Source organism: Euwallacea fornicatus, chromosome 26 (genome assembly GCF_040115645.1).
Source record: "Euwallacea fornicatus isolate EFF26 chromosome 26, ASM4011564v1, whole genome shotgun sequence".
Lineage (NCBI taxonomy): Eukaryota > Metazoa > Arthropoda > Insecta > Coleoptera > Curculionidae > Euwallacea > Euwallacea fornicatus.
The window spans coordinates 1,145,448-1,255,992 of NC_089566.1; the positions used below are offsets into that span (position 1 = coordinate 1,145,448).

Here is a 110,545-nt window from a genome sequence, read left to right on the forward strand (position 1 = left end):
CCTAGCCCTAAAAAAATTTTACTAAACATTTTTAATATGCGGAGACTATTTAATAAAAACGAGGCAACAGGGTATATTATAATCAATAACAATACAGTCTCAAATATACTTTAATGAATACTAACGTTTCTGGGACGACAATTTGTACATGTGCCCATGGTGATGTATAGAAATAGCGTGTTTATATTTTGGGAGTCCGTTGATGTGTGTGACTGACGATATCCTTGGTGGTGCTCATATGTACAATTTTTTCGTATATAAAATTTTCAGACCGAACATTTTTTATCTAAAATCCATAATTAACTGACCCTGTTTCTGACGGGATCGTTGTTCTAGTGCTCCAAGTGCAAATTATAGAAGTATTTTTTCAGCTGGAATAAAATGAAAAACCTTCAAATAACAACAAATTTCGAATTTTGTCCACTACCCACAACTTTAGCAATAATTTTTAAATATGGGGGAAATTCGTTAGCAGTGATGCTAGGGGCTCTCTGAAAGCTTAAAAATAAATCCACTTTTTATTACGTCCCTAATCCGGAACGGGAAGGAAACGAAAATGTTTTCCTAAATTTAAGAATCGGAACGTCCATCCCGAGAAGCGATGAGGGCAAAATCGAATTTATTTTTCAATCATTCTTGGCTGATGGGCAGCGTCCGAGCGAGCGCTTGACTTTGAGCACCCTCTCAAGGGGATTTAGTATAATATATCTTTTAAAACACAACCATGGGGTTCACATAAGGTCTCTAGATGTCCAGACTTTCAGATTTACCTCCAATACATTAGCAAACTGATCCAAGTTTTTTGGAGCGTCAACAAAATAGCGGTTCTATTTTTACACAGGGTAATATTTCCCCAACCAATACATCAAACATCAATCTCGACATCCTAATTAAGGCCGAAAACGGGGATATGGTTTCACAATACGAGCAAAAAAGGGCGCTTTCATATAATATGTAACTAAAAGTCAGCAGCCGACCAAACATTCAAGAAAATAAGAAAAATCGAACGAACCAGACCCGGAGGCCAGTGTATTCTGTCGCCCTGCCATTTTAGCATCGCTAAGGTCTCATTGGAGTTACCCAGGAAACGCACCACGAAAACGACCAATGGCAAATGCCACTTGTACACGCGTATCATCCCATTGGCCGAACCGCTAGGGGCGAGATAACCTTGTACGTTTGCGAAAGGACTGAGGGAGATGGAAGATAACCAAGGGTGGATACGAGCAAATACTGCCTTGATATGTGTGAGGGTTGCGAGCAGGGCCGTATTCTAAAATTTTAGCTTAACTCAATACTTCTTGTGTAACACTGATTAAAAAATCTCAAAGCAATTAAGATGTCTATGGGAAACTTAATTCGAATGAAACTCGTGATAATCATTCAAGTGCCATCATAAAACTCTTAAGCCCAATTGTTCGATCACGGTTCAAAAGTTGGTTTAGCCGAATGCGCACTAATATTTGAATTAAGAAAGCATTGCTGTCACCAACTGTCAGAAATTAAGTTAATTTTACATCCATTTTATTGTCACGTGGTTCAGCTAACAGTCTTGTAGTGCGAATAAATCGATTTTTTATTCAGTCATGATAATATACCTCTAATAACTTCTTCAGACTGTAAGTACGATATATGCAGTTCAAATTTATTTTTACACACTGTGAACACGTTTACAACTTACATGTATAATTTTTACGCATGCTCGATCAGAGTTTTGAAGTCGGATTCATTAGGAGTTTTGTTTGTGTTTACGTGGCATGCAGCTGTGCAATAGCTTCAAATTAAAAAACAAATAAATAGTTAGGATATAACACCGAATGACGTGTAACAACTTTAGGTTTTGTTGAAGAGAAAAAACCAGTTTGGGACGAAATATTTGTTTACACCTTGCTAGAGATACGTTAGGCTTCAACGGTTGCAACGTTTTTGAGAAAAAAACTTCTTTCCGGAACTTTAGAAAATCAGAATATTTTTAAGGGAACTAGGATTTTGAAGAGATGTTTGACAATTCGGTCAATGCTGCATATATAGCAACATGGACGTTACGAAAATCAACCAACCAAAGCAACATCATCAGATGAAAAAATGATTATTTTTATCGGAAAAGTACACATGTGATGATAAATTCGGGAAAACCCTAACCCAGGAGGTACCAAGAGCTTGAAGGCTACGAACTCAGGAGGTATTCCGATGGATTATTGTCGCGATGAAGCAAATGGAACATTTCTGGAATAAGTTGTTACTCCAAGACCTGAAAAACAGTATTCCAAAGAATTTAGTTTTATTCAATGATAATGATTTGAAAAAATTAGAGCGAAGCTTATCTCACAAATTAGTATACTAAGATGGAGGAATTGTTTTGACCAAATTGATTGCTTTTTTGGTTTGTTTTCAATTTTATGTTGTGTTTATACTCCAATTAATAAAATATAATACATTTCGCTAAAAAAAAGTCTTTATTTCAGTTGGGGTCCGAAGTGGATAAAATCAAATATAAATTATACAATTTGATATTTTGGAAGTATTATTTCACAGCGATTTTTTCTATTAAATGTTGGATTGAAAAATACAAGAATTTTATATTTACATAAAGCAAGAAATAACATAATTAGACAATATACACGTAACGGCCAATATATAAATGTCTTGGCACCCTTGCCGAGAGAATAATTTCTGTAGAAATGGAGACATTCGACGATATTCTAATATCATCGTTTCTCATAGGAATTGTCTGATCTGCACAGTTACCAGAAGTTCGGTACATTGGTAGTAAACATGCTAATGCTTTGATGAATGAGCACATTTGCTTATACTGTTTTGATTTTCATAATCTACGAAGAGAAACAAAGCAATGAAATGGATCACCATAAAGATCTCATAGCAATAAATTCTACTGAGCAACTATTATTATAATATTTGTGAACCATTCATAATGCTACATAAGTAGCCCCCTGTCATTCGAAATTAGAGGGTAGAATACGTGATTATCATCCTTATCGAATTAACTGAAATGCGTTAAGATTAATTATTAAGATGCTTGGTTACCGTTCATTATCAAATCACCACACAATTTCAATTCCTGATTCGTTCTTGACGGATTTAAATCGATCTCCTACGCTTATCTCTAACAAAACGCCTTTTAAATGTAAAATTGGCCTAATTTACCACCAGGATAATATTAAATCATCACCAAATTAAACGAATTACAGTAAATTGCATAAATCCCAATAACCACTCGATTCCGCCCCTGGATGGGGGTGTTCCACAAGCGGGATACGAGTGGGAACCGAGCTGAAGGAGGAATGAAGAGAGAAGCGCGGATTACACGCGTTGAAGTGGGATAGAATGAGGGACTGGCTCAAAGGGCCGGAAAGAGCGAGATAGAATGCCAAAATACGGGGTTTTAGTGATAACAGAGGAACGATATCACATTTTAATGTCGTTAAAGTCACTTCTCAGTGGGCTTAGACGTAAGCCAGTCATATTTAGATTCGGTTTAACGTCGTAGTCCTGGGCCTAATTAAGTTTGTCACAGATATTAACAATATCAAGCGGCTTGATTGTTTGGATTTTGGACGCTCTGTGGAAAACGGACGGAAGTTTTTTGCGGCCGGAAGTTTTTTAAAGTATTTCCCAATCGGAAAACGCATAATTTTCAGACTTTTAACGGCTGTGCTGTGATGTGTGGGTTAGACCCTTAACGAGCTATTGTGAATTCAGTTATTCAGTTCTAAGTAAGTTACTTTTTTCTTCCCCTTGTTGAAATGGGTTAATTAATTTCGAAAATTACCACCAATGTGTAGGGGCCAATTCTCAGTTTACAATTCGCCAAAGAACCATTTGGCGTTGCGGCACCTGAAGTTCTTTAGGAATTCGAAGCTTAATCTTGAACTTTTATTCAATTGAAGTAAGAAACCTTGTAATACTTCGAACCATTTACAATGTGTTGCATGATCAATTACCTAGCAAGTCGGAATGTACACATTTTATAACAGCGTAAGAAACATATTATCATATCTACCAATATTAAACATATCGGGTTTATATCCCGAACCATGTCTGTGAATTTTTTCGACTTTTATATTACCTATACAATATTACAACGTTTTTGAATGGTATGGAATACAGTTTTCTCTTTTTTTTAAGCTTCCTAGCGTGGGCTTAATGAGAATACTAAAAGAAACGTATATCCACGTTGGGTTACCTAGAGGTAAACGAATCTTTGCACATCCTAAAACGTCTTTATCAGTCTAGCTAATTTTTATTCAGAAAATGAAATATTACTATATAAACAAAGGAACAAGTAATACACAACAAAAGAAAAAAATAATTTTATAATAAGAATTTATGGATGTGTAAAAGATCGTGTGCGTTCAATACCATTTCTGTTTGTACTGATCTTCCAGGCGGTTCCTTTTTGCCTCTTTGATTTTTGATAATCATCTCGCTCCTTCAAATAATATATTTCAAGCTTCAGGTTAAAAGGCCCTTAAGTAAATTAGTAGTACCTATCTGGAACTTTGCATCCCACGCTTTATATTTATCAATAAGACAAGAATTGGGTTGATGCGTGAATGATCAGTTTTCCAAGCCGAGCGATTAATTAAAAAATGAGCGAATTGACATATTCGAAAACCATTTTCCAATCATGGTATCACTCACCCTAATGCATCTCTGATCATTACATATCAACTCTCATTCTATACTTTTTCCATTTTTATATACTGCGATTTAATACGATTTTACACGGACTACATCAGCAGACATCCGTGAACACAGCAACCGAGATAATAAAAAAAATCCTGATCCTAGATGAAGTAAAAGATCAAAATAAGCATTACATTTTGGCGATAACTTTTTGATCTTAATAAACTGATAGATACTTCTGCAATATTCTTCAGGCATCCATTTGTTAGACCCCCATATCGAACTGCTTTCGCACTTGTGTTTCTAACATATTATTGAGTCTTATCGTGGTCGCCATTCTACCAATATCTTTGTTTACTATTACTTTCTCCATCTGAGCTTAAATCGTTTATTCGTTCTTTATGGTTAATGTTAGAATTGATAAAACCAAAACGCACAGTGGAATTCAAAGGAGACAAAAATTTGGAAATGACTTGGTTGTCATAGAATTATTATTAAATGAATTACAAAAAATAGAAGGTAAACAATCAGGTGAAGTTCAATTTAAGTATATGAGGTAGTCTCTACTTAGTTGTCCAAATTTCATCTACGTACTCCCAACCAAACGTATATGGAATCACTCAGTATTTTAGAGAAACGTGCTTTTTCCGATTTGTGTTTGTGTTCAAATGAAAAAACATTGTTTTTATTGATAAACAAACTTTGGTTCAATAACATATTAATACTAGTACATTGGTGGTATTGTTTTTATTAATTTAAAAGTTACATCTCAAATTTTCTCATATTTGTGGTTTTTTTAAACTGCTTTAATATGCCTTTTGTGGGATCATCAAATATACAGAGAGGAGAAATAATTGCGTTAGTGAAGCAGGGTATGTCCCAAAGAACTGTTGCCTGTGTAGTCAGTGCTTCGCAAGGGATAGTTTCAAAAATCTATTCAAAGTACTTAGAATTGACTGCAAAACAGGCCACCAAGACGTCGCCAAAATCTTACTACAGATCAACAAAATGCATTTTTAGCTCAAATAGCTAGAAAGAATCCAATGGTAACAAATCCAGAGCTTCAAAAGCAACTTCTACAAGTGACAAGGATTCGCGTATCCGTAGAAACAATTAGAAAACGACTTCGAGCTAGAGAATTATTTAGTCGAAGGCCACTAAAGGTCCCTGAATTGACGAGACAACATAAACGTGATAGATTAAATTGGTGCTTGCAGCACCAAAACTGGACGATGGACGAATAGTAAAATGTCCTATTTGTGGACAAAACTTAGATTAATCTTATATCTGGTGATCGGCCATTAGTTGTTTAAAGAGGCTGTGAAAGGCACGCCGGAACGCAAGCTGTCCAATCTGTCCCGCAATATAAAGGGGGAACAGTAATATTTTGGGCCGGCATAATGAAAGGAGGAAAAACTCTTTTAATTTTAGTTTGACTCACCTTCACTGGACAAAGGTATGTACATTTGGTGCTCTGATCAATAATAAAAACTTGGAGAGGTGCTATTGGAAAGGATTTTTTATTTATGTACGACAATGCCCCACTGCGTACAAGTAGAGCCGCGAAAAATACCTTGGAAACGGAGGATATCAGAGTTCTAACATGGCCTGCTTATTCTCCAGACCTGAATCCCGTAGAACATTTATGGAACATAATTAAAAGGAAGGGTAGGGCTCGTCGACATAATCGGGGCATACAGAACAACTGAGACGAGCAGTTCTGAAAGAATAAAGATATCTGCCTCAAGAAGAAACTGACAACGTTATAGGAAACATGTCCCGTCGCATCCCTTCGTGTATTAAAGCTGGGGGTGGAATTACAGATTACTAGAATATAGAAGAAGTATACAGTTTTACTTTTAATTTGAATTTTCATAAATCTTACTTTTGTAAAATGAAAGCCTTTAGTTAATTTTTATTGTTATAAATTTTTTTTCTTTAAATTCTTGTAATATATATATATTTTTAAACAAATCTTAATTTCCAACAACTAATTTCACCAAAAGTAACTTCTTTGCTAAATACTGGGTGATTCCATTTAAGTTTGGTTGTGTTTATTTTTCTTTCAAAAGTATTACGGTTTGGTTAATTTTATCTTTAAAAAAAATTGACATTTCTCCTCGCGACTAATTCCCATGAGCATGATTAGATAATTCTATAAATTCATACACTGATATCTAAATTTTTCACATCAATAATAGACGAGTTATGCAAAAAATAAGAAAATCTAGTATCATTTCATTTCTTTATATTATCACTTCTATCCAAGAAGTTGTACCTATATCATAGGCAAATAATTTAATAACATCTCTGAAGGCTGCTCGAGCTTCAAGTACGCATTCAAGGGAAAAATACATCATTAAGTGGAAAAATAGGTGAACTTGTAGCATCTAACAAGCTGTATAATAAATATTTATATAACCAGTTAGAAAATGCATCGCGATAACATTATCTAATGCGTTTCATATAGAATTTTTGTAATTTTACTGCATGAAGGGCGACTTAGAAGACTTGCGAAATGGAATCCGTTTAGTCACCGATTTGAATTACGAAAAAACGCACTTTATTTGCCAAAATTATAAAATGGATGAAACAAGTAATGAACGCTTTAAGAATAATTCGGAGAACATAAAAAAACTCAATCAGAGAAATCATCAGACGGAACAAAACGAATAATATATTTTCGTATCCAATGATAGTAGAAGGATTATTGGAGCTCAATGGAATAGATGTTTGTTCAAGGATCTATAAGAACATAGTAATTTTACATTTCTTTGTAAACAGATGATAAGCCCTATTAATACCTATAGTGTTTCAAATGCCATCGAGCGTGATAGAATCAATATTTTATCACGCTCCATTAGTAATAAACACAAAATAAAGGCCGCCAGAGAATTGAGCAGACGTTAAATATCAATTTTAAGTTTCGAAGTGCCGACAAGATAACGTGGTACCAATGTTATAAATTATTTAGTAATTCAAGGCATAATAAAACTTTAATTATAAAAGAATTTCTGTTCGTTTCTTACGGGTAATCGTCGGACGATGCGAATCTTACAAGAAGAAATATGTGTGTTGTTGTATACCTAAATGGTCTAACATACTTATGAATGGGTGAAATATATTGGAAACTTGTGGGAAAAATCCATCTTTCTTCTAACATTTCTACCAGAAACAGCAAGATTGCCGAAAATGTCTTGAACGTAAAAAAGCGAAGTAATAAAATGTTGTAGGTGGGGAAATTGGAAAGTGGATGGTTTGTAGCACGAGTCATGTGAATTATACAGTAATTAACTTTTATTATTATTTTTTCAAGTCATCTATAGTCAATATTGTCTAACAGGTTATTGTACATAAAAGCGATTCAGATCGTAGTTTTCGCCCGATGATGTCTATCAGATTGTCACGTGAACATTTGTTTGAACGATAAATAACTATGATGAAATTAATCAATTGAGTCGAAATTCATGTTTGTGACGTCACCATGATATCTTATGATGCATCTTTGCTCCGTTGATTTTTAATACATTCCGGTAAGAAAATAGGATCAATTATGATGCGTTGCACCTTTCTTGCCACATTCTCGAAAGACCTAAAAGGACTCGATGTGGCTATGTATATTTTTTAAAATTTTGTCCGAACCTCATTTTTCTTTAGTAAATAAGTTAGTAATTCGTAGCAATTTAATTGGAATAATTTGAAATCATTTAATCGATGAAGAAATTGAATCGAATTTACCTCGATTACGTAAAATATCCTATTTACGATTTATAAATGCAAAAATTCCAGGGTGACTGAACAAAATGTCACTGGGTGTTTTTGTATTAAAAAAATATATCCTGTTTTTTTGCAAATTTATCGACTTTCTATTTTCTCCTAATTTTGCGATACTACGTTGTATGCTCTAATTTTCTAGCAAATTAAGACTAATTTTACAACTTTTATATTACACCAAAAGCAATATCGATATAATAAAACCCTTGTACACAACGTCCACAAGAAATGGAGATGTTGAATTATCTTTCCTAATTCAGTACGCAGGGATAAAAAGTATTTGAAATCACTCACTTCGGAGGTATTATCAGATGTGGTACTTTTGAGATATAGAGGAAAAGATTTTATTATCAAATGCAACTTTTTTATATAATATGTTATTATTATTATATTTTCGTACAGTATTATTTGCTACGTACTGATTAAAAAATGGTAGAACTAAACAAGAAAATGTGTTATTTAATGAAAAGCAAAGTCTAGATGACAAAATGGCTATTTATGCAGGAAATGTATAATTTCAAATTAGAAGTGAGACTATGACTGTAGGGAAGTAACGTAACGCAATATGACACAAAAAGCACATTGTCGACTGAATTGCAGCAAAGTTGCAGAATTTAGGGTTTCTCGCATGTCTTGTTTCAAAATTTGAAAAATTCCTACGATTTTTATAGGTATTAGAGAAAAATAAAATTTGGAAAAAAGTTTTAATTTTTAATTCAGCTCATTTTGTGAAGCAATTCAACGTGATTAATACTTCATTTTTTCATTTTTCGTTTTCTACAACGTAGCAATGTTTTACTATTGAAATTTTTTAAGCATTCCGAATTCAACGTTTATATTTTCAGAAATAATCATCAATTATGTTTTTTTTCTTATGGGCGCCATCTTGGATGTTCACATTTTAGGATTCGGCATATTCTCTGAGTACGACAATATATAACATATTAAGGATTAGTCTTGCAGTTTTGTGCACATATAGAAGAAATCGTTATGAAAATAAAATCGCAGCTCACATAGTTAAAAAAAATTTTAAATAAATAAAAATCGATGAAAGAACAAATAAAAATAGCCTAAGACTATTTCTATACACAAAATCGAAAACAAATAAATGTCCTATCAATAAACGAGTTTTGTTATTGTTTATGTTCTATTTAACTGGGATTGTATTGCATTTTTACGAAATTTATAGTTGTTTTTCCTAAAAACTAATCAATAGATTTGGAATTACATTACACTATTGAATATTGTTGAGAAAGACCTTTAACTTCAGGTATCACATGACCTCTCATGGCATTTAAATTTTTTGAGAGAATTACTGTGCTGTGTCGAAGGGTTAAGTTTGGGGATTGACTTTTATATAAAAACTCGTCTCCCTTAAAAGCTGTTTTGACATATTTTGGGAATGTTCCGAAAAGTCCTTATTTTTCATGATTAAGGGAGGTTAAGTTTTCGTCGAATAACCCTGTATATTTTGTTCAAGTAGCATTACGTATTACTTGTCGAAATGGCAAAAAGATGCATTAAGCCTCTCATTTTACACAATTGATCATTTTTAAACAAATCCTAATCAATTATTTCCAATTCAAGCATTTACATTGCAAATTGAATCGATATACAGGATGTTTCGTAGAGCTATAAAAAATTTTCAATGGGCAATCGACGGGGCTCTTTTTAACCTCTACAGCCATATTTATCCTCATACGAAGTCTCTTAGGTGTTAAAATATGAGCCAAGAAGGGAGAGCAGTAAAGTATAATTCAAAGTATAATTAAGCAATGGTAGTATTGTTTAAGTTAGAACTAGCGCTACAAGTTTTAAAGTGGTTAATACTTACTTAACGTTGTTAATATGCATATTAAAAATATTTTAAGAAATATCTCCGAGAGCAAAAAGTATTTAATGCTAAAAATGAACTTAATTGCATCGATTAAATTATTTCATATACAAATCTAAGACGGCCAAAATTTCGAAAACCATGAAACTTTGTATAAGGAAAAATGTAGTTTTACAGATTCAATATAACCCTATATATCTCCTATTCAAAACCTTCTTTTGCTGTAGCAAAGACCCTGTATATAAACTGATACTCTTAAAGTATGCACGAATGGCGTTTGGGTGATAGTTGTTTTTGGATGACGTCCCCAGTTATTTTCTGAACATATGGGAGCTGTACAGCACAGATTGAAAACCGATATTAATCCCTTGTATTTAAAAGTAACTATTTTCGGACTCATGGTTATGGGGAATATTTTTCGTACTTTTAGATGTAGAGTTTGCCCTACAATTCATTAAGAAATATTTTGCAACACCTATCATAAATACATATTCTTAAAAATTATATTGAAATCATCGCAATTTGGCAGTAACATAATAATAAACGTAAAATATCTTAGTTTTCACTTAATATCAATCTATTATCAGAAATAATTTAAATTTAAATAAATTAAAGTAGTAAAGAATATATAAAGGCAAAGATAATACAGTTTTAAAATGAGGCTATGATATTATTGTTGGAAATTTTCTAGTTCTATAAATAATTATATTAAAACATCAAATGTACATTATTGATAATTTTACAAGATTATTTTACTCTTTTTATTTTGAAATCAGTTATGTTCAGTGTACATATAAATTTTAAATTTAATGTGTCACGTATCATTAATCTGACTAAACTTTAGATTTGCTCTTATTCATGATTAGGACAGTTTCAAGAAAAAACCCTTTAATTTTACATCGACCCTAAATTACGCATATGCAACATTTCAACTCAGTTTTAGTATTTTTAAGCTAAAATGAAATTTTGACAAATAAAAGACATGTCACAATAGAATGAAAATTCATGAATAGGTACCTGCAACGCGTTGGAAGAGCAGTGTATTCCGACGAACGAAACGTTAATTCTCCACACCCATGACAAATACGTTTTTAAGAGTGTTAGAAAATGTTCTTGTTATGTAATAAAATGTTTTTAAACATAACCTACTCGTTCCATTCCAGAAAAAGACTCATATATCTACAGTGTGTTACATTTAACCAGGAATATTGAAATATCTCGAATGCTAAATATCCTGTAAAGAAATGTTGAGTATCAAGGCTTAATCGCTCTAATGGAGAAATATACTGGTGCTAAAATGGATTCCCCATCATCAATCGTGTGAAAAATTCGAATAATACATTTAAACCTAAGAAAAATTCATCCGAAACATTTTTTTCGATTCAATCAAGAAAACAGTATAAATCAGTAATAAACGTACTTGTGGCTTTTAATCGCCTACGTGAGCGCAAGAGAAATATCGGGATTATCAAGAATTTATCATATGAGTTGATGGAGAATGCTGAGGATGCACAAATTTCATCCTTATCATATCTCTTAACACCAAAAACTCCAGGAATAAAATTTTGATAATCGTTTAGACTTTTGTGAGTGCTCAACTGGACACTTAAAACGAAATCTGAATTTTTTCCTTTTTGTATTATTCTTTGACTAGTGATAGTTTTCAAATCATGGTACAGTTAATAGGTATAACACGTTTTACTGGAGTGTTCAAAAATCCACATTGGCTTCGACGTGTTGGACACCACCCTTGGACTGGCGTGGAATCATTAGCAGCAAACTTATCCGCCCCCACCTAATTGATGCTAACTTGAATGGTGACATGGGCTGGAATATTTTGAAAAATGAACTGCCCATATTACTTAAGGACTTAAACTTAAGTCAAAACATCTGGTTTCAATGTAACAGTTGTCCAGCTTACTATTCTGATGTGGCCCGGGAAGTTCTTAACCGTAATTTTAACGGTTGATGAATCGGTAGATCTGGACCAGCGAATTGGTCTGATACATCTCCAGAATCCTTGCGTTGCTGGATTTCCTTACGTGGAGATATCTCAAAGATCAGGTTTATAATGAAATACTAACGAAATTTTAGCTAGTTACTTTAAATAAAAGCTATACAAAGCTTTACGTTTTCGTTAATTTTAAAACAGATATCATCCAACCTTTCAGTGAATCATAAGCGAAAGAAAAATTGAATTTCGCTGATCACAATGTTTTTAGCATGAATTAAAAAAAATGTTTCGAACAAGTTTTTCTTATTTTTAGTCGTGTTATCCTAATCCCTAAAAACATGTCGACTGCCATTTGACATAAGAGTTCATCCCCATTCTGCCTACACGGGGGTGGAAGGGAATCAATTTTAGTACCAATACATTTTCCCCTCAGAGTGATTAAAGCTCGACACTAAAAATTTCTTTATGAGATGCCTAGTATTTGAGATATTTCGACAGACCAGGTTAAATATTCCACCCTGTATACTATATTAAAAAATAACAATATATTTTGTTAAAAAAAAAATCAATTTTACCCTTTAAAAACGTGATAAGTTAACTATATCAACATTGTTGAAAACGAGTTTTTAACTCCATCCCAAAAATACGAAAAAAGGGATGATTTCAAAAAGCGAATTTACGAAGTTATCATACATAACTTGAAAAAAAACTGGCGATAAGTTTTTTTGGAACGTGATTCCATTTTGCTCAAAAATTGACTCGACGAGGTTTCGTTTTATGATTTAAAAAATTTTTCTCTGTTGGCATAAAAGTTCGCAATAATTAACATAAAGGATTCGGAATCTGTAACACTCTGCCATGTGTTGAGCTTAACCAAATTCAGTAATACATTGCGAGTGTCCTCGGAATTGAAAAACTTTTTATTCAATGCATCACACGACTTAACGGACGATCATAAAAAATACCTCACAGTGGGAGGTAAGTGAATCATATCTCTTGATCACATCTTCTTCATCATCTGTCTGGAGGTGAATGAAATCTACCAGCTGTCAACAATACCTAATAAACGAATTCCTCCCGAACACGTCTTTAGTATGTCAAAGCCTACTACCATTTATTTCACCTTTTAAAAACATTGATCATGACGTATCAATTTTGATAGGTGTCAGCAGAAATAAATGTCAATGTCATTAAAATTTATTTAAGTCTTTCCAAACTATTTCTGTTAGCTCTTATTTTGTTTTTTGAACATTGATTTATTTCGAAACATTCAAACTAGGCAGGTCATCAGGTTCGTCAATCAATACTCACCAGCAAGATATCAAAGATCGAACGTTTATAAGGGTCGTTTGTTAAAAAGGTTTCGAAACCGTTAACTCACCCTGTCTGCCGATTGACAAAATGGCGACCAACGAAGGCGAGAATTTAAACTTATTACATGGAGAAGCTATGAAGCGCAAATGTGTAAGGAAAAATACTTGCATGTTGTCCTGATAGTAATACTCTATGTGTTTCACGACATGTTGTCAAATGTCATTTCTGACTACTACGCTTTCTTTCTGTGTATTATTCTATACTAGACACAATATAATTATGGAAAATCAACTTGATCGGCACCAGTTGGCTGAAAAATTATGTATTTCACTAAAAAAAAAATTAAATTGCCCGCTTTAGCTTTTTGTTTCTTAACATCTTACAATTAGTCTTTGATATGGTTGAAATAAGAAATAGAACTCACGCATCGTAATAGAAGAATTGCCGCTTTACAATTTTCATATTTTGATTTCAGATCTGCTGCAGGTGCTGGATATAACCACATTCAGAGAACTTCAGCAATTGCGATTTTATACCCCATCAAATCGAGTAATATGCTAAGAACAGGCTAATAGCAGCTCGATAAGGCCGTGACATCCACTAATGCATCTTGCTATTTCGTGTCCAGTCTAGCAAGGCCTCAAGTTGGATTTTAAGGGGGTCTCCTCCTGTTTGGGGGCATTGGGCTCCTCGCCTGCCCCTACAGTATCCACCACCGGGGACGATTTGAGCCATCAGCAGTTCAACATTTTTCCAGCCATCTTTTCCAGGCAGCTCAACTTCAACGCTTGCCCTCAGGGGAAGTCTATGATGGAGGATCTGAGACCGAATTTGGTGGGCGTCGGAAATTTACTAGGTACCTTTAAAATCTTATGTATGTACATTCAAGCTCACATCTTTATTGAATGGCCAATTTGCATAAAAATCTTCTTTTGCTTTTTATGAAGCTTCTTATACAATATGTCCTTATTAAAATGGTTGTCACTCAGCGCTTACGTTGGGGAAAAATCGATATACAGGGTATCCCACATAAGAATGAATAGTTTGAAGTGTGTGTCCAGAGTATGAGATGAGACATTTTGAGAAAACGTTTTTTTCCTTGATTTATTTGTAAAAATATTTCAAAATGATTGACTCTCTATTGTTATCAGTTTTTGCCTTAAAGACCCAAAGTTTTGTATTCTTTCTGTTAAGTTGGTCAATTTCTGAGTTCATGATATATGATGTTATTGCCGTGTTTTATAAGTGCCTCCTTAAGATTTCACTATTAAACATTACGATTTGCACCTTGGTCGATGAGTGCTCGTTCGTCGTCGTTGGTTGATAAGTATTGGTTTTGATTTCCGCTTCAACAGAAAGGTCAAAGTTACTATACCGGCTGATACAGGAATTTTTAGCTATGCACCTCCTTCAGCATAAAAATAGTTAAAATTCTTTGAAATTTTAGGAGTGAAAATAATGACTTGGTACCTACAAATTGTATATAACCAACAAATAGAAACGTATTGGCTTTGCGAATGTAACAGCGAGCCTGGCCTGTCAACTGAGCCTATGCTTCAAGTCTGGCAACAGGATATTATCACTATACAGGGTGTTTCTGCACGACTCTACAACGCTTGACCAAAAATTCCTTACCCAAAAGTTAAGCAAATTTACTTCTATCCAATGTTGCTTCAGATTGCCGGCAGAGGACGCTAACTTCTCAAATCAATGTCATTCTTTCGAAACAATTGCTAAGCGCTATTATCGATTGTCACTAATTTTTGAACTCAGAGTTACTATGCATAAATTGGTACGTTTATGACGCAAGCGAGATCTGTTTTTTAATGCATCGAAATATTAAAAATAGCGCGTGATTCATAAAATAAAAAGTTCTATTTTAGTTGCCCCCTTCATGAATGAAACTTTTTTTCTCTGCCATTAGCTGATTTTACTTTGAAACTGTTTTATCTCTTCTAAAAGAGATCACCAACTTAGTTCAATTCTCATAACAAATTCTTATAGTAAATGTTCAAAGTGTCGACCGGTTTCCTGAATACATAAACAAATTCCTTTGCCCTTTTTTGCGCCGGCCTTTTTTACATTGTTTTCACAACAATGATGTTTTGCAAGGTATAGTAAATACTCTTTTTGCAGAGAAACTGTATGTCTGACGGAAATTTTACAAAAGACAAAAAAGATTTAAAATAAAGTCAGCTAGTGGCAGAGAGAAAAATAAAGGCATTTGTACAGGCTGTAACAAAAATATGAACTTTTATTCAAGAACGACGCGCCATTTTAAATATTTCCACGTGTTAAGAAAAATTCCGGTTGACATCCAAACATACCGATTTATGTAATAACTCTTAGTTCCGAAGTTAGTGCAAATCGATAAAGGCGTTAAGCAATTATTTAACGGCAAAACAAAGCAACATTGGATGTAGGTAATTTTCCCTAAAACACCTTATTTTTGGTTAAGGAATTTTTGGTGAAAAGTTGTACAGTCATTTCCGGGACACCCTGAATTTTGGCGGTCATTAAATCACCTTGACGTAATTCGCTATGTCACCTGGTAAAGCACGTTTTATAATATTAATACCATAAAGGCGTGAGCGACCAGATAAACCTGACCAATCCATTTCAAAAGAACCAAAAAAACACGTCAAACAATCTACAACACATATTATCCCTATGAGTTACATATAACATCCAAAACCTCACCATTTGAAAAGTTAGAACAGGCCTCGCAATATCCTCCCGAAGGTTCCTCAGGGCTCTTTTCTTCACAAAAACTACCAAAACATTCACATATTATTTTGTACTTAAGCTTGGACAATTCGGACACTTCGAATATGTGCAATCATCAGAGCTGGAAAAACAAATGTCCAAAAATTACTCACAATTCGTGGAATTTGAATTATTGATTTAGTAATTGAAATTAAACTTTAAGGAATTATTATATTAATATTGCAATTGAGATACAACTGTTTTTTACATCAGAACATTGACGTGCATCAAAACTCCACCGATTTCCTTTTTGCAGGGTGTTTGGAAAAGTTGGCACAAAGCTCAAGGAGGTGAAAGTAGAGCCAAAAGTAATAAAAAAAAATTCTTATAAACATTGGTCCGACGGAGCACCGTTACTGAGATATGGCCCTTCGAAGGTCTTCAGCATTTGGATATTTTCGAAATTAAATTTCTTTCTGATCGAGATAATGGAATTAAAATTGTAGGTAATAATCACAACATAAGGGTCTTCAGCTATCACAAGTTGCATTAAAATCGATTATAAATAAGGGTAGTTTTCTAACTACCCTTAACAGAAATTTTTAGAATAATTTTTATTGATTTGAATCATCAAGAAAACAATATTATTTTTTAATTAATTCGGCCTTTTTTTTAAGGAAAAAAGTCTGCTTTTTTTAGAATTCGGTGTAGTTTAGTCGGAAACAATTAATTTTTAAATAACATAAGACTCAGAAGAGTTATATTTTCTTAACATTTTCATATTGTCACTTACATTTTTTGTATACATTTTATGATTCAAAATTATAACTTAAAAATTAATATGTATATATACATATATATATTTTTTATATTTATTATTATTTTTTTTTGCTCTTTTGTTTTCTTACTTTAATTCACAACTTTGAGGGTACGGCCATAAGTCTCTTTCAATGTGCAGTCTATTTTCATTACAGAAAGTGACAATTACTATAATGAAACTGTTACCATGAAAGATGTCTACTATGTGAAAATGTTAAACGATGTTCCTTTTCCGAGCCATACATTATTTTTTAAATAATTATTTGTCACTAAACGGCATCGAATTAAATAAAAAAAAGTAGAGAAATTTTTTCTTCAAAAAAATCTAAGTTTTTACAAAATAATAGTATTTGCTTGATAATTCAAATGTATAAAACTATTCGAGTAATTTCTGGTAAAGGTAGTTACACAACAATCCTTATTTAAAATTGATTTTGATGAAAATTATGAAAGTGAAAAACCCTTATTGTATGATTATTGTCTACAATTTTATTCCATTATCTTAATAAAAAAATATCCAAATGATAGAAGCCCTTTGGAGGGTCACAGCCCAATAACGGTGCTCCGTCGGATTAAAACTTGCAGGACCTTTTTTTTATTATTTTGGGCTCTACTTTCACCTTCTTAAGTTTTGTACCTACTTTTGCAAACACCCTATAATGTAACCCATTTATGCATTGCCATTCCACCATACATATGTGCATACTTTTTGATGTCTCTTGACTGCAGTTCCTTTGCTGCATCTCCTGCATTGAGTCTGCATGACTCTATCGCCATTATCTTATCTAATAAATTACTCTACAAAACACGTAGAGGTGACACATAAAACAGTACAAAGAAAAGAGCATTTATTTTTGTTAATTTTTAATTTTATTAGCCATTTTCAGTAATTTTTATACAATCTGGACGCCATACTGTCAGCATTAGTATGATACTATGAATTTTATTTGGTTGATGATAATGACTGTTCAACGTCACCTTGAACTTATATTTGCACGACGTTCTTTAATTCCTGAATCCAAGAACCAGATTTCTAATTTTCTAGTTTCACAGATTTTTAAATTTGACATGGTATATTTTCTCATTTTGAGCAGCCGTTTGGTTCAGGTTCCATTGTGAAACTGATTTGGTATTATGCGTTATTAGGGGTGTCAACTTTATCCAGCAGGACTGAACGTGTGAAATCAATACGTTGAATGAAAGTAAAGCTTTTTAATTTTGCTTAATTCTTTCTCCAAAATATTTTCGCTTTGCGACACTACAATGCCTACTTATCTTAATTGTCTGGTTTTTTGAAAAATTTTCAAAATGATTATATGTTGCTCCACTCTCTCGAGGGAAGCTTTAGGGAGTTTGCACCTATAAGAAGGGCATAGGTATCCTTTTATTGTTGTAATTGTCATATAAACCCGAAATCTTGTCGCTGATTAACCGAAGGGCGCAAAATTTGAAAAAAATAATTGTTATTTCTTTTACCTATAGGAGTTCAGGGCCTTTTAGACGACCATCATCAACATCTTACAGCTGCATCTAACGCGGCTGATAAGTCGAACAGAAAGTGCAATACAAGCGGTAGCTCCGCGGAGGATTTTAGTGCTTTATATAGTGGGTTGCCCCATTCTCATGACCACCACGGGTCCCATACACCTGCGCATACGCCGCCTTCTTCAGCGAGGACGATAGCTGACCACGCAGGTATGAATTGTTTTTTTTTCATGCTCCTAGTTTCATTAACAGTATTTTTTACTTGTTTATCAATTTCAATACATACAATCCAGAAAGTTATGACAGGGTTTATAAAGGGCGTTTTCCCTGTCATGATGCCGATATACAATTAAGATTTCTAATGCACTGTTACATGCCATGCCCTCTAATTGCGGACAGCTAAACATTAGGCACAGCATCCCTTCCAAGACGACCCAGATGTCAATTTTAGGGCCAGGTCCCACAACACACAATATGTGAAATTGAGTGTTAACTAGACCACAGAGACGGCGAAATTATTGTCCGAGTGCATATGCTCGATAGCTAAGAGCCCTAAATCCGCACTTCATTAGAACACCCCGTATTTTATTCCCCTTTTTGATCCACATGGGCACAGACAACACAGAGTGCCTCCTATTGATATTAAGGTATTATTAGGGGATTATCAACTCTGATTTTACGAGGGTCGTTCTGACAGGTGTATGTAAGGCTCGGCTTATGGTTGGTAATCGCGTATCGGAAATCTAAAGATATATTTAGATTTATCAAAATCGGTGCTTATCCATTTTTTCTCGCTAAGGCAAAATAATTGTTAATTACCAAACAAACGCGGATTAAATAGAAAGGACATTAAAGCATGCTCATCGCAATTGTAGTTGATAGACGTGTATTGGAGTTTGGTCAGTAATCGAGTCAAATTTCGATTTACTCATTGCTTTGATAATGAATACAATAGGAATGTTAAAGTCAACACTAATTACTTTGTATAACCTTTTGTATAGCAACCATTGCGTCCACGTGATCTCCAATCCCGTCCCTCTTACTTTAATTCATTAACTGTTCCCAAGTTCTCACCAATTGATCTTTTCCTCAAAAATCGAAGTTGATTCGACAATACAGGGTCTGAATTAAGTACACGTACTCATTTCAATGGATGAATCTTTCACTGATTTTACCCCATTAAGTACCTAAGAATGCAGGTCCGCAATGTCTTCATTTAAGAACTAGTGAGTGGTAAAATTTCATTTTCAGTTTGATTTTTTTTTAAATAATTTTGATAGAGATTTATTAATAGGACCAAATGGTAAATATATAGGAAATAATATATAATGCATGCATAGAAGTCGGAGGTGGATATTGTCAACAACCACTATAATATTAAATTGATTTTGATAATTTTAATAATTGCTATTAAATCATTTTTTTCCAAATGGTGTTAATTGCAAACGCATTTATGCCCAAAACGGTTATTTCTACAGACATGTTCCAAAAGTATCTCTTTTCAATAGAAGTAAATGCACAATAAGCCTATTAATACAAAAGCGGCATACAGTGTAGCAGAAAAGTTAGGATCAATTGAAATGTGATGGAACCCTCAAAATTTTTTTTTTAATTTAGATTTTGCTTCATAAGAAACCTCGGTATACCAAATTTCTTCCGATTATTAAATCTCTCCCCAAGAATACAAAAACAAAATTAAACATATAATTTCAACACCCTTTAGTTCTTAAGCGGAGACGTTGCGGACTTACATTCATAGGAATTTTTTGTGATGAAATCAGTTGACGGTTCATCCCTTGAAGTAAGCACATGCACTTAATTAACACCCTGTATACCATTCTTGATCATTTCAAAGCATAATAATGATTAAAGGAAGACTCTAAAAACATCTTTGGCTCGAGATCGAACTTGACCTGAAAATAGGCACAAGTTCCTTCCTTGAAAAGGCAAGGGTATTGGTAGGAAGAACGGCATAGCCTCTGACAGCAAAAATTTGACGATTTTTCCATTTCTTATTGACATTAGCCCGCACTGTTGGGCCACAGTCACGATAAAACAATATAAAATTAATGTTACAATATTTGTCCTGTCCGCTAACATGAATCATCTGTTATGGACAGGAGGTGTCTCTCGTGCCGTTACGGCCCTTCGTCGAGTTCCGCTGCAATTGGTTTAATAAGGAAAAGGGGATGCGACTTTCGATTTATTCCCACATGTATTTTTTTCCCAAATCTCAAAGCTTTCTTGCAAGATTTTAGCTCTATTCAATAAACAGGGTGTTATACATAAAACTCGACTTACGCGAGGATCAACTAAAGTTCCTCCAGATCTGACATAATGAATCATATACACGCACGCGCATAATCTAAATAGTTACGCAATGAAAGCTGATACCTTCATTTTATAACTGAGTTAAAAAATGGGCGCAGTAACAACAATCCTTCTATAGATACAGGATGCAACCTAAATGACCAAATGTAAGCCATTTTCTTTTGATTTCTCCAACGTACAGTAAAATTACAAAAAAAAAAACGTACACAGAACTCAGGTCATATCGAACGACTTCACTCTTGCCATTCTTCAAAATCTTATTCATTACATGAAACTATGCATTAATTAACTGGTTACTTGTAAATAAATGCTTGTTTCGGCTCATTGTTTCCAGGACTGACAAATGAAATTTTTCGAAATGAATGATTTATATTGAAATATGGGAATTTCCGTTCTTTATGACAAAATCATCTTTGAACTGCCAAACCTTGTTGAGATAATTCCAATATTTATAGTGTTTATTCTTCGGACAACGTGCTGAATGAATTCATTTCTTCCTCCAGACGGCGCGTTCAAAAAACTGAAGCCGGAACCTCAATCTGCTAGTGGTTCTTCAATAGGTGGAACAGTGTCACCAGGAGGACCTACGCACGCTGGACACACTCCCACCACTGCCTCCTGTCCCACCCCGGCAAGGAGGAGGCATAGAACAACATTCACTCAGGAACAGTTGGCAGAGTTGGAGGCAGCTTTCGCTAAAAGTCACTATCCGGATATTTATTGCAGAGAGGAGTTGGCGAGGAGTACCAAATTAAACGAGGCTAGAATACAGGTAAGTGCGTCGGTGGGTACCAGCTACCGGGCAACTTCCTACATGATTCAAGATTTAAGTTCTTCGTATAAACGTTAAAGGGTTCTCCAACGCTTCGTTACCGAATTGACACATGCGCAATGTCAAAGTTTAAAAATTTCGTACTTTTTTCAGGCTCCCAATGTTTCTCAGATGATTTGATAAGGTTGCCAGGTTATCTGGAGTTTTTGCGAACGTTCCCTACTTTCTTTGTGAAAGAAAATACATTTTTCATAACTTTCTTAATTAATTCTTTTTATAGAGCCACTTTGAAATGAGCCATTTTTGAAAGTCGGTTTTAAGTTTTCCGAAAAGCAACCTATGCTATACAGAAAATTTTATGGCTCAGAATTCAACAGTATCATCCATTTTCTTAGATATCGCACGGTTCAACCACATTAAACAGCTGAAAAAAAAAAAAAAAAAAACAAAATAATGAAAGTATTGTATTAGAATTGATCAAAAACTGTTAAAGGGAGGATTCAAAATTCAGAGCGCTCCTCCCTTATAGACAGAAGTCAACCATTCCGTCTGCAGAAATTTAAGAATATTCTATATTTGTACTACACGAAATTTGACATTTTTCGATGTAGAAGGCTACACTCACGTTAATTATTTTTTCAAATTTTGCTCTGGCAGTTTCTGGAATATTTAATTCAAATTTTGGCAGAAGGATGTTCACTTGGGTTTCACTTGGTATTCACTACATAGATCATATGGTTCTACTGTAAAATCTACAGGATAACACTTTCTGCAACGTTAAATACAATTTTATCTGTCCTATTTTCTTGTAGTGCCCACTGAGCATTTTTCCCAACAAATTAAATACGCTGTTCAATTTAAGAACTTTTTTATCTTCTTCATTTTAATATAAAGCTGACAGTAGCTTAAAGATGTTTGCAAAGGCATCAGGCAACCCATATCAAAATTTAGTTGAAACTCATTATCTAAGTCCCAAAAATCATTTTACTAGCTGCTTTACCCGAGTTTCGACTCTAAAAGCATTATTAGACGCAAAGAGTTTTAAATTTATTAATAATGTGACTAAAACTCTGGCATTTATAGAGAAAAATGGAAGGACGAAAGAGTCTCGAAATTTAACAGAGAAATCGATTTTTCGGAAAAAACACTTGTTGATACCAAGTTTGGAAAAGGAAATTATTTCGACAACAATGCTATTCTTTGGTGATGGTTGAAGTACCAGTTCTTGTTCCGACTTTCATATGCTTAAATGGGCTTTAGCGACACAAAACAGGCTGTAATGCGCCACTTTCAATGCTTAGGCTCTAAACTAATAATATTACTGCACTATAAATTTAATAGAATAGATACAATTAAATCTTTTACTACTTGCGTGGTAAAAACCTTTTACTGCTTCAAAGTGTTACTTTATAGTCTTGTTATCAATTTGGCGACGAACATCGCTGAGGCAGTAAATTTGCTATTTTTTCGCCATCCACAACAAGTAACAATTTTTTGTTACACAATAGGCAGCAAATGGTCATTTTTAATACCTAGGCTGTAAATGAACCCTGTCTATACAATTTACACGTTAAATAAGGAAGAGAAAAGAGTATCCAAGATCTGTTAAACTGCGTAATTTTCCAATTTTCAAAAATTTTTAAATTTCATCTGGATTCATTTCAAATAGTATTTATAGTTTAGGAGGCAAATTGCGGCCCTTCGGATTATTATAAATGGGAAACTTAATAATCCATTATTTGAAGGTCTGTTCAACGACTATAGAATATATTCTATACAATTTGCGCAGGATCACTCACAAAACACAAGCATTTATTAATGTTGGGTGTCCCTTTGTAGCAAAAATGAGCTTTGCCAATGTTTTTTGGACGTCCCATTATACATAAAAGTATTTTCGCAAAATAGGCCCTTTTATATGTATAGGGCGGCGGTTTTTCAATGGATTTTTGGGATCTTAGCAAAATGGTAACAGACAGCTGAAATCGAAATGCTCCTTTAGATGAGCCGATTTGAGGAGAAAATTAATGGTGTCGTCATGTCTCGACTAACTTTATTCAGTTTTGATATACAGAGCGTTTATGAAAATTATTCCAATTTTTAGATATCAGACCGCATTTCAGTTATTATAGAAGATAGAACGGAAATTCGAATACCAATTTTTTAGACAGATATAGAGAGTTGGTTTGAATCATCTTGTTAATGAAAATTTTGATTTTAAAGATTTTGTAAACACTGCAAATATAGTAGGTATGCGGCAGTGAAAATAAAAAGCTAAATAAACAAAATAAATATACAAAAACATAACGAAAACGGATTTTAATCGATACCAATCCCAGGAAAAACTATGTGCGTCACTCGGCATATTTTTTGGTTTTGCTTACTTCGTAGCCTCATCTTCGATTCAGCTACAAATATCACTGTGACAGTGTGTCACTTCTTCGCCTTGTAAACTAGCTACTTTATCATTATCATCACCTCATAAGGGTTGCGATGTTTGTCGCATTCTTCAGAGGCAAGGTGTTATAAATCTCTATGGGCAAATTCGTGCAGCTCATCCAACTGCAACAACCGTGCGTTAAAGTGTCTCATTAATCACTAGCTGGCAAATTTGTCTACAAATAGCTTAAAAATAATTGGTACTACCGAGAATTCCATAGAGTAGATACCAAGAACAAATGGAACAAATGAAACTTTTCTCTATCTAAAATAACTTTCAAGGCGTCTCTAAAGTCATTACCAAACGAATGGTTAAAAGTTGAGCAAAAGCCCCGAAACCTGGAAAATCCTTTGTTTGTTGTAACAAAAGGCGAACAACGCAACAACACCCTGCAACTAATTCGAGGCTTTTATCTTAAACCAAGAGATGAAAGTGACTGGCTGAACGGAATGGCATAAAGTAGATACGGCAGGCAAAGCACACAATTACCAGAGACATAGAGAGCGGCATCAGTCGACTCTGGCTAAATCTCTGATTGAATTAGAGACGCAGCTAGGGGGGTGGCACGTTGGGTGGCTGCCCCCCTCTCGAGACACAACTACCATCGTTAGGCCCCCGTCTGGACCTTTGTCAGCAGTGACTCACGCTTATTCAATAATAAAATATAAATATGTGTGTTAAATGGATAGTACCCGTGAAAGCTATTTGGAAATAAAAGCAAAATTAAAACCTGAAGTCACATTTTGCAGAAGAATTCTTTGGGGGAAAGTAGTGTTTCGACTTCAGAAAACTTTGATAAGACGTTCATCCGTTTCATTGCCAATATAGTTGGCCCGTCCCCCGTTGCCGTCGGATTATCCAGGCGCTGCTGCGAGGGACGGCTAACTTCGTTACGGATCCATTTGATGGAATCGAGGGTCGTTCCAACCATCCCCGACTTTCCCGTCCTCTGTTCCTGGAAAACGTGCCTTAACCGTCCGTCTTTGTTTTTCGCATTACTTCGCCCTTCATAATGACAAATATAATATTGTTAGGAACCGTTTCATCTAAAGTCTCATCCAAAAGTATACCTTCTATTATCCAATTTAACGAAGCATTGCAGGCTAACGAACACCGTTGAAATTTGCTCTAGGTTTGGTTTCAAAATCGAAGAGCAAAATACCGAAAGCAGGAAAAGCAATTGCAAAAGGCGCTGGCCCCTAGTGTACTGCCTGGATGTAATGGAGCCATGATGAGAAATATTTATCCTGGAGCTGCAAGAGGATATCAGCCTTATCCACACCCCACAGCTATTAATAGATATCCGCAGGTAAATAAGTTTTCTCGTTTTCCTAACGTAGCTAAAGCAGTCACGGAATCGTATTCATTCTTGCAGTTGCAAGAGTGTTGCACAGAAAGTACATGAAGAATTTAGTTTAATTCAATCCCCCTGGACGGCATTTTTAAAATAATACGGGCGTACAGGAGGATGTACCAAGTGTGCAGGTTTACCAAAATCCCTAAGAATATGAAAAATCTATTGTCAATCTACCGTCAATCCCTAATAACATACGAGCGTGAAAATTACTATTTGGATAGCTCTGACGGTGACAAAACTTGGTATAAAATTTGCAATTGAGAACAAAGAAGAGTAAAATAAAAATTTCGTTCAACAAGTCATTCAAATTACAAACAAAAATTCCTTGCGAATGTTAGGAATTTTATGCTGGCGAAAATTCTAGATTTTCAAGAAATTCACCACCAAAATTACATTAAAAATGCCAAACAATGATGATGTGGTTTTGAAACGTGAGTTAAAGTCAACGTAAATAATGCGATCAACATTAATAACCGCAAAGCATATTTGCTTGCAAATTTCCATCTTGTAATTTTATCGCTTACTTAATATTCATTGTACTGACATTTGCGTAAATCCTGAAAATACAAAACTCAAATTAGAGAAGAAATAATTTAAAGCAAATTAAATTGCACCGTCAATCTTTACGTCGGGAACGAGTAACAAATTCTTACAAAAATTATTTAGGCGCACCCTGTAGAATTATTACGATTTTTGAAATTGTAAAGAGCATATCAAAAATTTCGTGTAACAAGGACCGTGGAGACACTTGAAAACGTGTAATTCGTTGTTGACTACTGAAATGTGGTAAAGTCGAATTTAAGGATCAACTTAGCTACGATATGCAACATTTAGCTTGAAACGGGGCATTTTTGTACATTCGTTGATTTGGAAAAAAAAGTTGAACAAATTAAGTCGTTAATATGTCGAAAAGAATATACGGGGTGTTCCGAAATTAAGCCGCATAATTTTAACATTATACATTTTGATATCAATGTAATATACACTGGCGAGCATAAAATTCGGGTCACTTCGAAATTTTCAAATATAAATGTATTGAAAGAAGAGTGATATTTTTCGCTGGCATACCGGCATTGCTTCATGAAATTGTGGATCATTGGGAAAATGTTTACGGTTCTGCATGGTTCTACCATGAAAAAAAAAATTGATAAAATACCTTCAATATCAAAATGTTACAGTGTTTGGGTAATGGACACCTGTACAATACATCGGTTATTTGGGTACAGGATCGTGTTTTTTTTACCATTTACCCTTAACAAGGTTAAAGAACCTCAGAATCGATAAAGGCTATCCTTTTTTATTTTTTTGGAAGTTAGGAAGGCAAAAATTTCGAAAATACTAAAGTGACCCGAATTTTATGCTCGCCAGTATACAATATAGAAATGGTACGTTTTACGGCTTATACAAAAACTTAAAGCTTTAACGACCTAGGCCTCGGAAATTAAGTGTTTACGCGCATTTGAACTTTTGGCCTTAATCTTCGATGCATGACATGGTGCCGAGTTTACGTAACCTAATTTTCGAATACTCCATACATTTTAATGATCTATATATCACAGTTTCTTCTACTTAGAATAAAGACAAATAATTAATTGACCACATAAATATATAGAGTTAATAACATACAAAATGTCGGCAAGCAACATCAGCCATTAGCATAGTTTTGCCATCGGTCGGGCGTCGCGGCGCGTACCGACGGCCAGCGTCGCAGGAAACGCGGTCTGGGTAAACTAATTGACGACCAACCTGCTTGACCTCAGCCAATTTGCTTAATGAGTTTACCTGAAGACCTATTTAATTGCAATTTACATATTATGTTACGGAAGAGAGAGCCGAGAAGCGCTCATTTTCATTAAGACGGGAGATTTGCCAATTTTGTTTTCATTAAATACTATGCGGTCTTTGATTGCAGATGACGACGAGTTCATATCCTGGGATGGCCCAGTCTTTTTCTATGGCCCATACGACGAATATGTCATCGGTCGCTGGGATGAGGCAGGATGCAATGAGTAAGTATTTAATTTTTGAGATTGTCTTCAAATTAAATACCTAAGTGAAATATTAAATTGCGGTAATGAAAAATTGTGAAGGTACGAACCCCATTGCAAATACGTGCCACGTCGATTTATTCAAAATTGGGTGGGGTCATGAAAATCACTTGTTCCTTCACGGTCCACCTCTTAAAACTCCCTAGGCTCGTATTTTTTTTCATTCTTTTAGACGCACCTTTAAACGATATGGCAAACTGAAGGCGTTTTAAAAATCTTTAAAAATGGCATAGTGTGTGTCCAAAAAATATTTTTACTGGGTGTTATTCCAGAAATAAAGAGAATGTTTGCAAATATATTTTCCCTTACCCCGTATAATAATTATTCCTTCATAGTTTGATGGCAACATGATGACTTACTTGTGCTTCTTTCTATTGAAAAATTCGTCGCTGTCATTTTCTGTTAACCCTCTTTATGCAATAATTTAATAAATTCTCTCTAAAACTTTTCAATAATTAGTGAATCTAGTAAAAGTGAAAATAACAATAAAAACGAATAAACATGGTAACAAAGGAAAAAAAAATTAACATTTGAAATCCCGTGGTTAACACTTTGTGTATGACTTGTCTCGAATACCGTTTAAAGTTCCGACCATCGCAAGGAATACGTATAACAATCAATAAACCTTTTGACCAATTTACCATTGACAATTCGCAATAGATCATTTCTGGGAATGAAACGGCATGATGAGTCTGATCTATCACATTTTTATTATTACGGGATTGTTTCGTGCACGCAATTGTAAAAAAATTCATAAAAAATAACCCAATGGATTGAGCTATAGAGACTTGGTGGCCATTCCATGGGTCCAGAATGACTAATACACTGGTTTCCAAACATCGCTGACAAATAACTTATGGGGCGGAGAACCGTCTTGGTGAGACCAAATATTCCGCCTTTCTTCCAGTAAAATTTATTTCAAGTAGTTTGGTAGAACATTTTCGGGGATAATGGTTTCCGCCATTGAAATTGCTTTCTAAAACATGAGCACCAAAAAATCCGTCTCCAAGTATTCTTCCCCTAACATTCACCGTAAGTTTAACTTGAAAATTCCTCTCTCCTGTTCTGTCCTGCCAATAATGCATATTGTGTATATTAACGCTACAACTTCGATAAATCATTATTCTTCACCATAAATTCATTGCTCCATAGAATGTTATAAAGAAAGTCACTATTTAATTATCTCAGTACATTTCTGCTATAAAAAGTCATCTCCTTTCATAGTCACTAGGTCTCAATTCTTGCACAAATGTCGTTTCGTAGTTATGGCAGCCATTATTGCGGAGAATTTTTCTATTAGATTTTAAAGAAATATTCATTTCTCTACCAAGTGACGTAGTTGAGGTATTCGGATTTTCATTTATAATCGTAATGAGAATGACAATATTCTGATTCTCTTATGGAATATTTCGTGTTCCTTTTTGGTTTGTTGAACAGACCATAGTTCTCGAGATTCGTTTTATTTTATTATCGCGACTACGCCTATCGGGAAACCTTTCGGAATATACTCTTCAGGCTAATCGAGATTGTTTTTATAACATTCTCTAAAAATCCTCACAGTATCAGTTTTCTCAAAATGATTAAGCTGAACGATAACGAAAGTGAAAAAAAGATGTTTGGCTGAATGTGCTGTTAAAGATCGAAGGTATCAAATGTGAAACGCAGGCAACCATAACCATGGAACCGTAAACCACCAGGTTACTTGGTAGACGTCGTCCGGCTACTGCTCATATTTTCAATGGTAATAACCAAAGTAAAGTTAATGTCATTGCGGTTATTATTTGCCATTATATTTACATATTCGTTTTTATTGTTATTTTTCCTTCCACAGCATTAATTAATGATTGAAAGTTAGCGATATTTGTAAAATTTTAAGAACAGTTAACAAAAAATGGCAGCGGCGAGTTTTTCATCAAAAACGAATAAAAATAAACTATATGTGGTAATGAAATAAATGGAAAAAGACAAAAGTTAGCATCACACTGTGAAGCAATATTTACTACATGGGGTAAGGTAAAAAATTATTTACAAAAATTCACTTTATTTGTGAAAAATCAAGTGCAAATGTATTTTTTCGATACTCAATGTATTATTCTTAGAGTTAAAAAAACCTTTCTTGACTTGAATGGTGAATTCTTGACACAAGGGGCATGTGTTATTACCTTTACGTGGGAAATGGTCATATAATTCGCTTAGGGATTTAAAAAAAAATCCAAATACACTCTGGATATTTTGTTGATGTTTTTTTATTGTAAAGTTTTTTTACTAACCGCGAGTCAAGGTCGATGCATCGCAAGGCATCATTGTTTACGATTGATAGTATTGAGAAATTTTCGTGTGAAATGCTGCGTTTTACAAATTATGGATGCACTGATATGGTGTTAGCTTATGGGAAAACCCGTGGAAATTCTAATCGGGCTCGACACATCGTTTCCCGGGTCGTTCTACACCCAATAGACACACGTTCGTGTTATTCGAGGACTTCGGAATAGTGGAACTTGCGCAGGTGCATGTCAAGATCGCGACAGACAACGGCTTAATCGTTTTGAAAAATTTGAAAATGAAATTTTGAAAATAATTCTGGATGTGGGGCACTCTTAGACTGGCAATAGAGCATAATGTGTCAAAAAGTTCAGTGTTTAGAACCGCAGGATTATCATCATCGACAGCGTTTCTGCAACCAAGTTTTAAGGAAACTAAGACAGGTCCCAAACTTTCTTAGCTCTGTATGTATTAACCACCGTAGAAGCGGGATTCGCCAGGTAAAGAGAATTTAATATGCATAACACTCGCATTTGGACAGATGGAAATCCCCATGGTATAAGGCCTCGCAATTTTCAACAGAGATTTTCAATAAATGCATGGGCTGGAATAATAAACGGTCGGCTCATCTGCCCTTACTTTTTACCAGATCGATTAGGTGGTAGAAGATATTTACGGTTTTTAAATAACGAGTCGAATCATTCATTGGAAGATGTTTCATTGGAAATTCGTGGAAACATGTGGTAGTTTCACGTTGGTGCTCCTTGCCATGACGTCCGAATTGTTTGAGATTGGTTAACTTTCCCAGAGGGTGGATTGGTCGAAATGGATCTGTTGCGTGGCCCGCTCGATCCCCAGATTTAAATCCCTGCGATTTTTATTTATGGGGCCGTATGAAACAGATAGTGCGTTTTACTTCAGTTGATACAATTGAGGAACTACGAGGACACGTTGAAAATGCCTCCAGAATTATTTGAACTGATAGAGAAACGTTATTGAGGGGGAAGAAAATTTTCGACGCCGAATACAATTATGCTTTGAGAATAATTGTTGGATTTGTTAAAATCAATGTGCAAAACTAAAATCTAAATAGTAATAGATAAATAATAATTTCGGCATGGGTTGACTCACATTGTGTATGCACCAAGCTGATTCAAGTGTGTAAAAAGGGAAATATTTCTTGTCATCTTTCACCATGCTCGGACCGCAGTAGTGTTTGTGCCGCTTATGAGTAAAGTCGGTTCGTGCATTCTTGTTTTTTTGTTGTTAATCCCAACTTCCACTAAATATCCTCACAATTTCCAACAATAATGAGAGACATTTTGAACACTTAGTGTAACCTCTTTTGTAGGTGAGTCAAAAATTTTAATTATTTTAACAGTAAATAACGTAAAACCCCAATAAACCCCCCTACTTAGCTGTTCGAGTTTATTGATTATTCGCAAAAAAGACATACACATCAGCAAGCAGACAAAAAATCTATGCGAATGATCCGAATCGGGATAAACAATTTTAGATACCATAGGCGGGTAACGGAATTGTAATAAATCTTTTAATGAATTGAACTAGAAACAATGCCCTTGAAAGAATGTTGCTTTTTACGAGTTCTATTATTGATTCAAATTATGGCACTTATTTCTGGGACACCCTGTAGATCTCGAAAAGTAGAAACTAACAAAAAAACACGTGGATGAAGTTTGACATATTAGATGGAATCGACGCTTTATAATACATGCCCCTGCAGCTTATTCTAGTTATGGAGGAATATATTTCTTCAAAAATGTTTCCATTACCTATCCGTTGAGGTTTCCTCACTTTCGTTCCAAACTTTATCCCCTATGATTTTAAAAATGCGGCCGATAGCCTTTGCTACTGGAACACGTTTTTTTATGCGGACCATAAGGTTTTACGAACTCTTATCATTGCTCTGCGACCATGCAACTCAATGCAACAGAGATGCAATCTTTGTCAAAAAGGCTTAACGTATGTATTCCTAAAAATGTTCTTAATTTTTCCAACTAAAAAAAAAATATTAGGTACCTTCATTGCATGAGAGATGTATCACCTAAGAACATTTTAGGTACCAAATAGGTATGTACCTCTGAAAAATTACGTATACGTCACCGAAAGCGACTTAATCGCAAAACGTCCTTAGAATGCAGGAAATGAAACATCTTGGGAGGCGTCCCTTAATTTCGTAACTTCTTGAATGAAACTACCAAATTTCCGGGGAATAATTACCTATATATTTAAGGAGATTATCCTAAATTACAACCATAAATCGTATTAAGTGAAAAGTCGATTAACGATTTCCTTGCAATTTCTGATATCCTAGGTATGTCCGCCGAAGACGAATGGTACAACAAGAGCCTGTCCGCCCTTCGAATGAACTCCACCCATCATCCGAATTTGGCCGCCCCCATGTTGCAGTACCAAACATAATAGATATTTTCTCGGTTTTAGGCTAAGTAAGTATTTGTACATCTGCACAACATATTTACGTAAATAACAAATTCAAAAATAGGTCTGGAGAAGTTGTGCCTAGTTGAAAATGTTTTACTTCTGCTTGGTTTACTACCAGAATTTACTGATACTTGGTATATTTTTTGTCTTTTAAATGAGCAGGATAGCACCGTCGTAGGTACTACAATATGTTAATTAAACGGTGTGCAAGCAGAGCAGTCTTTGCTGGTGTGCAATAAGCCGCTTTCATATCTCGTGATCTTTAATATTTCAGCTGGGCACTTTTCCATGCTAGCCATATGCCAAAGATTTAATTTTTATGCTAATTAATTTAAATTTATATTTCTGTTATTTATTAGGTATATTTATTAGAATTCGATATTTTTTAAGTTAATGACCGTACTTTTGTACAAACGAGGTGGTAATCATGCATTAATTCGTCTATAAGTATTCTATTCCTATAGTACATTATTATTAGTTTTTAATTATTCTCTATGGTTGTAAGTTAGGCGTTTAAAGGAAATTATTCATCAGCTAATTATCGGTAACAAGAGTTTGCTTATAAGAGGTACAAAACGTTTGTCAGACCATTGCAATAGAAGCGACTTAAATCGACACCGATATTAAACATTTTTAAACCCCAAGGGCACATCTTCTTTTAGATGTTCTCTCCGTGTAGAGCCGCCTGATAATATCAATATCACAAATGTTATTTTCAGTGAGAGTAATTGTTAACAGCTATTTATTTTATTTAAGAACAGACATTTCGTTTATAATGAGGAGTTTTTCAGTTAGTATTTTTGAAGTTAGAGAAATACAGTTTCCCCAATACGGACAGAATAGGCATTTCGGAGGATGAATACAAATTTCGAACACTTTAGGGTCTCGGATGTTTTTTTTTTTTTAAGTTGTTAGCGAACTGTAAATACTCTTCGGAATACTCTGTCACATAGAATTCCATGGCGTCGCCTATTATATGCCACATCATGTGATTTAGCTATAAACAACTACTTAATTACCTAAAATTTGAAACCATTAGAAGTGTTTAAGAAGTTTAGTTAATTGCTGCTAAACCATATACAGTAGCTTTTCGGAGGAGGACGGAGGAGTTTTAGTGGATGCAAGCGAAAGGCAATTAGGCGATTGATAAGTGCGAGAGAGACAGGATACCGCTTTCCCTTCCATTGTCAAGGATCACCTAGCGTCGTTCACTCACACGCAGTATCCCTCAGTCTGAGGATGAACGAAATTCTACGCGATTGTGGAAGATCCATAATACACGCATTCATGCAAATTTGAGCGCGTTCCTCGAGGAAAAATTTCATAATAAATTTTAATGGGGCCCTACCTCTACAAACACCACGGTAGAAATAGCATTTTAGAACGCATCAGTTCTATACCCCTTTTCTGACATAATACGTCCTCAGATTAAGACGTAACGTGTGCGAGCCAACGACGCGACCGATCGTCAACAATGGAATAGGAAACGGTAGTCTGTCTCTCTCACATTTATTTATATATATGTACAGGGTCATTCACGGTGAGTGTCCTATTAAAAGTTTACAGGGTTCGAATATAGTTAGATATCTGAAATTTTGGATGCCGATCTGGTGAAGTTTAATCTGTTCAATTATGATATTGGTGCCATTGCGAGGTTGCCAGATCTATGTGTAATTGACAACAACTTTGTTATTTTAAATGGCACATCCATCTACACAGGGTGTTCCATTTAAAGCTGTGATTGAAGATTGCTCAAAAACGGTACGTTTTATGAGAAAAAGTTTCAAATAAAAGTTGTCTGGTAAAGAAGGGGACATTTGACGAAGATAATGACTATTGACAAAAACGTTATTTTAAGGTCATTTCAAAGGCAACTTTCTTTTTTAAATTGGCAAACTCGTATTTTTTTACATATCATTGTAGACCTTCAAAAAATCAATATGTTTTATTTGAATAATTTTTTTATTAGACGTTTTGTTTCAGAGTTATCCTTGATTTTTGTCCAATTTTTGAGATAGTCGATATTATTGCATTTTTTTTTCTAAAAAAGTTTTGCAATGCATGTTGTATTTAAAACTCATAACAATCCTTGTATCTAGTTCAAAAAGATTTTTTTTTAATTTGGCAAACTAATTTAAAATACTGATTTGAGAAACTTATGGAAGAAAATGTTCAAAAAAATATCCTTCCTGCTCCAAACGCATCTCAACCGTTATTCGAAAACAATTGTTTACTCTGCGCAACAACTCCCCATTTATCAATTGACACACATTTTCAATTCTCCTTTTCATATCGTCTGCAATTGTTGGTACTTCTAAAACTAAATTTTCTCCTTTAAAAAACCCAGAGGAAAAAAATTGAAGATGTCCGATCAGGCTACTCAGAAGGCCAATTCACTGAACGGCCCCGTCCAATCCATCGATTAGGATACAACTCGTCCAGAACCTCATGAGACATTTTAAAAAAATGGGTCGGACAGTTGTCATGATGATACCACATTACACGTCTAATCGCAAGTGGAACGTTTTCTAACAATTCCGGAAGATTATTACGCAAGAAATTGCGGTACATTTCTTCATTCAAGTTTGCTTCCATGAAGAAAAGTTCAATTAAGTATTCCCCAATAATACCGCACCGTACATTCACTGACCATCGTCTTTGATTCAACTTCTTTAAGCCAATGTGGATTTACTGCACTCTAAAAATGCAAATTATCACGATTCGCTGCACCATTCTGTGAATGTGAATTCGTCTAAAAACAAGAAGTTGGAGAAGAAATTTGAATTTTGATTTAATTGCTGCCTGGCCCAATTACAAAAATTAACTCAGTTTTCAAAATCAGTTCCATGAAGTTCCTGATGTAATCCTGATGTAAAGAAATTTGGTGAGGATGGTATTTATTCCCCTTCAAAATTCTTTGGACACTTGTCTTTGATATTCCTGACTCGGCAACAGTTTGACGACAACTTACATGGGGATCAAAGACAACAACTGCAAGAACTGCTATTTGATTGCCTTCATGTGTTGCACTTCGAAAGCGATCGAGTTTTCTTATTTCTAACGTTTTCATTTCTTTGAAATTTTTAATGACGCTGTTGAAAGTCGTCCAACAGAGAACTCTTTCGTCTTGAAATCTTTCAGCATAAAGTTCTACTGCCCGACTAACATTTCTTTCAGTCACTCCATTTTTAAAAATAATTTCTAATTTTTCATCCAAAATGCAGCGATCCATTTCGATTATTGAATTTCGAAATGAAAAGAATAATTTTTGAATAATTTCACACAAAACAATTAGATCGATTGTCGAAGAAGAATATCGATTTCTTGTAAACCTTGTTATAAGGTAGACTTTAACAAGAGGAAATTTAAGATTTTTTTTTTGTGGAAATATATATTTTTTTAATTAGATAGAAAAATTGTTATCAGTTTTAAACAGAATATGCATTGCAAAACTTTTTTAGAAAAAAAATGCAATCATTTCGACTATCTCAAAAATTGGACAAAAATCAAAGATAACTGCAGCAAAACGTCTAATAAAAAAATTGTTCACATACAAGATATTCATTTTTTGATGGTCTACAAAGATCTATAAAAAATACGGGGTTGTTATTTGAAAAAAAAGATGCCCTCGAGATGACTTTAAAATAACGTTTTGACTAAAAGTCACTATCTTCATGGCATATCCTTCTCTTTACTGAACAACTTTTATTTGAAACTTTTTTTCATACAACGTACAGTTTTTGAGTATATATATACATAGTAACTCCGCCACTGAATTCTACGTCACGGCGTAATAATCTATTGGATCCCTTTTTACTTTTTCGATATTTTGTTAAATAAATAAAATATACGCGGTATCTCAAAATACAGAATTTTCAAACACATCCTTATTTGCGAAACTAGCACGGCTACTCAATTGCTACTGCCAACACTTATTTCATAAAAATAGATATTGTGAAAACTGTTGTTCTCTAATTTAACTGGCAATTGAAATTCTCCAAATGTACGGTGAAAAATGGCTAATGAACAACCTTTCGTCGAACAGTATTTTCCTTATCAAATGCATGCTTTTGATGAACCTAAAAAACAAAATATTCCGAATCTTCATAATGTTAACATGCTTTACATATTTTTTACGATGGACACATGATTTTCTTTGGCTGACCGAATCACACCTTTCTTTAATTAATTAAAAATAAAAATATTGAACTTTTTGACCGTACCTTGTAGTCGTGTGAGGCACCAAGATGGGTCGCCGCGCAGACTGTATGTCAGAAACCATTCATCGTAGAGTAACGAAGAAAATGAAAGATTAACATAAAAAAAAAATCAAAGCAACGCCATAAATAAATTGCTGATGGGAGAAATTGACTAAAAACCTTTTCTAGTTTCTTAAAAGATAGCTACAGCGAGTACGCAAAAGACAAATAGACTGAGAATGAATTCAATTTTCAAGATATTTAATTCCGATTTTCAAGAGATATTGTAGTGGAAAAATGACAGTTTTTCCCACTTTTTAGGGCAGTAGCTTCCAGTGAAATTCTCGTTTGAAGACAAATTGAAATATATACAGTACGAGTCATTTGTTATGGGGCCAGTCTGTAAAATGTTTACTGATTGTGCGATTTAGCCCGGATTTTTTTTTCATTTTAATGCTTGATAAACTGCACATTTTCAGCAAAAATTGCCTGATTGACATAAAATTCAAGGCCTACTATATACATACTAAATACAGTTTCTGGGAGCGAAATTTTAATAAGTCATATTAGCGATTTTTTAGAAAAAATCTGTGCACGTCACCGGATTGGCCACCTTTCAAAACGGCCCTGTACAAAATTTTATCGAAAAATTTTGAGTAATAACGATTTTGAGGTAGAATTAAAAATGCACACTCAGTAGTTATTTATTTTTAACATATCATAGTCGGCTGTGGAGAACAAGTGAAGTGTTTAACTGTCGAACAAACGCAACAAACATCAACATCGATATCAGAACGTATTTGTGCTCGATACAAATTAGATTGTTAATCGTGATAATTATGGAAAATTTAAGTGTAAGAGAAAATACAGAAATTGTTCGTCTTGTTGGTGACAATGTGCGTTCGGCAGCAGAAGCTGCGGCAGAATGCAGAATTCAACATCAGACATCCAGATAGACCGGTGAGTCGAAGTACTGCGCATAAATAATATTTTCGATGAATTTTACTATGAATAAATTTAATTTTATTGTTTCTTGTGATGTAAATTTCATTTTTTTCTGTTTTACTTGTTCTGTATAAGTCTAAGACCATAACTGTGTTATGAACTATAAATTTTTGAAAATAAGTAAGCACCTAGTGTGCATTTTTGATTCTTCAACAAAATCGTTATTACTTAAAATGTTTCGATGATATTTTGCACAGGCTCGTTTTGAGAGGTGGCCAATCCAGTGGCGGGCACAGATTTTTTTTTTTATCGCTAATATGATTTATTAAAATTTCGCTCCTAGAAACTGTCATAGTAGGCCTTGAATTGTATGTCAATCAGGCCATTTTTGCTGAAAATGTGCAGTTTACCATGCTTCATAATAAAAAAAAATCCGGGCTAAATCGCACAATCAATAAACTTTTTACAGACTGACCCCAAAACAAATGGGTCACACTGTATATGCGATTTGATGTATTGTGAACATTTCAATATTATTGATACCCGTCAAAAACAAGTTATTTAGATTCCATTTTTTAAACGTCAATATAATATTCTGAATTCGATTACGTAATAATTTAAATAATTTGAGAGTTCCTACTCTGGAAAACGCCATCTTTTTAACTCAGCATCTCAAAAACAGTTAGAAACCATAATGTGGTACATGATGTGAAATATCTGTAGAATTTCGAGACGAATTGAATAATGCAAAATAATTATTTAAAAAATTATATTATTTATTTTGTCTAGCGGCCATTTTATAAACCGGAAAATATTTATAATTGATTTAATTAAAATTGTTATTTCCCATAACGTGAGAGTTCAGTTTCCAATTTAGCGGGGACTGACCAGCACTCTTTTTTGTTTTTCTGTACAGGGTCGTCGAAATTTTATGTGATTTAGTTCCATTAGAATTTGAGGGAAATATTAAAAAAACGAATCCAAGTTTCCTTTTGCACGATATTGAAAAAAAAATGAGCGCAAACCACATCCCTCTATCGTTTTTAGTTTGGGTTTGGGGAGCAAAATAAGGCTTATTTCTTAGAGTTGAATTTTATTTTTTGTTGTGTTACATTGGGCAGCCAATTTGAAAAACAGAAACTATTGTAATCTCTGGAAAAAGACAAATCCTTCGTTTCAACTTTTTAGAAATAAATTCTCCTCGCAAAAATGTCTCAAGGAAGTATTAATCATTTCACTGTTTCATATCGGATTGACGAGTTATGGCGATCTCCTGCGACTGCAGTTTTGAAAAACCCCCCGTAGAGAGATAACTCAAAGCAACAGAAAAATCCGGCTTATACCAATTGTTTTGTCTTTAAACTCAAGTCTGGAAAATTTATATCAGTTTTTAATAAATTTTCTAGATTCTAATAGAACACCAAATCTCATTGAATTTAGACCATCCTGTAACAGTTAAACAAAAAATAAAGTTTCCATTTAATGTATTTTAAAATACACAAATAAAATCTACCCCGAAAAATGAACTGAACAATACAGGAACACAAAACTACACATCTATTACATTACTCTCGATGCTAAATAATGTTTTTGAACGTATAATAAAAAAACAACGTTAAAAATAAGAGATTATTCATTCACTCTTTATTTTGACAAAAAAAAAGATGTAAACAATGTATCTAAATAGTAGAAAATCAGCAAGTGTATTTATGGACATTAAAAAATCAGTTAGCAGCGTCCGACACAGTAGTGTACTATACACAACTGAAAGTTTGACTTGCCTACACTTTTTTCCCTTTTCCTCCAATGAAATAGGAAAAAAAATACAATCATTCGACGATTGTTTATTTCTCTAATTGTGCTTAGTCATCTAATTGTTGCTTACGTCATCGATGGGGCAAAATGGTTGATTTTGCAAAAATTCAAGTAAGGGTCACATGACACCTTAAAAGTGTTTCGGAACCCCATATAATGGTATAATGCGATTTAAAATCGATAGAACAGTTTTTGAGTAAAAAACCTGTAAATAGATATAAATAAAAGATTAAATATAAATTTGATTTTATAGTTATCACATTATTATATTATTTTATTATTATTATCGTCACAAAACTATGAGGTTCGAGCTAACTTCAGAATTCCTCAAGAGAATGACAAAATCGTTATGATCTAATTTCAACAGAAAAAACTTGTTCTATGCACGTAACACCCATGCTTATGCAGTACTTACCCACTCGGTTAAAGTAGTGAAGTCGTTAATTACTGACATCAACAACTTGGAACGGAAAGTGAGGACCGCCATATCGAGGGCATAGAAACACCATTCGAAAAGTGCAGCTAAGTGAGTTGCTCTACGTCAACCAATGGGGAGAAGAGGAGTAGCAGACTTTAAGAAACCGTTAGATCAACAAATGTAGAATTGTAAAACTAAGCCGTAATTATAGTTGACTATTTAACTATAGATTGTAGATATTAATTTGAAGTTGTATTAATGGGGGGGTACGTGGGGGATTGATATCCCCTTAAGGGTACACTCGTGGTAGGCATTAGGTGATAGACAAGAATTCCCAATCATATGCTTTGTCCGCATTGGATTTCCCAGCAATAAACTTCGTCGGTCCTAGAAGGGCAGTCCCAGTTCCGTTTGGTGGAATCCTCGGCGACGAACTCTTAGTTTAGGCGGGTAATGTAGATAGCGTTAGTGACACCCTAGCCGAGTACGCCCATGGTTCATCACCATAGGTTTTTTATATTTAAGGGAATTGTAGAGCACGTACGGGAGCTTTTTCTTCCTGTTGGTCTCTAGCAACTCGGAAGCTTTGCTCGCGCTCTGTTGTCCGCCATGCTATCATTTTGCGTTAATAAATTCACATTTATAATCTTGTCTCTTGATCTGTGATTTCCTTCATAGATATAAATACCACCCTATATATATCTTAGTATCAAAACTTGACACTACACAAATAATTCATCTTGAGAGGATTTTTCCATAAACAGGCTGATACATATGTATTTTTTCGGAGCCTGCGCCAGGTGGATGACGCAGACCACTTATCCTGAAAAATCCGATCACTTAGCCCAGACATCTCGACAATATCGGGAAAGTTCAGATCTGGCAAGGGTAGCCCTTGCACGGAAAACGCCCAAATGAGATTAATCAGGAACAACTGGATATCAAGCCGTCGAGCTATTGCCTCACCTCGAGACAATTTATTTCGGAAACTGAGGGACACTTGATGAAAGTACAAGACCAGGTTGTGCTAACCAGAAACTATTTAAAGTATCTTATTCGGGATGCTACAGTGAATGCAACAGCAATTACGAACGATGGATGCAAATATGGACGTAACGCATCTGTAACCATTCAGTAAACCACCGGAAGGTGTCAGGTGTTGGTGGGAAAGGAGTATAAGGAGCAGTACGACTTCACAGTTAAGATATTGTATCGGGAACTGGCTAATAAACTGGGGTTCCTTCAAGTGAGCAGGATCATCTGGTACGAATAGGCACCGAAGTCTGTTTTAGGGAGCGAGAGCTATAGGCTATACCGGAACCATACAATTGTGGCAAACTGTACGGCAGCTCATAATAGATCAGACTTGATGTTTATGAATAAGACACTTAGATATACGGTCCTAATCCACATAGCCGTCCCAAACAACAAAAATCTGACGATAAAGCCTAATCATAAAATCCGTAAACACAGGGATTTAGAGGAACAGATCGGAGAACAATGGGGAATGAGGAGTTTGCACATAGTCCCAATTATTCTGTTTACAACTGGACTCATTTCGAAGAATCTTCTGACGATTCTGAAAGATCTGGGAGTCACTGAAAATCTGTTTAGGCCTATGCTGAAAGAGATGTTATTCACAACAGCGTGTACTGTGCGCAAATTTGTAGAAAAGGCAGCATGATACTATGTCGCCTAGAGCTTGTTACCACCATGAGGATCCTATGGGATCTCATCCTTTTGATATCTGTGGTATCTGGAAATGACGGGATTACCCCTTCACCCCCCTCCCTCGCCTTCAAGGGAGTAGAAAGACTTTTCCTGTGAGTAATAATAATAAAATTCGTTTTCGATTTTGTACTAACTTTATGGATGTTAAATTTATTGATATTTTAATAAATTGTTAGGTAGTGTTCAATGATGGTAATAATTTGTCAGCTATGCGTGTGTTAAAAGAAAAAGTTAAAGCTGCGTTTACTTTTGCTGAAGCTATTCGAAATAACCATTTTCTTTTTTTACTTCATAATAATAATAATTTATATCGATTAGCTTATTATTTTTTATTCCCCATTAAAAACTATTTTTTTTTATGTTTATGATATTTATCTACATTGAAACTGAATTTGTACTGCATTTTTTAGTTATTTTTTTATTTATAGCTCTTTTTCTCAAAAACTTATCGTTTTCTTGTAAATCAAATTACATGATTAAATGTAATTTTGATACATTTATAATTTAAGGTGTCACTTAACCCATGCTTCAATAGAAAAAATCTTCCAATTTGCTCTACCGATGACGTAAACAACATTGAGAGAAATAAAGAAATGTCAAAAGATAGTATTTTTTGTCCCATTTAGTGCTGCTTTTGAGTTAAAAAAAAATGTAAAATATTGAAAAAGAAAAAATATAGGCGAAGCAGAATACATATTTGTAACGCCCTGACAATACTACACTTGCTGTATACTACCAAATGACTGAGATAGCGATAGAAAGATTTCAAATAATACTAACCGGCAAAGTAAGGACATAATTCTACAATAGAGAGTAACACCAGATGCCACCAAAAATCAATTTGCGCTCTGCAATCACTAATTTAAAGTAGAATTTTCAAAATCAATAGCAAACGGATACACAACTAACCACAAAAATGATGTAAAATACTTGAAAGTAACAAACAACCAAAAACTGAAATTGAATAAACTCGTTCAATTAACACACATATTATATATACATACATATAAACAATAAATAAAGGTAACAGAACCGATTATACTGGGACTTATTACAAAGATAAGAAGTCCAACCAATTACTATACAGGGTGTTCCAGGAATACGTTGCCAACCTTCAGAAGGTTATAAAAGGTGATAAGTTAAGCCATTTCATAAACAAATATCCGGAAATGAGTCGTAAAGACACAAGACAAAAAAATTGTTAAAAATGTTAAACAATGTTCATGGTTTCGCATTTCATCGAAGGTTACTTTATAGCCGTAGTAGTCATATTTGGGGCGTCTAAAATCCTCATAAAACATTTAAGAAGTCTAACCACTATCAGTTCTCTACCAACATGTGAGTTGGCGTAATAGGAAATTATGCCGCCCCACACTTTAGTGGAGAACTGATATTAGTTTGACTAGTAGAGGTATTGGACAGTACTTCGTGAGTTATTCGAAAACGTTCCATTGAATATCCGTCAAAGGATGTAGTCTCAGCATGACGAAACTCCGGCACAGTTTACTTACGACGTGTGGAACCACTTAAACTTATAATATTCTAAGAGTTAGATTGGACGGGATCGACCTGTTAACTGGCCAGCCCGGAGTCCAGATCTAATACCTCTCGATTTCTTTTTTTGGGGTTACCTCAAATTACCAGTTTATCAACCTATAACAACAGAAGAAGAATTGCTTGGAAGAGTGCTGGCTGCAAATCATTTTATTCTGAAAGATCCACATGTTCTTTTTCAAGTGGTTCGGCGTACGACCGCACGTCGGCAAGTTGGTGGCCGCAATTTTGAACAACTCTCGTAGTACTTTATTGTTTTTCTTTTCTAACAATTACTTTAGAAGACAAAAATGCAAAAAGTCGTAAATACGAAAACATGTGCATTCTCTAACGTTTTTAACAATTTTTTTGTCTAGTGCCTTAACGACTCGTTCCCAGATGTGTGTTTATGAGGCAAAATGACTTAACTTATCGCTCTTTATGACTTCCTAAAGTTTGACAACATGTTTCTGAAACACCCTGTATAAACGCGCACACATGACAAGAATAACTGAAATACTGCTAAGGACAATCAACACAACTGGATTATTCTAAACCTTATTTGCTTTACGAAACAAACAGGACAATCTTGTTTTCTGTTCTGTGTAATGTATTTTTTCTTTGCATTTTATGTATGATTTTTCTATACGTGTAAAGATGTAGGTGTTTTTGTCACAACGACCGAATTGTCAGTACCCTTTTCCTCTGTTTGCTTTAAGATCATTCGAAATATGGGTTATTGCATCTCTGGAATGAGGTACCATAATATAGTTAAAAAGGAGGTAGAGTGTTTATTCAAAAACACGAACCAAATTATCGTACAAGAAGCGTTAAAGCATAATGATAATTTTAATTATTTAACTCCTCAAAAGCCCTCCTTTAGATTTAAAGCAAGTTGCGCGGTCTCCTCTTAGTCTCTCAAGACTTGCAACTCTTCAGCGATATTTCATTTTTAATCATAATAAAATGCCCTCAAAAAACACACAGGGTGTGTCAGAATAGTATGTTGTAAATATAAGGGGTGATGCTATGAGTGATTTTGTGAAAAAAAAAACGTTTATATGAACCTAGGTCCGTTTTCGCTTTTTGTCTAAAATACAGAGTGTTAAAATTTGTTACATTTCTTTGTTTTTTTTTTTAATAAGTCGATTAAAAACGATTTTGATTTTTTTTTAAGTATCGGTGCAACATATTTTTCACAAAAAATAATCAGAGTCATGGCCGTGAGGGCGCCACTGCTTGCATTTAAAAATTTATTTTCTCTTAAAAAGTGTGTTTCTACTCCTAACTGATGCCCACCAAGTAATGCAGGTCCGGACTTATTAAAAAAAAAAAAACAAAAAATATAGCAAATATAGCACCCTGTATTTTAGACAGAAAGCGAAAACGGACTTAGGTTCATATAAACTTTTTTTCTCAAAATCACTCATAGAATCACCCCTTAAATTTATGACATACTATTCTGAAACACCCTGTATATTGATTAGGTATTATCCTATATTTCAAGAAAATGCTAAAAAAACACTTTTCTTTTATCAAATATTCGTACATTTTCGAGCACGTTTCTGAGGAAATGAAATGTGCGGGTTGTTCCATTAGAAAAAATGTAACTTTCAGTTCTTTTATTTTAAGGTCGCGAACTTTTTCGGATTTAATTTCAGATTACGTACAATATCAAAATGTTACATCAAAAGGCTTTTTCAGTTTTTTTATTGAGTACAGAAAAATCCAAAGAGTGGGGTTGTTGAGCCCGCACTAGATAATACTGTACAAAGAACGGTTTCTGGAATATGTTCGGCCAACGTGGTGACTGACTCGGTAAAGCCATTTCATATCGATTAGAAAGAAAATATTTAACACAAAGTACAAAACAAAATATTTTTTGTGGGTGTGTTCGATAAATATGTATTTAGAACGTAGGAGACGTATGGCACAATCATTGATGAGCGTCTTCAAACAGATCCTGATTCTCTCTGTAGCTACAAAGGGTACAGTCGTATTAACTATTAATGTAAGTACAACGATTTTGTAAAGCATCGCGTTTTTGTTATTTGCACTTATGTTCTCAAAACTCAGATAGAGCCCATAAAAAATCTAAAACATTGAGTCATGAAAATGAATTTTAAGATAGGAGATAGAGATTCCATGTAACGAATATTTATTAATTCAACTGCACATATACGTAAAAAGTTTGAATTCAATTGAACTTCATGAAAATGAATGTCATGATGTGATTAGAACTTACAAATTTCATTAGGCAGGATATCAACTTCACATTAAATTTGACGGAGTACCTGGGAAAACTGGGATCGACTCTTTCCGCATTCTGCAATTTGTATCTACAGAATGATTTTTTTTTCTAATGATTAATTTTCATAAGCAATGGTGCCAGACAAATGAATGATATACAGGGTGGCTCCAAAGGTTGTTCCGACATTTAAAGAGCTGATTCTCTGGATTAATCTAAGACAAAAACGTTATATAGACGTATGTCCTAAAATGAGTCGTTTCTAAGATACGGGGTGTTAAATATTAAGAAAAATATAATATTTTTCTTTGTAATTTCAAAATGGCGCAAAATATTTTATTGAAATCGGTGTATATACATAGTGGTTCCAACAATATCTTTAAAGAAAAATGCAGTAACCATAGACGTGCGTAGAGGTTACCATGCTAATGTTTTTAGACAAATGGGGGGTGCGCCAGTGGTATTTTTTAACTTGGATGCAATATAACAGTTTTTGAAAATGGACGCCATTTGCCGCAATACATTCATCCATCCTTTTTTTCGTGGACTCTCCAACACGTTCAGAAATACCCAGGGGTATTGCGAATTACCTTACACGACTCCACTATACTATGTCTTAAATGATCCACCGTATTGACTGGGCATAGAGTAAATTAATTTTTTTAAATGTCCCCATTAATAAGAATCTAAAGAATCCAAATTTGGGGTTTCGGGTGGCCACGAACTTGTTTTGATCTACTGTTCCCTGATCTATCCAATGACCTACATATTCACAATTAAGAGACAAACGAGATCAATATCGGCACATATTCAAGCAATATTTCTATTCAATAAAATGACCGTAGATATTTCCATCAAGCCGTGGTGGTAGAAAAAATGGTCCCATAAGGAAATCTCCGATAATGCCAGCCCAGATATTTATAGAAAACTAACGTCGGTGGTCAATTTTTATCATAGCTTGTGGGTTTTTTGTAGCTTATACATGGTTGTTGTGGAAACTACTGATAGAATTTCAAGAAAAAATTCCTTCATCGGAGAGAATAATAAAATTAATAAGCCTGGGATTCCTTCTATTCTTTAGAAATAGCCATTGGCAGAAATGTCATTGAATATGATGAACTAGAAGCAATGCTTACCTCCCACTCTATGTGGTACGGATATATTTGGTTAACTTCGAAAATTCTTAAAACTGTGTGATGACTGATATTTAATGTAACACAATTTTTTCTAGTGTTTGTTTTAGGATAAGCAGTTATTTCATTAAGAACAGTTTCTTCTAGTAAACATTTTTGTACAGGGTGTGCGTCGTCGAAAGCCTTTTTTCTGACAAATGCGAAATATTTCTGCCGTCTCTTGATTCATAAATGTGGGCATTTTGAAAAATTCTTATGAGCATAATTTAACCAAGTCTTTTGCTTCAAAAACAGTTAAAATTTCGGATCGCGATTTAAGTGCAACACAAACTCATTCTTTAATTTTATCTCTTTCGGAATTTCATCTCTTCAACAAGTTTCCTGCTATTTTCAGCACAGATTTTCAACGGGGCGTATTTTTCCTCAAAAACGACTTATCGTATCAATAAAACACAAGAGACATTTTTAGCGCATTTCGAATAAGTTATAAAAAAAATTATTCAGTTTGGAAAATACCAGTGGCGTATTCTTCATATTCCTATAAAGATTAACGTGCTAACCCCTGCGCACGTCTATGGTTATTGCATTTTTCTTTAAAGGTATTGTTGGAACCACTATGTATACACACCGAGTTTCAATAAAATTTCTTGCGCCATTTTGAAATTACAAAGAAAAATATTGCATTTTTCTTAATATTTAACACCCTGTATCTCGGAAATGACTCATTTTAAAACATACGTTCATATAACATTTTTGTCTTAAAACGATCCAGAGAATCGGCCTCTTGAATATCGGATCACTTTTAGGGACCACCCTGTATAAACGTGATTAAACCTATTTACTGCCGGATAAATCAGGAGGAAAGAAGAGAAAGGGTAAATAGCAAAACCTTCCTATAAATTTTCTTATAATGAATAATTGCCACTTATCGGCCATTGGTGGTAGACTTGTCTCCCTGGTATGTTACAATAACATGTAATACTTGTTGAATTTTACATGTAATGACTCGATTCGTATTGATTAATTAATATTCTCGTTGAGTTTTTGATGACAGTTTCTTGTTTGCTTTAATTCCGGTTATGTAATTATTTCGTTAGATACCAGTTAAATTCAAATCTTGAACCTGACATTTTTTCCTGGTCTTCTCATACTTTCTTCTGATAGTTTAACACGATCTGAGACAGCCTCACTTGAGCTATGCAAGTAGGTCTTGTTAATTAGCAAAAATTAGCAAATCAATGTCGAACCAATTCTGAGTTGTTGTGGTATCAGTTCAAACATTTTTTTTATACCGAATTCTACTCTAAGCGGAAGGTAACTTAACATTCTTGCAGTAGAGTACAGGGCAGTATTGCAGAATTTTCAACTTTCGAAGTGTGGCGGTTATTGATTATACGTGTTTTGATTATTGATTGAATGAAAGTAAATGTGAAAATATCTTGGAAACTCAAAGGGGAGGTGGTGTTCTTAGAATATCCTCCTATAAGCGGTTGGTATATTGCTTTAGCGCATGCACTTGCGAGCTGAAAGGAGCAACTCTTACCGCACATGTGCGGCAACAGTTTTTCGCCTAACGAGCTTGAAAAGTCGCATTTTCTCGCACAAGACTGCGTTTGCCCGATGAACCGAAATTCGGGCAAGCAGCTGAAGCTGCAAAACTCACTTCTCACATTGTGTTGCGTACAGCCTTTTTCCTTGGGTGTCAATTTACCTCGAATGAAAAAGAAATTTTCAGAAAAAGATTATATACAGTCGTGTAAATTGAAATAGCAGTTCACAGTTTTTTGTACACACCGAAAAAAAAACATTTTCTCATCGAACAAATTTGATTTTATGATTATCATAAAGTTATTCAACTAAAATAGCTTACTCTTGAACATATAGAGTAGTATAGAACAGAAAAAATATATTTTTTTTCAGAGTGTGAATTGAAATAGCAGTGATATATTATATTAATAAAAAAATACATTAAACTATAGTATTTACCTGTTTTTGAACTAGCAATGTGGTGAGTAACCTTTTTGAGGTTAAATTTGTGATTGGGCACCGAATCTACAATCTCTGGCATAGCCCAACATCCATAGCCTTCTCACGCCCAGTTCCCTTGTCACAACTCCGCATGGTCGCTGGGTGTTTTTTTTTGTCACTGCTTTTTTCACTACCATCCATCAGTTTTCAATAGAACTAAGGTCTGGTGTGTGAGGTGGCCGGACCGATGCATTCAATTTTTCTTCTGCCAACTAGGACTTGTGCTTCGGATCGTTAGCCTGTTATAAAGTCCATTTTAACGGGGTATCCCATTCGGCAGAAGATAACATCACATTCTTAAGGATATTTACATAAATGGATGGTCCTTAGTAGGAAAAGCACACTCAAGATACTAAGCGTGTTTTATAGTTTTGGTGGTGTATTTTGGATTGAAAGATTGTAGTGAAGGGCGTCTCGTGCAGCTTTAGAGTATTGCCGGAGTGAATAGCACAACTTTGGTTGCAACAGGCCATAGTACGTTGCGCCATTTTGCTGCGAGCCGCTTTACATGGTCGTTTACGAACCTTTCTAAATCCTCTTGATGTTAAGATAGCAGCTATTCACTTTTTTCTAATAGATCACGTATAAATTTGACGATAAAGTTTTTTTTTTGTTACGGTAGACGTTAGAAAGGTTTTTCGTGTTACCAGCTTCAGTAGTTGTCTATCCTTGGCAGGGGATTTTTCACATTTTCTCCCGCTATTTTCACTGCCAAAGACAAATTTTTGAGCATTTATTAACTCTGTCAAATATTTTCTACGAATTTGTTAGCATTTCTGCCTTCGAACATTTTCACAATTATTTTCCGCTTGTTCGGAGTACAATGCTTGCTTCGACCCATTTTAGTTTTCTAAACCAATAAAAATACAAATGTGCAGCTTTGTATTTTTATTGGTTTAGAGCTGCTGAAAAATAATTTAAATAATCTCACAGTTTACGTATCTCATAAAATTGAAGACAGTTTTTGGTTGAAAATTTGCAAATTGAACGGTACTACTGTGGCGGCCTAAATAGAGTCAGTTTTATGAACAACCATGATAGTAGATGAGACGCACGAAATCGACTTTTAATTTCGGCCATTTTCTGTCGCACTCTTATCAGTGTTTCTCTCCATCAAAACGGAATGTAAGTTTTTCTAATATCGTTAAAAAATAATAAATTAAATCTGTGAATTCAAAGAACTGCTATTTCAATTGACACTTGCGTTTGTAGATCATTAATAGTTCGATCTAATGTACATTTCTATTAGGGATATTAATTGTTTGAATGTTGTATTTCTTAGGGTGATGGAATCGGCGAGAGAGAGAGAGAGAGAGAGAGAGAGAGAGAGCAGGACAATGAACGACCTTATCTCATTTAAGATAAAGTCGGCGAACTAGAGTGCTAACCGTTTTTTTCTATCTCAAACCGTTTAGACATTATATACAGGGCGTTCCACGATTATGCACCTCTATCCGCACTTTAAAAATGGGGGAATATATATAAATATGGCAACGCCGCAACCAGTTTAAACAATTTTTAATGTATTTTCCTTCTAAATTAAGGTTTCATCAAACGGCATAAAAAAATTATGGGTTGCTATTTAAAAAATTATAACTTTATGCTGTCCAGCGAAAACGGAACACTCTGTATAAACAAAAATATTATTAAACCATGCAACTTTCCGATATAAATTAGTATTGTACTAAACATTTCATATTGATATTTATACAAAGACACCAGGAACCAAGGCCGGAGTAATGGCGAACCCTGTATAGGGTGATAAACTTGAAATTTTTGTTTCCAACTTTCTTGCCTATTTTATCTAAGTTATTTGGTATTAATCTAGGTTATCAGGCAGTCAAATCATCTGAAAAATCTATGTGGTGATGATATTCCTGATGGGGTCCGACACTCTTTCACTACCTCAAACTATTTGTCGTAGGTCCCCGAGCGTTTGTTTCAGGAAATTTAGATTTCTCGTTCAATTTGTAACATTTTTTAAAACTTTATTGGACTTGAGCCAGATTAATAGAAAATTTTCGTGCTTTCCCTGTTATTTTCTGAAATGGCTCGAAGAGATAAACGGTCTGTTTAGAACCAGAATTTCACATTCACATAGAACTCATCAAAAAGAAGAAAACAAAAATTATAACATCATTCGATACAGGACAAAAAAATCCTTTGGCACATGACTGTCGTCCAAGCATCTCTCACTTACACTGTTCGGGACAAATTTAAACTAAAAATTCAGAAGACTGCCACCAACCCTCTGCAGATTCAAATAGAATATAATTTTATGATCAATAAATTTTTATAATTAATAGAATTGCTGCATCAAATGACACAACAACATCTCCCAAAATGTAATCCGAGAATGTGCAATCACATTTGTTTTATCGTCTAGGAATTAAGCGTTCACCATTGTATCTCACTTAACGTCCCTTTAACCGAATGGGTTAACAGAGATGAAAACCGGTGACGTCAGGTTCCATTGGTTCGTAGGCTACATCTATTATTGTTCCTTCGTTGCGCTGCTCCTGCTTAAACTCACCTGAATAAAAGTTCCCTTTATACCTCCAAATTGCAAAAATTAAGGCACCATTTGATTATGATTTTTAAGGTCCATTCGCCAACTGCCAACGAATTAATTGCATCAACTTTAACTCGAATCAATCATATAATATAATTATAACTTGATTATACTATTAAGCATGACACCTTTAATACAAAAATAACTTTGTGATGATTACTTAAACACGATAAAAGTTGTTGTCTATGATGTGATGTCAGCTCCTGTTGGTATTAAGGACACCCCATGTTTTCGCTGAAGTTGTTAATTATTATATATTCAAACTCGACACCCCGCCCGTTTTATGCAAATGTTGGATCTCTTCTACTTTAAAAAATAGAGAACAAGGAAATATTGACCCATCGTCTTATAACGTATCGAATGAGCGTGATCTTTTCAGAAAATTCGGTAGTGTCATCGAATTTCGTTTAACCACAGACTTAACATGAATAACAAATTGCTTCTACCAGATTTCATTAAAAGTCTGTGCTCACACAATGCATCGTAAGACGTCGCGTTAACATTTGCTCCTCTTGTGCCTTTTGAAGTAGCAGACGATCAAAAACTTTTTACACGAAACTTGTCCGGAATTCGTCGAACTTCAAAGTTCTGGAATGGAGACGGTACACTTCTACAAAAGGCAAAAGGGCATTCGGCGTTGCAAATGCCGCTAAACCATCTTATTTAATGTAGTAAAAATTATTTTTGCTATACCCATCTGGTTTGACATAAAATGGGTTGGACATCTAGTTTAAACGACCTTGTACGCATACTTAAAAGGTTTTGATGTAAAAAAAATACATACTCGTTGATGTATTAATTTGCGTTGTGTGATCGTACTTCTAGATTTCTAAAAAGGTCTATTTACCATGTGTAAAATTGTAAATAAATTGGTCGAATAGGTACATACATAAATAAAGTAATTCACTCTATTAAAAAACAGCAATACCGTTTTTATGGTTTCCTTATACGATACATTTTCATTGAGTATTGTTTGTAAATTGATTTAATGTATGTAATAAAGAAGTCTAGGCTAATATTGGAGAACTTTATTTATAACATCTTCACAAAATTCAACCAGGAAAATCAATAAAATCACAGATTAACATTTATTTATATCTCAAATAAGTTGTACATCTTAAATAAATCAATTCCAATTTACGGAAAAATCTTTAATCCCTCGACTGATTTCGATTTCATCATGTTTCAGTGAATTCGTACTCAAGTGTTCAAAACATTTCATCGCCAACGAACTCTTCTGTCGTAGAACAGTAAATTCAAGCCTCATAAACAAAATATATACAAAATCATATAAAAAAATCAGTCTGTTAGAATATTAAGGCAACTGTGTAGTCAATATCGAAGTGATTTTTATTCGTAAACCCACAATGGATGTTTTGGGGAAGAAGTTTACGGGTCAGATCCATCAATCCGAAATCGGAAGTGTAGAAGAAAGTTTTCGAGAAGACCCTCCCCTTGTTAAATATCCCTTGGCCATTGAGCTGAAACTAACGGTTTTAGAGATATTTCACATCAACAGATAATCCAGTATTTTATTTTTCCTAGGTTTTACCCTAAACTGTTTATTTGACGACTGTTAAACTATCACATCAACATGACATTTTCTTTTGGTGGATAGTTTGGTCGCCGTAAAAATCATTTTTTGTTCTATTTCTGACTGGCATAATCTCCAACTTTCAAGCCATTGTGTAGACATCAAAACACTCCTTTCAGTGATGTATCATATGAATATAGTGTATATGACATATAATATTGTAACTAACTGAGGTTGTTAGGTGTCAACAAGTGGTACGAATTTTCACGGTACTCGCTAACCCTCTCCAGGCTCGATCCTGACGTTGCTTCGTTAGTTAAAATCTCGTACTGTAACAAATCACCTACGGCCCAAATTCTGATGTCGCTCGTAAAACAAAATAGTCTAATTGTCGTCAGTATTCGAATCAATTTGATAATGGACAATATTGTCACAGCAAAATGTTCTTTTTTTCCAAAAAATGTTGATCCGCTTTGGTGCTTTTACGTCTTCTAATACTCGTTTAAAAACGTTATTTTGCTGTTCACAATAAATAAAAACTATGAGAATCAAAATATTCCAGGGAACAAAATGTCTTAATAGTGTGAATATATTTGGCAGCTGTCCAATAACTAATTCAGGTGAAAACGATGAAGAATAAAAGAGACAATTTCATTTCTTTTCATGTCTCCGAAACCGAATGTTTCCGCTCAAATTGTAAAGGATATTTCAAATTGCAATTTTCATAATTTTACCATTTTTCCAATCGTTTAACAAATTTCAATAATGCGGAACTTGTACAAAAATTAAATATACAAAGTAATACTTTCATGACTTATTAAATAACTTTTAAATATTTATTACATCGCACACATACAGCGACGTGTCGGCTGCTATTCGGAATACCTTATTTTCTTATATAAACAAACATTTTAATTTAATAAAAAATGGGCAAGTTCCCCATTACCGTGTGTTGAATTTAGGACACACTTCATAAACTAAAAATCCTGGAATTTGATTTATAACTTACCTATAAATAAAATTAATTCGGTTTAATTAAGTCAAAAAGTAAATTTAACTGAATATTAGGAACTAAAGTTTTCGTTCGGGACATATTCAGTAGGTTAAAAAAGCATTCGCATCTCTATTAGGTTGCTGTACTTGGCTATGTGTCTCTAATAGTTTTGTGAAGTCGAAAATATACAAAAGGCAGTTGTAAATTAGATTTAATAAAAAAAAACTCTTTAAAGCAAAATAAATGTCAAAAATATTTATTGCAAATAAGAATAAACAATAATTGAAATACTTCAACTCAAAAAGTATTCGTACACTTTCAACTATCTGTTTTTTTCATTGTATGTATACATTTCTGAAAAAATGTCTGTAAAATGTGCGAAAGTATTTCAATTTTAAAATTAGCCAATGGGTCGTAGAGACAAAAATTGAAAAACGATTTAAAAACCGACCAGTACTGTGTGATACACGTAAATTTAAGAGATTTAGAAGTACGGGTTTTGTTGAAATAAAAAAACGTTCGTGGCGTCCTTCTAAACTAAACGAGAGAAATGAAAATCTAATTTTTAAGCAAATTAAAAGAACTCTTATGCGAGTGCCCCCTCCTTGGCTGCGAATTGGAATCTGCCACAAGACAACGTATTCATCTAGAAACTATCAGAGTTCATCTTAGAAAAGGTAATTTTCATGGTACAAAATCTGTAAAGGAGCCGTAGATCAGCTATAAAAGTAGAAAACTACGGATGGAGTTCGCAAGGTCCCACTTAAACAAGCTGTTAGAATTTTGACAAAAGGCAATTTTTTCAGACGAAAGTAAATTTAATGTTTTTTGGACTGATGGAACAAATTTTGTATAGAAAAAATCAGGGGAACGCATAAATCCACAGAATCTGCAACCAACAATAAAACATGGAGGCGGAAACACCTTAACCTGGGGATGTATGGTTGCAAGTGGGTGGGTAACCTGCATTTTATCGTAAGAATCAAGGATAGGTTTATGCGTAGAGACATGTTAACACAAAATTTACATCAAAGTGCGACAAAGCTAGTATTGACTGAAGATTATTACTTTCAACAAGATAATGCCTCCGAACATTAATCCAAACTAATACGCGAATTGTTGTTGTACAATACAATGTTCCTCAACAATTAAAAACACCTCCACAGTCTCCAGATCTGTGCCCTTTTCAACATTTGTGGGAACATGTCGATAGACAAGTTCGGAAACATCAGCTTCAAAAACAAAACTCAGCTATAAGCGGTATTGGAGGAAAAATGGAAAAAAAATTCCCCAGAAATAATCAATAATTTAATTAACTTCATGCTTCGTCATCTACAAGCAGTTATCGAGGCTGAAGCGTTAGATAAGATTGAATCTTTTTTTTTCTATTTTATTAATTAAAAATAAATAACGCCAATTATATGTACGAATACTTTTTTGGTTGAAGTTCTTTCAGTTATTATTTTTTATTTACAATAAATATTTTTTATTTTTATTTTGCATCAGTGTTCTTTAGTAAACATAGTTTATAACTGCATTTTGTATATTTTCGACTTCGCCAAACTATTAAAGACACACAGAGTTGTAACTACAGCAATATAATAGGTGGAAAAATATTTTGTTAATCTACTGTATTTTTAAAATAGGCCATCATTGTTTTATAAATATAGATTTAAACCATTTTCATCAGGAAGGACATTAGGGCTTAGTTGTAGAATTATAGTTTAATAATTGATTTGGTTAAACACGGCTGGTACTTGAACCACCCCATTAGAATAGCATGGCTATCGCCAAGTGTCAACAATGGAATTATTTGACGACAGTACTATCCTTACGTCATACTTCACGTACCGGCGGATGAGTTTATCTGAACCGACTTTTGAACCATAATTTTGCAGCTGATCCCTAATCTACTTTTACGGCATAATCAGAGAGACAAATTGACAGTTGAACACAAAAAACAATAATGAAAATTTCAAACAGAATACCTGTAAATCTCAATTTTGTTGAGCAATGTTCAATCAGTCACCGAAACCAACACAAAACCGATTAATACACTGAATTTAGTACTTTAACGACTGGTGCTTATAATATACTTATTCTTAAAGGAAAGTTTAACATTTTTGGACCTGAACGCTAAATACTTATAGCAAGCAAAAAATGTTACGTGCTGCAATTTCTCTTTAATCATAAAATAGTTTCACGTTGAGTAAAAGGATTTCCACCAATTAGGTACACTTTCCTTGTCAACGTGGAATGTTGATTATGTTTTTGAAAAGAACACCACAGGGAGAAAGTAACACTATACCATGTCATCCGATAAAAATGGATTCGGTTCAATAATGTCCAAGACCTGGCAAGTTTTCCTTCCAGTCTCGTCGTACGCAGCCAATAGAAAAAAACCTAAATGCAAGTTTATTACAGACATAAATATCCCCTTGGAAGAAAAAATTACCTAAATTCTCCTGATGCTATACCTCCGGACCTAAATCTTGAACTCCAATCTCCGCAATCGGAACAAACTTGTCATCAATTTGTACTAAAAGAATTGTTCTATCTACGTGTGATCTCTTGTTAGGATCTCGGTGACAAGGAGTCCACTTGTGAACGACGGGACCTTCCATCCCTGCTTCGGGCAGCCAATCTTTCCAGTACGATCTGCCTCCCCTGCAGCGCATGTATTCTGTAGGCCAAGAAACGTCAATCCTTCGGCCTAAGTTTATGCAGTCGTAGACCAAATTTGGATCTGTTATCTAGATGAAAAAAATTCAAGAGATTCTAAGTAAATACAAAACGGACGTATTTTTTGATTATTTTTTTAAGGTGATATTTGTAAAATGATGGGAGTATTAAAAATGCGAGGTTTTGAGCATCCGTTAGAAGGATATATTAAAAAGGTGTTCTTGGACGAGGACGGTAAACAATAAAAAAATCGTTTATTGGCATTAAAGCAACGTCGGCCCAAGTGACGAACTGATTATGCTTAGTACCGACGCGGTTGTCGCGATTGGAGGCTCGAAAAATAGAAGGGCACCCGTTTAATTAGGGTTTTATGACATTCCTTTAAGTCAATATCGAAAAGTAACTCATTCTAATAACTTTTTCTGAAAAGTGTATTGAGTGCTTTTCAAAAAACGCGCTGAAGTTATTTTTGAGGGTGACGATAAAATTACAACTAGAATTGATTAGATAGAATTGAAATGGACTTAATTTTTTTTTTTAAGAAACACATTACATGACGCGATCATTTCGGCACGTGGCATGAAAATATAGTCATTCCAAACGGAATTTAAATGCCTATTTTTACCATAGTGACGCTTGCAATTGCAGTAACCATATTCATGTAGTTCAGTAACCAAATTCGTAATTACCGGTACCTGGCAAAAGAAATACGACCGTTACCGAAGGCACTGATCTCCGGCCTTGTGTTAACACTCTGATAGTTTGTAAGCAAATTTAATGTTTTATTGCACCTCTTGAAAGTTCTTATTTAAAGATCACGTTGCAGCTCTTCTACCACGTAAAAAGGACTATTTAAGGGGGAGGGCCCTTTTGTCAAATTAAAAATCGTCGGAAAAAAACGAAACTAGTTCAAACGATACTTTAACCCAAAATCAAAATGCACTATGTATTCAAAAAGAATTAAGACGGATGTCAAAATTTATTTTCGCTCAGATCCAAAGTCGAATTTTTAATAAACATCTCAGTCCATTAGAAGCTATCTACTGAATAAGAACGATGTATCTAGCCAAAAATGTTGTGAACCTAAAAGATAAAAAAATGATAAATGCAGAGTGTACAACTCCTAAAATTTTAGAGAAAGTGAGTTTAATTTTTCTTCGTCAAAGTTGTTTGAAGAAACAAATAATGCACGTCGAAACATTTCATTTTCTTATATGTACCCCTCTAACGGCTGCTCACAATCTTGCATTTAATGCAGAAACATGTCTGCCCCGTTTATTTCGTAAGGGAGTTTCTCTGATTGTAAGGAAAATTAGAACCACAATTACCTTGACTCTTGAGCCCAAGAATTCATTCACACTGGGTCCGCTAGATATGTCGCGAATCTCACTACCCAACCGTTCATCTCCTTCTGTCCGAGTTTGACTCAAAGTCTCGTTGGGAAGCGTATTTCTTTCTTCTTTTTCCTTGAAAAGGCCAGTAAGGCTAACTATAGTGGAACTCGTCGGTTTCCCAACGGATACTAAACTTCCGCGATTGCCCCCTAAAACAATTTCAACCATAAAGCTTATATTTCTTAAAAAATCAGCTTTATGTCAAATGCCTGTCATACTATATGTGTAGGAGGAAACATATAAAAGTTTTATAAATAGAGTCAATCTAAAAACCTATGACCTCCAATATAAAAATACAAAATGGCTATCTTAAAGTAAGCACAGTCCCTTGTGCCTCTTACCTAAAGACGTTCTACTCAGACTAGAACCTCGACCGATACTTCCAGCCGACCTAAAACTGTCGGTGGATCGTCTAGGAGCAGCGGTGGGGAAAATCTGTGTCATAGCATAAACACCTTCATGGCCCATGCTTACTTCCTCTCGGTTAGATGCACCACTAGAACAACCTTCTACGCATCTTTTACGTATTCTGGAATAGTAATAAGTGATGATTAAACATTCTTAACAAATATAGCGTTGACAATATCTACCGCCTAAATAGTTCCAAAATAAAGTTCTTAATTTTCTTAAAAGTAACAGCTCCCCCAACCAAAGAACAGTACTGCTGGTTGGTGTCGGCATAACTGGTAGTTAACGGGGATACATAGATTGGATACCCTATTGGCTGGTCACAGGAGGAATTGATTATATTCCGTAACGCTTGCTTTGCATTTTGTATACTTCCTGAAATAATATATAAATGAATCGTATCATATGGCAGAAAAAATAATTGAACCGACTGCAACGTTATCATTTCTAACTACACATTATTATACAGGGTGTCCAAGCGAACATTGAATATAGGAGATTAACATGGGAAATTGGTTTTTATTTTTTTGCGCCTGTACGGATTATCCAATTGAAAAATTTTTATATGGAGGTCATAGTATGCAAGACCGGCTATCTTTCAGTATTTTTTTCAGTCTTCTAGTTACAGCCGTTTTGGCTCAAAACGCCTCCAAAATTCAAAAATTTGAATGTCCCGCGTAACCGTTCGGCGCCATGATTGGTCAGAATTAATGTCAAAACACAATGTCGCCAACAACGTAAGCGTAAACACCCCATTTCAAATTAATTTTCCCTTTTTGCTGATTTCTAACTTATTTAAGAATTAATTCAGGGAAAAATCAATGGAAAACCTGAGGATAATTATTATGTGGTCTGCTTTGATGTCCCTACGGTAAATACGCAAGTTTCTTATTACCCCATAATGATAACACAAAGACATAACCTAACCTTTTATCTCACTTACTAGACAGAATCTTCGCGGGCAATTTTAAATTTAATTCAAAACAAAACTTGCGTATTTACCGTAGGGACATCAAAGCAGACCACATAATAATTATCCTCAGGTTTTCCATTGATTTTTCCCTGAATTAATTCTTAAATAAGTTAGAAATCAGCAAAAAGGGAAAATTAATTTGAAATGGGGTGTTTACGCTTACGTTGTTGGCGACATTGTGTTTTGACATTAATTCTGACCAATCATGGCGCCGAACGGTTACGCGGGACATTCAAATTTTTGATTTTTGGAGGCGTTTTGAGCCAAAACGGCTGTAACTAGAAGACTGAAAAAAATACTGAAAGATAGCCGGTCTTGCATACTATGACCTCCATATAAAAATTTTTCAATTGGATAATCCGTACATGCGCAAAAAAATAAAAACCAATTTCCCATGTTAATCTCCTATATTCAATGTTCGCTTGGACACCCTGTATGTACAGGCGTTTCAAATATTGTACCGATGTTAAATTTAAAATGTAGACTGAAAATGGCTTAAAGCATAAATAAAAATATAAGCAATAAGTACTTAAAAACTAAAATGGGAAGATAGAATAATTCCCTTGCATTATAGCTATTTTGTTTGTTAGTTAGTTGTGGGTTGTGACATCGCCGCAACGAACACGACAAAGAGCGCAAATCACATTACATATGTTGCTTCGATCATTAATTTTACTACACATCTTATGACCAGCATGGAGTAATACAGGGTGGACATTTTTAGTGAAGTATACATACGTCGGGGTGTTGTAAATTAAAATGGTTAAAGAAAATGTTAAATGGAGAAAGTTCTAGCCAATCTCGTTAAACGATATAGCCGTTTGCTTGATTAATGTTTTCGCCTCTGGTTTTTGAAAATGTTGAAAAAACCAAAACGATGCGTTTCCAAAAAAATTGCTATATGTATTGTAAATCTAACTAGTTTGAAAATATATACAAACAGTGACCTTAACGCACCAAAAATCTAATACATAGATACAATTACAATGCGTCTGTAAAAGGTCTGTACAAAATCCTATCACATATTCCTGGAGTGGGAATATGATGATTTAACCTAATTTCTCTAATCCAAAAGTGGACGGTTTTCGAAATACAGGGTGTCAAAGTTAAGATTAAAAAATCAAAAAAAAAATATTACTTCGTTGGTAATGCTGTTATCTACACAAAATGTCGTATCGGGAGGTTTTTAGGGGTGATAAATCAGAATCCGTATACATTTCCGATGCACAATGTAGAGGGCGTTGTCAGCGCTTGATGAACCCCTTTTAAAAGGCATAACTTTTTTATCACCCGGTATAAAATTTATTTGTTGCATTTTCCTACGTATTTTAGGAACAAAAGGTCTCTAGGTAGAAGTAGTACAAGCATTCTCTCTTAAGATATTTGATTTTGAAAGTTCGCCGCATCTATAGTGCAGTAACTATTCGTACAGTTGAATACCTCGTGGACTATTTGAAAATACAATTTTAACTAATAAATCGTGTACTTCATAAGTAATTGCATTTTTTTTACTGTCCGCTTTTATTAAAAGTTCGAAGTGATCTTCACATAGATAGATCGGTAGAGGAAATGATGCACCGGTAATCTGGCCACCACACTTTCCTGATTTAACTCCACTTGATTATTTTTTATGGGGAACTCTAAAGTCCAGGGTATACTTAACGCCCGTAAATAACGAAGAGGATTTGTAGAGACGAATTCAAAATTCAGCGGATATTTTAAGAAACGACGAGAAACTGATGGCGAGGGTCCATTTTAACTTTTTATGTCGAATTAATCTTTGTAGGGATGTTAACGGAGATCACTTCGAATATTTAATAAAAGCGAACAGTTAAAAAACTTATGAAGTGCACGATTTATTATGATTACTTGACAAAGTAGTTAACCCACATGCGCAGTTTTAAATTTGCACAGATCATTACTTTCCCCCATGTCTTATTCGATTTTCATTAGCTCCCTGCTACCCAGTTATTTTTTTAATTTTTCATGTTGCACTTTTTATTAATTCTACTTTTACGTTAACCTATTTGGTTAAATACACGCAGACAGAATATAGATTTAAGTCGGACTCTGTATTGTCTTTAAATTGTAAATACTATTAACATTGTTAAGCGCAAATTAACATAATGAAAATGTGTTTTGGAGGAACCATTACCAATTTTAACACTATAATTCTTGCTAGTAGTTAAACTTTTACGCGAATTTCGCACATTTTCACAGCATTTCAGTACATCTTTGTTGACCGAAAGTGTCAGTAGTTGTCGTATATATCTTTGCACTCACCTCGTTCGGGATTCCTGTTTCTTAAGTAAACCAGTTCTTGTTGCTGTCCGGCCCACAATCCTCGGACGCATTCTCTGTTGATTTTTATCACCCGAAAGCTTAGGAAGCGCTTATTAAGCATTATGATCTTGTATTCGTCTGACCCCTCATCAAATACATGTCTAAAAAGATATTTTCAGTTTCAGAAGAGGAAATCAGGGCGTTAACCAAACACTAAAGTTGGTAAGAAGAATATAGAACAGAATGATCCGGAGCAAAGGATGACCAAGATTCTATATGATTAAAGATCCCACATAAGTTTAAAGTTATTGATTTGCAACAAAATTTAAGGAATACAAGAGTTTCTAAATTGATCAAGGAATTGAATATTATTGTTCAAAAAAAGTTTTGAGGAAATATTCCTGACCCCTGAAAAAATATCACCCCGTAGATTTTTACAATGAATTGGTATAACTAAAGATATAGGCCGTAATAAATAACCAACATTTCAAATTTCAGCAACATATCTAAAAGAATCCTGGAATAATAAAGCAAAAATAGAAAAATTCTCGAAATGGAAACACCTTGTAGGTAAGTAACCAATCACTTGGGGATATACGTTTATATGAATGTCTTGTGTAAAATCATAGTTTATGTCTTTCAATAGGGACATACTATTATAAAAAAAAAACTCTGTATAATTGAAAATAAGACACACTGTACATTAATAAGTATTTGAGAAGACAATATTTCGGACACCAGACTGGTCAGCGCCAAGATTGAGAAAAAGTCTAATCCAAGGTCCTCCAAAAGAACGACCATGTAAAGTATCAATATATAGGGTGGCCCGAGAACAATGCGACGTCCGAAAAGTGGCGATACTACATGTCAAATGGTTTATTAATATTATATGATTTTATAAATTAACTCAATCGATCCTTAGACGGATGCTGATAGTTTGGGAAATGTACGGGATATTGAAAGTTGAGGTTTTAATCAATTTTTTTCCATTATTCTGGAAGTATCTAGATTTAAAATTGATAAAGTGGTTTTTTGAGGCGACGAATAAGATACATATTAAAAATGATGCTTTGCATTTTCAAAATATTTTAAGGAATTATTTCCCATATCCAACGTTAATAATTAAAACTCTTTTTTTCACAGATCTCAATGTAATAATTGCTTCTACTTTAACTCATGTTGATTTAACGGATGTTATATAGGCACATTACGTGGAAATCCTGGTAAGCTTACGTGTACCATGGAAGTTCCGTGATATAAGTGAATATTAATGTGATATACCAATTTCAACATGACCACTTACCTCAAGGCCAACAAACTGGGCGTGCCGCTTAAAACAGCATGTCTCCATGCAGGATCTCCTTCATGACTAATTACCAACTCCTCGTCGTGCTTTGATATGGCGTCATACAAAGCCGGTAGAATATCGTACTCCTCTGGAGTCATGAAATGGTCTTGATGCAGTTTCAAGCACATACGAACCGCAGGTGCAACGACGGATTTGAGGAGATCCATATCAGTGAACACCCACTCGTCTCTGGCGCAAGTTATGCGAAAATCGCCCTTAAATAAAGCGTGTAGGCCGTAGAGGAAGAATTCAACGCTGGAAACTGTGTTTTGGGATACTGCACCCAACGTCCGACGGCCCAAGAGACTTAAGGCGAAACAAAGTAAGATAACTCTTTGCTTTTTGGACACATTTCCTCGTTTTTCTAGGCAATAATGGATCCATTCACCTAAAAATTTATTTGCTCGAAAAACATTTTTTACATAACTGATGATTTTTTGCCTATTTGAGAGTATTGTTCAATGACTACCCTTTATGAACAAATTTATTGACTCTAGATAGATCTAGATAATCTCTAAATATGTAATATATTATAGACCTGTACAAAATTAAAATGGGATATTTTAGAAGAACCTTACCATGAACTTGAAGAAACCTTGCCTTGGTCATTCCATTATACTTCATGTCGTAATCTTCATCTATGTGGAAATTAAAAACAGGATCTAAATCGACAAATTTGGGTTTCAAGATAACCCTCAAGGCTTTGTTGATCACTTCGGAATTGAGCCATTCATCCAATTTTGGAGAACGCGTGGTGTAAAATATTATGCTCTTAACGTAGTAAGACACTAGAACTTTCCGAAATTCAAACACCTGTAGCATGGAAACGACGCTATTATCTGATATGCTGTAGCCTTCCAGGATGTACTTGGCCGCCGCTACTTCCCAGGCGAGCCACCTTTGAGCAAATGCTGCATTTACGCTTAGCATGTTGGATAGATGGCCGGTGTCAAAACATAGAAAACCTGTTGAAAATTTGAAACACAGTTACTATGAGAAAATGTACAGGATCGTTCTTTATACAGTACCTTTTTCACTGCTATGGATATGGAGTTTAATGAGTGCAAGCAAGACCCAATTAAGCGATTAATAAGTGCGAAGGAGACAGGCTACTGTTTCCCCCTCCATTCTCAACGATCGGTTAACGTCGTTGACTCGCAAGTAGTACGCCTTGATTCGAGGAGAGATCATGTCACAAAAATGGCTCGTTTTTCAATTGATACGTTCTAAAATACCATTTCTAGCGTGGTGCTTGTGGAGATAAGACTATATTAAAATTTATCATTCGATTTGTACTCGAAGAACGCGCATTCAAATTTGCATAAATGCACGTAATTTGTATCATCCAAAATCACGTAGAACTACATCCGTCGTCGGATTGGGGCATATTGTTTGCCAATCAACAACTCTAGCTCATCGTTGACAATGGCAGGGAGAAACATGAGTATGTCTCTCTGGCACTTATCAATTGCCCAAATGCCTTTTGCTTGCACTCACTAAAACTCCATGTGCGTAGCAGCGACAAAAGCACTGTATTTTTAACATTTATCATTTGAGTTTATTGTTGAAGTTATGAAAAAACTTTAGATAAATGGTGATTAGCGCCCATTTCGAGATTGTGTTTTTGTCATTACACAACCGCAAAATTTTTTATTTTTTTCTGAACTTCCAAAATATTAAATCAAAGAAAGCAACCCACCATAAAAAATTATAGAAATGACTACAAATTAGCAGAGTAATATTGGAGTGTAGTATACTTTAGGTACGACTGAATATTCGTATTTTTAGCAGAATTAAGTAAAAATGTCATTTGAAAAAAAATCGGTAGAAGTCATTCTAATGTTTCTTTCTTTATTTAATTGTAGGCTAAGACTACAATTAAAAAAATGTTCCCTAATAGTTCAAGAGCTTGTTTGTCCCACTAGGACTCCACTGACTTACACATAATTCAATTAGAGTAGCATCTTTAACCGGTTATGCTTTAAATCATTAAATAATTAGCAACAAACTCTGCAATATGTTGATGTTTCACGATTGTTAATGGATTTTCGTGTCATCACGTCCAAGGCTTTAAATTGATAGTTGCAGTAGATCGTGAAAACTACTAAATACTTTGACCTGTGTTAAAATGACATATAGTGGCTAAATAATATTTTAACATCGACGGTAAACAACAACGTATCGTGACTAGGTTTCAATACAGCCGTGAAGAAAGGCTTTTTTGCAATGTTGTTAAATATACGCAATATAGTTTTAATAATACACTCTCTCGCAAGAAATAACGCGTTGTAGAAAACCATTACTTAATATTTTCTGTATTTATCCGAAGATGTAATATCCCAAAACAAATTTCATTTTTAGTTGCAAATTTTTCCCTTTTGTAAACACATGTAATTAAATATCAAAATTCTCATTAGATGTAAATTTTATCTGACTCGCTGCGTACTGCATTCTTATCTGGGACACCGTGTGTAGTATATAAAACAAAATAATTTGTGGTAGTTGTTATAAGTTTCAACACTCCATTTTTTCTGACTGCATATTTGGAAACATCAAAACGTAACATACATATTTTCTGTTTTAAAGTTTTCCCCTAATTTCAATAATAAACGCGCGATGACCTTGTTGTAACATACAAAACGTGTTTGTACAAAAACTCAATACTTTTAACAGGAATGTCAGTACATGTAATGACTACTTAACAATTAACACAGAAATCTCGGGTTGTTTTTTGACAAAAAAAAAGTGTAGTGCAAACTCCCTTTGAGATTCTCACGTAGTAACAGAGTTACAAATACGAAATTTATACTGCTGCTGCGATTTCAAAGCGGAGCCGAACACGAGTCTTCTACTCAGCTATAAAAAAAAACTAAGGCAAAAAATTTACGTTTTGGATGAGCTAAACACATGATTTTTGTAAATTTCGACCAAGTATTTGTATTTTTGTAGTGTCACCATCAAGACAATGAATGTGTTACCTTATAGCTTAATTTGTGTCGTTATAAATAACTTTTTCTGTCAAATGGAGGGGGAAAAAAACTTTTTTGCTTACATTAAGCTCATGAAACTCATTGGTTTCTACGAAATTTTCTGCGTCTAAAATACAAGTTATTTTTTATCAGCAAACGTAATGGTTTTGTTGTTTTGACATTTTTACCATATAACAGGATGAGGATAATTTTTTCATTTGTACTAATTTTATAGAATTTTATCATTTGCACGTTGCAGTATATAAATTAAAATATATTATTAAAAAGTCAATTTCTGTAAATTAAGATATACAGGTGTATGCAATTACAAACAACAAACTTGAACTTGAAAGCAGTAAGGGTAAAAATTTGTGGAAATCACTCTGTATCTCCAATACGAACCGTAAATTTTAAGTTCTTTCTTTATAACTTATAGTTTTATCAAAAAATAACTTTAGATGCCTATTTTCCTTCTAGTCTTTCGTTACTCAAAATTTCCGTGAAAAGTACATATCGAATTTGAACCTCTCCTGTGCAGTAGGTAACATTGAAGTGCTTACGATCATTTTCTTCTACACCTTCGGTGATAGCTTCCACTTCACGTTGTTGGCAATAAGTGCCGCGGAATTCTAAACCCCTCATTTGAAATGTGACCAAGCCGTTTCCTATTTCTATTATGTGAACTAGACAGTTTAAATAGTCAGAAGCCATAACGAAAACATCGCCTTGATTAACAGTACCCCATCTGTAAAGTAAAATTTATTTAGCTAGAAGTAGCTTTGTGGACGTATAGTGGACAATTTGTTTACCTTCCCATTAGCAAGTCGCCGCATAAAGAATGTTGAAGAGATCGAGTGAGATGCTCATAGAAAATGGAGTTCAGGTTGTTATCATCGGCTCCTAAATTTCTATCCAAGTGAGACGATAAAGGGGTGTTGCTAAAATTCATTTAAACAAATATTATCAAAAGGACAATAAAATAAAAAGATATAAATAAAACTATCCTAGAAAAGATTTGACTAATACATTCGCAAGGGCGTTTTTGGTATGGTTTTTACTAAATCTAAACGGAATCAAGAAGGGGTATAAATAAATAAACACACGGTATACCCAAAAAGTACATATTTATTTCTTAATTTGTACAAACTAATAAATATTTAATAGCTCGTATTGCTCCCTCTTGCTTTGATTAGTCCCTCACAACTCCTTGACATTCTGGAATTTACGTTTTAATGTCAACTTGATTAATTTTATCTAATATTTCCGTAATCCTCAAGAACAACTCATTTAAGTCCCTAGGGAGAACCTGCAAGGCTTTATCTTCTCGGTCCATGACGTCATATAAATATTCAATGGGGTTCAGATCTGGACTTCTTACTGGCCAAAACGACGTTTGAATTTTCACACGTTGAAAGTAATTTTGTACTACTCATATCACGTGTAGGCCTGCATTATCGTGCACCAATAAAAATTCCTCACTGGTAAATAAGGCATATGGCACTACATGGGGTTCGAAAATGTCTTCTATGCATCGGTGAGTTGTTAAACCACCATTCTGAAGCACGACTAACCCCGTGCGACCTACAAGACTAATGGCTATCTATATCATAACATATCCACCTCTAGAGCTCACAGTTCCGACAATGTTGCACTGGGTGGATCGCTCTCCAGGGCGTAGATATCACTAAAAAGGCAAAATCGAGCCTAATCCGCAAAGAATTCCTTGCCCCATGACGATCTCCCGATTTGATGTTCCCGAACAAATTGAAGACGCTGTCTTTAATGTTCTACGGTCAATGGGGAACCGCTTGCAACCCCATAGGGAGTAATAGTCCTTGCTGCCACTGCCGACTATCTTCTCATTGTGTCGTGACTCATATGAAAATCCTATCAACGAGAAAACTCCTGTTGCAGTGCACTGCTTGTAATTAATCGACTTCGTAGAGACGTCAGACACAAAAATCGATCTTGGTTATTCGTTGTCAAACTTTATCGTCCTTAACCAGGTCTTCTTTGATCACTACTAGTGTCTCGAATTTGCGCGAATGCTTTGGAAACCATAAATTGTGCCTCTCCAAATCTTAGTACGATTTGACCTTGTGGGTACTTCCACAAGTGTCACAGCAACTGCATGTTAATCCAGCAAAAGATTTCTCCTCTCAGGGATATTTTAGGTTATTTTCTTTAGGGACAAAATTTTAAATTCACAAAAAGCTCTAAAAACACCATCTAAACGAAGTTAAATGAGGTATACGACCTTCAAGCTATAGTTGATAAAACGTCGGTTTTCAGTATTTTGCCAATAGCCGTTGTTAACTTATAAATAAATTCATAAAATATTATGAAAAAGTTTTAAGAGTTGCTCAGTTCCTCAACAATTTTCCAGAGAGTTATGCACCGATTTCCCTCCGTGAGATTTGGAGTCTTTTCAATGTTGCCTTCGATCACCTTGTCTTTGGGCAGCGACCTTTTCATGCACTCGCGAAGACTACTTGTGCTATGCAAAGGCACAAGTTCTTGACAGGATATTAGTATAGGTCATCTGCGCATCAACTTGCTCATGGTCACTGATCTTTTCGCGATAAAAAAAAAATTCAGTTCTATTTATATTTGATACACCCCCATATGTCTAATGTCTCGCTTCCGAAAATGAAAAAGCTAAATATCAGTTTTTCGTTGATATTTAGGAAAGCATTGGCAACACTGTGAATTTAAAAATATATTCCTATTAATTTTTAAATAGCGTAATTGTGCTCTATTAAACGACCTCGTATTTGTTAAGATAACAGAGATCCTAATAGAGGAGGTCAAATAGCGAGCTTTCCTACTCTAAATAAGTTTAAAAAATATATATGTATAATTGAAAAAATGAACATAAGAATTAGAAGACTAATGACAATTTCTTGTTACTCACCTGTGGTCGACTCGTCGAGTATTATAATCTCTCTCCCAAAATTTAACTGGCCTAACATATGAAGTAAAGAAAATGGCACTTCCCAAAAAGGGATTCAAAGGACTAGATAACAAGGCAGATAACGCTGCCTGAGTAAATAGCATAATTGAATGAGGCACGGAAAAAGGTTGGGCAAAAGCGTGGAATGCCGAACCCCATGTAATTTGCCAAGGAGCGATGTAGGTTATGACAAACTGGATCTGAAATTACCACTACTCGCATCCTTTGAACTTCTGTTGATAACGAGTTGCTTACCTTTAACAGGAATTCGTATACTTTGTGGTAGGTAATGCTAACTACAAAGTACATAACTAAAAACGTCTCATTCATGTAACTGAAATCGTATTTCGCCGCTAAAGCGGTAAATGCAACTAGTAAATATTGGCAGTTTTGGTTGGTATAACTGTTGCGTAAAAATTTCAGTCCACACAAGACCGCAATAAACGATCCTGCAATACAAACAGTCGAATAACCTTATCTTCAAATTATGTCACGTAAAGCATTATTACCTAAAAAGGTACCATATTTTACGACAACTTGGGGAGAATCCGCTGTTAAAACCGCCACAGCCACCAACGGATATAAAATATTCCTTTCAAAGAAACACAGAAAAACGTATATCTGAAAAAAACATTTTTAAGGAACCAAATTAAAAAACACACCATCATTACGAACCTTCTCGAACCACATAATTCGGGCAGGTTCCCGAGTTTGGTATTGGTGGTACTCATGACTTCGCAGAATGGGTCTAGCAACACATGTCCAAGGCAACTGTTTACGTAACTGAGGTATGATGTAATGGAGGATAAGACCGGTGCCTGCTGTTATTGACCACAATACCGGGCATAAGTTGGCCTGAAGTACTGTGAACACCGTGCTGGCGTGCACGCAAAACACCAAAATGCCTAAAAATACATAAATCAATTAAGTACGCTTAAGAACTACCCCTGAACGCATTAAGCATAAATGTTTTTCTCATCATTGGATGCTTTTCCAAACTTAAAAATCAATCTTTCCGCGTCACTCAAATGACATAGTGACTCGGTTAATTACTTAATATGAAAATAAAAAATAAACACAATAAATAAGAAATAAAATAAACAGGACCTTTTCCGGTGCTACGCACCTGGAGTTTTAGCCAGTGCGAGCAAAAGTCAATTCGATGGTAGATAAGTGCGAGGGAGACAGGCTCCAGTTTCCCCTTCCATTGTCCACGATCGGTTAAAGTCATTGACTCGCAAGTAGTACGCTTTAATTCGAGGAGAGATCATGTCACAAAAATGATTCGTTTTTCAATTGATACGTTCTAAAATACCATTTCTACCGTGGTGTCTGTAGAGGTAAGACTACATTAAAATGTTATCATTTAATATGTACTCGAAGAATGCATTCGGATTTGCACGTATGCACGTAATTTCCATCATCCAAAATCACGTAGAACTACATCTGTCACCTGATCAAGCCGTACTGCTTGCGAATCAACGACGCAGCCGATCCTTGACAATGTAAAGGGGAACGGTAGCCTGTCTCTCTCGCACTTATCTATCGCCTAATTGCCTTTTACTTGCACTCACTAAAACCGTGCACATACCAGCGAAAAGGTGCTGTATGAATATTTATACATGATTTTGCCCGTTTACCTAATCACAGGATTCACATAACAGTTTAATGTGACCCCCTGACTAGACAACTCTTACTCTAATGCGAAAAAAATGTTTCTAAGTTATAGCAAACACCTTCAAAATAAAAATATTATCAATCGAAGAGTCCAAAAATCGTTTATCAAAAAAAAAAAAATATAAAAAAAATTAATATGCAAAATGCATTTGTACCGGCAAAATTTCGGGCGAGCTTACACTTAACGATTCATAGATTCGTGGGAACTAAAGACCTTTTGCGGTGACTAACAACAGTAACATGTCAATAAGTGAGGGATCAACAGTAAAATATAAGCAGTAATATCTTCAATTATGTAATATCATTTAACTATTCGCAGAAATGCGGAGGGTAAGCTAAAAAAAACTATATACGCGTTTCATCACGATCTATAAAAAAATTACAGTTGTTTCGCTTTCCGGACGATCCTCGTAATTTTTCAAATAGAAATACGAGGGATTTGATTTAACGAATGGAACAGTAGACACTAATAGTAAAAATCAATGAAAACCCTATATTTGCCAAATTTACAAGGAAAAATCCCAAAGACTTAGATTTGAATTTCAAGTATACTCAAACTAACATTCGGCTTAATTTCAGGAAATTTCAGTATGCTGTTTTAGCCCTTGGGGTGGTATCATGTGTCAGAAAAAAAACATATATAAGTCAACAATAAGAAAGAGACGCAACAAATAATAAAATACAAGTACATTCACTCATAATTATGCTTACCTATGACAATGGTCAAAATAAGGTCGTTCTTAAGCCTAGCATTGATGGTGTCTTGCAGCTTTTTTGGCAATGGATCGACATACTCTCCACGAGATTTAATTTCCTCCCCTGCTGAAACATTTATATTTGGACTAAACACTGCATAAACCAAACGCCTGAATAGCAGTAGTAATACTTTTCAAATAAGCTTAATTATCAGAAAGAGAAAACATTGATGATCATATATTTTCATTTTTCTGTTTGGTTTCTGAGATATTGACTCTAATTTCTACGGTTTTCTTCAATTTTGTTGCATTGTCGATTTACTTTTTATTTTCAATGCAATGTCTCAAATCAATTTACCACACTACTACATGTTATCACATTTCATTCGGAAAACGCTATCAAGTAGTTTTATTAGAAATTTACGAGCACAAGAAAACCTGCGGGGATTTTAGTTTTTCCGGAGGGCATTTGGTAAATTTATATTCGTAATATTATTTTTTGTTTAATAATATTATGAAGTGACATAACTCAACATGTATTTTTGAAGTAAATTCTAGATTCGTATTGAAATTTTCACTAAAAAAAACCTAACGAAACCTTTTTTTCAAACTAAACGTCAAAATATACCATCAGATGATAAATCATCACTGTGAATAAAGAGTGTTTTTCGAATACGATTACAAAAATGAAATCTATGAAAAAGTTAAGATGAAAATATTAGAAATTATACGGCAAAAATCAAATATATTAACATCAGTTTTTGGCCTCACAAAATTAATAGTTTCATGTTATAACTTTTCTTTATAGAATATTTAATTTAAAAAAAAACGATTTTGACGCTTCTTTTAACGAAATAAAATTAACCGTTCTTAAGCCTTAATTTACTGTTAGGTACGTGTAGCTTCTGTTTTAATTAACCAACCTTCTTACTTTAGCCATTTAAGACTAGAATGGTGGTTAGATGGGGAGGAAAGTAATTTTGGTTTTGTGGCACTGTCGAAACCACAGGTAGAAAAATGAAAAAAAAAATTATAATTTGGTTTTTCTCCTAAAACTGCGAGAGTAATTGGAATTTGTAAAATGCGAGAGTTCCCTGTTTTATTTCCTGACGACGAAGCGTTCCCAGCAGCTATACTGAATTGGCTTTTAACAACATTTTGGTGTTCTAGTTGAACACCCTACATATTTTGTATACACACCTTTCCGATTTTTAGTAAATTCAGAGGCAGTTCCCTCTTCGAGTTTCCTTTCACGATCGACCTCGCTGCCATTCTGTCGTTCCCGATGCAAATCGGGAGGCCAAAGGTGCTTTTTCAGCAAATTGAAAATATGGATCGGATCCGACGCGCTCCTACTTAAGTGATAACTGACACATATCAAAGTGGCTAAAAATATCGAAAATAGAATATGCTGTGAGCTTCGTTCTTCACTTAATCCTCCGTAAGCTAGGCCGTTTAGTACTATCACAGCTAACACCGAACGAAACACGCAATAAAACGATCCTATGAGGTTACACATAGCGGTACCACCGAATAAGTGAATATCAGTCTGCTCTAGGACGTACATCACGAAAGTGTTAATTTGTGGAAACAGTCCGAAAGAAAATAAGAATGGAAAAAATAAAATAAACGTGCTAAGAAAGTCCCTGATTAATATCAATAAAGTTTGGTCATTGCTACTAATATTAAAATGCAATATAATGACTAGAGACGAAAAGAGGCAAAAGTACACAGGCCTAGAGTAGGCTATAACCCTATTGAAACCGTGTGTGGGCGACGCAGAGTCCGGTTGCACACTTTTCACCAACGAATACTGAGCACTCGCGACCACCGAACAAAACACAAAGGCTAAAGCATCTCTATAAAAATTCAAATATAAAAGTACGGCGCCTAAAACAGCCACTAGTACCCCTAGGACTACAGTTATACACGTTTCGAAAACAGTCAGGTTTCTATCGAGCATCGCCAAGAGGCCTAATCGGTCGAGGGTGAGTTTCCACGGTAAAATTTTCAGTTTGTAATAGCTTTTAGTCCGAAAGCGATTTTCTTGACTGCTCACTTTGATAAATCTGAAATAAAGTTAAATTTGTATTAAAATTATGAAAAGAAAATATGGGGAGAATGTACAACTTAGAATTAATAAATCAAATACAGATTTCTTTTGAAAAAATAGCTTTGGCAAGAAGTAACTAAAGTGCATACAGGAATTGCTGAAAATCACTTTGAGTTCATAAAGTACCTTAAAAATAACAGGACAAAGAGTAACGGCAGATTCCTGCCGTCAAAACATTAAAATTCAGCGTGATTTTTGCAGTCCGACAGTCAATATTAACATAGATACAGGGTGTTAAAAGTTTAAATTTTATTTCGTATCTTCACAGCCTTTGGACCTATGGTAAACAAAATTAGAACCTCCGAAGGGACCAATCTAACCCGAGAAAAAAAAGTATAATTGTCAATTACACTGGTGGTAATATGACAAATTTCCACAACCATGACAGTGGATGAACTTCATATATTGTTTGCCTCGTATTTCATATGACATCATCAGAGCAAGAAATCTTCCTTTTGTTTTAGATAAATAGCCAAATAGGGAAACGCACCTTAACTGAGTCTTAGTCGGAGTCCCACTACCGCCTTCCCTGCTACACAACATAATTATTTCTGGATTATCCGGATTGGCGGCAGTCGCAATGTCTCGAAGAGCTGATAAGGTAACGTCCTCTTGCGGAGTGGTGTGTCGCCGCCGTGGTAAAGCATCCCAGTTCTGCGCATGCCTAAAGAAACTATTTGCCAGATTATCTCTGAAGTCTTGTCTATTTTCCCTAAAGCAAGCGTTTATGCTTCAATGCGCTACCTAAATGCAACAATTGTTTTTACCTAAGTTGCACTGAATCTTGGCATATAATGGGCCTGCGGTTATTTACTGGGCTAGTCACCGCTGATGAAGACGTGGTATCGAGGCTTTCATTACTATCCCAAATTTTGTCTTCTACTGCGGGGATTTTATTAGAGTTATCCTGACCTGTCCTCTTCTGTCTGGGTTTTTTCTCGTTAGTATTGGTTGCACCCAGGGGGTCGCTATTGGCTAGATTGGAACAACCTATTGAAAATAATAGAGTTAAAACACGTGTGTGCACAAATTTAATTTAAATACAGCAGGGTGTGAATTCAAGACATACTCGAATTACTATGGGTTGTAAATACTACTTTAATGCATGCTTCAACTTTTTTATCTCTCTTGGTCGAAAAAAAACACATTAAATGCAAAAATCGTAAGTTTTCCGGAAATACAATTGATCAGCGAGTTTTTCACATATGACACAATTTAAAAAAAATTAAATACCGTTTATCCAACTTCTATAGATAAGGCTTTTTATTCCGATTACAAAAACGTAAAGCTTATTGAATAATTCTACTTCTACGAGTTTTCACATTAAGCAAGAATTGTTCCCCCACAACAATCGTATTGGGAAATTTGGGTACCGATCAGGCTGTCGTGAAAACACATATAAAATGAAAAATTTACAGCGGTATTCATCGTCTTACACATGATTTTATGGAAATAGGAATGCTATAATATATGTTACTGTGGAATCTATCAGAGTTAAAATTATTAAACGAGTAGCAGCATTTAGATTAAATTCAAAATTCTCCATGGAAAGGTTACTAAGTATGCCACTGCAACATCTGACATGTCCAGATAATAACTTTGAAATTGGATGTTAGTCATGTTCCCACGGACCATCAGTATGTTCATCACAGTATTCATGTTTAATTTAATATTTAATTTAAGTGCTTCGAGATTGGCGTTATTTTCAAGTTTATTTTTCAGAATTGAAAATGCTTTATCAACTGGAACATTTCTGAACAAACTAATACCGTCAAAACGTCAATAATACGTTGTCAAACCTGTAAAATTATGTATCTCTACATTTTCTACCGATAAAATTAAGATTATTAATAAAATCTTGATAGTGGATGGGTGGGTTAATTTATGTTACTAACAATAGGTCTTAGAGACGTGTTAATTTCTATTTTTCTACATCTGTGAAATAATTTTTATGTTTTCAATTATATTATTAATTTGCCTCTCTGATTTTTCTGTGAGAGTATTATTACTTTTAATTATTAATTAAATCGGAAAGAACGGAAAAGTATGAAATTAGTGATTGAGAAAGAATGACATAAAAGAACTTTTAAAAAAAAAATATTTACGATGGTTCGAAACAATGGTTTACAGGAAACCAAATTACACGAACCATTACTCTAATTATAACTGCACCTATTCGCAATCGTGGTAAAAAGGGAGAATGCAAAATTTCTCTATGATCGGACGAAATTAATATAGAAAATACAAAACTTCAATGTGAAAATACCTTAGATAAAAAATACTTTATGTGAAAACAATTATTTCAGCAATTTTGAAAGATACAAATGTTTTCACAATTTTGAACACCCTGTAATGATGTAAAACTAAACCGAAAAATGGCGCAACATCTAGACCCTTGTAAAAGAGAATAGACATAAATAAAAAACAGACAATTTTAGAGTTCAAATATATGCAAGCATGTCTTTAATAATGGTCAAAAAATTAAGGGGAACAATGCTTACATCATTACCAAGGAACCATTAAACAAAGGAGCATTAAAAAAAAGTCCATATACTTCACTCTATAAGAACCCATGTGTCGCCTAGTATTCAACAAACATGAATCACATTTGGTTATTCATGGTTAAGCAAGGGGTCAACCTAAGACACGTTAAGAGCTAAACACTAACAAATACCATATAGAGGAATCGCCCAACACAGAAAACGAAATTTTAAGAAATATAGCTTTAAATGGATATAAAGATCAAACATCAAGGACTTATCTCAGATCAATCGTTGGCAATGATGACGTAACTAATGTCAGAAACTGTCATCGCTGAACGCTTAAAAAAAATGAATTTCGATGTTCCGCACAGTTTGACAGTTCAACTCTCATACATTTTAGTTCACCGTTCGTTGGTGTTTTCTACCCTATTTTTTCCTTATTTCTGGAGACGATGGTAGGTTCGTCACCGAAACGTTTATAAGGGTATTCATCCGGGTCTTTAGTAAAGGGTTAATTTTTTGTTAGCTAGTTTTGGCTGAGAATAATGTGCAATTGCACAGCTACAATAACTTATTATTCGTGTGGAAGGCCTTATTATATGTTTGGACAAATCACTAAAAGAAAAAAAGTATTGTCAAGTTCACGAGAGTATTCCTGTCCAGAAAAATGTCAATTAAAAAGAGTACACCTAATGACGTTTCGTTTTTTTTTTTCGGTTGGTATATTTGTTACAATTTTTGATATATCGATCTAAGTTTACTTTTAACTGGTAATAAACCATTTCAAAAGAAGTTAATTAAACGAAAAACACCATAATAAAAATTGTATAATTAAAGAGATGTGAATCGATAACTTCTTGGCTCGTTTGTGCTCCCAAATCGGTTAACTGATTTTTTTTTTGAAAATCCTTGAAATTAACCCTTTAGTTCGCCAGCATTTAAATGGTGCCTTTTGAGAACAATATATCGGTCATAATGAGTTTATTGCATAGACTCCTCGATCACCCGACTTGACACCTATCGATTTTTCTTTATAAGGCCTTATGAAGAACGTACCTTATAGTATACATAATAGTATACGAGACAGAGTAAGTAAGATAGGGCAGGTCTTTCAGCTTAGCCCGATTCCTGGGTATATCGAGAGAGATTTTGCGCTTAACAACGGGGTAGCACCCATGCAACGCGACACAACTTCGAACACGACTGCTGTACGTTGGACAATCATGACTTACTTAAAAATAGATTATGGATAATTGCTAATTGTTAAATTCCTTAAAAAATTGTATATATTATTATACAATTTAAACTATGGTTTTGTTAGATTAATCAACTTCTTTTAAGGTCAGACACCCTACATATCACCAGATAAAAAAAAATTATTCTATATAATCTCAGAGGAGAGCGTTGGAGTGGTAAATGGGCAACATGTATAATTACCCTTCTCATCGAAAGTGTAGGTAACCCAATTGCCATGCTCATCAAGAAAACAATGAACAGCCCCATCGCTTGTGTCGTTGAAACTTTTGGCCGAATGTGTTCCTTGACCGGAAATTAACGTTTGGGCTATGGCATTTTCACGTTTTGCGCCATTGGACCTTTTAACGCCGTTTCTTGCTCTGCGTAGCCGGTTTCGTTGACTTGACCTCGGCGAGCTTTCTGAATGCAAAAACAAAAATATCTTAAATAGGATAAGAAAATTGAATTCAATGTATGAATATAAAATATAAAACGAATTTTCACGTCCGGTTTAACCGAAATAACTGAGATTACGACTCAGAAAAATGAGTAAACTGCATTGCAGTTGCAGGCTGAGGAAAATTTTTTGTTAAACAGGTTTCTTACCGTCTTTGTAGTTACATTATTATTATTATTATTATCATTACTATTATTGTTATTATTATTATTATTATTATCTAATGTTTGATACTCATTATTAATTTTTTTGGATTCAAATGTAAAATGTAGTTAAATAAGTATAGCCTGAATAACACTATATAGGCCCTTCAAATTCGACTTTCACCATTAAAATTTCGGAAACTAAAGACGAAGCAAAGTAGGTTAAATGACATCAAAATTGCGAAATTTAGCGGTGCGTATTTTACGCTAAAACCAGTGGCGTGCGGGCAGGATAATTGCTGGATATTTTAAAAAAATTAGGTACGCCACTGTTCGTTTCCAATATTTTGTTCCTGTTTTAATTATGTGTTCGATTTGGAAGAAAAAAGGTCTCTTGACTTTTTTTCGTAGGACGCACTGTTTTCGAGTAAATAAATAAAAAACATTGTAGCTAAATTTGTTCAGTCTTTTTTATTATTCTTAAGAGAAGAAATACTTGTATGGAGATATGAATTTTTTTGTTATTTTGCACCGTTGCCAACTCTCAAACCCTGCAAAATTCCATTAAAATGTTTCAAGCAGTTTCTGAAATATTTAAAAAATCGTAATTTTTTAAAGAAATTTTCACACCCTGTATTTCCGCAACGAAGCATCTTTGGGATATAGTTTATATAACAAAATTACCTTTATTTCAGCTGTAAAATACGCTCCCGAAGTTATGTACTGTACTTAGGTAACACCCTCTACATATATTTTTTTTTTTTCATAGAAGAAAAAAATTCCAGAACGAAGATACTAGACCCAACAAACCGTGTAGTATTAAGTAAGACAAACTCGAATCTGTACTTTCTTATTTACTTCTCGGTTAGACCCTCATTTTTCCACATTAACAATCGATAGGATTTAGCGTTTTTTTCCATGTCAATTATTAACAATGAGATTTAAATATTCATGAAGATCAGTGGTGTGCGTTTGTCGCAGCTCTAAACGAAGTTGTGATTTGTACGCTCTAATTTAACTGTCGTAAAAAGCGTATTGTAAAATTCACAGGAATTCTATTTTTTAATCTGTGGCGGGCCTAAAGGTAAGGGGCCCTCAGTTCGGCAATTGGATTTTTCTAATATTTTAATATGATAAAAAATTCGCATGCAAATAAATTCCTTTCGGACGGACTGGTTTCGGCAATTGCCTCCATACCCCCCTACAGCCTTATGACAAAACCCCTTTTTGCAATCCCAATGGTACACCATAAAAATTCTACTTCAGATACTCGCAAGATGCATAATTAGTGCCTCACCGTGAAATTTACAGCCCCAGTTTTGAAAATCCTTCGAGTTGCTATTGAAACCGTCCAGTGGGGTCTTTTGCTTCGCCCTGTTATTACGTCAATATTTCTTAGTATTTGTTTCCCAGGGTTGAAGCACTTAGATTCAAACAAACCGACAAGTAATCCAGTTATAAAGGTTGAACTGATTTGTTTCAATATTATTGAGGATTTCAGGGGCGCGAAAACGTCTACATATTTGCAAAAAATGTGAAAAATTTATATGAATTTAATTCATAAAAAAATATATTTTTTTTTAAGTAAAAGGAATATCCTACAAAAACGTTTCGATTTCCTAATAACATTTCCTGTTAACGATAACCGCTAGTAAAACTTCGTCACGGTACTTGCAAGGTCTAAACCTTTACAATTCTAGGCCTCATTAAAAAATAGAGCATTTTTTCGCACTTAAATTAGTAGCAATGATGCGTTGGGTAAGGATCACAAAAGACTTTTATTGCCTCTATTGACAGTTTATGGATACCAACAACAGGTCCAAAACTAAACCCAAACTAAAAAAGGTGTATCACTTAGAGTGTAAATCTATTAGACCTGTAGCATTTGCCAAATTTGTCATAGAAATGTTTGCAGGTTTTTGGAGGGTGTTTGTGATTGTCCCTGTATTTTGGAAGCCATAAAAATGTTCTTGCTTGAAATTGCTGTCAAGTTTACAAATATACTTTGAAATATTTTACTACTACAGTTCGCGTTGTATTTTACATTACAACTTATACCAGGTCTACCGGTATGAAATGAGCGCTATTTTGTGAAAATAAAACACCAATTTTAACAAGAAGAGAAAAAAAATTATTCAAAATATTGATCATTGATTTCTACACATTTTGACCACCTTTCTGGCAATTTATGGACACCACGCCAATAGAAATGTGCCTCTTTGGCATCAAACCAATTAGACACCCAATTTTCTACTTCTTCGTAGGAACCGAAGTGCTGCTCAGCCAACGCGTGTCCCATCGATGAAAACAAATGGCAGTCCGAAGGAGCCAAGTCTGGTGAATACGGCGAATGGGGTAGCAACTCCCAGCTAAGTGTTTTGATGGTATCCTGAATCGGTGTTGCTTTGTGTGCAGGTGCGCTGTCATGGAGCAAAATTACCTTCCCGTGTCTTCTGGCCCATTCTGATCGTTTTTCGATCAATGCATTGTTTAAATTAATCAATTGTTGTCGGTAGTGAACAGTATTAACGGTTTCACCAGGTTTTAAAAGTTCGTTCAGCCTTTCTGATCCCACCAAACACACAGCATTGCCTTCTTGCCGAATCAATCAGGTTTTGCAGCCGATGTTGATGGTTGTCCCGAATCAACCCACGATTTTTTCCGTTTAAGATTTTGAAAATAAATCAATTTTTCATCTCCAGTAACAATTCGATGCAAAACTGATTTTCTTTCGTGCCTTTGAAGCAAAATTTCACAGGTGTTTTTTCGATTCTCCATCTGTCTTTCATTCAATTCATGCGGCACCCATTTTCCACACTTTTGGATCTTTCCCGTAGCTTTTAAACGATCAGAAATTGTTGCAACATATTTAACATTTCTGCTATTTGCTTTTGACTTAAAGTGTGATCTTCATCCAATATTGATCGCAGTTCGGCGTCTTCAAACTTTTTTGGTGGTCTGCCACGTTCTTCATTTTGCACATCAAAATTGTTATTTCTGAATCGTTCAAACCATCTTTTGCATGTTGCTTCTACTAAAGCACAATCACCATATGCCTCGACAAGCATTCGATGCGGCTCTGCAGCACTTTTCTTCAAATGAAAGCAAAAAATTAATGCTTTCCGCAAATCATCATTTTGTGGTACAAAATTCGACATTTTTGGCACAATGGAATAATATATTGTTATCTGTTCAAGGACTTGATTTGTACTAAATATGTTTGTCAGTTTGCATACCAATCAAGCAAACAAAAAAAAGGTTTGTTTACAACAAATGCGAAAAATTCAAAAGTGTAATAATATACAAGGGGTTCTATTAAAAAAAAAACACAACTTTGATACTTTCAGGGCTTTCGGGACACCCTGTATAATATGAAAATAATTTTAAAAAGTAGTCATAACAGACCTTCATATAGTCCAAAGGTAAAACTTTTTGAAAGTCTCGTATTTTGGCCACAATATTCCGTTCCGTATAGCGTGAATAACCCTATATACCTTACCCGAAATCCTTAACGTACGAGGCAGTGGGAAAAAATCCCACACTGGCTGGAAATACGAACTTCCAATGTCGTCTTACTAAAGTTTCTTTTTCCCGGAGTCGGGCTCCAAAAAAATTATGGCACCTCTTTACTGCCTGCTGTCTTAAATGGACAAACTCGAGGCTACTCATATCCTATCTAAGGGATAAAGACTACAAAAAGTGTAATAAAACGTTTTAAAGCAATTATAGCTAAAGGTCCGAAAGATAGCGCCACTTTTGATGTGCTGGGACAAGTTTTTCAAGCCTCAAATGATAATAAAAAAAAAACATAGAGAATTTCACATTTATATTATATAGTAGGACAAACGATACCAGAAAAAAAATTAATTTAATTAAGTTATTTTTCGCTATTTTGTAACGTTTTGTCTACATATTTCTGCTTATATATCCCTCGAAGCATCGATCGATTTTCGAGACATCGACCAGTGTGGACGACCTTGTCAATATTATCTATTTGTTTTAATAGTCGCCGATTTTGAGGCGACCTGCCGACGGTGTCTGATTTGAAATTTTAAAAATAAAATAATAATCTTTAATACAATAATAAACATTGAACATGGCAATTGTAGAGGAGTAATAACTTTAACGAATATGGATGCTTCAACTAATAAATCCGTGCATCAAACTTATGTACTAAATCCAATTCAATCAAAAGTTACTGATTGAAAACTGGATATATCTATTTACATGCACCATGCAACAGCACGTTAAAAATAAATTATTTAAACTTAAAATCTGGTTTAATAATACATAATACCAGAGCACACCATGAACATTGATGCAGAAAAGGTTTTGCAAACATAAATATATTTTTTATCAACTAAACTGATATAAAACCAATTGGGTAAAAACCTAACTCACCTAGTACTAAAATATTGAATAAACACGTGCAAATCCAAATTTAACCCGACACTGGCGAGATAATTGTTTCACTCCCACATAGAAATCTTCAACTCACATTCAACCAAGGCCTCCAAACATATTCCTCTTCATTTTCTAGAGCAATATTTTCTTGTTCATGTTCGCCATTGCTATAAAGGAGTTTTAGGTCTCCTTCTGATGAGCAGGCGATACTTGGTGAGTTTGCTTTAGCCATCGAATTGTTGCGATGTTTAGAGATTTGTGTGGATTGAGTGTCCCATCCTCCTCGATTTCGTGTAAACAAATGTTGCCGGAGATGCGAATGATTCAGGACATAGTTCGATCGGAAAGGGGTGAAAATTTGCGAAAATCCGGGTAAGCCAGCGTGACGATGCAGAGACAGTAGCTTCTTCAGCAAATTCACAGTTAATTCCAGGATATCGGCCTTTTCTAATTTGGACACTTTTGGGATTATTTTACTGGTGATGTGCGGATCATGAAGAACCAGAATTTCCTTCAACGATTCTAAGCTCCTGTTAATCCTAGCTCTCCTTTTCTTCTCTATTAGAGGTTTTCGGACTCTTCTCTCTTCAAATCCCATGATGAAATTTTTTTGCACTGAAAAACTGATACACTTCCAAACGCGTGGCAGACCGAAGCCCAAGAACTTGATAATACAGGGCAAGATAGGAAATTAATATTTCGGACTGTCCTTCGTTATGGTACATTTACTGCTCTCGCCTATTGGCCCGATGTGTTGAAGGTTAAAGGTATAAAAATATCTTCTCCGTTTATTCACGGTGGGCATCACCTCACGGACCAGTCATAAAAATCGTTATTTCTTTATTCAGAACGAATCATGGCAATCATAAACATTTATAACTAAGATAGGAAAGTACAAACTGTTTTCTCTAATCTTATTCAAGTAACTGATAATTACGGGCTTTTAACCTGTAAAAGAGCCTACAAATTTTGGAATTGAGAAAAGATATAGGGATTGCTTTGTAAAAATTGTTGAAAACGGCCTGCAGCACAAGATAGAAATGTTCAGTGTATTTCATTTAAACAAATGGAACTACATTTTTCCAGCTGCCGTATATTTTGTTATAAATTTATAACGTGCTTCCCTATATTCTTTACAACTTCTGCATTTTCACTTTCATCTCTATATTATTCTCTATGTCTATTACTAGAAGGAGTATGAAACGATAGGGGTTAAGTGGAATTTTCTATACCGTGCAGCTTTAAATTGTAACAACCTCTCCGTTCACTTTTTTACAAATTATTACTTCCCTACAATTCGAAAACAGGTTTGAAAAGTACAAAAAATAATTATCTTTTGACTTTCGGTTATTTCTCTAAATACTGCTTACGTTACCGTTGGCGCAAAAGGGCCGGTTCATTTCAATTAAGGCATGGCGGTCAAGTGGCATTTCAAATGAACCCTTCGGAGACCCCGTGTGCAAAATTATGCACATTTAGTTCCGATCTATTCTTTAAATGCAAAATAAAAATGTCTGGCACTCACACTAGAACGGCATAATTATGAAAGTCTTATGTTTAACGAGGCGCAGTGGTATTGTCATCTCAGAAGGATTATGTAATAAACAGGCTTAGTCGGCTTTAGTTGCCGCTATTCGACATCTGTGCAAGGTAAGTGTTGCACAAACCTTCGATAATCCTTGAAATATAGAGAAATACTTTCCTGTAGAGATACAAGATACGGGATACGACAAATGTTCCCGAATTTCAGAAATTTCATCAAATTTTAGAATACGCCTGACAGGGTGTCTACCCACGTGCATGATTATGCCTAATTGATTTCGATGTTAACTTATTTCAGGAAAACTATACGATCCTGAGAGCGAAGGTGTTTCCATACTTCTTGATGTGCTCGAAAATAATTCAAGAGTCGAGTTAAGTGACGATGAAGACGGCGAAGTAGATAATCTTGATTTTCAACCAAAAAATCATACAATCCGAATAGGGGCTGGTGACGTCTGCCCCAACGGTACAGAAATCATCGAAGAATATTAGGACGATGACCGCGAATTGCGATTATCGTTATTTATGGGGCCACCAGAAGAAACCTTTAGTGGTTTCATTATCAAAAAGGAGTTCATAAGATGGCTTTCCCAGAACTTTTAAGTTCCACAAAACGTGAGAATGAATTAATCCTTCAAAATTATGTTTTGAGCCCTTTGCAATATCTTCAAAGGTATAAAGGGTAAAATTTAACTTGAGACAATATCTCGAATAATCAGCACTTTTCCAAAAAATGTCTATTATGAAAATTCAATTATTCCGCGGGGGAAATACATTGATGTTAAGATTGGCCTGGTCGAGGCATGGGGAGTAACTTTGAATTCTTAAATGGCATCTATCACTTTTATTGCAGATTCGAATTCTACGATCAAAAATATATAGAATTTCTATGGAATTTTTTTCTCATTCGTAATAGATGGCGCTGCAATCAACGAAATTTAATGTTCCTTTCGCTCGTGTAACCTATCGGAATGTTTGATGAAATCTGCTTTCAAAAAATTTTTATTCTCACGTGTTGTCGAAGATAAACGAGAATAATACATTTTTATTTGATTACGTTTTTGGTTTAAACGTATAAAAAAAGAAATAACTTGAAGGAACGACTAATTTCACTCAGTTCGATATATTTTCACACTTCGCCAGATTTCTTCTTCTGGGGCTATCTCAAAGACAAAGTTTATGAATAAATACCAACGACACGAAGAGAGTGTAATTGTGTGTATCGGAAATGCTTGTGCCGAAATTCCAGCAGACACACTTCTCAGTGTTTCCAGTCGTTTGAAATGCGGATTAACAAGTGCATTGAAATTGAAGGCCACCATTTTGAATACTCACTCTAAAAACTAACTGCAAAACGTATTTGTTTATATTGATTTTTAAGCAGATTTTATCAAACATTCCGATAAGCCATAAGCGAAAGGAAAATTAAATTTCGTTGAATACAGCGCCATCTATCACCAACCGAAAAAAATGTTCTAGTCAAATTCTATGTATCTTTTGCCGCAGAATTCGAAACTGCAATAAAAAGTGGGGAATGCTATTTAAAAATTCAAAGTTACCGCTCATCTCCTCAACAAGGAGGGGCGGAAAAGCACTAATTTTAGCACCATTGTATTTCCCCCGCGGAATAATTTAACTTTCATAATAAGCATTTTTTTTTCATAAAGCGCGTATTATTCGAGATACTGAGATGTATTATGTTAAATATTACACCCTGTAAAACCAATTCCAAATCTGAAAATATACAAATAACACTATCTTTTTCGCTGCTATGCACATGGAGTTTTAGTGAGTACAAGCAAGAGGCAATCAAACAAATGATAAGTGCGAGAGAGAGGGAGTAATAGAAGTGATAAAGAGGAGAATACCTGAGGCGGTGGAGGGAAAAATTACAATGAGGAATATGAGGGTAAATAGGAGTGACACGCAGGCAGTTACGGTTACGGTGGGAAAAGTTTGAGGGGAGAAATTATTAAGGGAGCCATATATTAGAATCGGATTTTGCAGGTGCAGAATGGAGAGGAGGATAGAGATGGGAAGGTGTTTTAGATGTTGGAGGCTTCACCATCTGGCAAGGGACTGCACGGGAGTCGATAGGACAAAGCGTTGCTTTGCGTGTGGGGAAGAGGGACACGGAAGTAGGGAGTATAAAACGGAGAAGTGTGTCAACTGTGGTAAAAACGGACACAGAACAGGGTCAGGAAGGTGTGACAAATTTAGGAGGGTCATCTGAAGGGCCAAGAAGGAAGAAAGGAAGAGCAGTTTGGCTGCCCCGCCTCCTAGAGGAGTAGAGTAGCCAATTGAAATCCCTCCCCCTCCCCTGCAGTAATGCTTTTCGGCGGTTCCGGGGGAGATCCAGGGTAAAGAGGAGAGGTTTTGTGTGTGGTTAGACGTCCCATTCTGGGGTGAATCCCACATAATCACTGCCGACAGACCATCAGTCAGTGGTACCTGTGAAGGTTTTCTTTCCCTATACAAAACAAAAGCTGGATTAGCCAGACAAAGCACTGAGCGCAATCCCTCAAAGCTAGAAAATGAACTGGAGGAGATTGCGAATTTGGGAAAAAAGTTTGATCAAAATCTAATTAAAGAATAGATGAAAGAATGGGTAGTACGTGACAATGCACTCAGCGATGAATTGACTGAGGCTGATATCATTCAAGAAATTGATGACGATTCCTATTCTGATAGTAATTCTGACGATCTTTCGGAAATTCCATGTTTGGTGGGAGGTATTGACGCAGTGTCACTTTTATTATATTTGTATTACTTCGGCAATACAAAATAATGTTCCTGAATATCGAATCTTTTTTCTGCAAAAATTGCTGGTCCAAGTCGAAGATGCCGCGTTTAAAAATAAAAACGAACAAAAAATAAAAGTTTTTCACCAACACCTCAAACAAAAAGTCATTCTTAATTACATATTGACTTAAGTATAGGTACGTACGAACATACTTGACTACACCATTGATATTTTTTTAATTTTTAAGAAGATTCATATTGTGAATCGTATATGCCACATAATACATAGATGTGCGTAAGTACTAGTTTAAAAAATTTATGTATATCTTGATAAAATCAGATTAATACATGTTTAGTAAATATGCCTTTTTATTCTATGTTCATTAATCCGAATTAATCGATAATCTTAACCACGCCTGGACATGTGGTGTTCGGATTAAAGAAGTTACACTGTACTATGTTCCGATTTTCATGTTGCACGTTTGAAATATGACATTAGGTCCTAGGTCAAATATGTGCTAGCACGACTTTGATAATGATCACAGAATCAAATAACATGATTTTGCATGGTTACAAAGGATCCACTACCAAAGACATGTAAAATCAAATATACAAATATTTCACTTATTAAAGTAGGTGAATAACGTCTTATTCAATAAGCATGAATAACATTTAGTTACCTAAGCTTGAATAAAAAGTTAACCTCGAACTTACCAAAAGGAACTGAACAGTAACAAATACCATTTAGATTAATCATCACCACAGATTATAAGTTTTAAATAAGACAAGTCAAATTAAGTACAATGATCAAGTAACAATCACTTACTTCATATCAACCTTTTAAAATTAAAATACGATAGTGATCGTATAAGAAACTGTTATTCCTCAGTGATTAATACTGGTAATTCTCAAAGTTTTTCGCATTTTTTGCATAGTATCATTTTATACACTTTAGTTATGCACATTTTCGTTTTTAAAACAATTTCTTTCTAGGTTCTGAAGTCGGTAACAGATTTGTCAACGAATTGTTAACTTAATAAAGGCTGAATATTATTCTAAGTTAGTTTTAACTGAGAATAGTGCGTAATTTGACCGCTCTAATAACCCTTACTTCTTTTTACAACTTGTTTTCCAAGAAAAAAGCGACGCTCTTTCCATTATTGACGAGTATACCTTCCGAATGGTTTAAGTTATGGTAAAACGACGTGTCCTTAAATAAAGTGAGGCATTTCCTAGATATAAAGTAATTAAATTTAAAAAAAATAATTTTGAAAATACTGTAATTTCTTTTATTGTCCAAAAAATGAAAATCCACTGAACTTTCCTCGAGATATCGACAAAAACCATTAAATGGCATTACAACAAATAACTGCAGGGAATAGATACTCTTTTTTTGACCTATTATAAGCCTCTAGTGACACTGATATACAATACATATATTTTTTTTTCTCGATTCTAAAGCCTCTCAACATCCATTAGAAAAGGAAACCCTTTTTATGTGAAAATGTTTTTTTTTTACAATTAGTTGACTGTTCAGATAAAATAGTTTCTACAAAAATATCTTCAAGATAATGAAATCATGATTTACATGATTAGTAGGAGCAATGACTTCGCTAGAAGAGGGTATTGAAATTTTGTGCCTATAACAGTGGTGAAAATGACGCTATACAGGGATAGCTACGCAACCCTTTCATTATAAAAATTCTGACTTCTTACTATCGTAGCTCAATAAAATTTAGTTTCAGCCTAGAATCGATTTCCGTTTATATCGAAAGTAGCTACCAACTTCGTTATGTTAAATAGAACCTTTAATTTTTTGGCATTTTCGGATTTCTCGTTAAATTCTAAGACTTAATACCAAATTTAATTGGAATACGATAGTGAGAAGTCAATTTTTTTTACTGAACGAATTGCGTGGCTAATCCTGTACAAGACGTCCCTAATAGGATATCGTATTCCCTTATTACGGAGAATATACAAGTTACGTCAAAAAATGTTCTACAATACTGAAATGGGTTTTAAAGGTTTTTTATTATATAACAACTGGAATATGTATATAGGGTGTATGACTTTTGGGGTATAAACATCAACTTCGTTATTTTAAATGAAAGCCCCTTTTTTTGGTATTTTCAGATTCCTCATCATATTTTAGAGTCATTTTATGTAAAGTATCTTATATTTGAAATGTATCATTTCTCAGTTATTTCGGAAAATTCGAAAATTTTGACGCATGCACGATCCCACGGAAATGGATGCTTTGCCCTTACCGTTGCGAATTTCGGAATAAGTCTTCTGGGGCTACAAGAAGACGTAATAAACTACGTTTTGGCTTATTTTAATTTGAGAAAGCCTTTTACAACCACCGAAATATGCCTCCAAATTTACATTGTCTCAAATGTCAATAACTTACTCATTTTACATAGAATTCCCTATAATTTTTTCGTCAAATGATGCCTAACTTAATTGCCTACAACTCCGCTATATACGTCTTTATATAAAAAAAGAATAGTTTACTGAAAAAATATCTTTTTATTGAAAATCTTTGGGCTTTTAATGTAATCGCAATTAAATAAGCTTTGAAACGGCGGCTAAACGGTAAATGTAGAAAAAAACAAATATATTTTTGTATAGAACTGTTACTGGTTTTATCAGTTTGTTAAAATTAGAAACAATAATTCATTTCTTTAATATTCCTCATTTTCGTACATTTTTAATGGGTATTGATTCGAGGCCGATATCTCGCTCGGCTGCTATGCAATCCCAAACTTTTTCCTAACCATAAATTATTATTTAAGATGCACTGTATTTAGAGAAAATCTTTTAAAAATAAACTAAAATACAGTTTTAAAGTTAGCTGAAAACTGAAAACCATTTTTATTATGTACTTTAATACCTTCTATTTAAATTTAAAAAAAAAACAACAAATTACTACCAAACCCAGAAATAAAAGACTTACCAGAAACCCAACTAGCAGTGAGTAAATCTCTTCTAGGATTAAGAAATGCTGAAAGCAAAGGAGGGGCCGGAGGCAATAGAGTACTTAATTCATTATTTGACCCGCTTGAGGAAGCTTCTTCGCTCTTTAATTGAGATTGTTTCAAAGCATCTTTTAAAAAAGAAGGAATTTTATAAAGCTTGTCATATACTCAAATACTAAACTCGCACCTTTTTTTGGTAGAGTACCAGAATCTTTTTTAGAAACCGATGCAGCTCCTGTGTCCAAATCTTCACAACTCGACCCAGGACTGCCTTTAACACCGCCCGTTTGAGTGACTTTATTCTCCTTTAAAGATTTTTGTTTTTCGGGGTCTGATTTGCATCTGTAGATAATTATTTATGTCAGGTGTAAACAAAGACTGGACGTATTTTCATATTCATACCTACTACACGCTTTACACTTCTCCGATTCGCTTTTAGGTGTTTTTCTCTCGTGTTCCTTGTGATAACTGGACAAACGTTTTGGAATTGCACCTAAACTACGAACCGCCGGTACGGTTTCTTGGAGAACCTTACTGACGTCCTGCTCTAACGATACTGTTGTAGTACTGGACCATTCGTTGTCGACTTTTAATGGTTCTGAAACAATATATCATATTCGTCTATGAAAGGTTTTTTTTCTGTCAACGGTCATATTCGATATGCCTCTTAAAGCATCCAGTACCGGAATATGGCTAGTTACTTTGGTACCAAGAACGTAATACTCAATTTTTACGCCAAAATTTAAAAGTTTTAACTCAAAATAAGATAATGACTTAATGATATATTATACAGGGTCTTTAGGGTATTTTAATTTCATTTTTAGGGGTGTAATTAACCACTTCAAAAAAATCGACTAAACCAAAAACACCATAATAAAAGTTTCATAATAAGAGAGCTATAACGTTTTAAAAACTTTACCAATTTTTTGTGTCTCCATGTATTCACGAATTATTCATCAAATGTAGCAAGCCTGGCTACTACAAATCGTTTTTAACATATGTATGTCACGAAATATCACGTGTTGTCATTCAATACATTGCTTTGGTTTTGCAAATTAATTTTACTAACATTACTAACGAAGGTCTAAACCAATGACTCCTCGGGCTAATTCAGAATGTCCTGACATATCGTTAATTTATGTGAAGGCACTGATGGAATATATCGGATAACCGTAACCGTAAACTGTTAAAAAATTTTTCATATCTTGTAACATCAAAAAATACTTATAATTACAAACACAATTAGTATTCATAAGAAAATATTGAATGTCCGGCTTTTTTTTTAATGATTAATAACCCTTTAAAAATATAATTACAAGATTTCAAACACCTGGTATAATAAGTAGGTTACCAAACGTGAATGAAGTTTACATACTGAGTTGATGATGCGAGAAAGACACGTCTGAAAAATTAACATTAGTTATTTCATCGACATTTTGTAGATTTGCTAATTTATGATAAATCCTTATTATTATTTCTTTTTACATTGTCCCTTCTTATATTATTAATTCCTTCATGATGCAATTATACATAAATTTAATATTATACGGGGCGTTTCGGAGGTTGTGCAAACAATTTGGATAGAATCTTAGAATAGAATTACAAGAAAATAGCACAAACATTTTAATGGTAGTGATATTAAAACATTTTTGTTAATAACAGACATAAAACACTAAATATTGAGGGGGGACTTGAGAAAAGTAGTATTATTCTATACCTAAATGAAATATTTTTTAACAAGGCCCGGATATTGAATCCAAATCAAGTTAGCCATAAGACAATCACACCATAAAATTTCATCTAGCCATCACCGTTTGATTAATACTCCAACATTAATCAAAAAGATGCGATACTGTATATTCAGACGTGCATTAAGCTCAGAGTAACGCAGCGCCTATTAAAGTTTCATCCCAAATTGAATTTCTAGAAAGATGAAAAAGTAATTTACCTTTTCGATGTGTCAAGCGATTACCTCCCAAACCAGAGTCTTCGCTTTCGAATAGCCAGTCCAAATCCAGGTGTACTAAAGATGAAAAATTACCATTTCTAGGCGCTATAGTGTCGCTTTTCCTTCGTCTATATTTTTTAACGTTCTTCTTCCTAACTATGCTGGGTCCGTTGATATGACGACAAGGCAAATCTGACGTGCTTGCACAATTGGTAGCATCATTGCCTTCTAGACCTGTTTTTTCGGGATGTTTCAACATTTGTAGACTAGTGCTGTTGCCCACTGCCCCCTGAACCTCGCATGAGTCATTAAGAGCCAAATCTGCCATCTTCATTTTCATGCTCTCCTACGATTTTTAAGTTAATATTCTTCAAGAACTACTTTGAATCACACTCACTTGAAAATCGTCACTAGAACAGGACAAGTTGGAACATTCACTTAATTTATTATCACTCATATCAACATCTGAAATATATTCGGATTTATCTTCCAGAGAAGTTTCGACTACAAAAGAACCGGGAATATTTTCGCGATCCTTAGTTCGGGCATCCCGCCGTGAAGATTCTTCGGACTTTCGACTTTTGGAAACTGAATAAGGCACTTTTTTAACTTTTTCGAATTTGACATAGAGCAGTGGACTTCCTGCATAAGAGTATCGAATTAGTGTTATTAATTTACTAATTTACCAGCAACATCTGGAACAAAGAAAATACCTTGAGTGGCGTCATCAAATTCCGATTCCGACCCCTGAGCTAAAGAATCGATATCTGTGTCGGGACCATGCGACGTTTGGTGCTCATCGGATTGTTCTGCTATTGGATATACAATTTCGGAACCTTAAATGAATAATAAAATATACTATAAGTGTAATTCCTCATATCCCTGTCTCCAATCATATTTTTGACATACGTATATTAAAGACAGGGCTATCGACCAAACCAATAATATATTGGGTATCTAATTTAAAAATTTATACTTTCTTTCAGCAACTCTGAAAACATTATTTTTTATAAAATTAACCTTAAATTGCTCAAATCTAAATAAAAAAGCGGCTTGAAAAGATTGAGTGGGAAAATATTTACAAATACTTTTCAAAAAATCACATTTGGGAGTTTATGTGTTCATAGTATAAACATTCAAAAACCTGCACTGATTTGACTGTAATGAAAATCCACAAAGAATATTTTACTTACCATAATATCGACACAAGTTTAAATGCTGGTTTCTCGTCAAACTACTACTAGGCGGAGGCAAAGGATTCTTGTTATTTTTGCATCCAATAATTTCGAGGCTATTTGTGTTGGCAGATATCGTAGGAGGAGGACAACACGTTTCCAACGCTGCTGACCTAAACCTTCTTCCATCTTTATCTGTAGGTTTCAAATAGAATCCTTCGAAATTCAGGATTTGATTAGGATTTTTGTCTATGTAACCTAATTCAACACTACATGTAGGTTTTATTTCAGCTTGCACTGCTATAGGAAGATAATTCAAACTACTATTTGTAAAATTTGAGTGTCTCCGACCTCCTTTCTCTAAATGAATGACCGACATGGATCCTTGGTCAGAGTCTACACTAGCGAGAGATGGTTTTAGATCTAATATTAATCCACTGTCTTTTTCTTGAGAATCTGCGGTTCCTAGACGAATAACAAAGAAAATAATTTAAAAACATCCATCTACAAACCTATAGTAAATTATAGCAAAAAAATGTGTTCCAATTTCAATCCTCACAATTAAATAAACAACAATTAACTACAATTAACAACAAGTAACAATTAAATATGTATATAAGACAGAAGATAAGAATGTAAAAACTAGTTCACTTTTCATTACATTTTTTGTTTTTTTCAAAATCCATATTTTCATTTTGCCAACGTTCATTAGACACAAAATCAAATATTTGAAGTTTTTTAAATGAAACAAAGTCATTACTAAAAACAGAATTTGGAACGCTATAAAACATCTATTAATTCATGTTAATTTTGTGTTGAAATACCTTGTTGTTCCAATCGACTAAGACCTTTGACTTCGTTCCCATCGAACTCATTTAAAGCAGAAATTACTTCATTTTGCATTTTTTCTTGTTTCGACTTCTGCATCTTTCTTTCCCTAGCATGAGCAACGGGAGAATAACTGACTGCATTATTCTCAACCTTCCTAACCTCACTGGAATCACTGCTACCAGTAGAATCCTTTCTATGTACATCTGCCTTCAAATCTGCAATCGCAAACATAATGATTTTTTTTTTCAATTATTCAGCATTTTCCATACCGATAGTACTAGAAATGTTTCTAGTTTCTCCTACAGCACCTTCAAGCTGTTCAGACTCTAAACTCTCTGTGCTAGGCCTTGTATTCGTTCTGTTTGCACGTACACATTGCAGCTCAGATGCATTGTGGGTTTTGGATGACAAATCTTGCAATTCAATTGCATCATCTGATCTAAACATACACAAAAGGTTACGATCCGCCATTCAAATTTTATAAACTAAGTAATAAAGAAAGTGAGGCAACGAAAATATTACTTAATTTTGACTAAATACTAACTCAAAATTTTTTTATAGACTTTGAATTTTTAACCAAAGGTGGAAAGCTCTTTGGGCCCAATATTCAGTATGCATTCAACAATTCAAATATCTGTTCAACAATTTGGGATACATAAGGAACTCTAAAATATTTTTTTTCAATTGGGTATACTATTTTCTACAAAGTTAATGCCACGATCTTATTTCTGCAGTTCTAATTAGAAAATAAATTTTTCTGAACTGATACTTATATTCATTTCGACTTAAAATACAATTTAATGTCACAAACTAAAACAAGGGCAAACTAAAGCTAAATAAAACCGACACTGACCAAATAAAAGAATGCATACATGACTACACTCAATCATAACAACGGAATATATCACTAGAAAAGATACAAAAATAAATGTCATTAATAATAGAGCAATACACCCGCATAATTTAAAAAAAAATTTTTACTGCACACTACCGAAGTTTATACTGAGACTTATTAAACACAAAAGGAAGCTATACAGACTCTATACACAAACACAAGATCAAAACTTAAAAGAAAAAAAATATATTAGGAATTTCATTAAAAAAATTGAGTCGACCAGAAATTTGTGGGGTACTATGTAAATAAAAATATATTTTGCTATGAAATGAAAAATATCAGGGGGTTACTATTTTCATGAGACCACTGCAGTCTGCGTGTGTTTATCGATGTTTCAAATATTTCTTTTCATAAATTAAGATAAAAAATTTCATGAATTTCTCATTTGCAAAATTTGGGCATTGTCTCTATTGATTATTTATTCGGGTGAAAAACATCTGCATTCCCTGGTGACACGAGATTTTTAATAAATTGGAATAGTACATACGTTATAGAAAGATCTACAATGCTCACTATAGGGATATCCAAATTTGTAATACAGTGAAGTCGAATATAACGACGACGAGGGGACTGAGTAAAAAGGGTCGTTATATCCGGTCGTTGTTATATCATAACTTGTTTTTTTATGGTTAAAGCCATATGAAAAAACAAAAAAATTCTAAAAAAATTAAAAACTAACAAATAAATAATAAAACGCTAATAATTTAATATAACTTTCCCGTTTATTTATATTTATGTATATATGGTATGAACATATTATTTATTTAAATATTTTGTAATTTTTCTTTGCTTACTGTGTCAAAACTTAAAATAAATCAATTCAATTTTTTTGTCTATGGAACTGATTCATTCAGAAACCTTTTGTTGCTGGAATAATTGTTAAGCACAAAACTGTTCAGGGTTATAGGGCTTCTACAATTGATAATCGCTCAAAATCTTCACCACCATCAGAGCCTTCATCACTTTCATCTTAGATTTCTTCAATGGTGAGCACTTCGTTTGCAATTTGCTCATCAGATAAAACACCGTTTATTTTCAAGCGAAAGTCAACGTTTGCAAAATCAGCCCATGTTTCATTTGACAATGTAAGGTTTTGTTTTATCATAGCAAAAGCCACATTATTTTGTTTTCATAATCATTATTTATCCAATCTGCCTCAGCTAAACAAAGATTGTCCGCCTCTTTAAAGTTTTCGGCTACTGGTGCTAGTTGTAAACCTGCACGTCCAAAACAATTCGTGATTTGTTGGGGTGATATCATTTTCCATGCTGTAGAAATCGTTGATATCGCATCGTAAATATTAATAGCACGTTCTTTGTGTTACTGATTGTTTTCAATAATATTCATTAGCTGGAGTTTTTTTTAAATAAACTTTCATTGATCTTATGGTACCCTGATAAACCAGCTGCAGAACTGATGTGGTATTTGATGGGATATATCGAACGTTAATATTCTTTAAATTTGACATTCTTGGGTGCGTTGGACAGCTATCTACCAAGAGCTAAATTGTTTTCTTGTTTTTAAATACAGCGTCCCAGTCTTGCCAAATTTTTATGAACTGGTCTGATGCCATTTAGATTTTTTATTAGCCATATAGAACGCAGGTAACGAGTTAATATTCTTAAAACAACGAGGTATTTTTTATTTTCCCGTAAAAATCAACTTACGTTTTGCTAATCCTGTCATATTGGTAGCGACAAAAAAAGATTTTTTTTAAATTATTTTTCGACCTATGCGTTTTCTCCTTTAAATTTCAGTGTATTCTTCGAAGTCATTTTGTAGAAAACACCTTTTGCGTCTGCGATAAAAATATTATCATTCTGTTAGTTTTTTCGAATTTTTGACCAGACAACCCCTTTGAGACCATTTTCTGTCACTGCAACTGATACCTTAACAACTTTAACCACTAATTTTTTCATACACAATATTATGTCTAACATTAACTCAAACAAGCTGAACTTTAACAATGAACACAACCTCTAATTTATATAGTTCTTATTTGTAACTCAGGAATTTTCCCAATAATTCGTATTCTGTCTGCTCTTCTATAAAAAATTAATTTCTTTGAGCCATTTACCGACCCAAAATTCAAATAAAAATGTGGGCACATAAAAAGCTCAGATTCTATGGCTTAAATCAACAGACCCCTTTGTCGCAGCTTCAGTTGCTTAGTATCGGCGCATGGCTGAAAGAAATTGATTTTTATGTATTTATAGTACTTGCAATATAAAGTGGACCTTGACAGTATTCAGTTCAGAAATTCCGCTTAAAGAAACCTAAACTTATAAGAAAAGCGGTGTTTTAGCAGCTTTATATACAAACTGCAAAAAAAACCACGACCATACATAGATGTGTCAAATATGTGTATTAAAAACACATTTTCTGAGGTTTTTCTGTAAAACCGCTAAATGCATTGCTTTTAGAAAATGTCGATCGCTCTTCGAATGATTTTACAAAGAATGCCAGCAGTGTCGACTTTATAGGTCAATTACTCGACTGCATCTTGTAGCGTCGTTATACTCGGCTATCAACCATCAAAAATGTCCTTTTTGCGGACGTTTTTACAACGGAGTAAATGCAAATCCAACCAAACGTTTGAATTTCCACCGCTTTATGCGACTTGTTAGAACCGACGTCGTTATTCGCGACTTTCACTGTAGTTTTACGATTGGTTAAATTAGAAAAAAATTGTGCATTCTGCATTTATTACAGATCCATCTTGAAGCTGACACAGCTTCCAAAATAACGAAAAAAACTGAAAACATGTTAATTAAAAAAACATTACCACGAACACTCTAATATGGTTTTTTATGAAACTTAGTTCTCATATTTTTTATGATTTCGCTTCGAATAGTATTGATAAATAACTTCTAAACTATCCAGATTTTGCACACCGATAGGCATTTTTTTCCTTTGCACGTCGTATTCTAATTTTACATTGTTATTATTAACGAAAAAGATTACTTTACACAAAAAAGGAACTCGAATTAAATGAAAAAACACAAAAAGTAATTACTGAAAATGTATATGTAATTGGTGGATAATGGTATAAATTTCTAATATGACGTGTATAAGAAAATAAAGTTGTCTGAGAGTAAATGCTAGATGACGTAGAAAATATCTACCAATGGCATTCAAAAAATTGGAAAAAATTATTAGTAGTCGAAGTTTCATCAAAATCGTAATGGTAATGGTCCTGGTATATTATTTTTTAATTAACATTGTTTAACTTTTTTATATTTTAGGAACCATCACACATTTTCCAGCAATTTTGTCCTAACTTAACAGACTTCGTAACTCTTACCGTTTCGGATATTCTAACATAATTTCATATTGAAATCAAATATTACTTGTCTATGCCTAACTTACCTATCTTACTAAAGATACAAGAATATTCTTACCTTTTTAAATTACTTTGATCCTTGTCTTCGATGGTTTCCGTTATGCATTCCTTGGTGTCATAAACGTAGTGTAAAAAATAATTTCCAAATTTGAGGCCTCCAAGACCCACAGCCACTATGCAACAATATATGTACCATATAACTTTTGTAGGAGGGAAATACTAAAATCAATATATTACATTTAAGTGACATTAATTGATAATTGAATTTCCCTGAAGCTCAGGGTGGTAGGATCACAATTCAATACAAGATTTAATCCAAGGGGAGAATGATATATAACACAGAGCAAAATAATGTTCTAACATAAAATTTATGCAATGCAGGGTGTCCTGAATGTAAACAGCCACTTTTTAAGCACCATATAATTTATATTGTAAAATAATACTATTTTACTAAACGAGGTCTCCCATAATGAATAGTAAACAACTGGGTGATTTTTTTCGAAGGTTAGTGGAAGGATATCGGGAACTAGCAGATTTGCGCAGTCAATTAATTGGACACAGAGTTGTTGTTTGAGATGATCAATTGAAAAACTTTTCTTCTGCAATGATTAAAAGAAGTGAACGTGGAGTAATGTGAGTATTGAATACTAATAATTTGATAATAAAACAAATATGCATTAGTTAAAACGAATAACAAAGATCGTCAGGAGATCGAGTATTTAATTACCAATTTAAATTCCCACCGCTTTGTGGTAAATTTGATTTTGTGAATTATTACCCTTGAATCTATTACAGTTGGGCAATGGTTATAAACATCAATTGTATATATATATATATATATATATATATAATACATAAGTCTGATTTCAGACGCTTCCACGTTTCGCAGAAATAAAAACAATGTAAGGTATGTTTCACATTTTTTCGCGTTTCGCTTCACCTCTCAGCTTTGGTTCAGATGTGGCGACTCTGGTGACTTTTGACATTAAGTGTAACGTGGTTGACGTAAACTTGAGGAGGGAGGTTATTTGGGCCTCTACTTAAAAAAATAAATTTTCTTCGAATTTTAGGTTTTATTCCAAGCATTCAAACCCGAAAATTTCTTCCATTCATAATTCTTCTACAAAATCGTTATTACTTAAAATTTTTCGATGATATTTTGTACAGGTCCGTTTTGAGAAGTGGCCAATCCAGTGGCGTGCACAGATTTTTTCAAAAAAAATCGCTAATATGATTTATTAAAATTTCGCTCCTAGAAACTGTCATAGTAGGCCTTGAATTTTATGTCAATCAGGCTATTTTTGCTGAAAATGTGCAGTTTACCATGCTCCATAATAAAAAAAAATCCGGGCTAAATCGCACAATCAATAAAATTTTTACAGACTGACCCCAAAACAAATGGGTCACCGTGTGTATTTAATTTTAATTTCTACTTTGGGACACACTGTGTGCCCAAGCCTAGCAGTTGCACCACAGTTTTTGTGACAAACATTTTTTGAAAAAATCAGTAGCTCTGAGTTCAGCATTCATCCAAAAAAAGTAGACATCATGTATGACATCTAGCCTAATTACAAATTAAAATTGATAAACCATATATCTTTCAAAAATGTAATACGTTTTGAATGCAGTTATTTAGTTAAACGATATCTGGGCCGACTTAACCACCATCCCAATCATCTGGCCGTCAATCTGTTGGATTCGTCACAATACACCAACAGACTAAAAAGGTTCAACCCTCTCGAAGTTCCGGATAGATCTTAGGGCAGAATTATTGGGAGCTTGAATTGTCGAACTTCCTATACAAATATGTAATCTAATTAGTATATGTAATTCATCAAATATTACTAAATGTCCTGTAATGACAGATTGTAATAAACATTTATTCAAATAAAAAAAATAAAAAATTTAGTTAACCACTTGATGAACCTTTTTTAAAATCGTTACACCTTCCTATACCTAAATGTACAGGTTTTCTTCGAAAAATAAGATTTAAGAAAAGGCAGCAAATTTTATTTTTGATTAGTCATATGTTTATCTCTTATTTCGAGTAATAAAATATGTGGTGTTCTATTTAAATTAAGCAAGTTATTTCCTTTCAAAAAGAATGCAATTTTCATGTTATTTTTTGGACGCACTGTATGAGATATTTCAATTTTAATAATTCTGGCATAAAATACGTCTCATATCTAAGGTTTGGTATGAATTTCGATTTACTCCAGTTTAAACTTCCTTCAAAACAAAGTTTTTAAAATTGCATGATTTTTTTAAAAAAACATAACTTTGATATTTTTCACTTATTTAGAACACCCTGTATAAAACGAAAACAATTTTAGAATGTACCCATAATCGAGTTCTATATAACGCAAAAAAAAAGAAATTCAAAATATTAAATTGTTTAGCCGTAATCTTCCGAGACCGCACTAAATGACCACCCTGTATATACTTAGAAACAAAAGGGTACATACATACATCTACTGTCAAAAGAATAATTGTGTAAATTTTTGACAAACATTTATATGGCCATTTATACATGGAGTTATAACAATAATAACACAAGCCATACGTGTAATAGCCATTCTTCTAGCTTTAAATATAGGTCAGCTACTTTTTAATTATATAAGGAGAATCCCGATTAGCATAAGGGATCATTTTAGTCTCTGCTTTCAAGTGCTGCATGGACCTATGATTTTATACTTTCGAAATAAATAAAGTTTTTTTGTAACTTAAAATAAAAAGTTAATAAAATTAAACCATTCAAAGAACGAAAAACACCCAATACATTCGACATCTCCTATCTTCAAGTAATGAAATAAACACAATAGTAAATAAACCAGCTTTTTACAATGTGTATACAAAACGTTAGAACCTTCCTTCCACACAAGTGGAACTTTGTTTTTACCCTTGTGTTACTAATTAATTATTGGTGGTTGTTGTTTATTTACGAGTGTTGTTTATTGGATGATTCAGCCAAGTTGTGATGGTGATGCGGCCAACAATGCGGCTGGCGATGTGTAATCCCTACGGCCTAGCACTTTTGGATAATTCATTCGATTTGGCGAAAAAGCGAAATAAAGACATGTAGTGGAGATTCTGTGTTTTATTTCGTCTAAATTGTAACACTTAATAAAGTAATAATACCTAATGACAGTCTAGTTCAGTAGATTTTGAGAAATTTATAACGGTTATTTTTCGTATTTTTACAAAAATGTCTCCGAAACGTAAATAAATTCCAATATGTAATTAAACATTAAAGTTATAATGCAAAGTTACAAAGATGGCATATCGCTGAGTCGAATTGGTAAATTGCTAAATCAAAGTGTGAAGAAACCGAGAAAAAGTGCCATCCAAAATCTGTACCGAGTGTCGTAAAGAAAAATGGATTTAAGAATCGAATAGCCAGGCGAAACCTTCCATTAGTGCCAAAAATCCTAAGAAGAGATTATAGTGTGCCAAGTAGTACGTCAGGTGTGATGAACAGTTTATTCCTAAGCACTTTTTAGTGATGAGAGCTAATTTAACATTTTCCACAATGATGGAAAAGGTCAAACTTGCCAAATACTGCATTATAAAAGCGTAATTTGGTAGGAATCGCTAAACATGATAGTGGAAACATAATGATGCGGAGTTGCATGCCAGCAGCTGAATTGGGCCCAATCTCGTATTTATAGAAAGCGCCATGGATTAATTTGACTATCTTAACATATTAATTAAAACCCAATCTTCGAGCTAACGCAGAAAAATTGGGTCGTAGCAGGGCATACTATTTCCGACATGATAACAACCCTAAACATTCTGCTCAAATAGTAAAAGAATGGTTGTTATTTATGTTGTATAATTTCCCTATGAGTTGCATACCCCGCCCCAGTCTTCTGACATTAATTTCATGGAATATTTATAGTGAAACCCCCTCTGTGAGGGCGCAATCAACTTTGGAATTTCAAATCGGACCATAAATCAAGCGACCTTTCATTTTAAAGGTTCATAAATAAAAAGGTTAATAAAATTCTCTTTAAGGTAATCCCCCAAATTTTATGCATATATCGTATATCTTTGAATCGTACGGAGCCTTTGTGCCACTGTATCTTGTAACCACTGCCTAGTGGGAAGAAAATAGTGTGGTAAAGCTCCATCTTTTGAAAATAGAGAGATTTACTTCTAAGACGCTATTACTAGTCGCTTCAACTTGATTGTCTAAATTCGTTATTAATTGATTTATTACCCCTTCTAGTAGATTTAAGTAGAGCTCAACAGTAACATTTTCCTCTATGAATAAAGGACTAATAACGGCATTCCTTAGGATACACCTAGGATACTAATATATTTACTTTTTCTGGATACTATGTATTACCTTCTCTAGATAGTAGGTAATTTTCATTGCTCCAGTATCAACAATCTGTTTGTTAACACGTGTATTAAGGAAAAACGTACACTCATCATTAAATTAAACGTTTTATAAAATATGTCGGTTGTCATTTATAAAATACACAGCACATCAAAATTAACGCATATTTTAAATTTTTACGTATTTTTGTTTTTATGATTTTAGAGTAATATTTTACGCTTACTAACATAATATGACCATAATTTTCAATAGATCTAACTTGACGGCATCAATAAGGGGTACAATTAAATGAATACACGATGTACCAAAAATTACATAATTTTTATTCCTTAATTTGTACAAACAAGTGAATATTTAATAGCGTGTATTGCCCCCTCTTGCTCTGATTACTGCTTCACACCACCTTAGCATACTTGAAATTAAGTTTCTAATGTCAACTTGATTAGTTTGATCCCATATTTCCGTGATTCTTAACGACAGCTCATGGTAAGTCACTAAGAGGAACCTGCAATGCACTAACTTATCCACCCATGTTATATCCTAAAAATTCAATGGGGTTCAAAACAGAACTTCTTACTGGCCAGCGCAACGTCTAAATTTTTACCTCTCTGAGGTAATTTCGTACTACTCGTGCCACATGTGGACGTTCATTATCGTGCATCAATAAAAATTCCTCACCGAAAAATGGGGAATAAGGAACTATACGAATGAGCTTCCAAAATGTCTGTTATGTATCGATGGGCTATCATAGCACCGTTCTGAAGCACAATTGACCTCGTGCGACCTTCCAAACTAATGCCTCCCTATATCATAACAGATCCACCTCCATAGCCGACAGTTCCGGCAATGTTACACTGAACGTATCACTCTTCAGGACATCGATACACTCCCTATGACAATAATCACTAAAAAAACAATATCGAGACTCATCCATAAAGAGTATGTTCTCCATTGACGATCTCTCAATTTGGTATTCTCGAGCAAATTAAAGACGCTGCCTTCGATGTTCTACGATCAATAACAGACCGCTGGCAGCCCTATAAGGAGCAATTAGGCTTTCTGCCAACCTTCTTCTCACCGTATTTTGACTGATACAAAAGTCATGTCGACAAGAAAACTCCTGCTGCAGCGCAGTACTTGTAATGAACCGACTTCGTAAAGTTTGCAGTCACAAAAATCCATCAAGATTATTCGTTGTCAACCTTTGTCACCCTTGTCCAGGATTTCTTTGATTCGTACCAGTCTCCCGAAACCGTGCAGGTGCTCGTGCGGGGTAGATTGTGCTATTCCCAATCGTAGCGCAATTTGAACTTGTGGCAAACCTACTTCCGCAAATGCCATAGCAGCTGCACGTTCTTCCACCGAAAGATTTCTCCTTTCCCGGATATTTTGGGCCATTTTTTTCAGGAACAAAATGATATTCACAAAATGCACTAAAAACATACCCCAACCGAACTTTAATGAGATATATAACCTTCAAGCCAAAATTGCCAAAAGAGCAATTTTGAGTATTTTGTAAACAATTGTTATTATCTTATAAATAAATATGTAAAAAATTAGGAAAACGTTTTGAGAGTGATAAAGAAATAATTTTTGAACTACTGAGGCGCATTATAAAAATTTTCAAAGGCAGATTTTTCAATTTTAAAAATTATGTGTTAATTTTATGGTGTGTTTATGTCATTGGTTCACAAAATTGAATCCTTCTGTAAAAATCGTCGTCAAAAAGTTGTTGAAGGATTTGCATTTTATATAAGTGAAATTTACTTAGTTTTTGTGCTTTTCTTGCCGTTTCTTGAGACATTCCCACTCAATGTGCAACAATACGAAAGGAGCTGGTTGGTTCAGCAATGATAGAGCTTAAGACTTAAATTTGAGCTGTTTCGTTTAAACCACGCATACACACTCTTTTTTTGTTGACAACGGAACCAGTTTTAGTAAACTTAACATTAGAATTCCCATCACTAAAAATTATTGCGCATCTTCCACATTCTCTATAGATGAAATTAATCTCGGTTTTTTGTCGAAACGTGTATACGATTTTCGTAATTAACCTTATAAACACAAAACTTTTAACTCGCCTAACAAAAATTACGATAACAAATATCTAGTATTTTAATAAACATATCAAGAATTCTACCATCCTTTTTTGATCCAACAGTCTTATTCCTACTGTTTTTCTATAAATAGAATGTTTAAATAAATGCATTTACAAATTCAAATAAACAAATAAAAACCAAAATAATCATTTGTTGTTTATACAAATCTGCCTCAATATTTGGAAGAATTGACGAGAAAAATTACAGATGCGTGAAGAGAATTTTTTATGAATGTAAAGTAGAATTTGAAAATACACATTACTACTATTTAGAAAATAATGGGTAGCATTTTGAATACTTAAAACGTTAAGAAACAATTTTTCTACAATACAATTGAAATTGAAACTTTTTTACAGTTTGGACATTAATTTTCAAAAACCTTTCAATGAATAAAATGGCACATTTGCAAAGGTAATTGAATGACCTTTCAAATGAAGTATAATTAAACCTCTCTTCTCATTTAAGGTTTTAATTGTTGTTTCCACCTCTTTTATGGGGTATGTGCAATTTAATAAAAAAATGATTTAGAGAATGTCTTCCTTGATAATAAAATTAATTATTGGTGGTTTAATTTTAAGTTTGGTTTTTAGAAAAAATCTCAATAGTTCTCTCTAGCAACTAGAATTTGAAATCAAAAATTTACATATTACTCTAACTGAAGCTCCACAATACTTCCAAACCTAGAAATATGAATGCATATCTCATCATTTATATTGCTTAAAATATCAAATTATTTAAATACAAAGTCAGAGATTTGTAATAATGTTTTAAAAATACAAGACTCTTAAGCAATTTTTTTAAAATGCAGTACTTGCCAAAATATTGCCACATGAAGAAAAGTTTTTACAATAGATGCTATTTTAAAAAGGGTAACTACAACAAAAACTTATAAAAATCATATGAATTTTCAATAAACAGCACTAAGAGTGATAATTAGATGTTTAATTATCAATAGAAAGAAAATTAATCGTGAGCTTGAAAGACTTTTTACAAAACGCATTATGAAACTATGACAATTTCCTTTAGCACTTACTATATAATAAGATAAATAAAAAAATATGCTGTACACATAATTTGTGGTCCACCATGACTTAAACGAACTTGGACAAGGACAGAGATCAGGGAAGAGGTGATAGGAGTCAGAAATGGTATCATAAATTGTGACTGAAAGTTCTGACAAGGAATCAAACAGATTTCTGCAGATTTTAATGCAAAATCACTGGAGCCAGAAAGTTCAACAACTTTCAATATACTTTTTGCTATAAATTATTGGTGCCAGGTTATTGATTCCTCAAAACTTATCCTTCTCTATACTATGTAAAAACACTGATGCTAGTCCATTGGCACAAATAATTCATGCATGTGTAATACTGCTTTGGGTGCAGTTTTTCAAAGTCATGATAACTTTGCCAACAGATAATGTCTATAAAAATAACAAAATTACAACATCACATTATCCAATTCCTTCCTTCATTTCTATAGAAACAATTTTTCTGATAAATGTACCACAGGTTTAAAAATCTGAAGCGTAAGGCTGTGCATAAATTGGCACCGTTCAAGCAATAAAGCCTTGTGTTAATTTCCCGGTGGCAAAATATTCATATTATATTATATTAATATAATAAACATTAAATGATGATCTGTTACAGTGTAAAAATGTTTATTTAAACTGCATTTTAAGAACTCTTTGGGTGGCATTGCTAAAAAACCATAACTTGCATGCTTTCAATGTAATTGATCGCTTAATCAAACATAAAAAACAAGCCAGTGAATACTCCTGGACAAACTTACCACATAACAGCTAAATGGCAAACATAGTAGAAACAACCAAACATACATGTGGAACGTATTGCAAAACACATTTTGACTGGGATCGTAAAACCAACCACCAGTAATGGAAGCCCAAACCCCTTGCCGTAGGATTTCTAATATTTGGGACCCCATGGATTGCTCTTCCCACATATTAAGTGTCACACATATCCATTGATGTCTCCTCAATCGTCTGCACGGGAAGACTTGATTATTCCAGGGCAATGTAAAATAGAAAAGTCTTCAAATGTTGATTTCACTCCAATTTTAGGTCAATTTTAGATTGTTGGTAAACTAAGTGAACAGTTCTGTTTTCACATCTAATTGCATATTAAAATTATTGTAAAGTCAGATTTCTTTCTTGGACTAAACTTTAAAAGCACTGAAATTTAGGAACTCGAAAACCGTAATACACCACACTTTTAATTTCTTTTTACAAACTCTCAAATTGTTTTAAATTTTCATTGTTTCTTTTGATACAGCACTAAATTTACCCAATTTGTCCTTGAAGTCAGCTGTTCTTGACGTTAACAGTTGACGTTGAACTGAATGACAAGAAGTAAGCTGTCAAAATTGAGGAATTTAGTTCGATATTTAATATTTAACCTCAATTAATCCCAGATATTGTGGATAAGGCAGTGATATCTTTAAATTTTGTAAAATTCACTATTGCAGTTCTTACACATCCTCGCTCAATCTTCAGATAAAATGAATTAGGTGTTTTGCTGGATTGCGTGGTTTGCAGCTGCGTAACGGTCCCAAAATAAAAAATCAAATAATTGGGTTTTTATTCTTGTTTTCCTTAAAGAATGTTGGCTTTCGCACTGGACAATGGGTCACGTCTTTTGTTCTGGACACAAACAATAAAATTTCAATGAAACGAAATATTTGTTAAGTCTTCACGATTGCAAAATTTTTGAGAAAAAATGAATCTTCTCAGAACATTGGACACAGGAGGTACTGCAGATACACATAGCTTTGAAAGTTTTGCATCTCCTGATTTTTCTGTTTTAAAATAAGTTCACCTTCATATTTATGGATTATCATTAACTACGATATTTTTTTCATATCAATAAACCATTTTTACATGCTTCTTAAATTGTCACATAACGCAATTTGAGGAAACAAATCTTAAGTTACTGGAAATTAACAAATTTTTTTAAATTAAGAAAAATTACTGAAAAAAATTATCAAAATTTAGAATTATTAAATTCAAAAAAGACCTTTTTTCCTGTATAGTTTTGTGCACAATTGAATTTTAGTAAAGCTCTGAAAGTGTCGAAAAAGTCGTAAACCAAAATAAATCAAAAACTGTTGGGAATCGGCAGTATGTTGTATTACGAAACTTATGTTCATTTTCAACAAAAAAGAACATTTTTATTAAAAAAACCGCTATATTCTATTTTAAAAAAATAATAAGTAGGCGTTAGTTTACGATTTAATTAGAAGTCATATTTGAAAATACTTTTACTATGACGAGTTTTTTCCATAAAACAAAAATACTTTAAAATAACCTTTCATATACGAATAGTGTCAGCTCCCAAAGACGAACCTCGTATACACTTAGTAATTCAGCGAAATCCCACTGTTGCAATACCAGAACTTTAAAGGGAAGTTAGACAGACATCCACTTGGAGTTGCCATTTCTTGTTCAACGCCTAGAAGACGAATCATTCAGCCTAGTATTGCGATATCGTGGGCCGATAAGCGTTCCTTGGCTACAATATCAACACAGACTCCTCAACTAACCTGAACAGTACATACTCTTACTCGAAAGGTTTTTTGCACTTCTTTCTAGTGTGACAAGAACTTGCTTGGTAAATGATAACCGCCGAATTCGAGTTTGGAAAGACCCAAGAAGAGTTGCTCAACTTGTCTGCACTCCCCCCATGTTTCCTTTAGTGGAAGTGCCTCATTTTGAGTTGATATAATGTATGAGAGGGGTACCGACTGAGTTCATGTTCAAGGAACAATGATAGGCGATAGATACATTAGGGATATTCTGAATCCATGTGTCAGACTATGGCAAGGGGTTGTTAGTGAAAAATTTGTCTTCATGGACGACAATGCCCGTTCTTATCGTACTACGGCAATAAATGACTACTTTGAAAGTGAGGAAGTTAACTCTTTAGATTAGCCTGCTCTGTGGCATATGGTATATGTAGTTGAAATGAACCCTATGCAACATGCTTGGAAGATACTTTTCAGAATAAAGAATTCTTGAAGACATCCCCCCAAAACCATCCAGGAGCTTGTTATTGCTGCTGCAGGAGACTGGTAGCATATTTCTCAAGATCTTATGGCTAACTTTGTTCAGAGCATATAACGTCTTCAAGTTTATACTGACTCCAGAGGTGAAAATACACGTTATTACGAGTAATTCTGCTGCTTTAACCATTTTGAACGAAAATGTTTGTTTGTTCTCTTTAACAATTTTTTTATGGTTTAGAATTTAATAATATTGTAACAGCAGTTGTGGTACAAACAATAGATTCTTAATTAAAACTCATAGATAAATAAATATTTAATACATCTTTTCTACCACTTAATTAAGTATTCAATAATCAAGGTGATGCAAAACTGATGAATACTTATATATATATATATATATATACTATATATTTAATGCTTTGAATTTTTATCTCGCCATATTCACCAACTTTCTGAAATTTTTAATGCACATAATGATCTTTTTTCAAACCGAAATGGCGAGGAAGAAGTTCAACCCGAGAGTAATAATTATTCATGAAATAATGAGTTATTAATGCATTTTCTACCAATTCCCGCCGGTTGCTCGGCCAAATATTTGGCCGAGACACCGAAAATTCACGGCGATGAAATGTAATTTCAATCCCGAGGAATTAGATTTGCCAGAACTTGGACTACCAAATGTGTATATACTTTAAATAATATATTTAGTATACAGGCCATTCCAAAAAGTTTGTGCCAAACTAAAGAGATTATAGCGGACGTTGCAGTGATCAATTTTTGTATAGAAACCCCTAGTCAAAAATGAACCGTTTTGGCTTCAGAATTATTTTTAATTAAGAATGTAATGTCAACTCATTGACTCCAAAATACTTCGATATTTACTTAATTTTTATTGAAAAAAACGCAACAAAAATATATAAATGGTTTAAAGTGATGACACTCCACTTGATTACATAAATTGGTTATTTTAATTATTGAATCGCGTGCTCGTTGTGAGGAGTGAGGATGGTGTTACGCGAAAAGAGGTTGCCATCACTCTCCTTAACAGTTCCTCTTAGGTGACTGCAGGAGTTTCATACACCAACGATTTAATATAACTCCCAGAGGAAACGGTCCAAGGAGCTTGAATAGGGATCTCGCGCTAGCCTATTGATACGTGCTCCTATTCCTTTCATTCACCCATGAAAATGTTCGTTTAGATAACCCTGTACAGTACGAGTAAAATATGCATGTGCACGGTCATGTTAGTCCCACATCCCATATCGTACACCCTTAAGGAAGTGTGCATTGTTCAATAGCACAGGAAGTATACCTAATAGAAAATTTAAGTAGATGTTGTTAATTAGTTGAGGTGGAAACAGGAATGGGCCAATTAAAAAATTGCCAACAATACCGACTCTCGTGTTAATGGCAATTGATTGTGATGAGTTCTGATCTATGCGGCATAAGGATTCTTGTCGTTCTATGTGTTGATATTGCGATTATGGAAACATTCATCCTTAGTGAAACAGGTCTTATCTATGAATAAAATTGTTGAACCAAAATCCTGTTAGTTTTCGAAACGTTGCATAAATATATCCGTGGCGGATAATGTTGCCGACCTAGTGCTTGCACTTTTTGAAGGTGGTAAGGTTCTAAAACCTGCTCGTGAAGTAGCCGCTATGCTGTTTAGTGGGCAATATTCATTTGATTCGGCATTCACGTGTGCTGGTGGTAAGTTGTTTACCAACTCTATGCAAAACATCTTCTTCAAAGGCTTCTGCTCTTGCAGTTGGTTAACATCCGGCTTTTCAATCTCATTTAAAACTGTATGTTTCTCGTGACGATCGATGAATTGCCGAAAATGTGTTTCAAAACGGATGTTGACGATTTAGAAAACGCCCAGCATAATGCGCTCAATTCCTCTAGCGTTGCATCTTACCTCTCCATAAATCAAATGCATGTCTGCATACTGTTTAAATCTAAATTGGACCATTTTCAAGGTTCAAACGCAAAAATTCGTCGCCAACAAAACGAATATGAAATTCTTCACTTGCTGGGGACAAAAAGAGTCGGAGACAAAAAAGTCTTTATTTTGTTTGTTTTTCTTCTATTTGCCTAAGTTGAATAATGAAATTTTTTTTTTAATAAAAATGACTCTGAAGCCAAAAGGCCCATTTTTCTATACAAAAATTGTTTAACACGAATGTCCCGTATAACCTCCTTAAATTAGACACCACCTTTTTGGAACACCCTCTAATACACATGAGAGGATATGCGTAGAGTAAACTTAATCCAATGGGTTTGAAGAACTTTGTCGCTACGACTCCAGAAGATATTTCATTGAATTTTTGTCCTTATGAAGGAAAAGGAACATTTCTGAAATCAACTCTTACTCCAATACAGGAAGAAGTTCCTAATGGTTTTGAAGCTTACTAATACCTTCCCAACAAGAATTCCCGTTCGCACAGAGAGATATTTAACATTAAATCCTTTAATTAATGCTCTATTTTTCAGACAGATTTCCTTAAATAGTGTAATGATGGGCAATCCAACGTTGTCAAAATCGCAATACTATTAGTCTGAACCAGTACAATCGGGGGCACAGTTCCCTTAGTGCGGTATGTCTTTTTCAATAAAAGCCGTTATTTCGTTTACGATATATTATGAGACGATTAATGTGAGCTACTTTTTAAAGCAATTACTCTCTGTAAATACCCAAGATATTGGAGCTTTTCCAAGGCTCCAGGGACTCAATTGAAATATGGAGGGTTAATATAAAATTCATATCTCTCGATTATAGCGAAAATGGACACATCAGAAATTTATACCAGGATCACATTAGTACCTCTTTTTTGCAATTTTGAGAGGGGGTGTAAAATGAAGATTCGTTAACATGTTTTTCGAAGGTACCAGGTCTTCAATTGAGGTATCCAATTTGAATATAAAACATTATTCTTGCAGCTTCTTCAAAATTCTAAAAAATGCGACCTCGCACCTGAGAAACTAAAAGAAAGTTTTCAACTGTGTTTGCATAAAACCATAAATTTTAAACTTTTATTGTGTAGTTTTTTGAAATC

General features: G+C 34.2%; 2 protein-coding genes and 1 long non-coding RNA gene across 11 annotated transcripts; 1 reads left to right on the top strand and 2 right to left on the bottom strand.

Moving 5' to 3' along the window:
- The first annotated feature begins 3,475 nt into the window (after window positions 1-3,475).
- Window positions 3,476-62,995, top strand: LOC136347141 (homeobox protein unc-42). 5 transcript variants are annotated; one of them, XR_010733449.1, is made up of 10 exons: window positions 3,476-3,734; window positions 13,999-14,379; window positions 18,531-18,743; window positions 21,368-21,636; window positions 25,206-25,382; window positions 27,343-27,439; window positions 32,076-32,208; window positions 61,273-61,540; window positions 61,592-61,663; window positions 61,740-62,995. XR_010733449.1 is itself a non-coding variant. In XM_066296866.1 (8 exons), exons 2-7 carry the CDS (start codon window positions 14,331-14,333, stop codon window positions 32,180-32,182), a joined length of 912 nt encoding a protein of 303 aa, XP_066152963.1. In that variant the 5' UTR covers window positions 3,476-3,734; window positions 13,999-14,330; the 3' UTR covers window positions 32,183-32,208; window positions 49,536-51,782. The 5 variants fall into 5 exon arrangements, 1 of the variants encoding a protein (XP_066152963.1); XR_010733450.1 differs by having other exon boundaries at window positions 62,237-62,995; XR_010733448.1 differs by having other exon boundaries at window positions 61,592-62,995.
- Window positions 52,397-105,771, bottom strand: pcx (pecanex). Of its 5 annotated transcripts, none has more exons than XM_066296842.1 (30): window positions 105,258-105,771; window positions 97,084-97,244; window positions 93,057-93,226; window positions 92,781-93,002; window positions 91,975-92,421; window positions 91,495-91,617; window positions 91,179-91,423; window positions 90,782-91,127; window positions 89,236-89,431; window positions 89,021-89,175; window positions 88,812-88,961; window positions 76,769-76,987; window positions 73,616-73,838; window positions 73,339-73,512; window positions 71,936-72,804; window positions 70,752-70,862; window positions 69,039-69,268; window positions 68,873-68,984; window positions 68,619-68,812; window positions 68,325-68,563; window positions 66,220-66,348; window positions 65,971-66,155; window positions 63,020-63,406; window positions 62,397-62,829; window positions 61,094-61,254; window positions 58,020-58,212; window positions 57,771-57,958; window positions 57,364-57,578; window positions 55,809-56,106; window positions 52,397-55,756 (listed from the first exon to the last, which is right to left on the bottom strand). In XM_066296842.1, exons 1-29 carry the CDS (start codon window positions 105,426-105,428, stop codon window positions 55,825-55,827), a joined length of 6,930 nt encoding a protein of 2,309 aa, XP_066152939.1. In that variant the 5' UTR covers window positions 105,429-105,771; the 3' UTR covers window positions 52,397-55,756; window positions 55,809-55,824. The 5 variants fall into 5 exon arrangements, with proteins under 5 accessions (XP_066152939.1, XP_066152938.1, XP_066152937.1 ...); XM_066296841.1 differs by having other exon boundaries at window positions 73,339-73,521; XM_066296840.1 differs by having other exon boundaries at window positions 70,752-70,859; window positions 73,339-73,560.
- Window positions 101,670-105,251, bottom strand: LOC136347146 (uncharacterized). The gene is made up of 2 exons (XR_010733453.1): window positions 101,972-105,251; window positions 101,670-101,907 (listed from the first exon to the last, which is right to left on the bottom strand). It is a non-coding gene; the product is annotated as an uncharacterized lncRNA (long non-coding RNA).
- Window positions 105,772-110,545: the final 4,774 nt, after the last annotated feature.

Excerpts from the sequence above, each read along its gene's own strand:
- LOC136347141 (XM_066296866.1), top strand. The coding sequence starts at position 14,331 with ATGATGGAGGATCTGAGACCGAATTTGGTGGGCGTCGGAAATTTACTA. Across the intron at positions 21,637-25,205 it reads TAAACGAGGCTAGAATACAG|GTTTGGTTTCAAAATCGAAG; the intron begins GTAAGTGCGTCG and ends AATTTGCTCTAG. Across the intron at positions 27,440-32,075 it reads GATGAGGCAGGATGCAATGA|GTATGTCCGCCGAAGACGAA; the intron begins GTAAGTATTTAA and ends CTGATATCCTAG.
- pcx (XM_066296839.1), bottom strand. The coding sequence starts at position 105,428 with ATGTGGGAAGAGCAATCCATGGGGTCCCAAATATTAGAAATCCTACGG. Across the intron at positions 97,245-105,257 it reads TGCCATTTAGCTGTTATGTG|TATTTCCCTCCTACAAAAGT; the intron begins GTAAGTTTGTCC and ends TATTGATTTTAG. Across the intron at positions 89,176-89,235 it reads AAGTGTAAAGCGTGTAGTAG|ATGCAAATCAGACCCCGAAA; the intron begins GTATGAATATGA and ends AATTATCTACAG.